The 144,179-nt window shown below is 48.7% G+C and overlaps 1 long non-coding RNA gene across 1 annotated transcript; it reads left to right on the top strand.

Annotated features, from left to right (window-relative positions):
- The first annotated feature begins 68,106 nt into the window (after positions 1-68,106).
- On the top strand, positions 68,107-129,481 carry LOC138480744 (uncharacterized). The gene is made up of 3 exons (XR_011274122.1): positions 68,107-68,235; positions 116,069-116,159; positions 128,452-129,481. It is a non-coding gene; the product is annotated as an uncharacterized lncRNA (long non-coding RNA).
- Positions 129,482-144,179: the final 14,698 nt, after the last annotated feature.

The raw sequence follows: 144,179 nt of genomic DNA, 5'->3' as shown, positions 1-144,179 counted from the left end.
GTTTCTTTGAATCTGCATTAACTCCTTCTTTCTCTTCCCCCTCTCAGTACATGAGGCTTTATGGGAGTTGGAGTCCATAGAATTCCTAGGACTCCCAAAGGGATTTTATTTAGGACTTTTATTTAGAAAGTCATTAGAGACAGGAGATGTTAGATGTGTGTATGAGGTATGAATGAACTTCTGACTGAAATGACAATATGCCATCAGATGCTCGGGTGGCATAGGGTAAGGGGATAATACTGCGTCTCTGGAATCACCACCTCTCCCCGGCAGTCGTCCCCTCCCACATGATCCTCCCTCATAGTACCACCCCCTGGGTCAGGATCAGGCAGCGGCTGCCGTCCCCTGGCCATGTGGGAGGAGAGCATCACTGGGGAATCAGTGATAACTCTGAAGGATTCATCACATAAGGAACCGTTATCACTTTTGTAAGTGTACAGTCTACACATTAGGTCCCAATTTTTACAAATAAAGGGTCATGATCTGGAGATGGAAATTATATAGTCAACGTTTTTCTGTCATCCTGTTTAGTAAAAGAGTGGGAGGTCACTATATAAATCAGCAACCAAATATGTCAACAAATGGTATGCACTAGAGCAGGAATATGCATTCTTTGGCTTTCCAGATGTTTTGGACTACATCTCCCTACATCCCTAGCCAGCATAGCAAATGGTGCAGGATCATGGGTGTCGTAGTCCAAAACGTATGGAGAGCCACAAGGTGCACACCACTACATAATAGAATTATTGTGGCCCGAAAATTGTACTAAAGGGCCAACTGATAGCATTCTGCCAGAATAGCGACAAACAAGAAAGAATTTGAGCCACATTAAAAAAGAAAAATGTCTCTAAATCCATATGACTTTAAACGCTTAAAATTCACAAAAATGAAGAGAAGAAGTGGATAGATGTTTAAGGGCTGTTACCCTGCATGTTATGGAGGATGTGGAAGATGGGAGGCACACAGTCTTCACCCCTTTCCAATGTGCCTATATGTTTGATGGAAAACCCTTTATTTCCGTGAGGCCTTGAGGTACAGAAACTTGACAGTCTTGTTTTTGTATTCCAGAGCAAAAGGCAGCCAGTAATAAAAAGTGTCCCACACTCCAGGCAGTGGCAGGAACATTCACCTCAGCCGACCGCTACAGCAAAGCCCTGACGCCGCGAAGAGCTGAGCCATATGGTGGCGAGAGAGCCACCCTGTATAATGAAAGGCAGCGCAACAGCGCTGCTCAGCCACACAGATGCGCCAATATGGCAAGCTCCAGCTATAAATTAAACTAACCTACCCCATACCACCTTGGAAGATCCCTTAATATTATCAAGATTGGCCTAACAAGCTTGTGTACCGAAGCAACACCACTGTCAGCAGAACCAAGCCGTGTACCCACACGCAAGAAAGGGAAGGGTTCAAAAAATCCTGTTATGGCCTTTCTCCAGCATGGGGTCTGGCATGGATTCACATGCTCATGAATATTCCCCGTCGTCAGGCTGGGAATCCTCGGTAAAGAAAAAACCACTATCAGTTTCGTTTCTGATCTGTCTTTCGTAGTAATAAACAATCACTGATCTCTGCGTCATACTGACCACAGCCAATGACTGCCCTCTACCTAAGCCCCGCCTCTGGCAGCCATCTTCAGATTTTTACCGCACGTTCATGTGTTGGGATCCTCATGCTATTGCTCTCGAGCGTTAGTGCTATTTTTTCACGTTTTTTCTCAAAAACTTCTTTTTTTCGGTCAAAAAGAGCCTCAAGCTCCACCGACTCTCCATCCGATCAACGGGGACCCGTGTCGGATTCGTCTGCGCCCCTCAAGGGTGAAGATTTCGTCGAGCTACGCTTTTGGAGGATTCCAGAAGTTTCTCAAGCCCGGTCATGGCCCAAGAGAAGGGAAGCTCGACGCCCGGAAAGCTGTTCAGGGTCTGCCCTGGATGCCAGCTGCAGAACGTCTTCAAGGAGGACGAACACTCTTTTTGTCTCTACTGCCTACATGAGGACAAGACGCACGTGGAGAAGGACTGTGCGTTTTGCGGCAACATGTCGGAGCGGACCATGAAGGACCGCCATCAACGTCTCGCCAACTGGCTAGAAGGGAAGAGCCCGTCCGGCGAGAAGAAGAGGAAGAAATCCGAGCGGTCTTCTAAGACCTTTGAGGACGCCCCGGCGACGGGGGTCCAACATAAGGCCAAGCACCGCGAGTCCGCTGGCACCGGGAGCGCCGAACGGTCGGGCTCTACGGTCTCCAGGCAGGGCGCACCCTCCCCGGTACCATCAACCACGAGCCAACGCTCTGGGTCGGGTAAGACGAAGGCTGAGCACCCGGCGAAGCTCCTGGAGAGGCCCCGGTCGAGCTCGAAGGCGGAGGGGGAGCGAGGCAGTGTCCCCCCCCCTCAAGGATAAGGCGGTGAGCGCACCTAAGGTGGTGAAGGCCTTAATCCATCCGGCCAAGCCCTCTATCGAAACTGTCGCGGCGGCCCTGGCTCAGCCTGTGGAGGCTACACCAGTGGGGGCGACTTCAGGGCTCAGAGTCTCCCTGCCACCTCGGAGGGAGTCTTCTTTCGTGCCCATCGATAGGACCCCCGTGAAATCCCCCGTGGGGAAGAAAAAGGGGGGGCAGGGCGTCGTCGTAGAGTCAGCCTCAACCTCGGAGGAGGAGCTGGTGGAGGTCTTAAGCCACGGCCTTGGCGTGGAAGAAGACCGGCCCGTCGGGATGGATCCCGACGCAGGTGACGACGACATCGTCGAGGGTTCCGACGGGGCCCCTGTTCGCCCGTCGGATTCCCCTCTGCCAGCGCCGCAAGACAACTCGGCGGCCATTTTGTTGGCTATACAGTCCTTATGCTCAGAGATAAGGACGAGACTACCGTTGCCGACGGAGGAACCTCTCCCGTCGGGGGACCCAGAACCGGGACCTTCTGGTGTTCCCCCTACCAAGAAAAGAAGGATCCACCCTCCACCTCCTTTTCAGCCGTCGCGCCCCGTCCAGCCCTCCTCCCCGTCCACCCGAGGGGATGATACGGGGACTGACACGGCAGCGACGGGTACGGATGACGAGGTATACGACGAGGATCTGCCGTCGCACCTCCCACCAGGGCTTCTCCGCCCGACGAGATTGGATCGTTCCACTCCATGATCGCCAGGGCATCCGAGCTTTTCCAACTATGCCCTGAGGAGAAGAAAAAGGAAGGATTCCTTTATCAACGGCGCGAGGCCAAGAGGAAGACGGTCCTCGCAGTGCCTCTATTGGACGACATTTGGGATGAGGGCCTCACCCTCCTCAAGAACCCTTCCACAGCGCCAGCTAGAAGAGACCGGTACGAGAAGAAGTACCGGGTCCCGGACACGGCCCCCCTGTGCCTCCGGGCGCAGCCTACCCCGGACTCCGTCGTCTCCGCGGCGGCCAGGAAGAAAGCGGGGTGGTGCGGCCTCCACATCGACTTCCCCACCGGACGGCGAGGGAAAGAAATTGGACGCTATGGGACGCAGAGTCATCTCCTCTGCAGCGACGACGATTAAAGCGGCCAACGCCTTGGCTATCGTGGCCCGCTACGACAGGGAGCTCTGGTACAAAATGGCTCCCCTATTAGACTTCCTGCCGGACGACAAGAGGGCAGAGGCCCTGGAGATCCTGCAGGAAGGTGAGATGGCTTCGGACCACGCCATTACCGTTGCGACGGACATCGCCGACACTGGGTTCCGTCAGTTGGGCAACGGCGTTTGCCTTAGGCGGCGTGGATGGCTCAAGGCTACGGACTTCCGTCAAGACGTTCAGACCAGAGTCCTGGACATGCCCTTCGATGGGAACAACCTGTTTGGGAAAACAGTGGACGATTCCCTTCAGGCCATTAAAGCGGACACTGAGACGGCCCGGGCCCTTGGAGTTCTGCAACAACGACGGACGTCCTTTCGGAGCAGCGGAAGCAGGGGCGCCTCCAAAGTTTCCGGCGGCGGCTTCTCCACCTACCGTCAAGCGGCCCGCTCGTCGTCTCAGGAGGCCTACAGAGGACGAGGCAAGTCTACTGGACCCCGCCGTCGTCGCCAAGGAGGTCAAGGCGGCAAAGCCTCGTCGAAGCAGGATTGAACCGGCCGTGGGGTCGGGCCCCCACCGAAGCACCCCGGTGGGAGGCCGGCTGGCGAGCTTCGTCAGCGTGTGGGAGTCCATCTCCACCGACCGTTGGGTGCTGGACGCCTTGGCCCGGGGCCACGCGCTCGAGTTTCAAAGAAGGTGTCCGCGCGTCCCCCCCGTGGCCAGGAAAGAACTTCACGTCCCTCAACTTCTCCTAGAGGTAAAGGCGATGCTCAGGAAGGGCGCCATCAAACTCGTCCCAAAGAGGCTTCGGGGCTCCGGGGTTTACTCGAGATACTTCCTCGTGAAGAAGAAGACGGGGGGATGGCGCCCCATCCTGGACCTGCGACGTCTCAACAAGTTCATCAAGGCGCAGAAGTTCCGGATGGTCACCCTCCAGCACGTCCTGGGTCAGCTGGAGGAAGGAGAGTTCCTGTCGTCGTTGGATTTGGAGGATGCCTACTTCCACATTCCCATCCTAAAGGGGCACCGAAAATTCCTCAGGTTTGTGGTCCAAGGGCGTCATTACCAGTTCAAAGCCCTCCCCTTCGGACTACGGTCGGCACCCAGGGTATTCACCAAGTGCCTCGCACCGGTGGCGGCGCAGCTGCGCCGCGAGGGGGTCCACGTCTACCCCTACCTAGACGACTGGCTCATCCGAGCCAGGACGAGGGAACTCGCCGTGGTCCACACAGCAAGGACCGTCCAACTTCTCACGGACCTGGGATTCTCCGTGAACTACGCAAAATCCCACCTGGTACCCGCGCAAGACGCTCTGTTTTTGGGAGCGAGGCTCAACACAGTGTCCCTTCTGGCCTCCCCGTCGGAGGAGAGGACCAGGACCATCCTGGGCAAGGTGCAGCGGATGTTGGTGGCCGACGCGGCCAAGGTGAGGTCCATCAAGTCCCTCCTCGGAATGATGTCTTCCTGCATCTACCTCATCCCCATGTGCAGGCTTCGGATGCGCCCGTTGCAGGAGTTCCTGGACGCGCGCTGGATCCAAACGACGGGCAGCTTCGAGGAAAGGATCACACTCGACGAGAGTTTCCGACGAGCGATCCGGTGGTGGGGCACCCGCGCGCATCTGACGGCGGGCATGGACTTTTAGACCCCAGCCCACCAGGAGACAGTGACCACGGATGCCTCCCTGGAAGGGTGGGGAGCGCACACCGAAAATCTGCACGCAAGAGGCCTTTGGCTCCCGACGGAGAAATCCCTACATATCAACGTCCTGGAGCTCCGTGCAGTGTTTTGGGCCCTCAGGTCCTTCCTTCCGTCCCTCAAGGGCAAGGTGGTGAGGATCTTCACCGACAACACCACCACCATGTTTTACATCAGGAAACAGGGCGGAACCAGGTCCCCAGCACTGTCCAAGGAGGCGCAGGACCTGTGGCATTGGGCCATCGCCCAAAGGATATTTCTGGTGCCGTTTCATCTGGCAGGGATAAAAAACACCATCGCCGACTCACTCAGCAGGGAGCTGCGCTCGTTCCACGAGTGGGAGCTATGGCAGGATCTAGTGGATCGCCTCTTCCGACGGTGGGGCACACCACAGATCGACCTGTTCGCGACGTCGAGGAACTCCAAGTGCCGGAGGTTCGCCAGCAGGTTTCCCCAGGCGAGGAGCATGGGCGATGCTTTCTCGTTCCCCTGGGAGGGCCTGTTCCTCTACGCGTTCCCTCCTTTGCCACTGCTAATCCGGCTCGTCAACCAGCTCAAGAGGTCACGGTGCAGGATGATCCTCGTCGCTCCTGCGTGGCCGAGGCAGATATGGTTCCCGGACCTTCTGGACATGTCGGCGTCCCCGCCAATCAAGCTGCCGGTGGACGCGGATCTACTCTCCAGAGAAGGAGGCGCCATCCTCCACCACGACCCGAAATCGCTGAACCTGCAGGCCTGGCTCCTGCAGCGCTAGAGTTTGGAGGATACGACATACCGGCCGACTGCAGAGAGGTTCTTGCAAAGGCCAGGGCGTCCTCGACTCTTAAATGCTACGGACACAAATGGAAGAGGTTCTCTGTCTGGTGCCACGCACAGAAGATTAACCCTCTACGGATTACGGCCCCCCAAGTACTGCCGTACCTGCTGACGCTGGCCAAAGCTGGACTGGCACACGCGTCCATCAAGATCCATCTTGCTGCGATCTCCCGATACACCAGAACCACGGGGCGGACGTCCTTGTGGTCTCATCGTCTGGTGAAAGAGTTCATGAAGGGACTGTTCAGATCGTTCCCGCCGGTGAAGGCTCCGGCCCCGGCGTGGGAGCTCAACGTGGTGCTGACCAGCTCATGGGACCTCAGTTCGAGCCTCTGCACTCAGCTCTGTTGAAATTCCTGTCGTGGAAAACAGCGTTTCTTGTGGCCATCACCTCCGCACGACGAGTGGGAGAAATCCAGGCCCTTTCCTGCAAGGCCCCGTACTTGACTTTTCATGACACGAGGGTAGTGCTCAGGACGCACCCCTCCTTCATGCCCAAGGTACCGTCGGACTTCCATCTCAACGAACCCTTGGTGTTGCCTGTGTTCTACCCGTCGCCTTCGTCGCCGGCTGAGAGGACTTTGCACTCGCTGGATGTGGCCAGAGCGCTGAAGTTCTACGTGGACTGCACAAAGTGTTTTCGGAAGACGTCACAACTCTTTGTGAACTTTGGACCTGTCAATCAGGGGAAGGCTCTCTCGAAGGCTTCCATTTCCAGATGGCTCTCCGGCTGTATCATGTACTGTCACCGGTTGGCAAACCGACCTCTGCCTGGCCGTCCGAGAGCCCATTCCACCAGAGCGATCGCAGCTACCACGGCATTCCTATCTGGTGTGCCCCTGCTGGACATATGCAGGGCTGCTACGTGGAGGTCGACGCACACCTTCACGAAATTCTACTGCGTCGACCGGGATTCCAGGGAGGAGTCCAGGGTCGGCCAAGCAGTGCTGCGCAACCTGTTCGCCTGAGGTGAGCCTGGTGAGGAGGTAAGATGCTTAATGTTGAGTTTGATGTGATGCTTAATATTGAGCCGTTGCCACCTCCCGTGGTTGTGCATGTGTGTACTGCTATGTATTCTTTATTCATGAGCATGTGAATCCATGCCAGACCCCATGCTGGAGAAGGAACAAGTTACTTACCTGTAACTGTTGTTCTCCAGCATGGGTCTGGCATGGATTCACATGCGAACCCTCCCGCCTACCCCTCTGCGGCTCTTCACTTGGTCATACTTCCACTTCACGTGCTTCCAAATCTGAAGATGGCTGCCAGAGGCGTGGCTTAGGTAGAGGGCAGTCATTGGCTGTGGTCAGTATGACGCAGAGATCAGTGATTGGTTATTACTACGAAAGACAGATCAGAAACGAAACTGATACTGGTTTTTTCTTTACCGAGGATTCCCAGCCTGACGACGGGGAATATTCATGAGCATGTGAATCCATGCCAGACCCATGCTGGAGAACAACAGTTACAGGTAAGTAACTTGTTCCTTCCTCACACATCCACAAACCAGGAGGGGGAAGGAGCCAGATAATTGTTTTGGGAACAGTGGCCAATGAACATAAAGTAGTGGAGATTTAAACAGGAAAGGAAATGGGAAGGGGGTTTTGCGGGTTGCAAGGATGAAGGCAGAGGAGGAAAATGAGGCAGACCAAGATACCAGGAGGAGGAATGAGGAATGAATGGAGTGTGGAGGCAGTTGTTTGAAAAGGTGAGTCATTGATTTAGTGAGTGCAAAGGTACTGCGGCGGGAGTGCATGTTTGTGTGGTGATTGTATAGAAAGGTTAATTTAGAGAGTGTTTGTGAAGTGGATGAAAGGATGAAAGGATGGTGTTTAAGTAGGAGCAGGCGAGTGGAGGAAAGAGCAGTAGAGTGGAGAGGGGAGTAGTAGAGTGGAGGAGAGAGTAGTAGAGTGGAAGACGGAGCCGTAGAGTGAGGAGGGATCAGTAGGGTTGAGAAGGGAGCAGTAGAGTAGAAGAGGGAAGAGAAGAAACATCAAAGGGGGAAGGTAAATACTAGGAGTGACACATTGAAGGGACAGAGGATTGGTGGGAGGAGTAAGAGGAGGTAGAATACAGGGTAGTAGAGGGAAAACAACACTACTAACTGGATAGAGTAAGGATAGATAGGATGTGTCTGAGGGAGTTTAGAAAGTCTATACTTCAGAGAGACCGCTTTTGTTGAAGGTAGTGGTTGAGTCTCAGTAGTGATTTATATGCCATCTGTGACATAGAAGAACAGCTTTAAAAACAAATAGCACTATAAACAAAGAAGAAATATTGAGATTTTTTAAAAAGTGGCAATGGTTGACCTTTTTCTCATGAAGTTGGAAGTTTCAACAGAATAAAGAACTGTGTAGTCTGTCATATAGCTGAGATGGACCAGTATATTATATAAATAAAGGACGGTCCCTTATGTATGCATAAACGGTATAGTCAAAAACAACAAAACATGAAAGCATACATGAAGAAGAAATAAACATATATTCATATATCAACTGATGGTATTCACAAAAAGGACATACACACATAATAATAAAAATTCAAAGAGTATTTCAACACAGTACAAACATGAAAAGAAATCACACAACGATATAAAGAAATTCTTGCAAAAAGAACAAATAAATTTAATAATAATGCACCCACTGTTTGGGTTGTATATCATGTATAGTGGTGGTACAACCACTAGAAAACATATAGCAAGAGAACATGAGACAACCCACCATCTGGTGACTACAGAATGAGATACAATAAGTAGCCGATAAGCAAATCTTAAACAGACGCTGACGATATAAGGTGCCCACCCTAACTGTATTTGTGTATTATCTGAATTTTAAATGGATTTAAAAAAAGGAACAGTGACAATTTGTTGTAATATAGTCCAGGAAAATCTAGACGATTTTCTGCATCTAATTAAGTACACTTAAGTTTCGGCCATGCAACACATTGTGATTTGGGCCAAGCCTTCTTCAGGAGACCAAAGGACACTGCATGTAGACTCTTGTGAATTTACTGTGCAGTTTGCAGAAGGCACCATTGGGTGGTGTTCACTACAGGTGCACACATATGAGCACTTGTGGTCCTCATCTATAGAAGCCCATCCCAAAAGGGCCAATGAGAGACGCAGGTCCCCAGATCACATATGATGAGGGATTGCTACAGAACAGGCTCTATGTGTTCATCTACCAGCTGGTAGCTGTTGTGAGGATCAATGTTGCATAGTAGTTACTTACAGGAAAGTCATTCTGCGGTCCCTGATCCTGTAGGGAGGCATGTCCAGCCCACCGCCCCTCCTAGATCATTTAGATTGTGACAAAATATATTAGATTATGGAAATGAACATGGGACGGTGTAGGGGGAGAAGGGTGTGTGATGATTTGTTATGTTATGTTATTTGGCATTTATGTAGCACTCTATATATTATTGGTATAACCTCAAAGCGCTGGTAGGTTGAACGCCCTCAGGACTGTGGTCCAGGTCAGTTGAATGAGTAAGGTGGAATAGGATGCATGGGTGCACCGATTATGTGTGTAGATGAAGCGCTTGCCGAATGGTAGCTGCATCCTAGCATTAGGTGTGATGGTATTTGATATCAGTAGAATGTGTGCATCTTGGCCCATGGTCACCAGGACTGGGTTCTGGCTGCGTTAGGCCTGTTTAAGATGCTTATGTGTGCAGGTAGGCCAAATTCGAGGGGTATAGCTGCGTTTTATCAGAGTGTTGAGGTGTTCATGAAGTATTGTTCGTATATGAGCAGCTAGTCCAAAATTGATTGAGGGGTGCAGCCACGTTCTAATTGTGTGTTGGTGTAGAGAAGAGAGTGAGCGTAGCGTTATGAGATGTGAGATTATGGGAGGAGGGTTTGATCTTGCGAGCTCGCTGTTCCGGATTTAAGGTTCGCGTTTGCAATTGCCGCATTCAGAGTAAACTTATTCATAATATTATAGCGGCATTCAGTGGCGTATGGGTAATTAGTGGGAATAGGAAAACCATAGAAGGGAAAATGTTGAGAAATGTCACGATTCAGTTATGTAGGCCATAGTATACTTGTACACATGATAATCATAGCACAAACTAACATCGCGTTTACAAGTAGGGCTGAATCCTCACAGGCTGTGTTTTCACAGACAACACGGAACAATGAGGCATCTTTTCTCTTCTAACTACTGTGTCCCAATTCTCAGGCACAGTAAAAGTAACACACACAGGCACCTACATCAGTTAAGGTCTTTGAACTAATTAAGTAGGAATGTGTGTAGCTGAAGAAGTGAAGGGCTGCGGGCTAGTACCATGGTTGTATTCCTGAGAACGAAGGCAGAGGTCTTCGGATGCCAAAGTTGTTAGCGCCCCCCAGAATGATAGTGACTTCATTTGAACTACCAGATTTGTAGGGAAATGGGCTCTAAATCCTTCGTGAACTGGATTGATTAGTGGGACACTAAGTTCACTCTTGTGGAGGGGGAACTAATACAGAGGAAAACAGAGAACCACGTGATCTATGCTTTGTGCCAGGGAGAGCTAACAAATGATGCCCATACGGTGGGGAGAGCATGTCTGGGATGAGAAAAGGGCTGCTTTGTCACCAAGGACCAGACTGACCTCTAAGAGTCCCGCTGAGTTCATAATGATAACTAGGTGCATGTCACGTTGCGAGGATAAAAGGTAGGATGGTGCCAGTTGATGTTAACCAATTGCCTTCCAGCATCCCATGATGGACACAGATGTTGCTCATGTATGGCAAAGATAAGTGAACAAACATCGGAACCAAATGAAGAAGGAGCTATATGTAATCATTAGCATGTAAATCGGGGGGAGCCAATGAGGGTGGCGGATTAATACTGTATATTGATTACGCGATGAGTGACGATTTGTGTGTTTAAAACCGGAATCTTGTATGAAAGACGTCTGAGAACTCTGTGGCAGTGGATTCATAATACTCTGTCGCCTTTTCCTTTTTGTATACAAAATAAAACTCTCGTCTTTCTCATAAGCGGGTGCTCAGAGTCTTTTTCCATAGCGGGTTGTATTTTATTGGTCTGATCATTGGGAGTTGTCTCACAATCATCTGAATGGAGATGCATTGTCAGCATAGAGACCAATACAAGAGAACAATTTCTGGAAAACCTTTATTTGTAAAAAATATTTTTCAAACCACTCCTAAATATCCCACTTTGACTTATACTGTCTGATAATTCTCATGTTTGGGGGAATCTCACACCCTGCTTCCAGTGTCCTTTGTGTCTGTCCTCTTGGTATGGGGCTTAAGGGCTTCCCATACTCTTCTTCTCTGAGTTCATATGATCTCTCCTCTTGGTATTGGGTTTAACGCTTTCCTGCACGATTCTGCTATGTGGTTGGCTTCTCTTTTGAACTGCTCCTGTAGACACTGCTGGGTTTCTCTTAACAGTTGATGTTATAATACAAATCTTTCTGGTAAAATAAAGGGGACAGTTCTTCTCCCTCCTCCCCAGGCTGCATGAATAGGGACCCATCACCTCCCGCTCCCAGGGTCCTGATCTTTGTCCTCCTCATCACTTCTGCATTCCAGTTCTGTTCCTGTTACTCCTCAACTATCTGATACTTGCTCCTTCCTCCTCCCACTGTGGAGGCAACCCCTTGAGATCAGGGATTTTCCTGCAGCCCCTGCACTAGGCCCCACTGACCACATCCAAATTCTCTGCTCTGTCTGGCTAGACACTGCTCCTGTTCCTCTCCCGTTTCCCCCTAGCCTTCCACTTCTACCTCTTCCTGCTATTCACCAACCTCCTCCAGGTCTTCTGTGATCTTCCTCCACCTCCTCCTCCTGATGCTCAGGAAATTCCTCTCAATCGTTCCCCCTCTTTCTCCTTCTGATGTCCTCCTGCAAATTCCTTCTCCCCATCTACTCCCCAAATCCCTCTCCCTACTCCCGGCAACCGTTGAAAATCTCCAACTTGCTCTAACTGCCTACCATGTCCTTCTTCAAATGCCCACACCTTGTGACTGAGAGATTATAAATGTCTGTTACCTCTCCCACTGGGGCAGACTCTCGGTGAGGATCTGCACCAGCAACAACAAATTTGTGAGGGCCTCGGATTGGCTGCGGTCAGAAGATTTGCCTGATTTTGTTCATTGTTTGGGGATGTAGAGCACACCTTTAAATGGCTGGTCCACCATCTTGGATTTCATATCAGTCATTCTACCTGACCCTACCACTATCAGAACAACTAAGGACAGGAGAATTAATCCCTTCTCCTGGGTTTGGCTTAATGCAAGCTTTTGTCCAACCGCTGATTTTCAAAGTCTCTTGTGACTTTTTGATCAGTCGATATAGTTCTCTCAATACTTCTTTGTGCTTTGCCTTTCCTTCTGTATCCAGTTTCTCTGATATCTGGTTAATATCTCTCTTCTTATGAATGTTTTTATCACTCTCTTTTAGTGCTGAGCCTTTCTTTACTCTGATATTATTGAGTAGGACTATTTGTATAATGATTGTCCTTCACAGTTCCTTGGATTTACTCTTATTGTCTCTTTATCTTGTCTTAGACGGATCTGAGGCTTCTCACAATGATTCTCGGTTGCTTTTCTGGCTTTATTTGTTGTCATCACTTTATCCTGACTGAGACAAGTATCAACACTCCTGTAATGATTATCCTCTTCTCTTGATTTCTCTAGTATCGTCTCTTTAGTGACTGAGATGAGTAAGAACACTTTTGTAATGATTCTCCTTAACTTTTATTTGCTGCTATAGTCTCTCTCTCTCTCATGACTGAGACAAGTATGAATGTTCGGATAACCATTCTTCATTTCCCTCCCGTGTTTCCCACTTACCATGTTACTTGTTGTTAGGGAGAATTCTCTGTTTAGGCTGAATTTCCCTACCTAGTGAGTCCCCCAGCAGCTTTGCTGGATTTCTGGGGTTTAATTTTTTTCTCCTGCCAAGAGTGAGACTCTTTTACCCTCACTCTTGGACATGTTGAAGTGTGTTTTCTTGGTTAAACCTTGTGTTGAATGGGCTATGGGGTCTTTTACTCCATAGGGCCTCATGTATTTTTGTGATGTGGGTCACACAGCACCCTCTGTGCCGTGACCCAGGGGTGTCCTAGGGACTCCCCAACATAGACTCCATACCCTGGGACTGACTACTGTCTCCCAGGGCATGTAAAGTCACCAAAGACTTTGCTAGTCTTGAATCCTGAACAGAACCAGTACAAACCATCATATTGTGGACGTACTGGCTGGGGCAATTCGATTGCCCCAGGGTCTGTTAGTCGAGGGGGCACGCCTCCGTCCCCCCTGATCGAGTTTTGGCTGGTGGCAGTGGAAACTACTTTTTATATTCGACCGCGAATATTTCCCTATGGGATTTCCCATTGTTTTAGGCTAACACATTTAATTATTTATTTACGGTAGCCTTAAACATACCGCCGGTTTATATATTTATTTTTATAACTCCGGTTGGGACTTTTTGCCAAAACTTGATTCTAAAATGGCGTTGGTGTTCGCCTCTGTAACTCTGACCCAAAGTGGAGCCCTTTGTTCCACTTTTGGCGGGCTTCTCCACAGAAGCCCTCCAAAGTGGTGCCACTCTGTCTGGGATACTTAGGAGGGGTGGAGGGGGATTTAGGCACCCTGGACTGAGTTACCTTGGTAACTCAAGTCGCACTCCGTCCTGATTGGCCCAAGTGGTGAGCCGCCCGGCTCACCACTTAGCATGTTTGAGTGACAGCTAGGCTGGGTGAATGGGGGCTTGCTGCATAAAAGCAGGGCTTTGGGGACTGGGACTTCAGAAGTCGCCACAGGACCAAGAATCCGACGAGGGAAGAGCTGAGCCGACCTGCTTCGACGACACCACCCGGTGGAGTCCTGCTGAACCGTCTCACCACTTTTTCCCGACGACCGAGGAGAACTCTTAACGGAGTGGCTCCTTCCCTTGACTGGTGGGGACAACCAGTTTTCGCCTTCTTTCCGTTCTTTGAGGTATCTCGTGGCCGCCTTGCCTGTGCCAAGCACCCCGGCATCCGGAATACCACACTTTACCCCCATACCGCGAAAGTCGGTACCAACCCTTTAACCGGAGGACTCCGCGGCTGGTTTCTTCCCGGGCAGTGCTACGACCTTTCTCTTCTGCTCTTCAGCGAGATATTCTTCTCCCCTGACCGACGTCGAGCCTTGCTGTCGCTGCCTGGAACAACTGCCCCCGCTGGAGGATCCTTTCCGCTTAAGGTACTGTGTTCCGCCTGGCTTCCCTTGCCACCGACTGTACGGGGTAGATTTAGTCCCCGGCTTTCGAACCTGGGAGTGCCTGGGACACTTTGGCTAAACTTTCTGAGCCACTCTAAACTCTTTTTGACTCTTTGCAAGACTTTGAATCTCTAACTAACAGTGTGATCTTGGGCACATTTTCGCTCCGGCTACTCTAAGAGTGGGCCCTGCCTAGTGACTTTTGCTCACCTGTGACTTTGTGCTTCTTTGAGCTTATTGCAAGTGTTCTGGACCTTAGAGTGGTGTGTTTAACCCATTTCTGCTTTTTCTCTCCCTTTCTTGGAAACTACTAGAGTGTCATCTAACGTTAAGCACTCACCTCTGTTTTAATTAAGTGGTGTTAACCTAGAGTTGTCTAGATAGGAGAAAGGATTGAATCTACTTTCATTATAACTGTGTTGAAGTGTTTTTACCCTATTCTTTGCTAGAGTGTTTTTTTACTTATGTGTGTTTTTAAATAAATAACTATATTCTTCTGAAACCAAGCTCTGGTCAGTGTTTGCTTGTACTATTGTGTTTTGGTACATATTGTGTATACTTTGCATACTGCCTAACTCTTCTTGAGAGAAGTCTGACTGCTCAGCCACAGCTACCAGGTAAATCTGGGTGGTACAGACTGCTACCAAAGGGGTTTACTGCTCTACCTGTAGTCTTAAATCTTTTGCAGTGTTCCCCAAGGGAACTGCACAGGTTTCTGCCTAACACTGGTGTACAGCGGTGGGATTTGTATTGAGTATACATTTTATTGTGCTTTAGATACCTTAGTGCAACTAACCACAAAGCTTAGCACTGAAAAAGTAAAACCTCTAACATGTCAGTTATAGAAAGCTATAGTCAAGAGTCCCTTGCAGCCAAAACTGCTGATTGTTTAAGAGTGCTCTGTAAACATAAGGATCTCCTGACTAAGGGCAAGAAAATGGAGCTGATTGAAAGATTGTTAGCTAACCAAAGTCTGGGTGATGGTTCAGAGGAACCTACCACTCCAGCAACTGTAGATGACAGTGTTGAAATTAACATGGAGCAAAATGTTGATGATTCTGAGGAAGAGTCGGAAGAGGAGGGTGAGGCTGTTGTAACTGTCCCCCCTAGGCCTCTGCCTGCTCTACCTGCTGTGCCTACTGGACCTTTACCAGGTCCCACATTTAGTCCTCAGTACTTTGAACTGGAGAAAATGAAGCTAGAATTGGAGTATAAGAAACTTAATGCTCAAACTGACAAAGAACTAAGGCTAAGGGAAATGGAGCTCAAGTATGACTTAGAAATGAAGAAATTATCTGTTGAGAATGTTTCTCTCTCTGGCTCCTCTAGAAGTTCCAGTCCTAAAAGACCCCGGATGCCTAAAGAATTGGTTGGTATGTATGAGCCTAAGTTGGATGTGTTGGATTGGTTGTCTCTGTTTGAATATAATCATGGGCTCCAGAACATCACAGGAAATGACTTACTCACCTGGTTGTTCTCTAGGCTCCCCCCTGTTGCAACTGATGTGGTAATGGAGATGGGGGAGGAGGATAGGAAGGACTATGAATGTGTGAAACTAGCTTTGATAGCTAGGTTTGGGAAGACCCCTTCCCAGTATCTTAAGAGGTTTAGGAGCCTCAAAAAGCATGATGGTACCCCTTGGGCTACCTGGGTGAATGAATGTTTGAAAAACTTAGAGGGATGGATTAAGGGTTACAAGGTGAACACTTATGAAGGTATGAAGAATTTGTTTATGTTGGAGACTATTTATGATGCCTGCTCTCCTGAGCTCAGACAACACTTGGCTGATTCCAGGGAATTAGATTCCCGGAAACTAGCTAGGGCTGCTGACTTGTGGGTTGCCAACAGGGCCACTCACAAGGATTCTGGGGTAACTCAGAAGAAGGATGGGGAGAAACAGCCTAAAAAAGACTCCAAAGAGAATTCTAATAATTCCTATCCCAAAGAGGGCCCCAAACCACAAAGTAACCAGGGTAAGCCACATGGGAAACCTAGTCAGGCTACTGTACCTTCTGGCCACAAGCCAGAAGGAGGTCAGAACAAGCCACCCTTCCAGAGAGCATTTGGACAATGCTATGTCTGTCAGGGTACTGACCATATCAAAGGAGATCCCAAGTGCAAGGGTAAACCTGCAGGGATCAGCACAGTCTCCTTAGCCTTCACTCCTGAGGATGAAGTACAGATGGCTAGTGCCCACTTTGAACTCTTTGCTGAAGAACCCTTGGGTCTTCAAGCAACTGTAAACTTAGAGCCTATGGGTCTGGTTAGTCCCCAGAATAAGGTTGTGTATAACTCCCTACCTGTTAACTCTAAGGTGTATTATGTGGACAGTGTTCTTGTCAATGGCCAGGATACCCCTGCCAGGAGAGACACTGGGGCCAGCAGAACAGTAGTGGATGAAAGCTTCTTTCAACCTGAGGATGTGGCCAAAGCACCCAAAGGTCCCACTAAGATGTCTGGAGGCCCTGTCCAAATGGTTCCTATTCTACCAGCCCTCATTCAATGTAACAACATGACAGTAAGGATCCCTGTCAGTGTTCAGGCTGAGGTACCTGGGAAGGTCCTGTTAGGGAATGACCTAAGAACTCTAGGAGTAGTGTCACATACCCCCAGGCCTCCCAGTATGGAGAAGCAGAACTTAACCAAATTGGCTAGAAAGGCTACCTTGAAGGACCCTTCTAAGCCTGGGGGACCCTCTACTGAGAACCCCACTACAAGCCCTGGTGTTAGTAAGTTGACCTCTGACCCAGGCACCTTTCAGGATAGTATGCTAGGAACATGGGAGCCCCAACCAAGCTCCATCCTTGTTCCCCTAGTCTCAGAGTCTCTGACTCCCCCTACTTCTGAGGAAGAGGTGGATAGACCAACTAGGCCCCTATCTGGACCTGAGAGAACTGGTCATTCTCAGTGCTGGTGGAAAACCAGAAAAGAAAAGTCTAAGGCCAAAAACCTTCAGACTGTTGGACCTTCTACTGAAGACCCCAACTCAAATCCTAATATTAGGGGGGAAACTCCTAAAATAGGTAAGGGTAGATATAAGAGGAAGGGGAAGCAGGTACATTGCCTAACCCCAACCCCTCCAACCAAGAGGCCTAAGACCCAACCTGCTCCCACAAGAGAGGTGGTGAGGAACCTTGGAGGCCCCTCTAGATCTAAGGGAATCCTTTATAAGGACCCCTTGAAAAAGCCTAACATAGGTTCAGAAGTTGTACCAACTTCTGAGGGACTGGTCAACCAGATCCCCTATAACAAAAAGACTGATGTTCCTCAAAGGGTCTGTAGGTCCGTTAGCTTGCAAAAGAAAACCTTTGAGTTCTCCATTGAACATAGGTCAAGGTGTCACCATCAAAATGCTGATGGACTCTCTAGGATGTATATCATCGACTAGAGGTATGAGGTTCATCCAGGAGTGGATTAAATCCTCCTGTCCCTTAGTCTGGGGGGGGCGAGTGTTAGGGAGAATTCTCTGTTTAGGCTGAATTTCCCTACCTAGTGAGTCCCCCAGCAGCTTTGCTGGATTTCTGGGGTTTAATTTTTTTCTCCTGCCAAGAGTGAGACTCTTTTACCCTCACTCTTGGACATGTTGAAGTGTGTTTTCTTGGTTAAACCTTGTGTTGAATGGGCTATGGGGTCTTTTACTCCATAGGGCCTCATGTATTTTTGTGATGTGGGTCACACAGCACCCTCTGTGCCGTGACCCAGGGGTGTCCTAGGGACTCCCCAACATAGACTCCATACCCTGGGACTGACTACTGTCTCCCAGGGCATGTAAAGTCACCAAAGACTTTGCTAGTCTTGAATCCTGAACAGAACCAGTACAAACCATCATATTGTGGACGTACTGGCTGGGGCAATTCGATTGCCCCAGGGTCTGTTAGTCGAGGGGGCACGCCTCCGTCCCCCCTGATCGAGTTTTGGCTGGTGGCAGTGGAAACTACTTTTTATATTCGACCGCGAATATTTCCCTATGGGATTTCCCATTGTTTTAGGCTAACACATTTAATTATTTATTTACGGTAGCCTTAAACATACCGCCGGTTTATATATTTATTTTTATAACTCCGGTTGGGACTTTTTGCCAAAACTTGATTCTAAAATGGCGTTGGTGTTCGCCTCTGTAACTCTGACCCAAAGTGGAGCCCTTTGTTCCACTTTTGGCGGGCTTCTCCACAGAAGCCCTCCAAAGTGGTGCCACTCTGTCTGGGATACTTAGGAGGGGTGGAGGGGGATTTAGGCACCCTGGACTGAGTTACCTTGGTAACTCAAGTCGCACTCCGTCCTGATTGGCCCAAGTGGTGAGCCGCCCGGCTCACCACTTAGCATGTTTGAGTGACAGCTAGGCTGGGTGAATGGGGGCTTGCTGCATAAAAGCAGGGCTTTGGGGACTGGGACTTCAGAAGTCGCCACAGGACCAAGAATCCGACGAGGGAAGAGCTGAGCCGACCTGCTTCGACGACACCACCCGGTGGAGCCCTGCTGAACCGTCTCACCACTTTTTCCCGACGACCGAGGAGAACTCTTAACGGAGTGGCTCCTTCCCTTGACTGGTGGGGACAACCAGTTTTCGCCTTCTTTCCGTTCTTTGAGGTATCTCGTGGCCGCCTTGCCTGTGCCAAGCACCCCGGCATCCGGAATACCACACTTTACCCCCATACCGCGAAAGTCGGTACCAACCCTTTAACCGGAGGACTCCGCGGCTGGTTTCTTCCCGGGCAGTGCTACGACCTTTCTCTTCTGCTCTTCAGCGAGATATTCTTCTCCCCTGACCGACGTCGAGCCTTGCTGTCGCTGCCTGGAACAACTGCCCCCGCTGGAGGATCCTTTCCGCTTAAGGTACTGTGTTCCGCCTGGCTTCCCTTGCCACCGACTGTACGGGGTAGATTTAGTCCCCGGCTTTCGAACCTGGGAGTGCCTGGGACACTTTGGCTAAACTTTCTGAGCCACTCTAAACTCTTTTTGACTCTTTGCAAGACTTTGAATCTCTAACTAACAGTGTGATCTTGGGCACATTTTCGCTCCGGCTACTCTAAGAGTGGGCCCTGCCTAGTGACTTTTGCTCACCTGTGACTTTGTGCTTCTTTGAGCTTATTGCAAGTGTTCTGGACCTTAGAGTGGTGTGTTTAACCCATTTCTGCTTTTTCTCTCCCTTTCTTGGAAACTACTAGAGTGTCATCTAACGTTAAGCACTCACCTCTGTTTTAATTAAGTGGTGTTAACCTAGAGTTGTCTAGATAGGAGAAAGGATTGAATCTACTTTCATTATAACTGTGTTGAAGTGTTTTTACCCTATTCTTTGCTAGAGTGTTTTTTTACTTATGTGTGTTTTTAAATAAATAACTATATTCTTCTGAAACCAAGCTCTGGTCAGTGTTTGCTTGTACTATTGTGTTTTGGTACATATTGTGTATACTTTGCATACTGCCTAACTCTTCTTGAGAGAAGTCTGACTGCTCAGCCACAGCTACCAGGTAAATCTGGGTGGTACAGACTGCTACCAAAGGGGTTTACTGCTCTACCTGTAGTCTTAAATCTTTTGCAGTGTTCCCCAAGGGAACTGCACAGGTTTCTGCCTAACACTTGTCACCTTCAGGGATAGCGTCACCGGGGCTTCTTTTCGGTCAGGTTGGGTTTCCCTCTTCACTTGGCAGACTTCTTGTCTTCTTTCAGTCTCTTGTACTTCACAAAATAATCTAGGATGGTGTTTCCGGTGTCCCATGCACCAAGGCGTGACACAGCTCCAGCTACATAGTGGCCTCATCGTCGCTTTGTGGTCATGCCACCACTAGCTCCTTCTCTTACTCTTTTTTAGGGAGAATTCTCAGAAATGTGCTAATTCCCTCCACCTTAGAGACCCCCAGCAACTTTGCTGGATTTTGAGGACTTGATTTTTTTAACCTGGAGAGAGTGTGACCCTTTTTCCCACTCTCTCATGTATTTTAATGTGACTTTCTACACTGTGTTTCTTTTGGTTATGGAGTCTAACCAACTCCATAGGCATCATCTTTTACAATTGTGTCACAAAGCACCTTCAGTGGAGTGACACAGAGAAGTCTTCCAGATTTCCCAAGGTTTAAATACCTTCTCTGGGATAAACTACTTTTTTTGCAGAGCAGTAAAGTGAAATTGACTTTACTTACCATTGTAACATTCTAGACCCAGCACACACTATCTTACAATAGAATGATGGGGGGGTTACTTAGTAACCCCTGTGTCTAGATCCTCATGTAAAAAATGTTATGTAACCCTTTCCTCACTGAATGGCTGGTGGCAGTGGTTTTGTTTTTAACTACCGTGGTTTGCATTTACCCCAGCTGTTCGCAGCCTCCGGTAAAGCAACCGCAGGAGCCATCTTTTTCAAAATGGCGCAGAGCCATCTTTGATCAAAATGGCCCCTGATCTTCTTTTTTCGCAATGTCTTTGTGGAAAGGTCCTTCTAGAGAGTTTCTCTGCGCGCCAAACCAGGTTTGGTCTCTTTGTTCATTTCGCCATAGGCAGGGTTTCTGAGTGAAACCCACCTCTGGCTCCAGAGTGTCTGCGATAGGCAGGAAGTGAGGGAGGTGCCCGAAACTCCCTGTGCTTAGTCTCCTAGGAAACCCAAATGAACTCTGTGGTGATTGGCTGGCTGACTGTCCGGCAAGGACAGCCACCCTGCTGGGTGAGTGATAGGTAGGCTGGAATGAGTGGTAGAGAACTGAATAAAAGTCTTTTGGCTTGGAATGCAGAGTCGACCACTGGACGAAGGAACCAAATAAGAACTTGAAGAGGACTCTTGCTGCAACTCCTGGACCGTTGGTTTGCCCGGTGAAGCCCTGCTGCAGTGCTAACTTGCCAAGTTTGCATCAACAGAGACGCCCCTGCAAGGACTACTTCTCCCTTTGAGTTGGTGGGACCAATCAACTCCAAAGTAAGCCACCTGGACATCCATCTTGGATCTGGTTGAATTTCCACAGAGTTGCTGCTGGAAACCGTAGAGCCAGGGTGAGGAACACCATATTGTGTGCATTGCTTTTAAGCTGGCCTAGAGCTTTTGGAAGATCCTCAGGTCTCCCAAGAAGCAGGACTGACCAAGCCTGAGACCACAAAAGTGATGGGTGGAAGGTTTTGAATGAATCTGTACCACTGGCAATGCTCTGGGCAACTTTCCACACCACCGTTTTTTAGCCCGTCTGCGCCATTGCAAAAGGGGGCCATCCATATGCAAATCAGTCAGGTACTGCCACCAATGGTAGCAGCCCAGCCCGAACTGCTAGGCCAGGTCCCCTCTGCACGGAAACACAAGCAACCCCAGACATGTTTCGGCCTTGTTGGGCCTCCTCAGTGAGGTGCAGCTTGGTTCCCTATTGCGCAGCGAGCAAGGGACCCACGGGATTGCTGTTGGTACTCTTGATCAGAGGAGAATTGCCTAGCATTTCGGTGCTGGACAAAGACTGATATGTTTGGGATATTTCTTCTCTGTGAAAGATAGTGAGCTAAAGACTCTGGGTATGGCTCTTGTAACCAGGACTCATGTCTGGCAGAGAGTCTCCCAGGACCTCCCTTGTTATTTGCACGCACCAAGCATGAGCCCCCTCAACAGAGTGTGGGATCCCAGAAGCAAGGAAATCCCACCTCAACAGCCAGGAACCGCATGGTTGCTATTTGCGGTGGTCGCAAGGAGATGAAACGCGAAACAGCCACTGAAAGTGAAGTTGCCCGTTTTTGCCAGTCCTAGTGCATTGCAGGAGTCCCCAGACGTCCTCCCTCTTGTCCCCACGACTGAGGCCCCGGAACAGTGAGACCTGCAGAGCTGCACAGGAACAGAAGTCATCAGCTGCATCTTTTCTTCATTGCTAAGGTACTGTAAAACAAGTCTAAGAGGACTTACCTCTTACTGTGGAAGTGCTTGTAACTTCTGCAACTCGCAAGTCCAATAGGTTTGGCCCTACATTTGATTCTTCTTTTTATCAAAGACTCCTAAGAACTTGTGCAAAGACTTAAAGACTTTTCCATTTACTTACCTGAAGTGCTGAATCCTATACAAAGACTTTTGCCTATTCACTTTGGCTTAGCCTATTGAATTGTATGACTCTTCTAAGAGGATCTGAAAGTATTTGACCTGTTTAAGAATGTTGGTGATCTCTTGTGTTCTAATAACCTTTGCCTTTTAACAAATTTTAAGAGTGTTCTGAATGTCAACAGTAAGATATTAATAATTGTTTATGCAAGAAACCTTGAGTGTAAGAGTTTATTTGAATGCCTGTAACTGTGAATCTGTGTGTAACTCCACTACTGCTCACATTTCCCCTCTTGAGAACCGTGTAGTACAAGCGTATACCAATGGCTGGGTTGCCTATACCTGTAGTAATAGTTGTTTGTAGTGTTCCCAGAGGGTACTGCATTCAAACTTTGCCTAACACTCTCCCGTTTAAAGTGTGTGTGTCACGTCCAGCAGTTCTCTCACAGCTCACTAGCTGATTCGTAACTTGCGGTTTCTTTGGAGTTCCCTGTCTCCTCCCCTTCTCGCTGTGACGGTGTGCTGGGCTTTCCGTAGTATAACTCTGTATTTCACTCGCTCTGCGTTTGGCAACCTTGCATCATTTTCTTGCCGTCTCCTCCTTGTCCCAGTAAAATGGCATTTTCTATTTAAAGGGACATCTACATTTTCAGTTTTACAATAACACATTATTGCTCTTTCTTCATATGTATCTTGATAGAATATGTCTGAAGCGAGAATCTGGGCAGAATCTTTAGAGAGTTCCTCAAAGGAACGGGAGTCCTTATCTCCACAGGGGGAGTCTTTCCCCGGTGAGGTGCCACTTTCCTCGACCAATAGGGAGGTTGTTGCGGAGTGGGCTCACACGCCTAGCATCACGAAGGGGACTAAGTGACAAATTCCTGCGATTTGTCACAGAGGTTAAACAGAGGTTAAACATTCATAAAAAGGAGAATTTGCTCCTAGCTAGTTTAACGGGGCTGCTGAAAAGAGGTGGTTGCACCAGTCTTGTGCCAGGGTACGCTTTGAAGTGGTGTCACTGTCGCCTGCTTTGTGACTGTCCCCTGCGCTAGGATGCCTTGTTTCTATCTCAGATCTTTTTGAATTCATGTCATTCTCCCCCTCTTCAATCCCTGCTGTAAGTCATTTGAGTAAACACCAATGACGGGCATATGCACTAAACGTGCACCCATAAGATCAGACTGCTGCATTCCATCTCCCTGCTTCCCTGCACCATGAGCAAAAAGAACGCCTAATGGATTGTTCTGTATGGGACGATATCAGGCTATTACCATCAGTCAAAAGCTCAGTAGTCAGGCTCTTAATGAAAAAAGGCGCTTGACAAGGTTTCCTGGTACTATATACCAGAGACGGCTCAGAGGACATTTATTGAAGTCGTATTATCCCCTCTAATTTTCGCCCCATATCCCTGCTCCCGTTCTTGTCTAAACTCTTGGAATCTCTGGTCACGCCCCTTCTCTCCTCCTTTCTGGAATCCTCTAAGATCTTTAATCCTGCCCAGGCAGGTTTCAGGCCAGGAAGGGGAACGGAGAGTGTGCTTGTCTCAGTGCAAGATGACATGTCTAGACTTGCGGACGCAGGTGGAGTTGGAGCCTTGATTCTGTTGGATCTGTCCGCTGCATTTGATACAGTGGACCATCCTATTCTCCTCTCACGTCTAGCACAAATCGGGATCTCTGGATCAGTCCTGGCCTGGTTCACCTCTTTTCTTGCAGACCGCACTCAGACCCTTGCTATGCCCCCTTTCCTTTCTGTCCCTTGTGCCCTCACCTGCGGTGTTCCCCAGGGATCCTCTCTTTCCCCTATTCTATTCAATATTTACATATGGGCGCTGGTCTGCCTTATCCGCTCGTATGGACTTAACTGTTATTCCTACGCGGATGATACTCAAATCCTGATCCGTTTGGATCAGGATCATATCAAGGTCTCAGCTTCTCTTCATGACTGTTTGACATCAGTTGGTGTCTGGATGGACCAAAACTGGCTCAAGCTTAATGGCGATAAAACTGAGGTGATGTTGGTGGGTTGTCCTCCCTGCCCGTCACTATGGACCCCTGCTTTTTGGCCTACTTCACTGGGCCCTCTGCTTTGTCCAGTGGGCAAAGTAAAGAATTTAGGAGTCATTCTTTCTACCTCCCTGTCCATGACTAATCAGGTCTCTACGGTCTGTCAATCCGCCCATCACCAGATTAGGGTACTTAAGAAGGTCCTCCCTATGATCCCAGAGGCTATGCGTCCTCCTGTGGTAGCTGCATTAGTCCTCTCACGGTTGGACTATTGCAATTCCTTATACCTCGCTCAGCCGACGGGCCTTCTCCAACGCCTCCAACGTATACAGAACCTGGCAGCTAGACTGGCCACAGGTTCCCCCTCTGGAGCTCATATCTCGCCAGTGCTTCGCCAACTCCACTGGCTCCCAGTGGCCCAGCGAGTTAAGTTCAAGTCACTGTGTATTGTCCATCGAGCTATCCAGGGCCTAGGTGCTGAGTTTCTTCAAACCAAATTTGTTCGGTATATCCCAGAACGCAACCTTCGTTCCCTGAACACCAATCTTTTGGTGGTTCCTAAGTATAACCGGGAAAGACTCGGTGGCAGAGCCTTTTCCATTGCTGCGGCAAGGCTGTGGAACACCCTCCCACTGCCACTCAAGTCTATCTCCAACCATTTGGCTTTCAGGAAAGCCCTCAAAACTACTCTATTCTAACTCTCTGACTATTACTGTTCTTCTTGTTTGATAGCTTCCTCACCAGCGCCATGATGCCCCCGGGCGACCGTGCGCTCTACAAGTTCAGGTAATAATAATAATAATAATAATAAGTATGTGCTAGCCGCATGAATTCTGCAACATGTCTTTCTTATCTAGTAGATCATACAACCTGTTGGTTCATATATGCGCCCAATCAGATGTCTCATTCTGCTGCGTGAATTCTAAAGTCTAAAAATGTGTTAAATGTCAAATGCAGGCCTTGGTTTTCTCAGCAGATGAGTTTAAAACATTACAATTCATAGTTCATAGTAAAGCACATTTTCACAAGGGTGCTACCATTGCATCTGCCATGGACAATTTATTGTCAGTGTGTGATCATCACACTGCTCTAGAGTTAGAGATTAATATGTTTAATGACTCTCCCATTCATCTAATTCGCGCTCTGTCACTTTTTCTTTGCTGTCTTTTGCTCACTTTAGTAATCACTCTCTCTTTCTAACCTAATGTTCCGCTCTTGACACCTTCTCTCTCTCTTTCTCCATCTCCCTGTTTCTTCCTTCCCCTCACTGTCTTTCTCCTGCCCCCATTTTCTCCCCATTCCGCTTTTTGAAATGTATCCTATTTCTCGTAACTCTCTCTGATTTCTCCCTCTTTATCACTTTGGTCACTTTCTTTCTATATCGTCTCTATCTGCTTACCTCATACCTTGCTCTCCTACCCTCTTGCACTCTTTAATGTAATCTGTCACATTCTGCTCTGGCTGTTCTTGCTCCTCTCTCTACCCCCTGATATTTCCTATCTTGCCCCATTCCCTCGCCTTGAGTCATATGTTATTTTCTTTCAGGATACTTGCTGAGTCCAGAATTAGCATGTGATGACCTCGCTGGATTTGCCAATGGCTGCAATTACTCTCCAGAATGGCCTGCAGATACTGACGTGTTGACCTCGTTGGAAACTGAAGAATCAGGATGCAAGTATTTCCCTTTCTTCCCCCTGAAAACTCTATCATGGCTTCTTCAATCATATCAGGCAAGATGCCTCCTCTTTGTGTCTGCATTCTCCTAATTTTCACAGTTCAAAGTGACTTGCTTCTACTCTATCCTCATAGTCATCAGACAATGCTGTTTCCTCGACAGACAGGCTCCTTCTCATTCAATCTGCTCTCTGTTTACATTTGACAGACGAAGCTCCTCCTCCACTCCACTCTGCTTCCTCCTTGTGGTTAGCAGACAAGTCTTCTCCTTCATGATGAGCAGACTCATCCTTCTTCATGCTGCTACCTCTTCATGGTGAGCAGACTCATCCTTCTTCATGCTGCTACCTCTTCAAGATGTGCAGACTCATCCTTCTTCATGCTGCCACCTCTTCATGATGAGCAGACTCGTCCTTCATGCTGCCACCTCTTCATGATGAGCAGACTCATCCTTCTTCATGCTGCTACCTCTTCGTGATGAGCAGACTCGTCCTTCTTCATGCTGCCACCTCTTCATGATGAGCAGACTCATCCTTCTTCATGCTGCCACCTCTTCATGATGAGCAGACTCGTCCTTCATGCTGCCACCTCTTCATGGTGAGCAGACTCATCCTTCTTCATGCTGCTACCTCTTCAAGATGTGCAGACTCATCCTTCTTCATGCTGCCACCTCTTCATGATGAGCAGACTCGTCCTTCATGCTGCCACCTCTTCATGATGAGCAGACTCATCCTTCTTCATGCTGCTACCTCTTCGTGATGAGCAGACTCGTCCTTCTTCATGCTGCCACCTCTTCATGATGAGCAGACTCATCCTTCTTCATGCTGCCACCTCTTCATGATGAGCAGACTCGTCCTTCATGCTGCCACCTCTTCATGATGAGCAGACTCATCCTTCTTCATGCTGCTACCACTCGTCCTTCTTCATGCTGCTACCTCTTCATGATGAGCAGACTCGTCCTTCTTCATGCTGCCACCTCTTCATGATGAGCAGACTCATCCTCCTTCATGCTGCCAGCTCTTCATGATGAGCAGACTCATCCATCTTCATGCTGCTACCTCTTCATGATGTGCAGACTCATCCTTCTTCATGCTGCCACCTCTTCATGATGAGCAGACTCGTCCTTCATGCTGCCACCTCTTCATGATGAGCAGACTCATCCTTCTTCATGCTGCTACCACTCGTCCTTCTTCATGCTGCTACCTCTTCATGATGAGCAGACTCGTCCTTCTTCATGCTGCCACCTCTTCATGATGAGCAGACTCATCCTCCTTCATGCTGCCAGCTCTTCATGATGAGCAGACTCATCCTTCTTCATGCTGCTACCTCTTCATGATCAGAAAGGCTTTCGCCTTCTCTTCTTTCACTCATGTTCATCGCACAAGGCTCCTCTTTCATGCTGCCTCCCACTTTCCTATCCGTCAGGGTCCTCCTTAACTCGTCCTCTTAACAATCATACAGGCATCTGTTCCTTCACTCAGCCTCCATCTTAAAAGAGAGGGGCTCCTCCTTCACACTGCCCCCCTTTTAATGTAAAAAAAAAATAAGGCTCCTCCTCCAAGACTCTGCCTCTGTCTTCACATTAGAAGTAGGGCTTGAAGTGATGCGCCGAGTCTCTCCTAATCACATTCTGCAGACAATTCCCATCATCCTTCACTCTCTTCGGTCCTCACATTCATCAAACTCTTTCATTTACTGCCCTTCCTCCTGTCCCCTCTTCCCTTTATCCTATTGCCACTGTTTTACCTCCTGCTTTTTCTTGTTTCTTCACTTTCTGATACAGTGTCATGGTGCCTCTCTCTGATGCACTCTTATGGTTCCTCCCTCTAATGCACTCTTATGGCGCCTCCCTCTGATGTACTCTTATGGTGCCTCCCTCTCATGTACACTTATGGTGCCTCCCTCTAATGCTCTCCTATGGTGCCTCCCTTTCATGCACTCTTATGGTGTCTCCCTCGGATGTACACTTATGTGCCTCCCTCTGATGTACGCTTATGGCGCCTCCCTCTCATGTACCCTTATGGTGCCTCCCTCTCATGTACACTTATGGTGCCTCCCTCTAATGCCCTCCTATGGTGCCTCCCTCTAATGCCCTCCTATGGTGCCTCCCTTTAATGCACTCTTATGGTGCCTCCCTCTGATGCACTCTTATGGTGCCTCCCTCTGATGCACTCTTATGGTGCCTCCCTCTGATGCACTCTTATGGTGCCTCCCTCTGATGCACTCTTATGGTGCCTCCCTCTGATGCACTCTTATGGTGCCTCCCTCTTATGTACTCTTATGGTGCCTCCCTTCGATGCACTCTTATGGTGCATCCCTCTGATGACCATTTATGGTGCCTCCCTCTGATGCACTCTTATGGTGCCTCTGTCTGCTGAACATGTAGGGCACCTCCCACTGATGCAATCTTATGGTGCCTCCCTCTGATGCAATCTTATGGTGCCTCCCTCTAATGCACTCTTATGGTGCTTCCCGTTGATGCACTCCTATAGTGCCTCCCTCTGATGCACTCTTATAGTTCTTCCATTTGATTCACTCTTGTGGATCAGAGGAAAAGGAATCTTCAAAAGGAATCTTGGCACAACAAATAAGATAAGAAGCAAAAGTAATTTTTTACTTTGGCACTACGGACTATGGTTTTGCACGATCATGACCTATATAGTTTCCTAGCAAAAACAAAGAGGTGATGGCTGGAAGGTTTAGACTGAATCTAACCTCTGGCATTGCTCTGGGCAACACTGAAGACCATCGTTCTTTCCCATGCCAATTCAGAAGGGGAAAGACTGTATGCAAGTCCAGCCCGAACTGCTAGGTCACATCACCTCTGCACGAGACCACACGCATCTCCAGACATGTTTCAGCCTTGTTGGGCCTCATCAGTGAGGAGTAGCTTGGATCTCTAGGCCCAGCAGGCACGGGATAAACTTCTGGGCATACCCGTCCCACTCGGGGGGACAAAGCAAAAACAAAGAGGTGATGGCTGGAACATTTAGACTGAATTTTGACCTCTGGCATTGCTCTGGGAGACCCTCAAGACCATCGTTCTTCGCCTGCCAAGCCATTACAGAAGAGGAAAGACCATATGCAAATCAGGCTTGGTCCCATCTCAAAAGGGGCAGTCCAGCCCAAACTGCTAGGTCACATCCCCTCTGCACCAGACCACAAGCATCCCCAGAGCACGTTTCAGTCTTGTTGGGCCTCATCAGTGAGGAGTAGCTTGGGTCTCTAGGCCCAGCAGTCACAGGACCCAAGTCTGGGCATACCCGTCCCACTAGGGGTGACAGCAAAAACAAAGAGGTGATGGCTGGAAGGTTTAGATTGAATCTTAACCTCTGACGTTGCTCTGGGCAACCCTCCAGACCATCATTCTTCGCCTACCAACCCATGACGAAGGGGAACGACCATATGCAAATCAGGCTGCGTCCCACCCCAAAAGGGGCAGTCCAGCCATGGATGTTGAGGGTGCCTCCAGTGATGGCAGCATCAGCGTCTTTAGTGACGACGACGGTGAACGGGATCCTTCGGATGCCCGCGTGCAAGCCACCGACCCCATCAGGCAGGCCGGCGGTTCTGTTATGGGGACGACACCCGGCAGCACTGGCACAGGCAAACATACCCACATTAAACACACAACCCACGGCCACAAGTCGACTTCAACACCAACCGGAGGCCACACACAGTGTCAAGGGGGAGGTCGAGTTCCCTGTCAGCTGGGCAATCGCGCTTGCGCTCCTCTTACGACAGGCCCCGAAAATCGAATTGAAAATCTGGTTCTGACACTGTGTCCAAAACTACCAAATCCATGCACAGTGACAACCGAACGTGGAGAGACGATGGCCTCATGCGGTCGCTGATAACCGACAGTCGAAGGACACGTCGAAGGCCCATACAAAATCCCCTCAGACTTCGAAAATGCCTGAACTCATTAAAAAGCATGCCCCAGACACCCTACCTAAAGGTTGATCTTCGAAACACCACAAGTCCAAGGACCACAAGTCGTCTAAGCAAAAGGGGACTATGACCCAGGGGGAGGGAACCATTTCAGGGGTCATGAGGCACAAGAGACACCCTGCACCTGAGCCAGCTCCCACTCCTCCTACTCTACCTGTTATTCCACTCACTGCTCTCCCAAGCTCTTCCCAGTGGTCTGCTGAGGAAATAGAGTCATGAGACATATATCCTCATTGGCCAACTTGTTCGACAACCACCCAGAGGTTTTAGAGAATCTCCAGAGCACGCCACCAGCTACTGGGGCCGCACTTATTCAACCCCCCGCCAAGAGGGCTCGTACAGACACCTTACAGGCCACCACCCCTCTGCAGGACCCGGGGCTTTAGGACTCCACTCAGGGTTTCCAGGACACATAGACGGACACTGAGGAGCAAGGGGACCTGGGAGAGGGTGACCAGTTTTATGATGATGACAATGAAGATGTCTATGTCATCTAGTCGCCAGAACATACAGACCCACCAGTGGCCGACTCACCAGTCGACAGCCAAATCTGGTATAATTATATGCTCCTAAAGGCTGCTGAGCATTTTCAAATTGAAACACAGGAGACCCAAATAGACAACAACTTTGTCGAAAACATCTTGGGAGACAAGAAATTCTGCTACCCAATGTATCCTTATGTTCCAGTCTGTTCAGAGGCGGATACAACCCTCTTTGTTAACCCCAAACCTAACACAGGCCATAAACCCACGTATTGAAAAGGTCTTCCGACCAGCTCCCTCTGACCCCCTTTACATCAGGGGTCAGTTAAAGCCAGACTGATTGGTTGTCACCACCACAAGGAAAAGAGCGTGAACACGTCTGGCCTCTTCAGAGGCACCAGTCGACAAGGAAAGTAAAAAGATTTATACTTTAGTCCGAAAAGTTGCAACCTCGGCAGCCTACCAAGCGAGTATTGGCAATAATACCACCTGCTTAGCCAGTTACTACTGCCACAAATGGTACGAGGTTGCCAAATTAATGGCCACAGCTCCAGAGCACATTAAATCCCAACTCTCTCTCACCTTGTCAGAAGAGAAAGCTGTTGCTAATTGCATTCTAAAAAATAATCTAGAAGCAGCTGATAATGCGGGTAGGATAATTGCTGAATGCACGATTATTAAACGCCATGCATGGCTACGCCAGTCTGGCTTTAAACTCGCGAGCAGGGGTGGACTGGCCTATAAGGAACTCTTGAGATTTCCCGGTGGGACTCTGCACCCTGGGCCTCTTGTGTGGTATTTCCACATTTTCTCAAAGGAAAAGCATTGAGCTTGCTGAAAATATGTCGTATGGGGCCACTTTGAACATTATTTCCAGGGCCTATTTTGGTCCCCAGTAATTATTTCCAGGGCCTCTTTTAGTTCCCAGTCCACCCCTGCTCGCGAGACAAGCTAATCTTCTCAACATGCCGATAGAACCAAATGTCTTGTTCAGCAAGGCAGCAGAGGATGCCCTCAAAAGTGCTATGGAAGAGTACGACACCTTAAAGTCACTGGGCCAGCTTACCAGTAAACCCTGCGGTCAGAGAGTAGGATATCATTTTCATTGTTTTATGGAACAAAATTTGCAAAGAGGGTCTGGGTACAACCGGGGCGAGGGCTCACCCTGGGGATCACCAGAGGCAGGGGCAGAACCTTCTCTTTCAGAGGTGCTTCCACACCCCCAAAACAATGACCATCTGCTACAAGTTCCCTACCATGCCACTCCAGTAGGAGGACGCAGAACACACTTTACCCACGTATGGGAGGGAATCACCTCGGACAAGTGGGTGCATTCAACCGTGGCGGGCGGTTATTGTATAGAGCTGCTGCAACGGCCCGCCTACCATCCCCCGAGACAGAGAACCACTTCAAAGGAAGAGCAACGCATCCTCCTGGAAAGAGGTGGCAGTGCTGCTATTAAAGGACGCTGTCAAAATCATTCTGGCGAACCAGGTAAACAAGGGTACTTTCTTGTACCCAAAAAATATCACAATTCGCCCTGTATTAGATCTGCGTCCTGGAAACACTTATATCAAGCCACAGAAATTCTGCATGACAACGCTACAAGAAGTAATCCCACTGCTCTAAAGGTGGGGGCTACAAAGCAACCTTGGATATGAAAGATGCTTATTTTCATATTTCAATGTTCCCAGCGGACAGAAAGTTCTTGCGTTTCAAGTTAGCATACCATCACTATTCAAGGTGCTACCCTTCGGCATAGCACCCACTCCAAGGACATTCACCAAGGTACTGGTGGTGGTGGTGGCGCACCTGCGCAGGGAATCAGTGTACCCTTACCTGGACGCCTGGCTGATCACAGGGGAAACCCCCCAAATTTGCAAGCAAAACACCCAAAGACCGATCAACCTTCTTTTCAAATTTGGTTTCTCTATCAATGAGAAAAAGTCAAGTCTTGTACCAAACAAGACCAAACAGTTCTTAGGAGCTGTCATAAAAACAGAGGAAGGTCTAGTCTTTCCATCAAAGAAAGAGTACAAAACATACTGCGGCAAATACCTCAGTATCTAGCCTGCCGCCAGATAACCGTACGCAAAGCAATGAGCTTGCTCAGGATGATGGCATCATGCATTTACCTGATTCACAAACACGATTGCATGTGCGCCCGATGCAGGCGTGGTTGGTGAAACAATGGTCTTAGGCAAGCGGTCAGTGGGACGATCTAGTGGTTGTTTTGCCAACACTAGTTCAAGCTCTACGCTGGTGGACAAAGGAGAATCTGTTGAAGGGAAGACACTTCCTCGACCCGGCAGTGCAGGCGATCGTTACAAGAGATGCATCCCTCTCCGGGTTGGGGGCCCATCATCTTCATCTCACAACGCATGGTATGTGGACTCAAATCATGGCACAAAACCCATAAACCTGCTGGAACTTCTAGCAGTGCTCAAAGCGCTTCAAGCCTTCAAAATACATCTGACAAATCATTGAGTACAAATTCTCACAGACAGCACCACTGCAATGTTCTATACGAACAAGCAGGCGGCACACATTCTGCAAATCTGATCAGACTAGCACAGAACATATGGAAATTGGTGAGATAATCCTAACTTTCCAACATGTTCCAGGGGAACTCAACAGTCTAGCGGACTCTCTACGCAGAGACCCACTACCAGAAGAGCACAAATGACAGCTCGACAGAAATGTCGTAGATCACATTTTCACACAGTGAGGCTACCCCAAAATAGACTTGCTCGCAACAAGAGAAAACAAGCAATGCCCAGACTTCGCATCCAGTTTTCCCCAACCCGTCTCCAAGTGGAACGCCCTGTGGATGAGTTGGTCAGGGAAATGTGCCTACGCTTTTCCCCCAACTACACTAATGAGCAAAGTGGTAAACAAGATTCACAAAGAGAGGGTACATGTACAAACAAGGCTGTGATGGAAGGACCGAAAAGGATAGAATGAATATCTGACTGTCCCTGCTAAGTACAGAGCCTCCTCTAGGTAACTGTGCTGTGCCGCTTACAAACAGTGGATAGAAAAAGAGATAAACTAGCCACTTCTAGGTAGGTAATACTTTCAGCCTTGTTGGACCTATGCCACTTTCTGCCACTATGTGTCAGTGGACATAGGAAGAGAAGTGCTCAATGGTCACTTAAAAAGGTGCACCTATGGTCAATTGGAGAGGCATCTAGTGGGTATCTGTCAGTTTATTAGCCACTAGATTGTCTTTCTGGCCATGGTGGACTCGGGTCTAAAATCCTCTAAGAGGCATCTAAACCCTATAAATGTACTCCATCACACATTCTTCATTACATGCTTCACCTATTGGACTCAGGGTTAGTATTTAACTGAATAAAAGTTCACCTGGCGGCTCTATCAGCTTACACCACCTCTCGGAGTAAGGTGTCCTGGTGGAAAACCCATGTCATTAAGGCTTTCATGGCTGGAGCAAAGAGAATCCACCCTCCTATTTCAATCCCGCCGCCTGGACCTCAATGTAGTACTTGCAAAACTCATGGGATCCCCCTTTAAGCCTATGCATAAGTCAAGCCTTAAACACCTCACGTATAGTGACCCATCCGTCGAGCGGGCAGGAGCCCCCACCTCAGCGCTCTCTTCCGTGGAGCGGGCAGGAGCCCCCAGCAGACACCAAGGTCCAGCCAGGAGCCCAGCTGCCCCTCTGCGCCGTGGGACTCCACGTGTGCCATCCGGAAGGAAGACCAGTGGAATCCTCGCCCCGCGCCCCTCCTGCGCTCTACCCTGCACTTTTGCAGTGCATCCCATGCCTGTTTGGCCTGCCCTTAGGCCCACGATCCGCACGCGCCGACATTTCTAAAAGTGTCGGGCGTGATGCAGGATGAAAACGAGGCTCTGTCTCGGGCTCATTGCTAGGCAACGTGTGTTTCTCCAGCATGGGGTCTGGCATGGATTCACATGCTCATGAATATTCTCCGTCGTCAGGCTGGGAATCCTCGGTAAAGAAAAAATCAGTATCAGTTTCGTTTCTGATCTGTCTTTCGTAGTAGTAACCAATCACTGATCTCTGCGTCATACTGACCACAGCCAATGACTGCCCTCTACCTAAGCCCCGCCTCTGGCAGCCATCTTCAGATCTTTACCGCACGTTCAAGTGTTGGGATCCTCGTGCTATTGCTCTCGAGCGTTAGTGCTATTTTTCACGTTTTTTCTCAGAAAAATTCTCTTTTTTCGGTCAAAAGACCCTCAAGCTCCACCGTTTCTTCATCCGATCAACGGGGACCCGTGTCGGATTCGTCTACGCCCCTCAAGGGTGAAGATTTCGTCGAGCCACGCTTTTGGAGGACTCCAGAAGTTTCTCAGGCCCATCTCGGACATGGCCCAGGAGAAGGGAAGCTCGACGCCCGGAAAGCTGTTCAGGGTCTGCCCTGGATGCCAGCTTCAGAATGTCTTCAAGTAGGACAAACACTTCCTTTGCCTTTACTGCCTACATGAGGACAAGACGCACGTGGAGAAGGACTGTGCGTTTTGCGGCAATATGTCGGAGCGGACCATGAAGGACCGCCATCAACGTCTCGCCAACTGGCTGGAAGGTAAGAGCCCGTCAGGCGAGAAGAAGAAGAAGAAGTCCGAGCGGTCTTCTAAGACCTTTGAGGGCGCCCCGGCGATGGGGGTCCAACAGAAGGCCAAGCACCGCGAGTCCGCTGGCACCGGGAGCGCCGAACGGTCGGGCTCTACGGGAGCCAGGCAGGGCGCATCCTCCCCGGCGCCATCAACTACGAAACAACGCTCTGGCTCGGGTAAGAGGAAGACTGAGCACCCGGCGAAACTCCTGGAGAGACCCCGGTCGTGCGCTAAGGCCCCATCGGAGGGGGAGCGAGGTGGTGACCCTCCCCCCAAGGAGAAGGTGGTGAGCGCACCTAAGGTGGTGAAAGCCTTGATCCATCCGGCCAAGGCCTCTATCGAGACAGTCGCAGCGGCCCTGGCTCAGCCTGTGGAGGCTACACCAGTGGTGGCGACCCCGGGGCCCAGAATCTCCCTGCCACCGCGGAGGGAGTCCTCTTTCATGCCCGTCGACAGGACCCTCGTGAAACCTCCGACGGAGAAGAAAAGGGGGGCAGGAGGTCGTCGTGGACTCGGCCTCAACCTCTGAGGAGGAGCTGATCGAAGTCCTAGGCCACGGCTCTGGCGTGGAAGAAGGCCATCCTGTCGGGAGGGACCCCGACGTGGAAGACGACGAAGGCGTCGAGGATGCCGACAGGGCTCCTGATCGCCCGTCGGATCTCCCTCAACCAGTGCCGCAAGACAACTCGGCGGCCATTTTGTTGGCTATACAGTCCTTATGCTCGGAGATAAGGACGAGACTGCCGTTACCACCAACGGAGGAACCGCTCCCGACGGGGCACCCGGAACCAGGCCCTTCTGGGAGCCCTCCCACTAAGAGAAGAAGGATTCATCCTCCACCTCCTTTTCAGCCATCGCGCCCTGTTCAGCCCTCCTCCCCGTCCATGACATGTGGGGATGATACGGGGACTGACAGGGCCGCGACGGGTACAGACGACGAGGTTTATGACGAGGATCTCCCGTCGTCACCTCCCACCCGGGCTTCCCCGCCCGACGAGATTGTATCGTTTCACTCCATGATCGCCAGGGCATCCGAGCTTTTCCAGCTCTGCCCGGAAGAGAAGAAGGAAGGTTTCCTTTATCAACGGCGCGAGACCAAGAGGAAGATGGTCCTCGCTGTACCTCTACTGGACGACATTTGGGATGAGGGCCTCGCCCTCCTCAAGAACCCATCCATGACGCCGGCTAGAAGGGATCGGTACGAGAAGAAGTATCGGGTCCCGGACGCGGCCCCCTTGTGTCTTCGGGCACAGCCGACCCCGGACTCGGTCGTCTCTGTGGCGGCCAGGAAGAAAGCGGGGGGGGCGCGGCCTCTACTTCAACCTCCCCGCCCCGGACGGCGAGGGAAAGAAATTAGACACGATGGGACGCAGAGTCATCTCGTCGGCAGCGACGACGATTAAGGCGGCCAACGCCTTGGCTATCGTAGCCCGCTACGACAGGGAGTTGTGGTACAAACTGGCCCCCCTGCTGGACTTCCTACCAGACGACAAGAGGGCGGAAGCCCTAGAGATCTTGCAGGAAGGAGAGGTGGCGTCGGACCACGCCATTACGATTGCGACGGACATCGCTGAACCTGGATTTCGCCAGTTGGGCAACGGCGTGTGCCCTAGGCGGCGTGGATGGCTCAAGGCTACTGACTTCCGTCAGGACGTGCAGACCAGAGTCTTGGACATGCCTTTCGATGGAAACAACCTGTTTGGGAAAACAGTGGACGATTCCCTTCAAGCCATCAAGGCGGACACAGAGACGGCCCGGGCTCTTGGGGTTCTCCAGCAACAGTGGCCGCCCTTTCGGAGCAGCAGAGGCAAACAGAGTGCCTCCAAAGGTTCCAGCGGCGGATTTTCCACCTACCGTCAAGCGGACCGTTCGTCGTCACAGGAAGCTTACAGGGGACGAGGCAAGTCAGGCGGACCCCGCCGTCGTCGCCAAGGAGGACAAGGCGGCAAAGCCGCATCGAAGAAGAGATGCCCGCGGGTCCCCCCTGTGGCCAGGAAAGAACATCACGTCCCTCAACTTCTCTTGGAGGTAAAGGCGATGCTCAGGAAGGGCGCCATCGAGCTCGTCCCGAAAGAGGCTTCGGGGCTCCGGAGTTTACTCAAGATACTTCCTTGTGAAGAAGAAGACAGGAGGATGGCGTCCCATCCTGGACCTACGACGACTGAACAAATTCATCAAGGTACAGAAGTTCCGGATGGTCACCCTCCAACACGTCCTGGGTCAACTGGAGGAGGGCGATTTCCTGTCGTCGTTGGATTTGGAGGATGCCTACTTCCATATACCCATCCTAAAGGGACACCGAAAGTTTCTCAGGTTCGTGGTCCAAGGGCGTCACTACTAGTTCAGAGCCCTTCCCTTCGGATTGAGATCGGCACCCAGGGTGTTCACCAAGTGCCTCGCACCGGTGGCGGCGCAGCTGCGCCGAGAGGGGATCCACGTCTACCCCTACCTGGACTACTGGCTCATCCCAGCAAAGACGAAGGAGCTCGCCGTGGAGCACACGGCAAGGACCGTCCAACTGCTCACGGACCTGGGATTCTCCATAAACTACGGCAAGTCCCACCTGGTGCCTGCGCAAGACGCACTGTTTCTGGGAGCGAAGCTCGACACAGTGTCGCTTCTGGCCTCTCCGTCGGAGGAAAGGACGAGCGCCATCTTGGGCAAGGTGCAGCGGATGCTGGTTGCGGACGCGGCCAGGGTGAGGTCCATCAAGTCCCTCCTCGGAATGATGTCTTCTTGCATTCATCTCATCCGCCTGTGCAGGATCCGGATGCGCCCGTTGCAGGAGTTCCTGGACGCGCGCTGGATCCAGATGACGGGCAGCTTTGAGGAGAGGATCACACTCGACGAGTTTCCGACGAGTGATCCGGTGGTGGGGCACCCGCGCGCATCTGACGGCGGGCATGGACTTCCAGACCCCCGGCCACCAGGAGACAGTGACCACGGATGCCTCCCTGGAAGGGTGGGGAGTGCACACCAAAAATCTGCACGCGAGAGGCCTTTGGCTTCTGACGGAGAAGTCCCTCCATATCAACGTCCTGGAGCTCCGTGCAGTGTTTTGGGCCCTCAGGTCCTTTCTTCCGTCCCTCAAGGGCAAGGTGGTGAGGATCTTCACCGACAACACCACCACCATGTTCTACATCAGGAAGCAGGGCGGTACCAGATCCCCAGCCCTGTCCAAGGAGGCGCAGGATCTGTGGCATTGGGCCGTCGCCCAAGGGATGTTTCTGGTGCCGTTTCATCTGGCAGGGATAAAAAACACCATCGCTGACTCGCTCAGCAGAGAGCTGCGCTCGTGCCACGAGTGGGAACTACGACAGGATCTAGTGGATCGCCTCTTCCGACGGTGGGGCACACCCCAGATCGATCTGTTCGCGACGGTGACGAAGTCCAAGTGCCGGAGGTTCGCCAGCAGGTTTCCCCAGCCGAGGAGCATGGGCGATGCTTTCTCGTTCCCCTGGGAGGGCCTGTTTCTATACGCGTTCCCTCCATTGCCATTGCTGATCCGGCTCATCAACCAGCTCAAGAGGTCACGGTGCAGGATGATCCTCGTCGCACCTGCGTGGCCGAGGCAGATATGGTTCCCGGACCTTCTGGACTTGTCAGCGTCCCCATCAATCAAGCTGCCAGTGGACGCGGATCTTTTCTCCAGGGAAGGAGGCGCCATCCTCCATCACGACCCGAAGTCACTGAACTTGCAGGCCTGGCTCCTGCAGCGTTAGAGTTTGGAGGATACGACTTACCGGCCGACTGCAGAGAGGTTCTTGCAAAGGCCAGGGCGTCCTCAACTCTTAAATGCTATGGACACAAATGGAAGAGGTTCTCTGTCTGGTGCCACGCACAGAAGATTAACCCTCTACGGATTACGGCTCCCCAGGTACTTGCGTACCTTCTGACGCTGGCCAAGGCTGGACTGGCACACGCGTCCATCAAGATTCATCTTGCTGCGATCTCCCGATACACCAGAACCACGGGGCGGACATCTTTGTGGTCTCATCGTCTGGTGAAAGAATTCATGAAGGGACTGTTCAGATCGTTCCCGCCGGTGAAGGCTCCGGCCCCGGCGTGGGAGCTCAACGTAGTGCTGACCAAGCTCATGGGACCTCCGTTCAAGCCTCTGCACTCGGCTCCGTTGAAGTTCTTGTTGTGGAAAACAGCGTTTCTTGTGGCCATCACCTCCGCACGAAGAGTGAGAGAGATCCAGGCCCTTTCCTGCAAGCCCCCGTACTTGACTTTTCATGACACGAGGGTAGTGCTCAGGACGCACCCCTCCTTCATGCCCAAGGTGCCGTCGGACTTCCACCTCAACGAACCCTTGGTGTTGCCTGTTTTCTTCCCGTCGCCTTCGTCGCCGGCCGAAAGGACTTTGCACTCGCTGGATGTGGCTAGAGTGCTGAAGTTTTACGTGGACCACATGAAGTGTTTTCGGAAGACGTCACAACTTTTTGTGAACTTTTGACCTGTCAATCAGGGGAAGGCTCTCTCAAAGGCCTCCATTTCCAGATGGCTCTCTGGCTGTATCATGTACTGTCATCGGTTGGCAAACCGACCGCTGCCTGGCCGTCCGAGAGCCCATTCCACCAGAGCGATTGCAGCTACCACGGCGTTCCTATCTGGTGTGCCCTTGCTGGACATCTGCAGGGCTGCTACGTGGAGGTCGACGCGCACCTTCACGAAATTCTACTGCGTCGATCGGGATTCCAGGGAGGAGTCCAGGGTCGGCCAAGCAGTGCTGCGCAATCTGTTCGCCTAAGGTGAGCCTGGTGAGGAGGTAAGAATTGCTTAATGTTGAGTTTGATGTAATGCTTAATGTTGAGCCTTTGCCACCTCCCGTGGTTGTGCATGTGTGTACTGCTATGTATTCTTTATTCATGAGCATGTAAATCCATGCCAGACCCCATGCTGGAGAAGGAACAAATTACTTACCTGTAACTGTTGTTCTCCAGCATGGGTCTGGCATGGATTCACATGCGAACCCTCCCGCTTACCCCTCTGCGGCTCTTCACTGGGTCATACTGCCACTTCACGTGCTACCAAATCTGAAGTTGGCTGCCAGAGGCGGGGCTTAGGTAGAGGGCAGTCATTGGCTGTGGTCAGTATGACGCAGAGATCAGTGATTGGTTACTACTACGAAAGACAGATCAGAAACGAAACTGATACTGATTTTTTCTTTACCGAGGATTCCCAGCCTGACGACGGGAATATTCATGAGCATGTGAATCCATGCCAGACCCATGCTGGAGAACAACAGTTACAGGTAAGTAACTTGTTCCTTGTTTGTACTTGAACAAGCACTTCCGCCGGCAGGCGGAATAGCCGGCAGCCACCCCAAGGCCACTATAGGGCCAGCTGCCCTGTTTGCCGCTGTCTGGCGCAAGGCACTAACACCCTGAGTGATCACCCGTACCCTTTTCCGGTGCCCAACAAAACAGCCCTGTCCTGAGCCTGTCAGGAGTCGTCCGGATCCAGGGCCAAGAACTCTGCCCAACTACTGCTAAGTACCACCAGGGACCCAGTGATGCCTTCCTATTTTACTGATGGTAAGCCCTCACTCCGCTACCCTCTTCAATGACTCCCATCTATTGCCATAAACTGTAATTGACTCGCTATATAATAGACCTCAAAATTAGGTATTTTAACACCCCTTTTTCATAAAAGTTCTGCAACTTCCAGAGCGCTACTCTATTCCGGGTACCATGCCACAGAAAGTCTCTACACATACCATTTAGCTGAACAAAAAACCTTTTGGGAATCATATGTGGGATATTGCTAAAAAAGTGTAGGAGCTTAGGTAAAACCACCATCTTGAGCATCGCTCCCCGCCCCATCATCGCTAAAGGCAACTTTTCCCAAAACCTCATACATTTGCGGATTTTCCCAACGGCCATCTCAGTATTATGTCTATGTTCTTCTTCCGCCGTATGGTACACATCTATTCCAAGGTAGCGGAAGGAGCCCACAGTCCATGGCACCTGCAACACCGGCAACCTTTCTACAGGGATTCCCTTGTAACTGCCCAGCGGGAAAATACTAGATTTTTGAGGGTTCACAGCTATACCGGACAACCCCGCATACCTCTCCATCACCTCCAGAATAGACTGAAGATTTTCTTCCGGATATCTCAAGTATAGTAGCAAATCATCCGCATATAGGGATATAAGGTGCCGTTCCCCTCCAACCTCAATACCTATCTCATTATAATGCTGCCTCAGGTATATTGCCAAGGGCTCCAGAGCCAGGATGTACAACATCGGGGACCAGGGGCACCCCTGTCTAGTGCCTCTGCTAAGTTGCCATCTTTCAGATATCACTGTTCCTGTTCGCACCCTGGCTAACGGCGCACTATACAGCATCTCCGCCCACCTGATGTACCCCAGCCCCATTCCATACTCTCTCAGAGCCGCCAGCAGCCACGGCCATCTAACCGAGTCGAAAGCTTTTACTGCGTCTAAAGAAACTATTGCCATTTCTCATTCATTGTCGCAGCCCCATTCAATCACCCGATGGAGTCGCCTATGGTTGTGAGTAATATTCCTGTCCGGGACATAGCCCGTTTGGTCCGGGTGTATTAATTTGCTAATTACTTTCCGCAGTCTATTCGCCAGGACAGCCGTTAATATCTTGCTGTCCTGGTTCAGCATCGACAGCGGCCTATACGATCCACAGCTATGTCCCGGTTTATTTGGTTTAGGGAGCGGTATTATGATCGCTTCTCTGAGCGACTCCGGCAATCGTCCCACTTCAAACGCCTCATTGAGCATTTCCAACATTGGGGGGAGCACTTCCGCCCCATATGCTTTGTAAAATTCGCTGGGTAATCCATCTGCTCCCGGGGTCTTGCTAGTAGGTAGCTGCCTAACTACCTCCTCCAACTCCTCCAAAGTAATTGGTGCGTCTAGTTCCTCTCGTTCTTCTGCACTTATCTTGGGCAATCCTATATCTTGCAGAGTTTCCAGCATCTCATCCCGGCTGCCTCCTCCTCTGTCCTTATATAGTTCTTTATAATAATCCGCAAATTCCCTGTTGACTTCCTCTTGGGTGTCTGCCACCTCCCCATCTTCACTGGTTATTGTCCTAATCGGGGGCCTAGGGGTTTCACTCTTATATAGCCACGCTAAGAGACGGCCCGTTTTATCTCCACCCGCATGTTGTCTCTCAACGTACCTTTTGTAATTAAGGTTGCAAAGCCTTTCCCAGTGTTCCGTACACCGTTGCTGTAATTTAAGCACCAGCTTGGTATCTATGCTTTCACCTTTTAGTTCTCTTTCTAATTCTACTTCCACCCTTTGTAAATCGACCAGGACCCCATCCTGCAGGCCTTTCGATTTAGCGATAGCCACACCTCGCATCACCACCTTGAAGGCCTCCCACAGTGTCCTTGCTGAGTCAACACTGTCTGTGTCCACCTATAAATAGCTAATGATCTCGTCTCTTATATCTTCTCGAAAAACCGGGTCTTTAAGCACCTGCGCACGGAGGCGCCATGTCGGAATCCGTGCCCTAGGGCGGCAGTATTGCCACCCCAGAACCAGGGGCGGGTGGTTCGACAGGACCCTCACTTTATATTCTATGTGAACGATCTCTATCATTACATCTGGTGTGGCAAAAACATAATTAAGTCTAGTGTGCAGCTGTTGTGGGGCCGAGTAATGTGAATATTGCCTTTCATTAGGATGCTTTGTTCTCCACACATCTATCAATTCAAAGTCATCTAGCAACGACTGCAATGCCCTAGCTGCTGGGGCAGGCCTAACCATCTTGTCATCCGATCTGTCCACTCCGGGGTTCAGCACACAATTAAAATCCCCTCCACAGATCACTGCACCACCCACGCACAAGCTCAGGCTAGTGCACATAGTCCGGAAGTACTCTGCTGTGTTTTGATTGGCGGCATACGTGTTTACAATGCACACCTCTTTATTCTCTATCAACCCTTTCACTATGACCAAACGCCCCTCAGTTTCCATTTTTTCCTGTATTAGCTGGAACGGGACATGCGGCGCCACCCAGACCAGCACTCCCCTAGCATAGGCCGAATACGAAGACCCCACTACAGTACCTTTCCATTTTCTCCCCACCAATTCCAGTTTTTCCTGCGTCAGGTGCGTCTCTTGTAACAATGCAATATCTATCTTTTGTCTTTTTAAATACAGCATGACCTTATTCCTTTTGAGATAACTATGAAGTCCCCTGCCATTCCATGTCACTATTCTAAGATCCCCCATGGCTCATCAGTACCCAACTCCCTCCCTTCCAGCCAATCCCATACGCCTGCGCAATACAGATACAATTCTAAGACTATTCCTTGTAGGCTTGTGTTTAGACTCAAACTCCCCAAAACTATATACACATCAAACTCCCCTCCTCCCTCCCCCGCCCCCACCCATCCCTTCCCCAACAACTCCCTCCCCAAATGTTGCCCAGCTCCACCTCTGGATCTCAGGCACCCCCACATCTAGCCCAGTATAAAACGCTCATAGCTCAGTAGGGTGAAGTTGCACTAATGCCCACTTAACTATTGATACTAAATGGGGTATGAGGACTAGCCCAGCGGGGCTCCTTAATAAGGCAGCAGTCGCAGTGCACACAATACATTATCTATTCTACTTTGGTCCCATCTACTAGCAGGCCACATCAATGACTATAATCAAGTCCCATAGTCGTAAGCCGCACCATCTTCCTGTGCTCCCATTACTCCTTACTTATCTCGTCCGCCTCCTTCTTTCATCTGGATGTCGGGCTCATGGGAGCAACCCCACGTGTCAAGCCATCCCATAGCATCTTCCGGAATGTCAAAAAATAAAGTTCTATTTTTATGAAAAACCTTCAATTTCGCCAGGTAAAGTAGCATGTATTTCAGGCCCACTTCCCTCAATCTCCTCTTAACAGCCCCGAAGTTCATTCGGCTCCGCTGCACTATCAGGGTATAGTCCGGGTAAGCTGTTATGTTTGCCTCCCCTCGCTTGATTGTTCCACATTTACGAAAGTGTTCCAGAATCCTTTCTCGGTCCTGATAGTTAAGGATCTTGGCGATAACTGGCCTAGGCGGATTACCCGGCGGCGGCCTCCTCGTCAGAGCCCTATGCGCTCGTTCCACAGCAAATCCTTGAGACAGAACTCCTCCGGTCATTTCCTGTAACAACATGTTTTTGACAAACTCCGTGGGGTTGTGGCCCTCTGTTCCCTCCGGTATACCCACAATGCGGATGTTATTTCTTCGGGCACGTCCTTCCGCTTCCTTCGCCCTACTCTCCAGGTTGCCCACTCTTTGCACCAGGGCATGCAGTTCCGTCTTGTGTGAGGCGCAGTCCACTGTATTCGAACTCCCTTCCTTCTCTAGGCTCTCTGTGCGCTCCGACAGGGACCTTACATCCTGCCGGAGTAGATTCACCTCCTCCTGCACTTCACCGACCTTGAGGTCCAGCACTGTTTTCAATTCAGACACAACTAGTTCAAGCTTGGCCTCCCAGGCCGCTTTCAAGTCTGCTTTCAAGTCTGCAATCGCAGCGAGGACCTCTTGATTTGTACCCGCGGTGGCCATGCCATCTGCGGGGGGCTTGTCTCTGCTCTTGGCACTTTCCGGGCCCGGCGGTGTTCTGGCAAACTCGTCCAGTGTAGGATGCTTCACTCTTTGTCTTAGGGGCTTATTAGACATGACGCAGCGGCTGTATGTCATGGGTCCGCCCACCTCTTATGCTTCACAAGTAGAGAGGGGGGGGCGCACACCACGTTCCAATATCCCAGGCCTTACCCAAGCATAGGGGCTTCAGCACCTCAAAAGCTCTGCCAGCCTCCCCCGTGACGTGCCCTAGTTAATCAGCAGCGATCAGCAAACCACATGTGCCAGGCAGCACCTTGGTATTATTTATCGCACACGTGTTTGTGCTCGGAGGTACTCCACTTCCATGCAAAATACCATCAGGGTTTTGTACAACACGTCCGGGTCACCGTCATCTAGTGCATACAGTTATTCTCACTCAGGAGGGTTTCTTCAGGCTGGCCCGTATTATCCACAATGGCCTGCGCTCTCCCACATATCAGCCTGCACTCCCCCGTCAACCTCACCTTGGGGTGAGCGACACCGTCCCAATTACAGCATCACCCTCTCACCAAGTTGCTTTACCGTGTTTCCGTCGCCGCATTCTCACCCACATGCGCGGCCCCCTTGTAGCTTTGCGGCCAACTTCCTCAGGGCTGGCTGCCTATAAAAGTAGTAGCAGGCGTATACTGAATGTGCCTGCCTCGCCGCCCGTCTTAGGTGCCTTTCTGTTCTGATGCAAACCCAGTGCTACCCCAACAGTCCGAAAAAGCTGTCCAAGAGAGCTTTCATGTAGGCTTGTTTGGCCAGGTTATTTCTAGAGTGGGTTGTACTCTCCCACGTATTAGCTTATTTTATTGGTTCCAGAAATCATCCTGTCTTCTGCTGCGAGCACGGAATTTTTTTAAAAAAATGTTTTCATTTTTTTTTTATTCCCCCCCCCCTCCTTTTCTTTTTTGGGGGGGGCTCTTGGCACAGTGCGCACTTTTGGGTGTGTCTTCAGCAGTCCTTTTAGCACACTGCCGTATGGGGGGAACCCACAGCGCTCAGGATTACACACCCCCCCAGCTCCTATATGTGTAAAGCCATCTCCGTTGATAGTGTTATTCAATAGTTTCTATTACGGGGTGCTCAATTCCAGCACCCGACTGCTTAAACTACCGGCAAGAGGCTTCTCCTTACATCAGCTGCCCCTTCTGCCGTGTGCTGCATTCCAGCTCAGCTCTCCCGCTTTGCTATCTTCACGATTGCTTGATACATTGTGTCTGTGCGAGCAGCGCTCGTTTTCGTTTTAGGAAAGCATCCATGTGACCTCCAGCACACTTAGGATTCTCGAACACAGCAAAGTATCTCATCAGAAATGACACGCTCCGTTGCTCCGCAAGGGCATACGTTACTGCGAACTCCCTGTTTATTCTCCACAGGGAGTTCTTCTCGCCGTGCCCGCTCGATGCCCTTGCTCAGGCTAGCTTCCGCACAATTCGAGCCGGTGGCGCAGCTATTCGGGCACTCGGTCTGATCCGCCTGCTCCCACTGTTGTTGCCCGGGAGTCCACCATACAAATACTCCCCGCACCCCGCAATGTAACATGAGCTTGTGCCGCAGGGGCCCGATGCTCCTTCATGCGCTCTGATCAGAGAGCGCTCCACAGTCACCGTCGGCAGCACAGAGATTCCATTTATTTGAGGTCTTTGTTTTTGTCCTTCTGCCATTTTGGGAGGCGCCTGTTCGTTACGGGCAAACACAAAAATGTTATTTTCTCCGCCGCATCTAATCCAATTCACTCGCCCGTCGCTGCAGTGATAGGGAACATGTTCCAACACCTCTGCTCTTAGTATTTACTGCATTTAAGTCCATTTGTGCGCTTTAACATGGATCAATGTCGGATTTGCAGGAGCAGCACACCAGAGCACGTCCTACTCCATGGCACACAGGCCACGCCCCCCAACAGGAGAGGGTTATGCCCAGTTCCAAGCAATGGAACTCTAAGGACATTGATAGAGTAATGAGGAGGATGTCCTTTTTTGTAGATTTCTACGAAAAAGACCCAAATTATTTTCATAGCTATCATAGTACTCCAGCTACCTCTGCCCCTTCGGGATCCAAAGACCCTCAACCTCCTACTAAGAGGCTCTGTCCTGAGACTCCAGTTCAGGGTTTGATTTCAGACCCTTCTATAATTGAGCCTTACCAGCCATATGGTGAGGAGTCAGAAGTACAATTGCTGGGAGACCAGGCAGGGGTCGATTACTATGGGGATGATGAGGACCAGGAAGAGGAAGACGAGGCGGAGGCCTATAGTCTTGACTCCCCTATTCCCAAAGATCCCCCTGTGAATGACTCACCGGTTGATAATCAGCCTTTACTTAATGCGGTATTAGCTAAAGCTGCAGCCCATTTTCAAATTGACACACAGGGTGTCCAAGAAGAGAGAGATTTTGCAGAAGAAATTCTAGGGGACAGGAAATCCATTGCCCAAACTATTCCCATTTTAAAATCAGTTCAGGGCAGAATCAATCCTTCTCTGGTAACCCCTAATCTTACTTGGGCGGTTAATCCACGAGTAGAAAAATTAATTAGGGCCGCTCCCTCCGATCCACTCTACATAAGGGGGTCAGTTAAAACCCGACTCATTGGTGGTTACAACCACCAAAAAGAGGGCGGGAACACCACTAGCTTCCTCTGAAGCACCCCCGGACAAAGAGAGCAAGAGAATATGTGCTTTGGGGAGGAAGGTGGCATCCACGTCAGCATACCAAGTATTCATTGCCAACACCACCACTCTGTTAGCAAGCTACAACTGCCTCCAATGGGAACAGGTAGCTGCCCTCATTGCCTCTGCACCCGAACCTCTAAAGAGCCAGTTGGCCCAAATTGCATCAGACAGAAGATCAGTGTCTGGATGCATTCTTAAAGCAAACTTCGATGCAGCAGATAAGGCAGGGAGACTAATAGCAGAATGCACAGTTATTAAACGCCATGCTTGGCTAAGACAATCAGGATTTAAGCCCGAGACCCAAGCCACCCTCATAGCCATGCCGGTAGAACCGAACGTCCTATTTGGGAAAGCAGTGGAGGAAGCACTGGAGATGGCTAAGGACGAATACGAAACCTTAAAGTCCCTCGGCCAACTAACAAATAAGCCCTCAGGTCAATTGGGAAATAACAATAATTTTCATCGCTTTCGCGGCCAAATCTCCCAAGGAGGGTCCAATTACTATCAAAGTCAAGGAACCTCATGGGGCGGCAATCAACAGGCTACCCAAGGTTTCACAAGAGTCCAAAAAAAGGGGCCGCGGTAGGGGGAGAGGCAGCCCAGGTAGAGGCAATACGCCACCCAATAAACAGCAGTGATGCTCTGCTCTGGGTCCCTTCCCATGCATCCCCAGTAGGGGGGCGCATTTCCATCTTCACCCACGCTTGGGAAGGGATCACTTTGGACAGAGGGTGCTGTCCACAGTGTCCGTGTGATACTGTATAGAGCTACTAGAACGCCCCCGCAACCATCCTCCAAGACAAAAGATACACTCCTTGGAGCACCAAAGAATCCTCCTTGAAGCGCTCGTCGTTCTTACAAAGGACGCAATAGAACTCATCCCAGGCAACCAGGTAAACAAGGGTGTCTATTCAACCTACTTCTCCAGCATGGGGTCTGGCATGGAGTCACATGCTCATGAATATTCCCTGTCGTCAGACCGGGAATCCTCGGTTATCACTGGTCTCTGGGTCATACTGCCGTCACCCTAAGCCCCGCCTCTGGCAGCCATCCTCAGATTATTACCGCACGTTCAAGTGTTGGGAGTCCTCGTGCTGTAGCTCTCAAGCATTTGCTGCGTTTTCGCGCTTTTTCAGGAGTTTTTTTCTCATTTTTCGGTTAAATAGAGCCTCAAGCTCCACCGTTTCTCCATCCGTTCAACGGGGATCCGCTTTGGAGTTTTCTACGCCCCTCAAGGGTGAAGTTTTCGCCGAGTTACGCTTTTGGAGGATTCCAGAAGTTCCGAGGCCTACCCTGGACATGGCCCAGGAGAAAGGAAGCTCGACGCCCGGGAAGCTGTTCAGGACCTGCCCTGGATGCCAGCTTCAGAATGTTTTCAAGGAGGACGAGCATTCGTTATGCCTCTACTGTCTGCATGAGGACAAGACGCACACGGAGAAGGACTGTGCGTTTTGTGGGAACATGTCGGAGCGGACCATGAAGGATCGCCACCTCCGTCTCGCCAACTGGCTGGAAGGGAAGAGCCTGTCGGGCGAGAAGAAGAAAAAGAAGTCTGAGTGGTCTTCTAAGTCCTGTGAGGGCGCCCCGGCGACGGGGGCCCAACAAAAGGCTAAGCACCATGAGTCCGCGGACACCGGGAGCGCCGAACGGTTGGGCTCCTTGGCTGCCAGGCAGGGCGCATCCTCCCCGGCGCCATCAACCACGAGCCAACGCTCTGGCTCGGGTAAGAGGAAGTCTGAGAACCCGGCGAAGCTTCTGGAGAGGCCCCGGTCGATCTCGAAGATTCCGGCAGAGGTGGAGCGATGCTCGAACCCTCCCCCCAAGGTGAAGGCCCCAGGCGTCCAGAAGGTGACGATGGCCTTAATTCACCCTGCTAAAACCTCGATTGAGGATGTCGCCGCGGCCCTGGCTCAGCCTGTGGAGGCTACACCAGTGGAGGCACCCTCAGGACCCAGAGTCTCCCTGCCACCGCGGAGGGAGTCGTCTTTCAGGCCCATTGAGAAGACCCCCACAAAGTCCTCATTGGAAAAGGTGGGGGAGGGGCTGGTGGCCATCGTGGATACGGACACGACCCCTGAAGAAGAGCTCATCGAAGTCGTGGAAGAGGCCCAGCCCATCGGGAGGGATCCCGACGAGGGCGACGACGAGAGCGACGGTGTCGCCGACAAGGCTCCTCAAGAGCCCTCGCACCCGTCGTTTCTGTCGCCGCAGGACACTTCGGTGGCCATTTTGTCAGCGATTCAGTCCTTATGCTCGGAGATAAGGACAAGGTTGCCCCTTCCCCTGACGCAAGTACCCGAGCCAGACCCGACGGGGGAACCGGAGCCAGGACCTTCGGAAAGTCCACCGCATAAGAGGAGGAGGACGCATCCTACGCCACCTCTGCGGCCTGCTCTGCCTTCCCCCCGGTCTACTACCCACAGGGATGATACAGGCACAGACACGGCTATGACAGGTACAGATGACGACGAAGGCGACGACGGGACGTGTCCCCCGTCGCCCCCTGCTCGGGCGTCCCCGCCCGACGAGATTGGATTCTTTCATGCCATGATCTCCAGGGCATCCAAGCTTTTCCAGCTCTGCCCAGAAGAGAAGAAGAAAGAAGGGTTCCTTTACCAACGGCGCGAGGCTAAAAGGAAGACGGTCCTCGCCGTACCGCTTCTTGATGACATCTGGGATGAGGGGCTCGCCCTCCTCAAGAACCCTGCCACGGCGCCAGCAAAGAGGGACCGGTACGAGAAGAGGTCCCGGGTCCCTGACGCTGCTCCCTTGTGCCTTCGGGCACAACCTACCCCGGATTCGGTCGTCTCGGCGGCGGCAAAGAAGAAAGCTAGGGGGGCATCGGCCTCGACATCAACTTCCCCGCCGGACGGCGAGGGCAGGAAGTTGGACACGATGGGACGACGGATCATCTCATCTGCAGCACGACTATCAAGGCGGCCAACGCCCTGGCTATCGTAGCCCGCTACGACAGGGAGTTGTGGTTCAAAATCGCCCCTCTGTTAGACTTCCTTCCGGACGCCAAAAGGGCTGAGGCCCTTGAAATCCTACAGGAGGGTGAGATTGCTTCAGACCACGCCATCACGGTGGCAACGGACATCGCCGACACCGGTTTCTGTCAGTTGGGCAACAGCGTTTGCTTGAGACGACGAGGATGGCTCAAGGCCACGGATTTCCACCAGGACGTACAAGCCAAGGTTTTGGACATGCCCTTCGACGGGAACAACCGGTTTGGGAAGGCGGTTGATGAGTCCCTTCAGGCCATCAAGACAGACACAGAGACTGCCCGGGCACTGGGAGTGCTCCAACAACGACGACCGTCCTTTCGGAGCTCCGGAGGCAGACAAGGTGCCTTCAAGAGATCCGGCAGTGGCTCCTCCACGTACCGCCAAGCGGCAAGATCTTCGTCCCAGGAAGCCTACAGGGGACGCGGCAAGCCCCGTGGTGCCCGTCGTCGTCGACAGGGAGGTCAAGGAGGCAAGGCGGCCTCCAAACAAGATTGAACCGACCGTGGGGTCGGGCCCCCGCCGAAGCACCCCGGTGGGAGTCCATCTCCACCGACCGTTGGGTGCTGGACGCCCTGGCCCAAGGACACGCCCTCGAGTTTCAGAAGAAGTGCCCTCGTGTTCAACCCGTGGCCAGGAAGGAAAATCACGTCCCTCAACTACTGTTGGAAGTAAGGGCGATGCTCAAGAAGGGTGCCATCGAGCTCGTCCCAAAGAGGCTTCGGGGCCCCGGAGTTTACTCAAGGTACTTCCTCGTAAAAAAGAAGACAGGAGGATGGCGCACCATCCTGGACCTACGACGACTGAACAAGTACATCAAGGCGCAGAAGTTCCGTATGGTCACCCTCCAGCACGTGCTGGGACAGCTGGAGGAGGGCGATTTCCTGTCGTCGTTGGACTTGGAGGATGCGTACTTCCACATCCCCATTCTAAAAAGACACCGAAAATTCCTCAGGTTCGTGGTCCAAGGGCGGCACTACCAGTTCAAGGCCCTCCCGTTCGGATTGAAGTCGGCACCCAGGGTGTTCACCAAGTGCCTCGCACCGGTGGCGGTGTGGCTGCGCCTACAGGGGATCCCCGTCTACCCCTACCTGGACGACTGGCTCGTCCAGGCAAGGACGAGGGAGCTCGCCGTGGAGCACACTGCGAAGACCGTCCAGTGCTCACGGACCTGGGATTCTCCATCAACTCTCCAAAATCCCACCTGGTTCCGTTGCAAGTTGCCCTGTTTCTGGGAGCCAAGCTCGACACAGTGGCGTGGCTGGCCTCGCCGTCGGAGGAAAGGACCAGGACCATTCTGGGCAAGGTGCAGCTTTTGCTGGCCACGGACATGGCCAGGGTAAGATCTATCAAGTCTCTCCTCGGGATGATGTCCTCCTGCATTTATCTGGTGCGCCTTTGCACGCTTCGGATGCGCCCCTTACAAGAGTTCCTCGACGCCCGCTGGGTCCAGTTGACGGGCAGCTTCGAGGACAGGATCCCTCTCAATGAGACGTTCCGTCGGACGATCCGGTTGTGGGGTACCTACTCCCATCTGTCGGCGGGCACGGATTTTCAGATCCCAGCTCACCAGGTGACAGTGACGACGGACGCCTCCCTGGAAGGTTGGGGAGCGCACTCCGGAGATCTTCACGCGAGAGGCCTTTGGCTCCTGGAGGAGAAGTCACTCCACATCAACATTTTGGAGCTCTGCGCAGTGTTCTGGGCCCTCAGGTCCTTTCTCCCGTCCCTCAAGGGCAAGGTGGTGAGGATCTTCACCGACAACACCACCACGATGTTCTACATCCGGAAGCAGGGCGGAACCAGGTCCCCGGCCCTATCCAAGGAAGCCCAGGATCTGTGGCATTGGGCCGTCGCCCAACGGATGTTTCTGGTGCCTCTTCATCTGGAAGGAATAAAAAACACGATCGCCGACTCACTCAGCAGGGAGCTGTGCTCCTGTCACGAGTGGGAACTACGCCAGGATCAAGTGGATTGACTCTTCCGACGATGGGGCGAACCCCAAATCGATCTCTTCGCGACAGCGACGAATTCCAAGTGCCGGAGGTTCGCCAGCAGGTTCCCCCAGCCGAGGAGCATGGGCGATGCTTTCTCGTTCCCCTGGGACGGCCTATTTCTTTATGCATTCCCTCCGCTGCCGTTGCTGCTCCGGCTCATCAACCAGCTCAAGAGGTCCCGGTGCAGGATGATCCTCGTCGCACCGGCATGGCCGAGACAGATCTGGTTCCCGGACCTTCTGGACTTGTCAACGTCCACACCAGTCAAGCTGCCGACGGACGCAGACCTTCTCTCCAGAGAAGGAGGCGCCATTCTTCACCACAGCCCAGAGTCGCTGAACTTGCAGGCCTGGCTCCTGCAGCACTAGAGTTTGGAGGGTACGACATCCCGGCCGACTGCAGAGAGGTTCTTGCAAAGGCCAAGGCATCCTCAACTCTCAAGTGCTACGAACATAAATGGAAGAGGTTCTCTGTCTGGTGCCGTGCACAGAAGATCAACCCTCTGCGGATTACGGCCCCTCAAGTACTGCCGTACCTACTGTCGCTGGCCAAAGCTGGACTGGCTCACGCCTCCATCAAAATACATCTGGCTGCAATCTCCCGATATACCAGGACTACGGGACGGGCGTCCTTGTGGTCTCATCGCCTGGTGAAAGAATTAATGAAGGGACTATTCCGATCATTTCCGCCGGTGAAGGCTCCTGCCCCGGCGTGGGACCTTAATGTGGTGCTGACCAGGCTCATGGGGGCCCCCGCCCCATTCAAGCCTATGCATTCGGCGCCTCTAAAGTTCCTGTCATGGAAGACAGCTTTCCTCGTGGCCATCACCGCTGCACGACGAGTGGGAGAGATCCAGGCCCTATCTTGCAAGCCTCCATACTTGACTTTTCATGACACGAGGGTGGTGCTGAGGACGAACCCCTCCTTTATGCCCAAGGTGCCGTCGGACTTCCACCTCAACGAGCCCTTGGTGTTGCCAGTTTTCTTCCCGTCGCCTTTGTGTCCGGCCGAGAGGACTTTGCACTCGCTGGATGTGGCTAGAGCGCTGAAGTTCTACGTGGACCGCACAAAGAGTTTTCGGAAGACGTCACAGCTGTTTGTGAACTTTGGGACTGTGAATCAAGGGAAGGCTCTCTCGAAGACTTCCATTTCCAGATGGCTCTCCGGCTGCATCATGCACTGTCACCGGTTGGCGAACCGACCGCTGCCCGGCAATCCCGGTGTACCCTTAACTGGACGAATGGCTCATTACAGGGGAAACCCCCGTAATTTGCAGATCCAACATTCAAAGAACACCTCCTCTTCCAATTGGGCTTCTCAATCAACGAGAAAAAAATCAAGCCTGGTGCCAAGCACCTCAAAACAGTTCCAAGGAGCGGTCCTAGACACACACGAGGGGTTGGCCTTTCCATCAGAGGAAAGAATTTGAAATCTGTTGCTGAAAATTCCTCAATATCAGTCTGGTCACCAGATAAGGGTGCACAAAGCAATGTGTTTGCTAGGCATGATGGCATCTTGCATTTACCTGGTTCCCCACGTGCGCCTGTGTATGCGACCCATGCAGGAATGGTTGGCGAAACAATGGTCTCAGGAAAGTGGTCAGTGGGACGATCAGGTGGTCGTTTCGCCAACACTAGTATAAAGCCTTCGCTGGTGGACAAGAGAGAATCTTACAAAGGGGAAACCCTTTTACGGTCCAGAAATACAAGCCGTCGTCACAACAGACGCATCCCTGGCAGGGTGGGGAGCTCACCACCTTCACCACACAGCTAACGGTCTCTGGTCACACACAGTGGCTCAGAATCACATCAATCTGCTAGAACCTCTGGCAGTCTTCAGAGCGCTTCGGGCATTCAAACCTCTCCTATCCAACCTGTCAGTGCAGATCCTAACAGATAGCACGATGGCGATGTTTTACTTAAACAAACAAGGGGGCACTCGTTTGCCAAATCTGTCCAAGCTTGCCCAGAAAATTTGGAAATGGGCACTCAGACGGAACATTTACCTGTCATCACAACATGTTCCAGGGGATCTCAATTCACTAGCGGACGCTCTGAGCAGAGATACCCTCCCAAAGGAACACGAAAGGCAACTACACGAAGAAGTCGTAGAAGACCTCTTCTCTCAGTGGGGTTTCCCCACTATAGACCTATTGGCCAAAGGCGAAAACAAACAGTTGCCAGACTTCGCATCCAGGATCCCCCAGCCAGGCTCCAAGGGGAACGCTCTATGGATGAATTGGTCAGGGATGTTTGCCTATGTTTTTCCACCAACACCTCTAATGAGGAAGGTGGTCAACAAGATACACAGGGAATCGATGACGTTCATCCTAGTTGCTCCTATGTGGGCGAGACAACCATGGTTTCCACACCTACGCAAACTGGTGGTGTGCAACCCCATCAAGCTCCCATGCTGGTACAATCTACTCTTGCAGCACGACGGACAAACAGTGCATCCTCAACCCAACTCGATGAACTTGACAGCATGGCTCCTGAAGTCATAGAGTTCGGCCATCTCAATTTACCCCAGAGATGTATGGACATCTTAAAAGATTCTAGAAAACCTAACACAAGGCACTGTTACTTTGATAAGTGGAAAAGATTTGTTATTTGGTGCCAGAATAAACAAATCAACCCAATTGATTGTACTCCTTCCAATATTGTCACCTATATGCTCCACCTACTGGATGCAGGGTTAGTATTTAATTCACTCAAGGTACACCAGGCGGCGCTGTCAGCTACACCACCACCCATAACAGGGTGTCATGGTGTACCAGTGGTCAAGGCCTTTATGGAAGGGGTAAAGAGACTCCACCCTCCAATTTCTAACCCACCACCAGGTTGGGACCTTAATGTGGTGCTTGCTAAACTCATGGGACCACCATTCAAACCCATGCATAAAGCTAGTCTCAAACACCTGACTTATAAAACAGCCTTCTTAGTAGCCATTACATCCATAAGAAGGGTCAGTGAAATTCAGGCTCTGTCAGTGCAGGATCCTTTCTTTACTGTTCATAAGGATAAACTGGTTTTACGCACTCACCCTAGGTTTTCACCTAAGTTCATTTCAAAATTCCATGTTAACCAGTCCATTGAGCTACCGGCCTTCTTCCAAGAACCCAAAAGCTCTGCTGAGGTGAAACTACACACACTATATTTGCAAAGAGCGGTCCTCTACTACGTGGACAAGACCAGACCGCTAAGAAAGACAGATCAACTGTTCGTCTCCATAGCTCTAGGCAGAGAAAGAGATTGTGCCTCTAAAGGTGCCATCTCTAAATGGATATTCAGATGTATCCAACTGTGCTACTCCCTTTCAGATAAAACACTGGGCCTCATTCCGAGTATGGCGTTAAGGGATAGCGGCCACCGGTAACGAGACCGGTGGCGGTGATCCCTTACCGCCATACTCCGAGTTCCCTTTGCGCCCTCGCCCTTAACGCCTGCTTTGAGCAGGTGTTAAAGTCAAGGGCGCAAAGGGGCCTCCAAGCCAATAACGGTGACCGTAATGAACGGTCACCGTTATTTGCATCTTCCCCATTCCCATTGAGCCCTATGGGGGCTCATTTGGGAATGGGGAAGAGCCTTGGTGAATGGGGAATTACCGCCCCGCCAACCTTGGAATGGGGCGGTAATTCCGCCAACCACCAAGGCGCTGCCGGTCCGGGTACGGCGTCAACCAAGGCGTTAATAGCGCCATTGGTTAGCGCCGTACTCGGAATGAGGCCCACTGCCTTTTATGCCAAGGGCCCACTCTACAAGAGGTACTGGGGCCACTCTGGCTTTAATTGCAAATGTACCCCTTCACACCATTTGCAAAGCAGCTACATGGAGCTCTATTCACACCTTTACTCAGCACTACTGCATTGACACTCATTCCAAGACAGATACTCAAGTGGGACAAGCGGTTCTAAGACATTTGTTCGCTCATGACCCTTCTCACATCCCACCTCTTTCTTCTAACACTGCTCGCTAATCTGTGCAGAGCATGTGATCTAAGCAGATTCCACAAGCCTCAGAAGGGATACATTACTCACCGTAATCATATTTCTGATGCTTGTATCTGCTTAGATTCACATGCGCCCGCCCTTCCTCCCCTCTGAGAGAAGGCGCATGGATGCTTGTAGTCTTATCTATCTTATCTGCTTGGATACTCTGTACTCACGCTACTCCTCATGCTACCTCATGTCAGAAAAAATACAATCTGAGGGTCCTACACGCGTGAGGGATCATGGGTACAGTGGCGTCACACTAGGGATAGTATTACTGGCACGCCCTAGTTCGACGCCCCTTTTCGAGTTTCGAAAAACAAACTGTAATACTCTGCAGCTTCCACTAGATGTCGGCCTATGCTCAGCATGTGAATCTAAGCAGATACAAGCATCAGAAATACGGTTACGGTGAGTAATGTATCATATATATATATTCAGTAAAAAAAACTTTTGTTAAAGGGACGTAATGGTTAAGTTGCACTAATAAAAACCTATGAAATTCATTAAAAAAATGTTCTTAAAAGGACGTTATGGTTTCAAGTAAAATCGGAAAAAAAACTGGAATTCGCCAGTTATGGTCAGCTAAGCAACCATAATTCACACCACCACCGTGCACTGCTAAGACTAACACCCAGGACATCAAAGATGACATCACAAATATCATTGATATGGGCCTAGACCACCATAAAAGATGTTATGTTACTCCTAAGTGCCAGTACAGCGTAGGGACACATGGCGGCTACGCGTTCGTCCCACAGAATAGTCACGGTGAAGCAGGCGTTTACGATTACGTGCACCTGCCGGCCAAAGAAGCCATCATTTGGCATCTGGAATCCATGGCAATCGCAGTAAGGCAGCATGTAACTGGTTAGAAAACCTAACAGAAAATACGTGTCAATACCCACCCTTTATTACAATACATCTATTGGTTTCTTAATTCGGCATACCGTTTAATGTAACGATTACTACACACAGGAACTAGTTTCAAAAAAGACAAAAAAAAACGTGGAAACTGAAACACACATCGATGTGGGTGTGCATGACTTTTTGAAGACATATTAGCATTGAACATGGGTGAATGTAGTCAGTGCTCCAGATAAGATTTTGAGGTGGGAGTATTTTACTCCCTATTTTTAAACTTTGAGCGTAAATGTGATTTCAAGAGAGTAAAAATTACTTTTCTCCTTTGCAAGAGAGTAAAATGTATGTGACATCCAGCCGACGTATGGAAATCATTGCTATGCGGCAGCCTTCTGCATTGTGACAGAATACACCTTTCCTTATTTCTCTAATGTTTGGCCATTTGATCTCTCCTGTATATATTTAAATGTTGAAAGCGTTCTGGCTTCTGTCAAATAACCTGACCTTTGCACTGCCTTCTGCTCTCAACTTGTGTGTAAATGTACGCAGGAAAATAATAAAGCTGTCGTATTTACAAGATTTTCATGCGTAAAAACGCCTGGTACGCACCTTATCTGGAGGCCTGAATGTAGTGAGAGTCTACAAACGGCAAGATTGTGCACTCCCCATAACTACAAAAAAATGACAACTACACAATAAAACTGTACTTCAGTTACATTGCCAAAATTAATAATCAGGTAATGAAAAAATAAATCTCATTCCGGTGTAGAGTCGTCAAAAGTAAACTTGCACTATATTGACCATCTCCATTCTCTGCGTGAAACTCAGACAGCAATGTGCTTGCACCAAAGAATCTTCATGAACTAATATTACATGGGTCTTACAAATATTAGGTATGCATAACCTTATCAAATTGTCCTTATTGCAAACTTCCACTCCCTGCATTCTTACTGAATATTCTCTTTCGCTCAAGGTCAAAAAACAATTGACAGTTATGGGTTCAGTCCCATGCGTGCAGGGGAGTTGCTAGGTCTGGAAAAGACCCGGGGCTGAGCTGATGTTGGAACTGTTGGGACTGGGGGCTAGCTAGTCTTTTGGCTGTAGCTCCTGAGTTTCTATCCGGGGCTACAACCAAAAGATCAGGGGCTATAGCCCCCTTAGCCCCCCCCTAGCAACGCCCCTGCATGCGTGGTCCGCCTGAGGTGGCAACCAAAAAATCAAAGCTAGTGACCTTCACGCAGAATCCAAATACGTTCTCACTTTGCAACAACATTGCTCAACGCATTCATGAGAACTGCTACTCCCATACACTTGCAGACCCACTGTTTCCATCAAACACTGCAGGTGGCTGCCTCAGATTTCAGACTCTAGGGCGCCGGTTTGACTGCAATGTTATATTAAATACATTGTAACGCAGACACAGTAATACTTCGCCCTTCAAATGGACCTTATGCCTTTCGGAAGAAAAAAGAACACATTTTTTTTCTTCCTGCTTCCACATCACATCCCAGCCTCATCAACCCGCACCTTCCGAGACAGTATTTCCTAAGTTGAACAAGTGCAATGTTTAGTTTTTTTATATGTTTTAGCAGCGCTGTCCGCAGATACCAAAACATGGATGAAAGATGGCGGGTGCATTGGAACAATCTGACGCACTGCATGCTCTTCTCCGTCCAATTAGTGAGCGCATCACATGTCCGCGGACATGACACAAGCCCATTAGCCCACGACATCTTGTCCACGGAGCGAACAGGGAAGTGTGACCACGGAGCGGACATAGATATCACAATTGTTTTTAGACCTACTTTGTGATCGTTTTAAAGAAAACTACTGGATGGATTTTCACCAAATTTACAAAAGCACGCTTTCGGGACCAAGCCGCTGCTCCTGCCGCAAATTTGGTGACAATCCGTCCAGCGATTTGGGCTGTAGGCGTGCACAAAGTTTTTGCCCCATTCAGTCTATGGGAAAAAAAGACGTTTTGGGACCACCCCTATAACTTTGCCCCCCCGGACCAAACCTCACCGAACGAATGCAGAGTGGGCCATATACTTTCTTTGCAATGTTTGGTGAGGATTCGTCCAGGGGGAGCGAAGTTATAAGCCACCCAAAAAGTGCTCTTACTATGGAAACAGCAACTTATCCATAACTACACAGCCGCTACCGTGTGTGTGTGTGTGTGTGTGTGTGTGTGTGTGTGTGTGTGTGTGTGTAACTTCATCTGATCTTGATATTAGTCCATTTTCTATGTCTTTTTTTGCAATCAGATACATCATCATCAAACTTGTTTATTGCAGAATAAAATCTTCCATAAAACATTACATATCGTAAAATGTATTATACATGTGTTAACATGATAAAAGAGAATTGATTATTTACAATGCCATTATAATAATAAGAAAAACTCATTATGCAGTGCCTTTGTGATCCCTTCTAATCTTTGTCGCCTGTCTAAGGTATTGCAAAAAAGTCCACATAGTACAGAGTGTGTTGGCCGGCAGAAGGTAACATAAAGTGGCACAGCATTGGGAAAAAGGTATCTGTCTTAAAATCAATAAACCGGTTCTCTTTTTAACGTGCAATTATCCGGGACAAAACGTAACAAAAAGTAACACATCTTTCATAGGTTAATTGCATAAGGGACAACTGGTATCCCAGACCTTCCTTGCCATTTTACAGTGAGGGCTTTTAATGGTAAATAATTGAAACGTGCTCTACTAATGGGGCATCTATCAAAGACCTTATGACTCCAGGTAAAATAACCTTGCAGAGTATCTGGAGTAGAATAAACAACAAATCTACGATTAAAATTAGTTGCAAGCCCTCGAGTCTCACGTGTACCGTTAATATGAGAAGTTAAAAGTGCCTTATAGTTAATATGGTGTGTTTTATACATAAAGCATGGGGATGAAAAAAGTGCATGTGCATTAATTCCTGTTAGGCATTTATTGATGTGTTGAAGCCATGGCATATTCGGGGTGCCCTTTCTGTTTATCATTTCTTTGGTAATTGACTGTATTAATGTTGCTCTCTGCTTTGACCAGATGCGCAAGACGACGAGGAGCCACACAGGTTCGATCCCTGTGTCCACGCTTAGAAATCTCTGGGTATTAAGCGTGTTATAAAAAGCTGATTATAATTATAATTAGCCAGTCCAGAACTGGCTCCTGACATAGATCATCTTCCTAAAAACTCAGGCCTAGCTCAGAACATACAGCATCATTTGATGCTGATCACAGGCGATGCAAGCGTTTCTTAGCAAAGTCATTTTCTGTTATTTGAAGATTAGCTGTACTACAGTAGCCCCACAGTGATGTGCCATGTTTAATAGCTGCCTTTGTTTGTGTACAAATCATTCTGAGGATCATAGTAGTGGGTGACATTTGCACATGGCCATAATACGGGAAACTCCCCCTAACAGTTCTTTCATTCTTAAGCCCTGTTTCTTACTATGACTATCCCCTGTTAGATTTGATCTAAAGCAGACCCCCAAATAGTCAAATTCTGAGACATCTGGTATAATACTCCCATTACTTAACATCTGGGGCATTTTGATCGATTTCTTCCCTCTTTGACATGCCATAACGGCAGATTTTTCAGTGTTAACTTTAAGGTCCAAGCTGTTCACAAATTGAGTGTAGGCATTGATCAATTCTTGCCAGGCCCTTGGTGTACAGGCAATTTAAACCATATTGTCTGCATAGGCGAGGACAGTTGAAGCTCCAGTCCCTCACCTAATAAAATCGTGGTTGGTTTCCACCAGGGCAACATATAGTTCATTGAAATAGTGTCACTAACACGCAACCCTGACAGACTCCAGAAACCATGGGAAAATATTGGGTGCAATGGCCCAGAGCACCACTTCTGACGCAACCTTAATTATGTATTACGATGTAGCTCCATCAAGCCACTAGTTAGGTATGTAGGGCAATCTAAGGAACTGAGAGCGTTCCAGAGTTTTGCCCTGTTCCCTTTATCAATAGGCGTGCTCAAGTCAATAAGCATCAAATATATTGGCTCCTTTTTGATGTAGATGGAATATGTGGGCAGTAAATACAGGTTCACGACTTGTTCTCCAGTCCGTAATCATGGCACGAAGCCGAGTTGCATATCAGCCAATACATTTTCTGACTATACCCACCGTTCCATTCTCACTAGTTTTGCCCTCCCAAATATCTTGAAGCTGGTATCAAGGAGTGATATTATTGGCCTCTAGGCCTACAGACTATCTTTGTTACCCTTTTTGAAGACAGGAAAGATGATCGCCAATTTCCTGGACACCGGAATTCTGCCGGACTTCCACATAGTATTAAATGAATGGTGTAAGAAAAGCATGATTGGTTGACAATGAAATGGTAAATTGGTGTTCAAACCTCGATCAAATCCTGAAAGGGGTCTGCTGGTATTCCATGTGGGCTGGGGGGAGCATTTATGGGCCTGACCGAGGACTGCTTCAGTCACCTCTTACCCCGAAAATTCCAGCAAGGTTTAGGATTGGGCAATAAAGAGTCGAAACAGTTCTCAATCCATGCACTGTCCATTACATTAGTCTCAGTACCCTTACATTTTCGTTTATGCAAGGGTCCATTGGCTACTAGGTCCCAAAATTGCTTTCAGTTGTTGTTAATGGATGCCGCCAACAACTCATCCCAGGCTATTTGGTCCAGTTCGAGTTTTCTTTTTTTCAAGGGCCTTCTTATACATTGCTCTTGCCTTAATTAACTCTGTCCTTGGAAGGGGCTGCATTTTTTATTAATTTGAGTATATTTTGTTTTGCTGTTCTAGTCAGATACAAAATAGCTCATTTTGTGAGAACATCTCACCTGCAACAAACACCATGAATCATGTGGTATACACACCACTGGTTCAAGAGCTCAATACCCAAAAATAGAACATATAGTTAAGAAAAAACGTTAGTGTTCTTTTGACCTCTGTAGTTTTCTTTAAATCAATGATACCAGGAATTGGTTATTAGGAAAGATTATTACCTCGATTGAAATATACTCTTACTGCCTAAAAAACAATGGTGCTTTCTTTGATTTTTTTATTCTATTTAGAAATTAAAACAAATGTAAAACTTAGAATAAACCCTAACAAGGAATGTTAGCACGAGAAGATATATGATTGTTAGGGAGAATTCTCATTTTTGCGCTAATTCCCTTCAACCTTAGAGACTCCAAGCTCTTTTTCTGGATTGAAGGACTTTTTCATTTGAACCCTGGAGTGAGTGAGCCCTTTTTCTCACTCTCTCATGTGTTTTGACCTGATTTGGATTATGTGTTTCCATTGTTTTTGGAGTCTGACAAACTCCATAGGCATCTACTTTTTGTATGGTGACACACAGCACCTTCGGTGAAGTGTCACAGAGAAATCCTTTAGATTTCTCAAAAGGTTTACATACCTTTTTCTTGTGTGAACTACTGTTCCCAAGAATAGTAAAGTGAAATTGACTTTACTTACCTTTTCTCTTTGTAGGTCCAGCACACCCCATCTTATGTGGAGTGCTGGGGCGTTACTAAGTAGCTTCTTATCCTACCTACTCATGTAACATTTTTATGTTACCCTCACTACTTCAAATGGCTGCTGGCAGTGGTTTAATTTTCCTACCATTGTGCTTTTCTACCGCAGGCTGAATCCTCAGCTGCAGTATTGCACCCATGTGTGTCCATTTTGTCAAAATGGCCTGGTCGTCTTTTTTCACCATTTTCTGTTTGTGAGGTCTTTCTTGGGTTTTACTCTTCATGCCAAGCCAGGTTTGAGCCCTTTGTTCATTTTGCCTCTGTCTCTAGTGTGTCTAGAAGGGCAGGAAGTGAGGGAGCTTCCCAAGACTCCCCAGTCCTTTGTCCCAGTCCACTCAAACAGTCCAGAAGCAGAATGACCAGAGCTGAAGTCCCCTCACCAGAGTGCAGGAGAAATCAAGGAGTGAAAGAAGCCCAACCGGTATTCAAGATCTGCGGTGGGGCTGTTTACTGAGCGCTGAAAATGTGAAGTGCCGCTGACCTGAAAAGAGTTGTAGCTGCCGCCAACCTCTGAATTGCTGCCGCAGGAGACCTCCAGTCGTCCTCCCTCTTGTCCCCACAACTGAGGCCCATGAACCCAGGATCTGCATCACTGCAACCAGACAGAAGCCAGCTGGACACTCTTCTTCTAACAAAAGGTACGGTTTCGACTTGGGGTACTTACCTCAGTGTCGTTAGCTTTGCTCTTCTCAGTTGAGACTTGCATTGGCTACTTTGCTAGAGTAGATTTCAGCTCTACCTTTCACAAGTGTAACAGATTGGGACCCTACAAGTGATTTCTACAAAACTCTCTAACTTTGTGCAAGACTTTTATTAACTAAGAAGCTCCATAGACTGTGCTCCAAATTGACTTTGGCTGTCCTTGCTCCCTGCAGACTCTTCTGATCCATTTGACTTTGATACTTACTGTCCCTCATAGTTCATAACTTGGTTGTCTTAACTATTATTGCTGGGAAAAGTTTTTATCTAGAATTCATTGAAAGATTTAAGTGCTCACATGCTCTGAGAACCTGTTCAACATTTTTCCTTCCCGTAACCTTTCCTTTCTACCAGCCTCGGAATCTAGTGTATTAGTGATATATAAATGCCATTAATTTCCTTGTTAGTGAAGTCACCTCCGGGTGTAGGAAGTATATAAGAAGGATCTCTAAAGATTATCTACTAGTTTTGTGTTGATTCTGGAAAGGTATTTTAAAGTATATTTGATGGTTGCATACATTGCTCTTTTTAAAGAACGCATAGTTAAAAACTACTATTAAATAAATAAATAATAATGTATAACAAATACCTTGAGTGCAAGTGTTACTTGGCTACTTGTATTAGTAAATTTATAACATACCATTGAAACAACTATGATATAATTCAGTTTTACTATGTCAATGTTTGTGCAGGTTATTGTTACTTGCCTATTTCCGTGGGCTCTCCTGACATCTTTACCCATGCTGGCGATGGTCGGGCTAACACCATAATTTCAGGAGAAGTATGCATGCGTCAGAGACCGTGCCTGATGCCCTGCACATGCAGTGTATTGGGAGAACTCAGGCCTACCGTAGCAACCATGGCGTGTGCTTCAAGCCTCATTCTGACCCTTGAGGCATACTTAAGCTCCGTGAGAGTATTACTACCTCCACTTCATCACGGTTTGTTCCTGATTGTTCGGTTCCACCCTGTTAATAGCTCCTTTTCTGTTCCCGCTCCTCTTTGGATTATTGGCCTCCTGTTCCCGTCTGGACGTTTTTCTCCCTTCTTGGCCCCACAATTTACTACTGCCTTCTTAGTTCCTCTTACCTCCCCTATTTCTCTCTGGAGTTCCTGTCCCTGTGCATTCCCCCTGGGCACCCCAGTTGCCCTGTTCCTCCCTGGGGTTCCTGCCACTTGCCTTGCCTGTGCATTCTGAACGTCTCCTGTTCCAAGAGATTGTGTCATCTTCAAGTCATTCCAGGAGATACTTCTTGCTTGGACATTGAAACATCACTGAGGCCTTCCCTGTCAGTGCTTGCGCTGTCCCTGCATCACGAAAATCAGGGAACAACTGTTCCATGGCATGGGGAGTTGGTTCAGGGCTTCCCTGTCTCATTAGGGAAGCATTGAGTTAGGAACTGGGAAGTGCAGTAAGCTTCAAAACAGTGGTTATCTGTAAACTGCAGCAAAGTTTAACAGAATGGCTAACTGGACAGTGCAGAAAGGTTCAACACAGTGGCTAACTAGATAATAGAGCCATGTTCAACAAACTGGCTAACTGAAGTACAGTAAGTTCAACACATTGGGCCTCATTATAAGTGAGCCAGTCTGGAAAAAATTGCTGGCAACAAGTTATTGGCACCTTTTCGAGACCGGTTCACTTCGAGTCTGCCGGTAGGGGCACTGAACTACCAGCACGTTTTTCACTGAAGCATCAGCACCGTTACTAACAGTGCCAGTGATTCAGGGTTCCCATTTCCTTGTAGTCCTGTGGGACTCCATGGGAATGGGATCTTACCATACCGCTGCTGCATGTAATATCCCGGTAGCACCTGGATATCAGACGGTGGTAACACTAATACAGGGATGCCGGCAACCCACCAATAGCACCCAGCTGCACCGTACCTCTTTGAGGTTCGTGTCTCTGTGCATTCTCCTTGGGTTCTCCAGTTGCCCTGTTCCTCTCTGGGGTTCCTGCCTGTGCATTCTGAACGTCTCCTGTTCAAGAGCTCCCATCTGATTGTGTCGTCTTCAAGTGATTCCTGGCGATACTTCTTGCTTGTACATCGAAACATCACCGAGGCCTCCCCTGTCAGTGCTTGCACTGTCCCTGCATAACAAAAATCAAGGAAGGGCTCTACCGTGGTGTGGGGTTTGGTTCCTGGTGTCCCTGTCTCATTTGGGAAGCATTGAGTTAGCTTTCTGCTCCATCTATTCATCGTTATCAGCCTTCATCATCAGCAGCGTGGCCTAACCCTTGCAGTGATTTCAATGAAAAGCAGATACCCAGCGCCAGCACGTTACATTGCATGATAACTATCAGATTGAGAAAGTGACACACATGTTATGAATTTGACCATATCTATTTGAGAAGTGTAGTTGGTGACAGAGAATCAAAAGCAGATACAGAAACTAGGCGTTAAGTAGTTAAGATAATACTTTCATTGGAGTATAATACATCGATGAATGATGTAAATGAATGAGAATATTAGATTTTGAAGATTATTTGTAAGAATGAATTGGTTTTATTTTAACTATTTCTCCTTTCTTGTTTTCTGCTTTTTCTTCATTTTTTGTATCAATATTTTATGGCATATTATTGTCTAAGGATTTCCTAAACAGTGAATTATTATATAGCCTTAACAAAGCTTACATACAGTATCTATTATTTTGTGGTACAATATCATGAACCAAAGGTTGGGCAGTTTTACTTAGAGATTAATTAAAGATTGTATTCCTTGTTTTTGATTTTTTTTTTACATTCTAATAAATAACACAGCCCAGACATGAAGAACAGGTTAATGGATTTTTGTAAAAATGTTAGAACTTTCCACAATTAACTTTGGTAACTTTAACAAAATGCTCTTTGTAAAACATTAAAAATAATATTAATACATTTTTACAAGCAATCCAACGTTTCCCAGTTTGTTAGTATACGTTTTTAATATTTTAAAGTACGTGATCAAGTTGTACATTTTTTGTACACAAAGCTGACCTTTACATTTTTTATAACTACTGTATTTAAATTATAAAAACATATTCTGCTTCTTTCTGAAAAGATTTTAACAACTTTTGTATCATTTTCAAAAGTAGACATTTTTGAAATTATAAAAACTCAGTCAAGGTTGAGGGGTAGGGGCTGGGTTTTTGTTTACTCAATTAAAAGAGAAGGCATATGAACTGTGCGTGACCCAACACTAATTGGTAAAGGAGCCTGGTTCCTTGTTCCAGAGGATCTTTTGGGGACGAGAGGCTTGCTTGATACTCTTAGAGGAGCATAGGCTGTGTCCATCAATACGTACAAGTGTCCGGTGTACAGCAGCCGTAGAGGAATAGACCAAGCTGGGGCTTCTGTGGACAGTGGTAGTGCTTAGTAATTTGTCCAAGACATCACATCTTTGTAGTAACAGTCAGACAACAAATACACCCATTAACCGAAATAGCCAACATAGCCATTGATCTGGTCCCTGGGGACAATGGTCTTTGCGATTGCAAGTGAAGTTCTTAGAATCAGCGGGAGAAGAGTCAAGTGACTAGGGAATTTTATTTTCTGGATTAAGTGGTTGATTGTGGTTCCTGGTCTTGGATGCATCTGGCAAAAAGTCCCTCTTTAGAGGTGGAGGTCTCCATCCAGTTCTTTCGCAGTGGGGTTGTTGGTTGCAGAGGGCAGAAAATCCCATGTAACCAGATAGCCCTTTCACTCCCTTAGACAACTATGGGCTTGTGGGAAGATCTTTGGAATGTGGGTAGGATGTTTGACATATATCTGTCCTGGAGTCTGCCCATTCGGGAGCGGAGTGGATAATCTGATCAAGGGTACAGCCCTGGTCCTGCTCCCTATGCCATACAATCTCCTTCTGTTGTGGGGTGTAGATGAGGGGGATGCATGATTGGTGTAGCATATATACCACCACACTCCTGCAAGAGCACATTGGCAACGCACTGTCTGATGACTGCCTGATCTTCCAAATGAACTAACGCTCATAGATGGAAATTTACTAATAGGCCCATGGATATCTGGAGACAGAGAACACCACGCAACAGTTAAGCATGTCCTGCCAAAGGTTTGCATTGTGTCAGCTCCATTCCTCGACAATGCACATGAACATGAAATATCTTGCTTTGCTATAGGCCAGTTTTCACATCCTCCAAGATGAACATTGCTCTCAGTCATCCTTTCTGGTGTGGAAATAGTGCCTTGTGGATGGCGCTCCTATTTGTGTAGAGTTTGTTTAATTTGTTGGGTGTTGGCTGTCAGTCCCATTGAGCGTGCTTATTTCCTGTTCTAATATTCACACTAGAAACCCAACAAGGTATCCAGTTGTACACTTGGTTTCCAATGTCGGTTAAGTTCTCCACGTTACATTCCCCAATCCACTTGTCGCCTACTGTGTCCTTGTTTTCCACTGTTAAATTCTCCACTTATGTTGCCCTAACCACATTCCACTTGTCTCCTACTGTACCCTTGCTTTCCAATGTTAACTTCTCCACTTATGTGGCCTTTGTCACATTCCACATTCTACTTGTCGCCTACTGTACCCTTGCTTTCCAATGTTAAATTCTCAACTTATGTTGCCTTAACCACATTCCACATGTCTCCTACTGCACCCTTGCTTTCCAATGTTGAATTCTCCACGTATGTGGTCTTAACCGCATTACACATTCTACTTGTCTCCTACTTTACCCTTGCTTTCCAATGTTGAATTCTCCACTTGGCACACCGCTAGCTCCTTTTGCTCTTCTAATGTTTTTGGGACCACAGCTCTGGTTTACCGTCATCAATAACTCTCTCATTGGCTCATCACTTTTCTTTCTTTATCTAGATGTCAGTGCAGCTGTAGGCGGCTCCTTAGAGTCCAGTGCAGAGAGCAGCAGTCAGCAGACAGAAAACAAGACAACAAGCTGCACGACTAGAGAGGAACCTCACAGAGACCAAGAACACGTTCTGCTGCCTAGGTAACTTGAAGCCAGGCCGCCATGAATGTAGGGGATCCAGGGAATCCAGTCGTATGTGGTGGGTAACAGGAGTTGGTCATTAGACGTCTGAAAATTACGTAGGATTTAGTTGTAATCTGTACAGAACCACCAGCCAGATTGGTACTCAAAAGGTTTCTGTTTTGAGGCTGGGTCTACTAGTAGGCAGTGTCAGCTATGAGGATACCCGATATTTGGTTCTTGCTTTAGTTCCACACAGTCAGTATAAGACAATGGAAATCCCTTGAGTTCAGTGATCATATTTGGTGAGCTGTATAGTGGAATTCCCTAAAATGTATTTATACACTTTGGTGATTGCATGCAGCCAATAGTTTAACAGGCATGTCAGATATGTTCTGGTATTAGGGGACAGTCATTCTGTGAGGGTGCTAAACAGAAGAGAAGCAGGCTTTGAGCACTCAAGTAAAGACCATTGAGCTCCATTTTTCATCACGGCCCCCTCGGCCACTGGGACTGAATGGGTCTCATTGTTCCCCTGGCCTCTCCAACATAGCCACAGGGATATGCAGCCTAAGGAAGACTTGCCGAACTGCATTGATCGAGCCGTGAGATTGGCTTTTCACTATAGCAAATCAGTGGAAGCCTGGGGAGCCGGCAGGCAAACACCCGCCGCCCTAAAAGGGCCTCCATCAAAGGGCAGGGTCTCACCTGGCTGGGGACTCATTCTGGCACCAACGTTCAGCAGGAGCATCACACTCAATTTTTCATCATGACCACATGCGGCCACCGGGACTGTATGGGTGTCGTTGTTCCCCGGGCATCTCCAACATGGCCATGGAGATAGCAGCCTAAGGAAGACTTGCCGACCCTCATTGATCAAGCCACAGGGTTCACTGTTCACTACAGAAAATCAGTGGAAGCCCGGGAAGCTGGCAGGCAAATGCCAGCCCTCCTCTAAGGGCATCCATCCAAGGGCAGGATCTCACTTGGCTGGGGAGTCATTCCGGCACCATCCTCCAGCAGGCGCATCGTGCTCCATTCGTCATCATGGGCCCTTACGACCACTGGGACTGCATGGATCTCATTGTTCCGCGTCCATCTCAAACATGGCCACGGGGATAGCAACCTAAGGAAGACTTGCCTACCCACATTGATAGAGCCGCGGGATCGGCTGTTCACTACAGCAAATCAGTGGAAGCCCGGGGAGGCGGTAGGCAAATGCCAGTCCCCTTCTATGTGCCTCCATCCAAGGGCAGGGTCTCACCCTGTCTAGCCTGACAGAGCTGGAGGGAGCCCCCTCCCCATGTTGCCGTGCAATCCACTTGTCTCCAGGCTGCGCACATCCTGACATAAACTGACCGTGACCTGTCAAAGAATGGACCTGATAAACATATTGCCCTGCAGCACCGAGCTCCGGTAAGCAATTCTGATCGCCCTTCTCTTCTCATGGGACACATGTACACAAGTCCTGTGGCCTCTGCGACCAGCGCCATCTCCCTACTACCTCATTCCCTTCCTTGTGGAACCTATCTCTGCTGCATCTGCGTGCTCCTGCACGGGGTCCCCTTCAGTGCCATCTCCCTCACACCCAAACTGAATCTAAGTGCTAGGCACCACTAACTCTCCTCCTTATTCCTGGCCATTATTCATTGGACTAGATACGTCCCCTCAGGCCCCCGCCCTTGGTTGCTCACCGGCCTGCCCCAAGGTACTTGCCACTTGGGTGTCTTTTTCTCCTACCACTCCAACGTGCAATCTTGATGCCTCTTTCCCCTGCTATCTTAAATGCCAAGTTTGATGCTGTATATGTTCTGTCTGTTTGCTCTGACTCATGAACTCTCGCTACGCCTGCTGTTTCTGCACCACTTGGAATTGTTTTCTTCTGCAATTTAGTTCTTCGCTGTAATGCTGAATGTTGATGTGCCTTTATATCTGTGCATTGATTGTTTTCTTCTGCATTGTAGTGCTTCGCTTTAATGCTGAATGTAGATGTGCCTTTATATCTGTGCATTGATTGTTTTCTTCTACATTTTAGTGCTTCACTTTAATGCTGAATGTAGATGTGCCTTTATATCTGTGCATTGATTGTTTTCCACTGCACTTTAGCGCCCACCCAGCCTGGGTACTCAAAAATTCTGCTTCCCTGTTCATTTTTTGCTTCAAGCACCTCCTTCGTTTGTGCCTGCCTGGCTGCTAGGCCACCTGGTGAGTTATTTCTGCACTGTGCAGCTCCCCTGTATCCTTCCCCATTCTGCTACTTCCATGGGGCTCATTATCTACCGTATCTGTTCTAAAGAATACTCTATCACATATCCTATCCCCCTCACAAAGTCTAGAAGAAAGAGCTTAAAAAAGCTCTCCTGGCCTCTAATCCAGGCCTACCTATTGCTGACACCTATGTCAAATCTACTTTCAGACAGACTATTAACGACATCCTCTTCTCTGTTCCCTCAACTGACCTATGGACCCCCCATCTGGCCTTCACTCTCTCCCCTTTTTCCTCCTCACCCTTTAATGGCGGCACTAGATGGGAAGTACTCTTGGCAAACTTCTCATCCTCTAGGTGCATCATTAATGTCTATCACAGTGGCAATATCAGGGACAAGGTTCTCAATACATTTCTCCTTCTCGACCGGCATCTGCCCTCTCTCATTAACTTACTCCATTCTCCTGCTCCTCCTCCCTCTTCTTCTCATCTAACCTCGCCACCACCACTGATGGGAGTACCATGCCCCTGTTCCCCTCCCACCGACGGGAGTACCACACCCCTGTTCCACTCCTCTGAAAACTTTCAAAGGTGGTAATCAGCTGCACTTAGCTGAATGCTCGTTCTGCTGTCAAACAGTCCTCTGACATCTGTCTCCTTCTTAAAGACTTTGACCTTGACGTCGGTGCCCTTACTGAGACATGGTTCAATGCCAGCTCTGTCACTGCTCTTGACACTCTACTTACTGAGGGCTAAATAATTCTCTCAAAACCAAGGCTCAACCGGCCCGGAGGTAGAGTGGCCCTGATTTTCCCTGAGTGTGTCCCTGCTTCTATCATACCTACTCAATCCTACTCCTCTATTGAATGCCTCGTCTGCAGGCTTGGGGTCCCTCTGATTCTCTCACTCACCTTTGCTACCATCTACAGGCCCCCCGGCTCTATAACTCCCTTCCTATCTAAATCGGCTGACTTCTCCTCCTCCCTCTTGACCTCTTCTTCCAAAGGCCTCCTCCTTGGGGACTTCAGTATCCACCTTGACTCTCCTGAATCAGCCACCTCACTGTTCCGTGACCTCTGTGACTCCCTCTCTCTCTCTGCCTTCTAGTCCGACCCAGTAAGCCGGACACACTCTGGGTGCCCTCATCTCTGGAGACATCCCTATCCCTAACCCGGACACCACTCCCCTCTCCTGATCCGACCTCTTTCTCCTCTCGTCCCACCTCGGCCCTCTATCTGAGCCGCCCCCCGGACTGCCAGTCTCCTTCACCGCCATTCAACCGATGAAGCACGTGTCAGTCGCTGCTTTTGCTTCCACGTTCATACCTCCCTTACCCCTGCTTCTGACTCTCCCTCTGACTCTGTCCTTGCTAACCTTCACCTCTCCATCTCTGACATCCTTGCCCCTGTCATGAGGATCCACCTGGAACCTGCCTCCTAGTGCAACAGCTGGTTAGACTTATCTAGCATGCCTGAAATGCAAGTGCAGAGTTGCTGAACGGAACTGGCAGACATCGGGTTGATCCCCTGACAAACTGGCCTGTTGCCTGCTCCAAAGGCAATATAGTTTTTCTATCCACTCCAAGAAAGAAGAGGGCCCACATCCAGGCCCGCATCTCTGCAGCCACTAACAACACGGCTGAACATTTCAAAATCTGCAGGGGACTCGCCAATCCATCTGCAGTCTCCACCTCTCTCCTTGGTTCCCAGGCTCGCTGCACCGATTTGCCTTCCCATTTCACATCTAAAACTCACAACATCCTGTCCTCCCTCTCCGCCATACCCACCTCCGCTCCCGCACCAAAAACTTGGGGTGATCTTCGAATCTTCTCTCTCCTTCATCCCTCACATCTTGGATCTTGCCAAGAAGGCCCACTTCCAGCTTCACCTGCCTAGAGGCATTCTCCTTTTCCTCACCCAGAAGCTCAAAATTTCCAGAGTGCTGGTCCTCTCCAGGCTGGACTTCTGCAACAGCCTCTTCCTCAATCTTCCGGCTTTCTGGGGGTCTGGGACCGCGCTATCTCCAACTTTCTCTCCCTAAATACTTCTCTGATATAGCCATGTGCTCTTGTAACTTCAACTCTCTGCTTGTCATTTGCTTCTCCAAGCAGAGAGTGTGGTGCAGGTCGCTCTCTTTGGCTGGAGCCTCTCTTTGGAACAGTCTCCCTGCCCCTCTCAGACTTGAGCCGGACCTCTTTAAGTTCCGAAAACTCTTAAAACTCTGCTTTTCTTCACCTCTTTCGCTCTTCCCCTTCCCTGCCGCAGAGACTGGTGGCCTTGACCTTCATGAATCATACAAGTCACCAGGCCCCTGCCCAGTCGACACCAACAGCCTACCCCTGCCCCCAGCACTGCCCCTGCAGGCCCTTTACCTGGCGGTTGTATCCCACTCCTGGGATACCTCCGCCCTAGAACTTAGCCAGCTGGGGAGGACCCCTGTCACCCCTCAGCACTTTCCTCTCGGGCTATCACCAGCACTTGCCCATATGTTGCTCCCTCCTCCCCCTCTCCCTGCAGTCCCCCCTTCCCCTTCCCTACCTCCTCCACTTCTCTTCACTGCACTTACACGTCCGAATGCCACAAGGCCTAGTACGACCACGATCGTACATTCTTTAAAAAAAATGTTTATTTTATGTTAAGATACGGTCGCCACACAGAATGTACTTGTTCTAAGTACTTTATTATAGAGTTATAACGTATAAGGACCCCCAGCACAGCCAGAGTATCCAGAGTCACAACAGAAATACTTCAACTGAAAACATTAGAATCTTACCTAAACAAACAAGAACACTCTGACCTCATTAGAACAATGATCAGAGAAAACTCCATGTGACAACAGCTGGTTCCATTCAAGTCACATTACAACACATCTTCCCCTTTTTCATATACACAAACACACAAACAATCCCATACTCAGATTGAATAATATAATTACACACAACTCCTTCTCACCATCGCGTTTCTGTCCTTGTTCCATACTTGACCACCCATGATCCGTACAGCTCCTTTCAAAACAGCAACTACTTTCACAGGCTCCGAATATAAGGAGTATTCCTTTCTCTGCACAACACCCTTCCTGATTCTTGCCCAATCACCACATTCTACTCGTAACTCCTTCTTACCTCTCCTTTCATTCTCATGCATTACCCATTTCTCTTTCTTTTTCTTCAACATCCTTCTCACCTCATCCACAACCAAATCAGATTCTCTACTTCTACCCAACCATGGAGCACTCACCACAGAATTTGGCTTACGGCCTCTCATCAATTCAAAAGGACACAATCCAGTGGTAGTGTGAGGGGCCATACGCAAAGCCCACAGCTTATTTTGGATAGCCACCTTCTTGTCATATCCGCACTCTTGAGCCATGCAAATACTTTCCATTACACACCTGTTCATTCTCTCGACCATCCCATTAGTTTCAGGATGGTGTAGGGCAGACCTCTTATGTTTTACTCCACACTTTAAATAATTGGCAAAACATCCTCCAGTAAATTGTGTGCCATTATCAGTGACAATACTTTCTGGGACACCTTCTCTCGCAAAGATTTCTTGAAGTAAATCTACCATATTCTCCCCCGAAATTTCCCTCACAACCTTGAAATCACATCATCTAGAAAACAAATCTATGACCAACACCACAAACTTGCCCCTACCATATCCCGAATCAACAGGACCTAGAATGTCCATGGCCACATCACACCATACCGCTGAAGGAACACCAATATTTACTAATGGTTGCTTCCTTGCCTCACTACCCTTACCAATTTTTACACACATGGGACATTCATTCAGACGTCTTTCAACATCTCTGTCGAAACTAGTAATCACACCTTAAAACTGCTTTGGTCTTGGAAACACCTATATGACCACTATGAGCCAGATCAATTACTTTAGCTCTAATACCTTTGGGAACCACTGTTCGTTCCCACCTAAACAAAATACCGTCTGAAACAGACATCTCGTCTCTCACCTCCCAAAATGTCTTCTCTCTTTCCAACAATTCCACTCTCTTAGGCCACACCGATGTCATCACATATGTTATTACTCTACTCATCACCACATCCTTCTTCACTTCTTCAAGCCACTCCTCCTTAGACACAATACCATCAGTATTTACAAACACCATCTCCATATTTGCATCCTCCACCATGTCATATGAAGATACTTTTAATCTTGACAAACTGCCTGCTAAAATATTCTCCCTTCCTGGAATCACTTCCATTTTGAATCTATGGCACTGCATTCTAGTGACCCATCCAGCCACCCTGTGTGAAACTTTGTCCAGTCCCTTATTCTCAAAAATCACTTTTAGAGGTTTGTGGTCCGTCCGAATAACAAAATCAGTTCCCCACACAAAACTTTGGAACCTCTCTACTGCCCAATAGCATGCTAAAGCTTCTTTCTCTAATACAGAGTACCGCACTTCTCCACTTCTTAATCCTCGAGAAGCATGCGCAATCACTTCCTCTGAGCCATCATCACATATCTGTGATAGAAAAGCACCAACACCGCCCTCACTTGCATCCACCGTGATGACATTAGTTCTCCTCGTATCAAAACAACTGTCATGATTCCTGCCCCTCATGTCCCCAGCCCTCCAAGATGTCAGGCTGGAGCCAGGCCATGATCACCTACATGGCCCTCAAGGGCCTCTCCATTCCTCCAAAGACCCACTTGGAGTCAGACTTGGCGCTTGTGGCACCATACTCACTCACTCCCATAGGATAACATTGGGGCTTGTAGTGCATTGATGGGGACAAGATGGATGCCCCCACATATTTCGGTTCCCAGAACTGCATGTGCAGTCTGGTCTTGTGGGTGTGGTGCAGCCCAGAGACACCTGGGATACCCAGAGACTATTTAAGCCACGCCCAGGCTGAGAAACATGCTCGGTGTTTTCTGCACCTGCAGCGTGACACTCACCATGTTCGGATCGGTCTCCAGTAGGCCTACATCTTTCTTCTGTGCTCAGCTCCTGCAAGAACAAGAACACTGTTAGGAACAGCCTTACCTTGCGGCGCTTCTGCCCATCATTCATCGCTCCTTCTGTTCTGCGGGCATCTTTGGCAGTGACATTCCCATCCCGGCACGCCGCTTCCTAAGGAAAAGGGAAAATAACAGAAAAAAGGCATTAGTAAGCATTCAGCAAATCTTCGCTTATTTTTTAAAGACTGTACAAGCTTCAAACACTTACCTGAATCCCAGCCGCTCTGGGGAAACTCTGTCTCCGGAACTTCTCATCCATCTGCAAGATGGAAAAGACACTCCAGGTTAGCGTGGAAACATCTAGAGGCGCCGCATACCGCGCTTACTCCCCGCATTTCTTCTTCATAACCGGCATCCACGCTGAAAACGTCGCAGCACCTAAAAGACACAGAAAAAGAAATCAGTTCAATACAAATACGAAAGGGTCGCATCGCGCATCGCACTCTCACTCACGTTCAGCGCTACTCATCTCAGCAGAACGTCGCCATCCCCGGACGCCGGCCATCATCTAAGGATGGAAAGGAACGAAGTTAGAGAACTGTTCAAAAGACTCATTATACTTACTTGTCGGACTCTTGCCAGTGAAGTAACTAGGCAGCAACGAGCCCGCATCAACCAACGCGCCCCTGCGCTGAAAGCAGGACGGGGAGCACACTATCCAAGAAAACAAGGTGAGCTGTGGATCAAAGGGAAGGGTTGGACCCCGGGGAAGAAGGGGTTCAAGCACACAGAGACAATAGGGAGTTAGACTCTACCAATCCTGTGTTTCAGGCCCAGTCTCCAGTCGAGTAGCCTCCAGGGAAGGGTTTGAGGTCGTAAGAGGTCAGAACAGGCTGAGTGACGTCCCCGTGGATATCAGGTGAGCGTTACAACAACCTAACGGTTAAGTTTATCTCATCCTTTATCCTTTGAAATTCCATTTCGTATCCCTGATTCCATACAAACTCAGTACCTTTCTTCAACAGTTTTCTCATCTCTACCACCTTGATAGTATAATTCTCCACAAACCTTTGGTAGAACTCTGTCATGCCAAGGAATGATCGCAATTCAACTTTATTTTCCGGCCTGTTAACCTCCTTTATTGAGTTCACCAAACACCCTTTCGGTTTCACCCCTTCACTGGACACTTCATGGCCCAAATACCCTACTTTGGACACTGCAAACTCACATTTTTCCTCTCTCAACGTAATTCCTTTCTCCTCAAATATCCTCAACACAGTGTGTAGCACTTTATCATGTTCCTCCATTGTCTCGCCACTGATCAAAACATCTTGAAAGCAGAACACGCCTCTCACTCCTTTCAGCAAGTGGTTCATCACCTTTTGAAAGACTGACGAAGCTGACGCCAGACCAAATGGCATCCTCTTAAACTGGTACACTCCCTCATGTGTAATGAATGCTGTCAATTTTCTACAACTTTCCTCCAGCTCCACCTGGTGATAAGCTGACGCCATTTCCAGTGTTGTAAATACCTGACCTCGTCCCACAGTTGTCAGCATCTCTCCAATGTTCGGTAATGGATGTCTATCTACTAGAACACACTTGTTGAGCTCACGTAAGTCAATACAAAGCCTCAGCTCGCCCAACCCCTTTTTTACAACCACCACTGGTGACGTCCATTCCACTTCTCCTGCCTTTTCAATCACTCCCATCTGCAACAATTTCTCCAATTATTTCTTAACCCCTTCTCTCAATGCCAATGGAACGGGTCTTAATTTGGCAACAATGGGCTCACGTCCCCTTTTTACAATTATCTGATGCTGGACCCCTTTTACCTTGCCAAAAGTCTTCCTAAAAACTCTGGGATGCTTCACAACAGATGTGCATGACAGCCTTAACACTTGCTCTTCTTCATTGGGATCAAGCCTTATCTTAAGATTCCTTTGCTCCCTCCATCCTAGCAAAGTAAGTCCCTTCTTAGTGGAATATATCTTTCCTTCACAACAGCGACCTTTGAATTCGAATCTTCCCACAATATAACCTAACAACTCTATTTTGTCTTGGTTTTATCCCCCAGGATTGATATCTGGTTTCAATAACTCTCGTGTTTCACCCTTCAGTTCCCTTTCAAATACATCTCTCAACATTAACGTAATTTTAGACCCTGAATCGGCCATCATGCGTACTTCATGCCCATTCACTCTCACTGTTGCATACAAATGCTCACACTTATCATCATCCTCATTATTCCACACCACATTTATGGTATTAACAATAACATTCTGTAATGGTAGCGTAACATCTTCATCCGACGATCTTGCTTCGTCTTCCTCGTTGACAAATAACACCCTTCTTTGGTTGAACTGGCCCATCTGATAGTTCTTGCAACAGTTTGCAAAATGCCCCTTTATTTTGCATTTTGCACAAATAGTTCTTCGGCCTGGACACACCACTGATGCTGCAAAATGAGTGCTGCTCGCACAATGGAAACATAGTCTTTCCTCCTTTTTCTCTACTTTCTGAAATCCTCCTTGTCTCCTTTTGTCTTCCACGATTCCACGTGTTGTTTGTCTTTTCTTACTCTTGGCATCAACCGCATTTAAAATGTCCACTTTCCCTTCCTTTGGCTCATTGGTTTCTTTCTTCGATAGTTTTGCCACACAAGCCAAAGAATGCTCGACACTTCTTGCTATGTCCAATACCTCATCAAGGGTGGGCTCATCCCTTAACCATAGCTCTTCACAAATTTTATTTGAATTACAATGAATCATGAATTGGTCTTGTATGTGCTCATCAAATGACCCTTGAAACTTACACGACAAAGTGAGATTCCGTATAGCAGTCACATAATCCTCTACAGATTCCCCTTGATCTAGTACTCGCATACGGAAATTGAACCGTTCCAATATTGTGCTTGTCTTGGGATTAAAATGTAAATCCAATTTGAGAAGGGCCGCTTCAAATTCATTCACCGCATCACCACTTACGTCTCCAGTTGGTTGTGGGAGTGTTTCAAAAATCCTTGCCCTTCGTATCCCAAAAAAATGTAACAACAAAGCAAGTTTTCTCTCATTGGAATATGAATTGCCACCAGCTGCTTTAAGGTAATGCATGAAACCTTTACGCCACTGAGCCCATAAAATTTTCGCAGGTCATAAAAATTGAAGGACCAGCTATACCTGGTAAGACCATTGTTGTATTCTAATAAGTGTATGGTCTATATCTGGTGTGAGAGCTGTGAGTCTGTGAGTGGAGCTCGGAATGTTGGTGTGAGGCATGGAAGGTGGTGAGTGAGAGGGTTCCAGGTTTGACGGTTATGGACTAAGAGGGAGAGAGCCAGGGTTGAAGGCAGCATACTATTGATCTCCTATTCTCACCTTCCTACTGACGCTGTAACTAAATAAAGAAGACTTACCTTTTGTATCCTAACTCACTGGTGGTTCCTGGGTGTCCTGCTTGAAGTTGATACCACCAGAGGATACGTCAGCCATCTTGATTCACTTTGACACACAAAGTCTTGTAAGAAACAATATTCTGGGCTTCTTGAACTCCTTCTCAGTATGCCAAGAGATATTCAATTGTATCCATCCATAAGTGCCTCTTCCAGGTACTTACTATTGGAGGTACTTGATGTTCTCACGTGTCTCTGGAGAGTATGTCTCTGTAACAGACTGTGAACGTCTATGACGGACTGTGTCTCTGGCTGCTCAGCCTGTTTCTACTGTGTCTCTGGCTGCCCAGCCTGTCTCTTATGCTCCTGCACCCTGACTTCTTGACCCTTGAGATCCTCTCGTTGCGCTATGCCATGTGAGTATGTCTCTTTCTGTCTATCTGCCTGCATAGCCTGTCCCTCACGCTCCTGCTCCCTGGCTCCTTGATCCTTGTAGGTTCTCTCCTTATAACGTGATCCTTCTTTGTAACTGTCCTGGAGAGTGAGCGTTTGCCCCTCCCTCTATTTTCCTCCTTCCTTTTCCCAACATATATTGTTTTGCTTGCGTAACTGGCAGAGGCTCCTAAATTGTAGCTACTCGCCCGTTGCGAAAGCGCCTCTATACCGCGTAATACGGTAGGGCCCGGGATACGCGTACCGAGGCTTGCGCTAGAGTCAGAGCGGGCGCGGCTGCTCTCTGGAGGCCTCCGGAGCCCTGCATATGTGTGAGTAAGTGCACGAAGGGGCGGGCGGCAGACCAAGGTGCACTTACTTGGTGCAGGCACACGATGCTGGCTCCCACGTTGGCCGCTACCATGCTTGGATGAAGCGGAGAGGCTTTACTGCTGCTTGGGTCCGCTTCATTCAACATCCTCGTCGCCAATGTTAAGATGAGGTCGCCACACAAAATGTACTTGTTCTGCTTTATTATAGAGTTATAATGTATAAGGACCCCCAGCGCAGACAGAGTATCCACAGTCACAACAGAAATACTTCAACTGAAAACATTAGAATCTTACCTAAACAAACAAGAACACTCTGACCTCATTAGAACAATGATCAGAGAAAACTCCATGTGACAACAGCTGGTTCCATTCAAGTCACATTACAACATTTTACAACGCAGCTAGTACCATACCTGAGTTTGGTTTCTAATTGCAGATCTGGGATTCGAACCTCTGTTGCTCTGCATGGTCTTGCTACCAAGACCAGCGCATTGTCCCTGTGCTATCCTCGGTTCACATGTACTGTATTTTGTCATTATTATTTACTTCCCTTGCTCCCTCCCCACTTGGCCTTGTGGTGCCTGGTAACACCATTGTGTTGTTTCGGCACCTAACAAATGCTCAATAAATAAATAAACTGACAAATCAATTCAATCTGAGACACTATCACATTAAAGATGGCATTGATTGAAACAGCTCTACACCGCTAATTTCCCCCCGGTGCTCAAAGAACTGGAGGACGACCTCCAACGATGGGACAACCAAGAAATCTCCCTGCTGGGACGGGTCACAGCATGCAAAATGAACCTCCTCCCTAGACTGCTGTACCTGTGCTCCGCAATCCCGGTCCCACCCCAAAACAGGCCTTCGAAAAACTACAGAGGAAGCTTGCCAAATGTGTGTGGAAGGGACGCAGAGCCAGAATACCTATGTGTGTCATGACTGAAGCAGCAAAATGGGGTGGCTTCGGGATCCCCAACCTGATGAACTATTTCCTGGCAGCCCAACCAGCGAGCGCTGCGGCCGGGGCGAGTCTGGAGGCCCCCCCAAAATGGTCCCACATCGAGCAATCCAGATGCCAGCCACAACTACACTCCCTACTATAAACCCCATGGTCCCACCGGAGCCACGGACCACAGATGCTATCGTCTACCAAAGCGACCCTCGAGGCATGGGCCTCTGACGAAGGAGGAAGGTGCCCAAGCGCCCGAGCCCGCTCTCCCCGGTCAACTGGAACCCTGACTTCAGACCAGGAATGGCAACTCGCTTCAGCCGATAGACCACAGGGGGCCTCCGATCCTGTCCCAACTCTACGAGGCCAACAACCCGCTCAGCTTTGAGGAATTCAAAGACTGCTTTCAGCTGACGGAAAGAGAGAGGTTTGCATATGTCCAACTTTGCCACTGGATCTCGCAACCCACGGTCCATCTGGGAGCCACCCGGGACCCCCGCCTACTTGAACAGGCGATGGGGGAAGGCACAGGCCAGCTTCGGATCTCCAAATTGTACCGCCTCCTCCAGGAGGACATGCTAAAAATTAGACCGCCATACATGTCCGGATGGGAGGCGGACCTGGGACACCCCATAGAAGACCAGACATGGGTGGAGATTTGGTCCAGGATCAACTCGACATCCAGATGCGTTACAAACAAGGAATGTGCCCTAAAGCTCCTTCACCGCTGGTATTACTCCCCAGTCCACCTGCACCATTGCAACGCTGACATAGACCCAAGCTGCTGGAGACGTTGCAGCGACCGGAGATTCTTTTTCCACATGTGGTGTGGATGCCCGACAGTACAGTCCTTCTGGAGGGAGGTCCTGTGGATCGTGCAAGACATCACCCAACGCAAACTACCGATGGACCCAGAGATAATCTTTCTCGGGGTGACGAACCCAGACAGCTATCCCAAAAGAGGACGATCTGCCAAACTGCTCACACACCTACTGCTAGCAGCTAAGATCACAGTGGCACGGAGGTGGAAAGCGCAGGAGGGTCCTCTTTTGGCCCTCTGGTGGATACAAGTTTGGGAGATCTTGGTGGCAGAGAAGGTCACAGTGGCTAAGGGGGGGATCTCTCCACTGCTTCACCGACTGCTGGGCACCAGTACTGGACTATCACTCCCAAATCCCAGCGTTAACATTTCAATCCCTCCTGGTAACAAACTTTCTGGGCCCCCAAAGCCCTGAGCACCACAGACTAAAGAGGTGACAGGGGAGGTACCACTGGGAGGGGGTAATGGTCAAGCCGCAGGCATATTAACTGTAAAGGGAGACATAATAACATATTTAATGCCCAGATTTCGCTGTAAGCGAAATAAATAAAGTTGTTAAAAAAGAAATGGGATTGATTCATTCAGAAAAGTGCAACAAAAACCAAGAAAGTTGCTGGTATAAACATAATTTGGCATTCTTGTATAGTGCTTCAAACCATAGCTTCTAAGCACAGTGATAACAATTATTAGTACCCCTTTTTGAATGATGTTTGAGCTGCCGACCTTGGAACGATGAATAAGTAAGCGCACGCTTCCGTCTTGTCATACACCGACGCTTTGCTCTTGTAGCTACCCACCACTGTCTAGAGCCCATTCACAGACCCTGATGTGTACCTTAGCATATGATCCATTATGCAAAGACAGAAAGCCGATGCAATCATTCGAGGTTGATGATGAGCTGAAGTCCATCACACACCTGTAATCCACCGGGCCTCCATCAAATGTTCTTTGGTCCCCATTGATCACTCACTGCCTTGCCAGCTTCTAGTAGTTAGAATGCAGCCTACCCCTAATATATCAATCCATATTCTATTGATCTACTGCACACCCTTACAAGGCCTAGTCAATTCTGTCAATGGCTTCTCTCAGTACACTATGGATCTGGCCTTGTAACATCCTAATCTGATCCTTATGGATGACTTTAATGTCCGCCCTAATGATCCTGCAGACGCACATGCACAACCTTTGGTGAATACCCTTGCTGGTATTTCTATCTCCCCACACACTGGTGGAAATACACTCGGCCTAATGTTTTCTGAAATAACACTTACTTCCACTTGTAGTCCTCTACCTATGGCTTGGTCAGATCATTTTCTGCTGCCATTTCCTACCTCATTGGTCCCCGAAGGCCCTCCAATGGTTTACAAACACGTCGGTTTTGGAATCGGGTGAAACCCCTCATGCTGTCAGATTGTTTGATGATGATTACTAACCATTTTGTGCTGCTTGATCATCAAGACCGATGCACTGCGCTTCTTAACGCCCTTACTGAAGTTGCTGACTTCTTTGCCCCTGTTTAAACATGATTTAGCCGATATAGGCCATCTACACCCGTGTTTACCGCTGACCTGCGTTCCTGCAAACAGGCGTGCCACTACCTTGAACGCCAATGGCGTTCAGAATATGAACAGGATGCGCAAATGGTTTATAAACAATCAGTGATACACTACCATAGAAAGATGGGAGAGGCAATATACAGGTTTTATGCAAACCATATGACTGATGCTGCGTGCTCCACACAACATTTTTTCAAAATTGCTAAGGAACGGTCCTCTCTTCCTCTAGTGAAACATAATGGGCCTCAGTACAGGTCCGGCGGTAACCTTGCTAGTGCTACCGGCAGGGTGCTACCAGACCCGTAATAATTTACTGGTGCCTGACTTCCCGGTGCCACCGGCTCATTACAAGTCTGGCGGCCCGGGAAGTCAGGCGCCGGTAAATTGTAAGTCTCGATTCTATGGGAGTGGGGACACAGACGCCCTGACACCGTTGCTAACGGTGCCGGTGCTTCCGTGACCGGTCTGCCTACCATGGCCACTGTGCGCGGCATGGTCAGACCTGTCGGGCAGAGCAGCCACGGCAGGCAGACTCAGAGTTTGCAAATCCGGAAACAAGGGTGCCGGTGAGCACCTTTGTTTTCCAGACCGGCAACATTGTAATGAGTCCCCATGTGTTTGGATCTCAGAGGAACTGTGATTAACACCTTTTTCATTGAAAAGTTTAGCTTTATTTGTCAAGCGATTAGTGCCAAAAGTGAGACCTGTGTTGAGGTTACACAAGTGACAGGACTTCGGTTGCATTGGTTGAACCTTCCCCAAAGAGCGCATTTCAATTTGAACCGGTAGATGACACTATTGTGGCTAAGGCTTTGGGACAATTGAAATCAGCTTCCCCAAGTGATCCTGTACCACTTTGTATCCTTGAGGCACTCCCTCAGAAAGCCATTTCCCTAGTTGCTGCAGCACTTCAGCACTCCTTTCCATCCGGGACGATTGCTGCCCCATTGAAGCGTGCGCTGGGCACGCCTCTTTTGAAAAAGCCCCAACTGAACTCCTCTCTAGCAGATTAACTACCGGCCAATATCTCTACTACAGGTTGTTATGAAACTCATGGAGGCCAAAATTATGCCATCCCTTTCTCGGATCCTAGAAACAAATGCCTGTTTTCACCCTTATCAATTGGGCTTTCACCAGCTGATGGGTACTGAGTCTCTCACGATTTCACTTATGGATGCCCTGGCCATGCATCCGGACCATAGGGGGGTCAGAGTATTGATTATCCTTGACTTCTTTTCAGCCTTTAACACAGTGGATCATGACATTCTCCTTAGCCGCCTTGAACAAGCGGAAATCTCACCGGCATGGTTTGCCACTTTACTTGCCGAAAGTATGCATGCTGTTTCCTTCCAGGCCTGTGTCCCTCCACCTTTCTCTCTGCCTAGCTGTGTTCCCCAAGGGTCGGCGTTTCCCCAATGTTATTTAATCTATATGTGTGTCTGCTGTGTGATCTTATTTCTAAGTTTGGAGCTCTTTTTTTCACTTATGCGGATGCCATCCAACTGGTTTTTCGCCTTGATTCACCGTCAACTGAGCTTCCCGTAAACTGAGAGACGGTCTGTCAGCATTAAGAGGTTGGATGGCATCCAACTGGCTGAAGTTCAACCGGGAAAAAAAGTTCTTCTCTTCGGTCCCCAGATGGCTCAAACCACCCCGATGCATGAGTTTTGGTCTGACTCTCTGGGCCCATGCCCCACTCTCAGTGCATCTGTTAAATATCTCGGTGTCAGGCTCCTTCCTAAGGGCTCTCGTGAAGCCCAGATATCGACAGTCTGTAAGTGTGGATTTTTTAAGCTAAAAGTGTTGCGTACCAAGGTGGTTACGTCTGCAATTATGGGATTCCTGGACTGTTGGAAGGGGGTCTACCTAGAACAATCACGTTATCTGATAGAGTGGCTGAAAGTGCTTCAGAATTCGGCAGCAAGGTTGGCGTTAGACATCCCAAGACTTGCCCCTTCTGTAAGCATGTCGCAGCAGCCTCAATGGCTACCTGAAAAGACCAGAGTGGAATTTAAGACCTTATGTATCACCCATCGGACCCTTCACAACACTGGGGCAACCTATCTGAAAAATAAGTTGGAGCGTTACCAACCCACCAGGTGCCTTCACTCATTCTCTCAAATGCTACTTAAAGTGCCACGTTACCAGAGGGCTCGCCTGAGCGACTGTTCCATCTCGTTGCTTGCAACCATCGCGTGGAACAAGCTTCCGGCGTACTGCACGATATTGGAGACTATCTTCAATTCTGCAGAGCACTGAAAACATATTTTTTAAAATATTCTTATGTTTTGGAAGGGCTTCGGTCTGTCCATCCTTCTCAGCGCCTAGATGCTCTTGAGCTTTAGTTTGCGCTTTATAAGTCTAGCACAATACAATGCAATACACCATAACCCTTTGCTCGCTGATAAGAGTGAAGAATCTGGTGTCAGTCTCATGAACACTGATTTATTGCAAAGTGAATGTCAAATTGTGTTGTCAGCACAACCTAGGAGCACATTCCCGTATTTAAATTGTTCTGTGTGTAGCAATGTTAGGAAGGGGGTCGCTATTTGCACATCTCAGATCTGGGAATCCAGTGCACTTGAATGATTATGCTACTAGCAGAAACAGATTTGTGGTGTATTTAATTCAATGTCCATGTGCCCTGTTCTATGTTAGGCAAATCACAAAATCATTAATAATAAATTGAAACATCCATCAGGCATTAGTGCAAATCTTTAAAATCACCAATAGCTGTTAATTTTAATGGCAGGAATCACTATTTCTGATCCTTGTGAATCTGCTTAGAATCACATGCTGTGCATGTAGTGCATCATCTAGTGGTAATCGTGGACTATTGCATCTTTTGTGCGAAGATTGAAAAGTGACGTCGACCTGGGCATGTCTGTAACACTATCGCTAACATGACGTGTAGTGTACCCAAGATCCCTCACGCGTCAAGGTCCTCCAGATTGTTTTTTTACGCCATTCTGGTCAGTTACTTTCATGCAGGGATCATGTTGATGAGATTTATTGCTGTTCATCGATTCTTTGATACATCTATCGATGAGTTCTTCGACGACTGTTCCCATTTGGCGTCCTCTGAATTTTCGTTTGAAAAATACAACTCAATTGGGGTCATTCCGAGGTTGGAGGTAAGGGAAAAACGATGCCGGTAAAGGATTACCGGCATCGCTTACCGCTCCGGGCTATTCCGACCTGCCATCCCGCTTTTAGCGGCACCATAAATAACGGTGCCTCTAATAGCGGCATGGGCGCGGGCACGCGGTCCATCATACTGGCAATAGCGGCATGCTGCTAAAGGGAGTAAATCACAAGTCAGGCGGACAAGCAAATACCGGCACCATGAAGGCGCAAATAGTGGATACCGGCATTCCGTAAATACCGGCATCGCGAACCAACCGTAAAAAGCTATTTGCAGTGTTCCCAACTGCCACAGGAGCACACTATCAGCACAGGTGGAGGCAATGGAGTCTGGGACTGTACAAAAGGAGCACACCCACACACCACAGCCCTTTCCTGTGCGATGACGCTACTTCCGGTTCTGCTTATTTACGGTGACCGCTAATAGTGGTGACCGCTAATGCCGCATTGGTTCATGCCGGTAGTGCAATCTGCACTATACATGATGCCGCTAAGGGCTTTTTTCGGGCCTTTTACGGCATGGCAGTGATGTCCTTACCGGCATGGCGCAAAGCTCGTGTCCGCGAAGTCGTAATAGCCCTCTATTAGCGGGCTTGAGACTACACGGACACGCTATTTGCTCCATGACGGTAAGGACAGTTACTTACCTCCAAACTCGGAATAACCCCAATGTCTTTCATCAGCCTTTGCCTTCAGACTTCGGTCCTGCAGTAGAGAGTGGGGGCCCGCTTTTGCGACATTTCTCTTTAGAGAATGCCTTTTCTTTCCTTTCCCTCCTCTTCTTTTACTTGTCTGGCTGCTCCTTTTCCAACTCACAATTGAGTGAATACCATTTACATTTTTCCTCTCCTGTAACAGGGAGTTTCCATGGAAGGATACTCCTATGGAGTATAATAATTGTCTACCTCGTTCCCACTGCGAGTGGCGTGGCAAGGCCTGTTGACTCTTTAGGCCCAAGACACTTAAACAAATGCGCTCAAAGCAGTTGGCAGCCTACGCAATGCAGATAGAGAGTCAATCTCCCGCTGGCGCCATTGCCTTAGACGAAGATTCCTCTAGCAGCCACGGCTCTGTTTTCGGAAACCAAAGACGACATTGTGGAGTTGGCGAACTCCCACATGCCTGTCAGCAGCGCCACTAAGAGTGCCAAACGCATTGCTATGGGGAAATCAAAGCCAGGCGACAAGGGCACACACTCTCGTCCTAAGACTAAGCACACAACCCCTCGGCCTCCTTTGATGGAACAGTTGAAAAAGCAATAGTCCCAAGTCTTCCGTTACCCAGGGTGTCTCTCCTAAAGGTTCGACACATATTTTTGATGCGTCGACAGACACAGCAAATTGCACTTCTTTAGTCAGAAATCACCCCAAACTGAGGGTGAAACATTCTAAGCCCCCTCCTCATGGTTTTGTGCCCCAAAAGCCCCTTCTCTAGTATGGGGGTTGGCATGGATTCACATGCTCATGAATATTCCCTGTCATCAGGCTGGGAATCTTTGGTAAAGAAAAAACAGTTTCACTTTCACTTACAAACTGTATTTCTCCTTTAAACCAATCACTTCCCCTGGGTCAAACAGCCCCCATCCAATGCCAGTCCTCTTCCTAAGCCCCTCCTCTGGCACATCTTCACATTTTTACTGCAGGCTTCACTGTTGTGAGTGCTTGAGTTTGCTCTTTGAGCTACTTCTACGTTTGTTTGTTTTCTCAACGAAAAAAGGTTCTATTTCTGTTACAATAGAGCCTGTGTGCTCTTTTCTCCATCTACCAACAGCAGGGACCCGTGGCCGGTGAATTTCAGTGCCCCTCAAGGGCGTAGATCTTCTAAGATTCTAGAAGGCCATCGGGTCTACTTCATGCCCTCTGACATGACGGAGGAGAAGAAGGAGGGAAGGTCCCTCTTAAAGCTCTGTACCAAATGCGGGCTACAGAATGTGTTTGTAGAAGAAAAGCACCAGCAATGTCTCTATTACCTGCATCCGGACCACAAGAAAGTGGAGTGCGAGATATGCCTCAGATTCTCCAAGAAGACGACGAGGGACAGGCACAGTAGACTGGCAGCGTGGCTTGATGCCAAGGCCCCTGACTCAGGCACCAAGCAGGGTCATGCCTCTCCCAGGACCGGCCGGTCCGAGAAGCGGTCTTCTAAGTCCTTTGAGGATGCCTCATCTGTGGGGACCCAAGACAAGACCAAGAACCGCAAGTCCGGGTCCACCAGGTTCGCAGCGTAAGCGTGTCCCAAGGTGGATAGGACACGATCGACATCACCATCCGCCTCCATTGCCAGCTGGCAATCGAGCTCCTCCTTGAAAATGAAATCATCTACCCCGGCTAAACTGCGGGAGAAGTCCAATAAGCCGCGGACACAGGAGAAGAAGGCCAAACAGCGCAAGCAGGCCCAATCGGCACAGGCTAAGACTTTGTCAGTGATGGAGTTGGTGACTGCTACTACCACGACGGCTAAGGGCGCCGACCCTACAAGGGTAGCCCCCAACAGCGCAGATGGTATCTCTGCCCCCAAGGCGTGACACTGCCGCAGTGACTTTGGCAAAGTCTGCTGGCCCGCCAGAAGGGGGGAAACTGACTCAGGCTCCAGTTCAAGGCCCCCAGTTGGGAGGAAAGAGGGGGTGAGGAGGCCCCGAAACAGCCCTCCCAGACCGTGGCCAAAACCATGGAGGTCTTGTCCACGGACTATGATGAGCAGGAGTCCTTACACACGGTCCACGATGATGTGAAAGAGGAGGACGACGGCGCAGGGCAAGTTTTCCAGTCCTGCCATCTCAGCCGACATTTGGATATTCTGTCACCCTGCACAGCTTGGTGTCAGATATCCAGCGGAAGATGCCCCCGGCTCCGGTGTTCCCCCAGCTCACCGAGCAACCGCCAACAAAGAAGAAGCGGTATCCGACGTACCCATTTCAACTGCCACCTCGGGCCCCTTCTCCCCCGGGAGACCCAAACACAGGGATGGATACGGTCACGACAATGGATGACAACGAGGATATCGTCGCAGCGGATGGCAAGTCTCTGCATTTGGATGCTCCACATAGGTTGTCCCCACCGGATGAGGTGGGATTGTTCAGCTCAATGATCTCCAGAGCCTCCAAGCTATTCCAGCGTGTGCCTGAGGAAACCAAGAAGGAAGGCTTCTTGTACCAGGGGTGCAAGGCCAAGAGGAAGACGATCATGGTGGTGCCCCTTCTGGACGACGTGTGCGAAGAAGGCCTGACCCTCATGAAGAACCTTTGTATGGCTCCAGCCAAGCGGGATAGGCTGGAGAAGAAGCCTGAGGTTGCAGCCATCCCCGGATTCCGTGGTATCAGTGGATGCGAGGAAACGGTCGTCCAACCCGTCCTGATTGTCTTCAGTCCCTCCGGATAGTGATGGGAAGAGGATGGACGCCATGGGACGGAAGGTGATTTACACCGTGGCGTCCACTATCAAGGTGGCCAATGCACTGGCGATCTTAACCAGGTACGACAGGGAGCTGTGGTACAAGCTGGGGCCTATTCTAGAGGTCCTCCCCGATGGTAATAGAATGCAGGCAAACGCTCTCTTCCAGGAGGGGGAGGTGGTGTAGGATCACGCCAACACAGTGGCGTTAGACGTCGCAGACACAGGGTTCTGGCAGATGGGTAACGGTGTCTGCATTCGTCGCCAAGGCTGGATGAAAGCCATCGATTTCTGTCAGGAGGTCGAGGCAAAGGTACAGGACATGCTCTTCGACAGAGAGAATTTATTTGGGAAGGTTTTCGACAAGTCCCTCCAAGCCATCAAAGCAGATACGGAGACGGCACGTTCCCTGGGCACTCTCCAGCAGCATCACTCTTCTTTTCACTCCCCCAAGGGAAAGTCGAGCAGGTCTTCCAAAGGTTTCTTCACTTCGTACTGTTAGCCCTCCAGATCCGCTACTCAAGAAGCCTACAGAAGCCGTTCCCAGGCCTACGCTAGCCTAGGACAGCGTCATCATCACCCGCAGGGCAGGATGCCAGTGCCAAACAAACCCTCACCAGCCAGAATGTCGGGCCCCCACTCATGCACCCCCGTGGGAGGCCGACTGATGAAGTTCGTCAGAGAGTGGAAGATGATCACCCCTGACAGATGGGTGCTGGACGCTCTCGCCCAGGGACACACCCTGGAGTTTCAAAGCAGGGATCTGTGGATCCCTCCGGTTACCCGTCAGGAGGAAGCACATCCCTAAGCTCCTGGAAGAGGTTTGGGCCATGCTGCGATCAGGGGCGATAGAGCTAGTTCTCCAACTGTCTATTGCAGGTACTTTCTGGTCAGAAAGAAGATAGGGGGCTGGAGGCCCATCCTAGACCTACAACGTCTGAACAAATACCCAAAAATTCAGGATGGTCATGTTGCAACACATGCTCGGCCAGCTGGAAAAAGGAGACTTATTGACGTTGTTGGACCTGGAGGACTCCTACTTCCTCGTCCCCGGGTTACAAGAAAAATCAGAAGTTTCTACGTTTCGTAGTGCAGGGACAGCACTACCAATTCAAGGCTCTACCTTTCGGCTTGAAGTCATCCCCTAGAGTGGTGTTCACAAAATGCCTGGCACCGCCGGTTGTCCATCTAAGTCTACGGGGCATACACTTATACACGTACATAGAAGACTGGCTCATTTGTGCCCGTTCGCTGTAACTGACAGTCAAACACACAGAGATGACCGTCCAGCTGCTGATGGATCTGGGATTCTCCATTAACTATCCGAAGGCCTGCTTAACACCATCGCAGAATGCGCTGTTCTTGGGCTCCAGACTCAATACGGTGACTTGCCTGGTGTCGCCCTGAGAGGAGAGGATAGAAGCCATTCAAGGGAAGGTGCAACGACTGTCAACCTGCATCTACCTCATCCGGCTCTGCAGGTTGCAAATGCAACCCCTTCAGGAGTTCCTGGACGATCGCTGCATACAGGTGTGTGGAAACTTCACGGACAAGATCCCTCTCGACGAGTTCCATCGAGCGATAGGATGGTGGGCTGTCTGCTCCAACATCACCCAGGGCACTGGATTTCAAAACCCCCATACCAGGAGATGGTCACCACGGACGCTTTGCTGGAATGCTGAGGAGCCCACACTGGACGTCTACACACCAGAGGCCTGTGGCTGCTGGAGGAGAAGGATCTCCATATCAACATCCTGGAGCTACGGGCTGTGTTCTGGGCCCTCAAGTTGTTCCTTCCTTCTTAAAGGGCAAGGTGATGAGGAGGAAGTGCAGGACTTGTGGCGCTGGGCCATCAGACAAGGGATGTTCCTCGTCCCTCTTCACCTAGCAGAAGTCAAGAACACCAATGCAGACTCCCTCAGCAGGGAATTGCACTCCTGCCACGAGTGGGAACTTTGGCAGGATCAGGTGGACTGCATCTTCATCAAGTGAGGCAGACCCTAGATTGATCTATTGATCTATTTGCGACGGCGGCGTACTCCAAATGCCAGAAGTCTGCCAGGGGAATTCCACCAACTGAGGAGCCTAGGGGACGCGTTCTACTTCCCGTGCGAATGGCTGTTTCTGTACGCGTTTCTTCCCTTCCCTCTCCTGCAACGAGTCATCAACACACAGTGTCACTGCAGGATGATACTCATCGCCCTGGCGTGGCCCAGCCAGATTTGGTTACCGGACCTTCTCAGCCTGTCAGCGTTGCTTCCGGTCAAGCGGCCAGTGGTTCTGGATTGTCTCACCAGAGAAAGAGGTGCAATCCTGCATCACGACCCAGGATCGCTGAACCTGAGGGCTTGACTCCTGCAGCCCTATAGTTTGGAGGATATGAGTTGCCAGCAGACTGCAGGGAGGTCCTCGCCAAAGCCAGGGCGTCGTCGACCTTGAAGTGCTGCGGTTGCAAGTAGAAGCCTTTCGCTACATGGTGCTGGTTCCAAAAGATTATCCCTTTGAGGGTCACGGCCCCACAGATCCTTCCGTACTTGCTATCCTTGGCCAAGGCCGGACTGACACACGCCTCCATCAAGGTACATCTGGCGGATATCTCCCGCTACACCAGGTCACCAGGAACATCGTCACTTTGGTCCCACTGACTCGTCAAGGAGTTTCTCAAAGGACATTTCAGATCTTTCCCGCCAGTGAAGGCTTCTGCTCTGGCGTAGGAACACAACGTGGCTCTGACAAGGCTCATGGGGCTCCCTTCGAGCCTCTGCATCAGGCCCCGCTCAAGCTGCTCTCATGTAAAACTGCTATCCTTGTGGCCATCACCTCTGCCATAAGGGTAGGTGAGATCCAGGCCCTATCCTGCAAGCAACCATACCTGACTTTCCACGAATGGAGGGTGGTGCTGCGTATGCACCCCTCCTTCATGCCGAAGGTTCAGTCGGAATTCCACCTCAACAAGCCTTTGTTGTTACCTGTTTTTTCCCAAAACCTTTGTCACCGAAGGAAAGGGCCCTGCACCCACTGGATGTTGCTCCTGCCCTGAAGTTCTGCCTAACACGCACAAAGAGTTTTTCCAAGACTTCACATCTTTTTGTAAACTTTGGTCCTGTGAACCATGGGAAGGCCTTGTCCAAGGCTTCCATTTCAAGATGGCTCTCCAGCTGTATCAAGTACGGTTATCCGTTGTCTAACGGACTGCTGCTCAAGAGCCCACTCCACTGCAGTGATCGCTGAAACAACAGCGTTCCTGTCTGGTGTGCCCGTGCTCAACATTTGCAGGGCTGCTACGTCAAGGTCCACGCACACCTTCACGAAATTCTACTGCGTCAACAGGGATTCCAGGGAGGAATCCAGAGTCGGCCAACCAGTGCTACGCAAACCTGTTTGCTTGAGGTGAGTCTGTTCCAGGGTTAAGATTGCTTCTGTTGAGCCTTGCCACCTCCCGTGGTTGTGTAATGTTGTACTGCTTTGTATTTGTTATTCATGAGCATGTGAATCCATGTCAGACCCCATGCTGGAGAAGGTTTAAGTTACTTACCTGTAACTATTGTTCTCCAGCATGGGTCTGGCATGGATTCACATGCGAACCCTCCCTCCGACCCCTCTTCGGCTCTTCTTGGTCATGCTGCCAATTTACGTGCTTCTCCAGCATGGGGTCTGGCATGGATTCACATGCTCATGAATATTCCCCGTCGTCAGGCTGGGAATCCTCGGTAAAGAAAAAACCAGTATCAGTTTCGTTTCTGATCTGTCTTTCGTAGTAATAACCAATCACTGGTCTCTGCGTCATACTGACCACAGCCAATGACTGCCCTCTACCTAAGCACCGCCTCTGGCAGCCATCTTCAGATTTTTACCGCACGTTCATGTGTTGGGATCTTCGTGCTTTTGCTCTCGAGCGTTAGTGCTATTTTTTCACGTTTTTTCTCAAAAACTTCGTTTTTTCGGTCAAAAGAGCCTCAAGCTCCACCGACTCTCCATCCGATCAACGGGAACCCGTGTCGGATTCGTCTGCGCCCCTCAAGGGTGAAGATTTCGTCGAGCTACGCTTTTGGAGGACTCCAGAAGCTTCTCAGGCCCGGACATGGCCCAGGAGAAGGGAAGCTCGACGCCCGGAAAGCTGTTCAGGATCTGCCCTGGATGCCAGCTGCAGAACGTCTTTAAGGAGGACGAACACTCCTTTTGTCTCTACTGCTTACATGAGGACAAGACGCGCGTGGAGAAGGACTGTGCGTTTTGCGGCAATATGTCGGAGCGGACCATGAAGGACCGCCATCAACGTCTCGCCAACTGGCTGGAAGGGAAGAGCCCGTCAGGCGAGAAGAAGAGGAAGAAATCCGAGCGGTCTTCTAAGACCTTTGAGGACACCCCGGCGACGGGGGTCCAACACAAGGCCAAGCACCACGAGTCCGCTGGCACCTGGAGTGCCGAACGGTCGGGCTCTACGGGCGCCAGGCAGGGCGCACCCTCCCCGGCACCATCAGCCACGAGCCAACGCTCTGGGTCGGGTAAGAGGAAAGGCGAGCACCCGGCGAAGCTCCTGGAGAGGCCCCGGTCGAGCTCGAAGTCCCCATCGGAGGGGGAGCGAGGCAGTGCCCCCCCCCTCAAGGATAAGGCGGTGAGCGCACCTAAGGTGGTGAAGGCCTTAATCCATCCGGCCAAGCCCTCTATCGATACTGTCGCGGCGGCCCTGGCTCAGCCTGTGGAGGCTACACCACTGGTGGCGACCTCGGGGCTCAGAGTCTCCCTGCCACCTCGGAGTGAGTCCTCTTTTGTGCCCATCGATAGGACCCCCGTGAAATCCCCGGCGGGGAAGAAAAAGGGGGGGGCAGGGCGTCGTCGTAGATTCGGCCTCAACCTCGGAGGAAGAGCTGATCGAGGTCTTAAGCCACGGCCTTGGCGTGGAAGAAGACCGGCCCGTCGGGATGGATCCCGACGCAGGTGACGACGACATCGTCGAGGGTGCCGACGGGGCCCCTGATCGCCCGTCGGATTCCCCTCTGCCAGCGCCGCAAGACAACTCGGCGGCCATTTTGTTGGCTATACAGTCCTTATGCTCAGAGATAAGGACGAGACTACCGTTGCCGACGGAGGAACCTCTCCCGTCGGGGGATCCTGAACCGGGACCATCTGGTGTTCCCCCGCCCAAGAAAAGAAGGATTCACCCTCCACCTCCTTTTCAGCCGTCGCGCCCCGTCCATCCCTCCTCCCCGTCCACCCGAGGGGATGATACGGGGACTGACACGGCAGCGACGGGTACGGACGACGAGGTATACGACGAGGATCTACCGTCGTCACCTCCCACCAGGGCTTCTCCGCCCGACGAGATTGGATCGTTCCACTCCATGATCGCCAGGGCATCCGAGCTTTTCCAACTCTGCCCTGAGGAGAAGAAAAAGGAAGGATTCCTTTATCAACGGCGCGAGGCCAAGAGGTCCTCGCGGTGCCTCTACTGGACGACATTTGGGATGAGGGCCTCGCCCTCCTCAAGAACCCTTCCACGACGCCAGCTAGAAGAGACCGGTACGAGAAGAAGTACCGGGTCCCGGACGCGGCCCCCCTGTGCCTCCGGGCGCAGCCTACCCCGGACTCCGTCGTCTCCGCGGCGGCCAGGAAGAAAGCGGGGGGGGTGCGGCCTCCACATCGACTTCCCCACCGGACAGCGAGGGAAAGAAATTGGACGCTATGGGACGCAGGGTCATCTCGTCTGCAGCGACGACGATTAAAGCGGCCAACGCCTTGGCTATCGTGGCCCGCTACGACAGGGAGCTATGGTACAAACTGGCTCCCCTGCTGGACTTCCTACCGGACGACAAGAGGGCGGATGCCCTGGAGATCCTACAGGAAGGTGAGGTGGCGTCGGACCACACCATCACTATTGCGACGGACATCGCCGACACTGGGTTTCGCCAGTTGGGCAACGGCGTGTGCCTTAGGCGGCGTGGATGGCTCAAGGCTACGGACTTCCGTCAAGACGTACAGACCAGAGTCCTGGACATGCCGTTCGATGGGAACAACCTGTTTGGGAAAACAGTGGACGATTCCCTTCAGGCCATTAAAGCGGACACTGAGACGGCCCGGGCCCTTGGGGTTCTGCAGCAACGACGGACGCCCTTTCGGAGCAGCGGAGGCAAGGGCGCCTCCAAAGGTTCCGGCGGCGGTTTCTCCACCTACCGTCAAGCGGCCCGCTCGTCGTCTCAGGAGGCCTACAGAGGACGAGGCAAGTCTGGCGGACCCCGCCGTCGTCGCCAAGGAGGTCAAGGCGGCAAAGCCTCGTCGAAACAGGATTGAACCGGCCGTGGGGTCGGGCCCCCACCGAAGCACCCCGGTGGGAGGCCGGCTGGCGAGCTTCGTCAGCGTGTGGGAGTCCATCTCCACCGACTGTTGGGTGCTGGACGCCTTAGCCCGGGGCCACGCGCTCGAGTTTCAAAGAAGGTGCCCGCGCGTTTCCCCCGTGGCCAGGAAAGAGCTTCACGTCCCTCAGCTTCTCCTGGAGGTAAAGGCGATGCTCAGGAAGGGCGCCATCGAACTCGTCCCAAAGAGGCTTCGGGGCTCCGGAGTTTACTCGAGATACTTCCTCGTGAAGAAGAAGACGGGAGGATGGCGCCCCATCCTAGACCTGCGACGTCTGAACAAGTTCATCAAGGCGCAGAAGTTCCGGATGGTCACCCTCCAGCACGTCCTGGGGCAGCTGGAGGAAGGAGACTTCCTGTCGTCGTTGGATTTGGAGGATGCCTACTTCCATATTCCCATCCTAAAGGGGCACCGAAAATTCCTCAGGTTTGTGGTCCAAGGGCGTCACTACCAGTTCAAAGCCCTCCCCTTCAGACTACGGTCGGCACCCAGGGTATTCACCAAGTGCCTTGCACCGGTGGCGGCGCAGTTGCGCCGCGAGGGGATCCACGTCTACCCCTACCTGAACGACTGGCTCATCCGAGCCAAGACGAGGGAGCTCGCCGTGGAGCACACGGCAAGGACCGTCCAACTTCTCACGGACCTGGGATTCTCCGTGAACTACGCCAAGTCCCACCTGGTACCCGCGCAAAACGCACTGTTTCTGGGAGCGAAGCTCGACACAGTGTCCCTTCTGGCCTCCCCGTCGGAGGAAAGGACCAGGTCCATCCTGGGCAAGGTACAGCGGATGTTGGTTTCCGACGCGGCCAAGGTGAGGTCCATCAAGTCCCTCCTCGGAATGATGTCTTCTTGCATCTACCTCATTCCCATGTGCAGGCTCCGGATGCGCCCGTTGCAGGAGTTCCTGGACGCGCGCTGGATCCAAACGACGGGCGGCTTCGAGGAGAGGATCACACTCGACGAGAGTTTCCGCCGAGCGGTCCGGTGGTGGGGCAACCGCGCGCATCTGACGGCGGGCATGGACTTCCAGACCACCAGGAGACAGTGACCACGGATGCCTCCCTGGAAGGGTGGGGAGCGCACACCGAAAACCTGCACGCGAGAGGCATTTGGCTCCCGACGGAGAAGTCCCTCCATATCAACGTCCTGGAGCTCCGTGCAGTGTTCTGGGCCCTCAGGTCCTTCCTTCCGTCCCTCAAGGGCAAGGTGGTGAGGATCTTCACCGACAACACCACCACCATGTTTTACATCAGGAAACAGGGCGGAACCAGGTCCCCAGCGCTGTCCAAGGAGGCGCAGGACCTGTGGCATTGGGCCGTCCCCCAAAGGATGTTTCTGGTGCCGTTTCATCTGGCAGGGATAAAAAACACCATCGCCGACTCACTCAGCAGGGAGCTGCGCTCGTGCCACGAGTGGGAACTACGGCAGGATCTAGTGGATCGCCTCTTCCGACGGTGGGGCACACCCCAGATCGACCTGTTCGCGACGGCGACGAACTCCAAGTGCCGGAGGTTCGCCAGCAGGTTTCCCCAGGCGAGGAGCATGGGCGATGCTTTCTCGTTCCCCTGGGAGGGCCTGTTCCTCTACGCGTTCCCTCCTTTGCCACTGCTAATCCGGCTCGTCAACCAGCTCAAGAGGTCACGGTGCAGGATGATCCTCGTCGCACCTGCGTGGCCAAGGCAGATATGGTTCCCGGACCTTCTGGACTTGTCAGCGTCCCCGCCAATCAAGCTGCCGGTGGACGCGGATCTACTCTCCAGGGAAGGAGGCACCATCCTCCACCACGACCCGAAATCGCTGAACTTGCAGGCCTGGCTCCTGCAGCGCTAGAGTTTGGAGGATACGACATACCGGCCGACTGCAGAGAGGTTCTTGCAAAGGCCAGGGCGTCCTCGACTCTTAAATGCTACGGACACAAATGGAAGAGGTTCTCTGTCTGGTGCCACGCACAGAAGATTAACCCTCTATGGATTACGGCTCCCCAGGTACTGCCGTACCTGCTGACGCTGGCCAAAGCTGGACTGGCACACGCGTCCATCAAGATTCATCTTGCTGCGATCTCCCGATACACCAGAACCACGGGCCGGACGCCCTTGTGGTCTCATCGTCTGGTGAAAGAGTTCATGAAGGGACTGTTCAGATCGTTCCCGCCGGTGAAGGCTCCGGCCCCGGCGTGGGAGCTCAACGTGGTGCTGACCAAGCTCATGGGACCTCCGTTCGAGCCTCTGCACTCGGCCCCGTTGAAGTTTCTGTCGTGGAAAACAGCGTTTCTTGTGGCCATCACCTCCGCACGATGGGTGGGAGAGATCCAGGCCCTTTCCTGCAAGGCCCCGTACTTGACTTTTCACGACACGAGGGTAGTGCTCAGGACGCACCCCTCCTTCATGCCCAAGGTACCGTCGGACTTCCATCTCAACGAACCCTTGGTGTTGCCTGTGTTCTTCCCCTCGCCTTCGTCTCCGGCTGAGAGGACTTTGCACTCGCTGGATGTGGCTAGACCGCTGAAGTTCTACGTGGACCGCACGAAGTGTTTTCGGAAGACGTCACAACTCTTTGTGAACTTTGGACCTGTCAATCAGGGGAAGGCTCTCTCGAAGGCTTCCATTTCCAGATGGCTCTCCGGCTGTATCATGTACTGTCATCGGTTGGCAAACCGACCGCTGCCTGGCCGTCCGAGAGCCCATTGCACCAGAGCGATCGCAGCTACCACGGCGTTCCTTTCTGGTGTGCCCCTGCTGGACATATGCAGGGCTGCTACGTGGAGGTCGACGCACACCTTCACGAAATTCTTCTGCGTCGATCGGGATTCCAGGGAGGAGTCCAGGGTCGGCCAAGCAGTGCTGCGCAACCTGTTCGCCTGAGGTGAGCCTGGTGAGGAGGTAAGATGCTTAATGTTGAGTTTGATGTACTGCTTAATGTTGAGCCTTTGCCACCTCCTGTGGTTGTGCATGTGTGTACTGCTATGTATTCTTTATTCATGAGCATGTGAATCCATGCCAGACCCCATGCTGGAGAAGGAACAAGTTACTTACCTGTAACTGTTGTTCTCCAGCATGGGTCTGGCATGGATTCACATGCGAACCCTCCCGCCTACCCCTCTGCGGCTCTTCACTTGGTCATGCTGCCACTTCACGTGCTTCCAAATCTGAAGATGGCTGCCAGAGGCGGTGCTTAAGTAGAGGGCAGTCATTGGCTGTGGTCAGTATGACGCAGAGACCAGTGATTGGTTATTACTACGAAAGACAGATCAGAAACTAAACTGATACTGGTTTTTTCTTTACCGAGGATTCCCAGCCTGACGACGGGGAATATTCATGAGCATGTGAATCCATGCCAGACCCATGCTGGAGAACAACAGTTACAGGTAAGTAACTTGTTCCTTACTAAATCTGAAGATGGCTGCAGGAGGAAGGGCTTAGGGACTGGACTGTCATTGGATGGGGGGAGTATGATCCAGAGGACAGTAATTGGTTTAAAGGAGAAATACCGTTTGTAAGTGTAAGAGGGCCTCTGGATCACATGGTCAGGGAAATTTGCCTACGCTTTTCCCCAAGTTCCTCTCCTCAACAGGATAATTCACAAAATGCACCAGGAACAAGTTACACTAATCCTAATGGCACCAATGTGGGCTTGACAGACGTTCTCGCATCTCATGAGAATGTCCCTTCGCCCTGTGGTGAAACTGCCTTGCCCATAGAACATGCTGTCCCGAGATCAGGAGACACCACTGTGCCCTTGCCCTCAAACTCTCAACTTAGCAGCATGGCTACTGAGGTAATAAGGTTCGGGCATTTCCGGCTGCCTCAAAGGTGTATGAACATTCTTAAAGAGGCATGAATGCCTAATACTAGGCATTGTTATTCCAGTAAAAGGAAAGGTTTTGTCATTGGGTGCAGTATACGCAACATCAACCCCATAGTCTGTTCACCCACTCCCATAGACCTTTATCTAGCTCACGTCTTCGACTCAGAACTAGTTTTCAACTCGCTAAAGGTCCACCTTGCTGCCCTTTCTGCTTACACTACATCTCAAAGAAAGGTTTCTGGCCGTAAAGTCCCTGTAATCAAGGCTTTCATGCAAGGGGTAAAAAGACTTCTCCCTCCTATTTCTAATCCAACTCCCGGATGGGACATGAATGTTGTCCTTACTAAACCTATGGGACCTCTTTTTGAGCCAATGCACAAAGCTAGTTTTAAGGCTCTCACCTATAAAACCGCTTTTCTGGTGGATATTACTTCTATTAGGAGAGTTAGTGAACTGCAGGCACTCTCAGTTTAAGACTCATTTGTTACTATTCATAAGGACAAAGTGGTTTCGTGCACACACCCACGCTTTGCGCCTAAATTCATGTCTAAATTCCATTTGAACCAATCCATTGAACTTCCAACTTTCAGAATCCCATTAACTCAGCTGAAAGAAGCCTCCATACACTATATCGTAGGAGAGCAGTATTGTATTACTTTGATAAGACACCACCATCTCTTGGTACTGACCACTAGCCTATGAACTGCATGTGATTCAAGCGGATTCACAAGCATCAGAAGACATGCATTACTCACCGTAATCGTATTTCTGGTGCTTGTATCTCCTTAGATTCACATGCGCCCTCCCTTCCTCCCCTCTTGGAGTTGAAGGAACATAGACTTATTACACCTTCTTTTCTTCTGTACTCACTCATGCATTCTCTTCAGGCTCCCTCATGGCAGAACAAAAACAACAGGGGTGACCGCAATGGTTGAGGGATCGTGGATACACTACTCATCACGTTAGGGATAGTGTTACAGACACGATCAGGCCAACGTCCCTTTTCGATCTTGGGAAAAAAAGATGCAATACTCTGCGATTACCACTAGATGTCGGACTATATGCACAGCATGTGAATCCAAGCAGATACGAGCACCAGAAATACCATTACGGTGAGTAATGTTTGTCATATCTGGATTGAATTGTAGAGTGCTGAACAATTTATCATGGAATACATGTGGGGGTGATAAGACAGTGTAAACCTAAAAGGCATGAAACATTTTGGATTTGGTTGTTGCAAAGCCACACTCCAAAGGGGTTGAATGAAATCACTGATTGGCTCATTTGTTTTTAAACATTTTACTCATGGTCTCAGAGCTATCCGGAAATGTTGACATACTTCAAATATAAGGGATGGAATAGAACTACAATTAACAGCCGGATTATGGCAGAGTCTGTTTTCCATACCTATTTGTTCTGTGTGATATATGTTGGATCGGAATCAGTAATTAAGCAATAAGCCCCGAGCTGAGGGGGCATTACTGCTTCAGGTAATGCTCATGGGTCCATAGTAACGCAGGCCCTGGGGCATTACCTGAAGCAGTAATGCCCCGCAGCGAGGGGCCTATTGCTATTAGTACTCCTGCCCGTGGGACCAGAGTACTAAAAGCATCTTTATTCAGTTGCGAGACACTCCAGCGTTGAGCAACTGAAAAAATTAAAATAAATACAAAAAAGGGGCCACCAGGGAATGGGAAATGAAGTCCATTTTCCCTTTCCATGGTGGGCATTCAAAGAGTAAATAAAATGTTAAAAAATGAAGATGGCTGCCATGGAAGTCCCTTCTCCCCTTTCCTTTCTCCCCTTCCATGTCGGCCATTACGAAGTGATACAAATAAAAAAACAAAAAGATAGCCGCCATGGAACGGGGGAACGTAGTCCTTCTCCCCTTCCATGGCGGCTAGTAAAAGATCATAAAAAATGAAAAGAAAGAAAATGGCCACCATTAATCAGGGCAAAGGGACTACATGTAGTCCCTGCTCCCTTTCCATGGCGGCTGGAGGAAGAAAGGGATAGAGCACTGCGGGACGCTTCGCACCGACTGGTTGAAGGTGAATTTTGTCCATCTGGTAATGACTCAGCGAGGGCCAGTGAGTGCCTCGTGGTGGAACCAACACATGGTCGCCCTAATGGATCTCTGCCACTGCAGATCTTATTATCGCAATCCTTCAGATGCATCGATCTGTTTGAAAGTTGGTCCTCATCTAAGTGGACGCTTTAATAACATGAGCTTCAGAAAGCTGGCTCCGTTTCCAATATTTGGCTTGTGGGATTTCCCCCAAAGCTTTTCCTTCTTTTTTGTCGTCATGTTGTAGTGATTTACTCATGTATGTAGTCCTTGATCCTGTCAGTATGGTTAGTCTTTTTGCTCCCTTGTCTTTCTAGCTCTAATTAGTGAAGCGGCCCGAGACAGATCGCCACAATCCCCTGACAGCTGCATACTATGATATTGGAATCCATTGATATGTTTTATGCAAAAAGATGGTTGCTTTGGTGTTAGGGCCAAGTAAATTGAGCCTAGGTTTTCAAACATCAGGACAAATGGAGCATGGTTTGGGGGTCCTAGAGATCAAGCCGATGATAGCTAGCAGCAGGCGTTGTCGAATACATTTTCCTTAGTTGACATAAAAAAGACAGCACCCATTAAAGAGTATGCATGTTGTCAAGTTTAAGGAGCAGTGAAAGGGATGTAGAAAATAGCCTTCATGGTATATCTGTAACTCAGTCAATGCCCAATGGACTAGGCTTAGTGCCTATCCATGGTCTCCAGCCTGTCCTAGGCAAACGGAAGTCAGAGGGAGGTTAATGTGGATCCATTGGTTCCATTACACTTTACAATAGTTGGGAGAAAAAAGGCTAACAGGATCCCTAGCACCTATATTCTGTGTTCAAGGGAACAGAAAGCAGGAACTATGTTCACAGGGATCCTCTGAATTCTTTGTATTATGTGGAACATGTGTGAGTTAAAGATTCTACAGCTCTTCAGTTTGCAGACTCTTTGTAGATGACTGGAAGCAACATCTAATATACTGTGAGTACTGTGGCAAATCAACCGCCTGAAGGAGGGTGGGTGCATTTCCTATTATATTGTCACATTTTTGTTGCGCAGTTGTGGCTTGACGCTTAGACTCATTGGGGCTCATTCTGTGGCTTACAGGCACTGTAGTTTCCGGACTGGTATATTACAGGTCTGCATGCCGTAGGCGCTGTGCCCGACAGATCGGACACAGCGGCCACGGTAAGCAGACCATCTTGGAAGCACTGGCACCGTTATTAACGGTGCTGGTGCTTCCGTTTTCCCCATTCCCATTGAGTCCTATGGGGCTCTATGGGAATGGGGATTTACAATTTACCGGTGCCTGACTTTCCGGACCGCGGGGGTTGTAACTCCCCAGTGTAACCAGCAAGTCAGGCGCCAGTACATCATTACGGTCCGGCAGCAACCTGCCGGTAGTACCAACACGGTTGCCACCGGACTCGTCATGAGCCCCAATGTCATTTGAAAAAATCTAAATGGCCACTGGACCTTATAGCAACTTTGGTGACCGTGCCAAATGGCAGAGGAGCACTTTCAGACTATGCTGGGAAGTAGGGCTGGACTGGAAGCCCCAAAGCCTATCATCCTTGGAGGAAAGAGGTGGCAAGTGCTGCACCAATGAGCACGCAGGCAGCGCAGCATACAAGGAGCGAACCAGAAATGCAAAGTCATCATCCATCGGGAAGCAGCTTCAGAAGCCCACAGAAATCACAGGCCTGAGAGGAAAACAGCTCAACTGAGGAAGAAGCAGTGCCATGCCTTCCACTTCTGGAAACCATTGCTGAGCTCTGTTGAAGTCTCTTACAGAATGTTTGACTTGCTTAGCCACTAGGCTAATGGGGCTTCTGAAAGTACATTTGCAGTGCAATGCCAAGAATTTGTGGAATTCATTGAAAAAATGCTTGCCTATCAAAGCCAAGAAGTGGATGAAGTCCCTGAAGGAACATCGGAAAGTCCCAGCTCGGGCGGGTTAGTAGTGCTTTACAAAACTCAAATTTAAACACTTTCCTTACAAAGCTAGGAGACTGGTGAAGCCTTTGAAGGATGTTTGCCTTGCAAAGCTAAGAGGCTGGTCTAGTCTCTGTAGGAATACTTACCTTGTAAAACCCAAGACTGCTGAAGTCACAAAACAAACACTTGCTTGAATTTGCCTGATAAATCTAAGAGGCCCGTAAAGCCTCTCAAGCAGCGCATGCCTTGAGGCTGGTGAAGCCTGTGAGGGAACACTGGCTTGACAAAACCAAGATACCTGTGAGGCCTTTGAAGGATCCTTGCAAAGCAAGATGCTGCTGAGCATCTCAAGTAGTGCTTGCCTTGCAAAGCAAGAGGTAGGTAAAGACTGAATGAATACTTTCCTAAGGCTAAGATGCTGGAGACGTCTCTGAAGCAACACCTGCCTTGCAAGGCCAAGAGGCTAAAGTCTCTCAATGAATGCTTGCATTGCTTAGCAAAGGGGTTAGTGAAGGCACAGAACGAGCACTTGCTTTAGGTTGCCTGACAAATATAAGGGGCAGGTAAAGCCTCCCAATGAGTGTTTACCTTATAAAGCAGGAGGCTGGTAAACACTCTGAAAGAACACATGCCTAAGAAAGCCAAGAGGCTGGTGAAGTCTATTTATTTCATTTTATTGTTAATTTATAATGCGCTTAATACCAGCAAGTGGTTTGTAAGCGCGGAATCGAGATTTGAACATGTGTTGTGTCGCGTGTCTTGCTTCCAAGACAAACACGTTGCCCCTGAGCTATCCTTCCTCCCCTATGAAGTAAAGCATCCCTGGGAAGTCGAGAAGAAGCTGGAGTAGCCCCTAAGGAACTACCTTTTTGCCAAACCTCAGAGGAGTTTGCTGTTTCTGGAAAATGTTTGACTGATTAAACATTTGGCTGGGGAAGTCTCTGGAGGGACACTTGCCTATCAAAGGCAAAGAACAGTTAACGTTTCTGAAGGGACGATGACCTGATAAAACCAAGAGGCTGCCTAGCAAAAGCCAATAGACACATAAAGAGTCTCTGTATAACCTTTACCTGATTCAACCTAAAGAGGCTAAAAGCCTCTCTGCCCCAGTTATTGAAGGAACCTCAGAGGTGGCATTGGGCCCTAAAGGACAGCTAACTGACCCCCATCAATGGGCTGGAAAGAGATTGAGGTTAGTTACCCTCAAAAGCTTACTGAAGACCTTGAGTAGCCAAGATATATATATATTTCTGAGGCTTGTGGAATCTGCTTAGATCACGTGCTGTGCATAGGCCGACATCTAGTGGAAACTGCGGAGTATTACAGTTTGTTTTTTGAAACTCGAAAAGGAGCGTTGAACTAGGGCGTGCCAGTAATACTATCCCTAGTCTGACGTCCACTGTACCCATGATCCATCACGCGTGTAGAACCCTCAGATTGTCTTTTTTCCGCCATACTTGTTGGAAGCATAGTTGCAGAGTTCCTTAGCTTTAGCCATTTATCATAACATTATCAAAAATTCCCCGTGCTCAAACCCTACGTCGAAGTTCGACGAAGACCGGCGCCGGTACCTGAGAACAAGGACGAACAGCTGTCAAGACTACAGGATGGACTTTGGGCCTCGGAAGGCCTTTGGCCTCGGCCCCTGCAAGTAGGGAGAGTGCAAGGTGGACATACTCACACACACACTCGTTTTCCTCCTAATACCCGCCCGCTGCCAGGTTTTAACATATGGAAAGTACTCCATTTAAATTCTGCCCCAAGTGCAACTATAGGTTCCCCTGGGTAGATAAACATAACACCTGTAACCTGTGTCTTCCAAGGGACCCCCCGAGGCGAATTGTCGAGCTTGTAAGCTCTTCAAAGCCAAGGCACTTAAGGACCGCTCAACCAAACATTGGGCCCACTACACCAGGCAACTCAAGGCCATGGACGCAGTGGGTTCCTTCAGTGATGGCAGCAACGCAGCCGTATCGGATGGCGAGGGCACAGAGGTGTCAGTAGGCACCCAAGCGCGAGCCCCCGACCTCGGTGGACTTTCCGGCGGGTCAGTTATGGAGACAACACCCAGCGGCAAGATCGCTACCCACACCTCTTCATCTAAGCACACAAACCCCATCCGAGATTCGACACGTGTGTCGAGTGATCGGCAAAAGAAGGCACAAAGAGAGCGGTCCGCAGAATCTGTGTCCTCTGGGCGTTCCAGGTCACGGTCGCCTGATGACACACGGAAACCGACTACGATTGCTAAGAGTGCCACATTACCTAAAGTCACAGAGGTAGGGTCGTCAGTGGACGATTCCGACCTCTACCCCAAGGCAGCACGTTCAAATGCTCTTCGTTCGACGTCTGAGTCCAAGATTCCACGTCCCTCTTCTAAAACTTCGGAATCTTGTGATCCTTCCTCCGAATCTCGACGCCAGGCGTCGAAAGATTCTGAAAAGTCCAAGGGGTCAGGTAAACATTCCTCTACACATGGGAAGGGGGAGAAACAACAGAAAAGAGCCTCTGAACACCAGGTTCAGAAGGAGAAACACCCAGGAAAGTCCAAGGCCCCTGACCCTGTCACTAGGCCAAAGATTGTCCCTCCCACCCCGCAGGATATGGGATTAGAGGAAGAACCACCACAGACAAGGGTTATTCCCAGTTCCAAGGAATGGAACTCGGAGGACATTGACAGAGTAATGAGGAGGATGTCTTCTCTAGCATATTTCTACGAGAAAGACCCACATTACTTCCTTAGCTATACTCCTACACCCTCCACCTCCTGCTAAGAGACTCCGCTCTGAGAATCCAGTTCAGGGCCTGATTTCAGACCCTCTCTATGTTGAACCTTACCAGCAGTATGGTAAGGATCCAGAAGTACAGATACTAGACGACCAGACAGGGGTCGATTATTACGGAGACGATGGATCAGGAAGAGGAGGAGGAAGACGAGGCAGAGGCCTATAGTCTTGACTCCCCTATTCCCAAGGACGCCACGGTGAATGACTCACCTGTTGACAACCAGCCCTTGCTCAACAAAGTTTTGGCCAAGGCTACAGCCCATTTCCAAATTGACACTCAGGGGGCCCAAGTAGACAGGGATTTTGCAGAACAAATTCTAGGGGATAAAAGGTCCATTGCCCAGGCCATCCCAATTCTAAAGTCTTTTCAACGAAGAAATCGATCCTTCTCTGCTCACCCCTAATCTTACCCAGGCAGTTAACCCTCGAATAGAAAAATTGTTCAGGGCCGCTCCATCCGACCCACTTTACATAGGGGGTCAGCTCAAACCCGACTCATTAGTGGTTACAACCACCAGTAAAAGGGCGGGAACACCACTAGCATCTTCAGAAGCTCTCCCGGACAAAGAGAGCAAGAGAATATATTGCCTGGGAACGAAGGTGGCTTCCACTTCTGCATACCAAGCACGCATTGCTAACTCCACCACTCTGCTGGCAAGCTACAAGTGCCACCAATGGGAACAGGTAGCTGGCCTCATTTCCTCCACACCAGAACCTCTAAAGAGCTAGTTGGGCCACATTGCGTCGAAAGGAGATCAGTATCCGGATGCATTCTCAAGGCTACCTTCGGTGCAGCGGACAATGCAGGGAGACTGATAGCTGAAAGCACAGTGATCAAAAGACATGCTTGGCTGAGGCAGTCGGGGTTCAAACCCGAGTCCCAGGCCACCCTCATTGACATGCTAGTGGAACCAAACCTCCTGTTTGGAAAAGCAATGGAGGAAGCGCTAAAAACGGCCAAGGACGAATATCACACCTTAAAGTCCCTTGGCCAGTTAACTAATAAGCCCACAAACCAGCGGGGAAATAACAATTTTCATCACTCTTCCGGCCAAAAGTCCCAAAGATGGTCTAATTACTACCAGAACCAAGGAACCTCGTGGGGTAGCAACCAACAAGCTTCACAAGGTTTTGCCAGAGGTCAAAAGAGGGGCCGTGGTAGAGGGAGAGGCAGCCCAGGTAGAGGAGCTACGCCTCCCAATATACAGCAGTGACGTTCCGCTCCGGGTCCCTTCCCATGCATCCCCAGTAGGGGGGTGCATTTCCATCTTCACCCACGCATTGGAGGGGATCACTTCGGACAGATGGGTGCTGTCCACAGTGTCCGCGGGATACTGTATAGAACTACTGCAACGTCCCCGCAACCACCCTCCAAGACAGAAGATACACTCCTTGGAACACCAAAGAATCCTCCTCGAGGAGATCGCCATTCTTCTTGCAAAGGACGCAATAGAACTTGTCCCGGGCACTCAGGTAAACAAGGGTATTTATTCAACGTACTTCCTTGTGCCAAAAAAAGATCTAACAGTGCGCCCAGTATTAGACTTATGCCCTGCAAACAAGTATGTCAAGCCCCAAAAACTTCGCATGACTACACTTCAGGAAGTAATCCCCCCACTAAAAAGAGGAGATTACATGGCAACATTGGATATGAAAGATGCTTATTTTCATATTTCCATGTTCCCAGCGCACAGAAGATTCCTGCGCTTCAAAATATACAGCCAGCACTACCAGTTCAAGGTGCTGCCCTTCGGAATAGCCTCGACTCCAAGGGTATTCACCAAGGTACTGGCGGTGATGGCAGTGCACCTACACAGGGAGACAATCCCAGTGTACCCTTACCTGTACTACTGGCTCATCACAGGGGAAACCCCCGTAATTTGCAGATCCAACATTCAAAGAACAATCGACCTCCTCTTCCAATTGGGCTTCTCAATCAACGAGAAAACATCAAGCCTGGTGCCAAGCACCTCCAAACAGTTCCTAGGAGCTGTCCTAGACACTCAAGAGGGGTTGGCCTTTCCATCAGAGGAAAGAATTCGGAATCTGTCACTGTAAATTCCTCAATATCAATCCGGTCGCCAGATAAGGGTTCGCAAAGCGATGTGTTTGCTAGGCATGATGGCGTCATGCATTTACCTGGTTCCCCACGCGCGCATGCGACCCATGCAGGAATGGTTGGCGAAACACTGGTCTCAGGCAAGTGGTCAGTGGGACGATGTAGTGGTCGTTTCGCCAACACTAGTACAGAGTCTTTGCTGGTGGACAAGAACGAATCTTTTAAAGGGGAAACCCTTTTACGATCCAGATATACAGGCCCTAGTCACTACAGACGTGTCTCTGTCAGGGTGGGGAGCACACCTCCTTCACCACACAGCTCAGGGCCTCTGGTCTCACACAGTGGCCCAGAATCACATCAACCTGCTAGAGCTTCTAGCAGTCTTCAAAGTGCTTCGAGCGTTCAAACCCCACCTATCGAACCTGTCAGTGCAGATCCTAACAGACAGCACAACGGCAATGGTTTACATAAACAAAAGGGGGTACTCGTTCACCAAATCTGTCCAAGCTTGCCCAGAAAATGTGGGTATGGGTACTCAGGCGGAACATTTACCTGTCGTCTCAACATGTTCCAGGGGATCTCAATTCACTAGCGGATGCTCTTAGCAGAGATCCCCTTCCAGAGAACACGAATGGCGTCTACACGAAGAAGTCCTAAAAGATCTCTTCTCTCATTGGGGTTTCCCCACTATAGACCTATTTGCCACAAGCGAAAACAGACAATGCCCAGTATTCGCATCTAGGTTCCCCCAGCCAGGCTCCAAGGGGAACGTTCTATAGATGAACTGGTCAGGGATGTTTGCCTATGCTTTTCCACCAACCCCTCTGATGAGGAAGGTGGTGAACAAGATACACAGGGAATCAATGACGCTCATCCTAGTTGCTCCTATGTGGGTGAGACAACCGTGGTTCCCACACCTCGATGAACTTGGCAGCATGGCTCCTGAGGTCATAGAGTTTGGTCATCTCAATTTACCACAGAGATGTATGTATATCTTGAAAGAATCTAGAAAACCTAACACAAGGCACTGTTATTATGATAAATGGAAAAGATTTGTTATTTGGTGCCAGAATAAACAAATCAACCCGATTGATTGCACTCCTTCCAATATTGTCACCTACATGCTCCATCTGCTGGACGCAGGGTTGATATTTCATTCACTTAAGGTACACATGGCAGCGTTGTCAGCCTACACCACCTCCCATAACAAGGTGTTGTGGTGGAAAGTGCCAGTTGTTAAAGCCTTTATGGAAGGGGTGAAGAGACTCCACCCTCCAATTTCTAACCCACCACCAGGGTGGGACCTTAATGTGGTGCTTGCTAAACTCATGGGACCCCCCGTTGAAACCATGCATAAAGTTATTCTCAAACACCTGACTTACAATACTGCCTTCTTAGTAGCCATTACATCCATAAGAAGGGTCAGTGAAATTCAGGCTCTGTCAGTGCAGGATCCTTTCTTTACTGTTCATAACGATAAACTGGTTCTACGAACTCACCCTAGGTTCTCACCTAAATTCATTTCTAAATTCCATGTTAACCAGACCATTGAGCTACCGGCCTTCTTCTAAGAACCCAAGAGCTCTGTTGAGGTGAAACTACACACACTAGATGTGAGACGAGCAGTCCTTTACTATGTAGACAAGACCACACCGCTAAGGAAGACAGATCAACTGTTCGTCTCCGTAGCTACAGGCAGAGAAGGAGATCGCATCTCTAAAGGTGCCATCTCGAAATGGATAGTCAGATGTATCCAGCTGTGTTACTCCCTTTCAGATAAGACACTGCCTTTTACGCCAAGGGCCCACTCTACAAGAGGCACGGGGGGCACTCTGGCTTTCATTGCAAATGTACCCCTTGACACCATTTGCAAAGCAGCTGCATGGAGCTCTATTCACACTCAAACTCAGCACTACTGCATTGACACTCATTCCAAGACAGATACTCAAGTGGGACAAGCGGTTTTAGGACATTTGTTCGCTCATGACCCTTCTCACATCCCACCTCCTTCTTCTAACACTGCTCGCTAAACTATGCACAGCATGGGATCTAAGCAGATTTCACAAGCCTCAGAAGGGATACATTACTCACCGTAATCGTATTTCTGATGCTTGTATCTGCTTAGATTCACATGCGCCCGCCCTTCCTCCCCTCTGAGAGAAAGTGCATGGATGCTTGTAGTCTTATCTATCTATCTGCTTGGATACTCTGTACTCACGCTACTCCTCATGCTATCTCATGTCAGAAAGAATACAAGCTCGACAATTCGCCTCGGGGGGGGGGGGTCCCTTGGAAGACACAGGTTACAGGTGTTATGTTTACCTACCCAGGGAAATTTACGGTTGCACTTGGGGCAGAATTTAAATGGAGTACTCTCCATATGTTAAAACCTGGCAGCGGGTGGGTATAAGGAGGAAAACGAGTGTGTGTGAGTATGTCCACCTCCCACTCTCCCTACTTGCGGGGGCCGAGGCCAGAGGCCTTCCGAGGCCCAAAGTCTGTCGTGTAGTCTCGACGGCTGTTCGTCCTTGTTCTCAGGTACTGGCGTCGGTCTTCGTCGAACTTCGACGTGGGGTTTGAGAACGGGGAATTTTTGATAATGTTATGATAAATGGCTAAAGCCAAGGAACTCCGCAACTATGCTTCCGACAAGTATGGCGGAAAAAAAACAATCTGAGGGTCCTACACGCGTGAGGGATCATGGGTACAGTGGACGTCACACTAGGGATAGTATTACTGGCACGCCCTAGTTCGATGCCCCTTTTCGAGTTTCGAAAAACAAACTGTAATACTCTGCAGCTTCCACTAGATGTCGGCCTATGCACAGCATGTGAATCTAAGCAGATACAAGCATCAGAAATAAGATTACAGTGAGTAATGTATCCCATATATGTTTTTATTTGTTGGTAGCGCCCAGACCCGGCGGTATTACGGCCCTAGTAAAATTGTATTACATGTAACATGATTCCTGTTAAAGTTACAGACAGTAAGGTTCTGGTGCGGTAGATGAATAAAGGTTGTAGAGTTACAGATCATGATTAGCTCACAGAACATACATGGTGCGGTTGTGCAGAAGGTTCATCAGTATTTGTTGAATAGTGGCGATTTAATTTGTTGGCGAAAGACTAGGGAGGAGGGCTCATCTTGTATGGAGTGGGGTAGGGCGTTCCACAGGGCGGGGGCACTAGTGGTGAAGCATGATCCGCCAGCTTTCTTTCTGTTCAAACTGGGGGTGGTAAGTGAGGTGGACGAGGAGGAGCGCAGGCTGCATAGGTATTTTCTTTTTATGCAATGGGTGAGGTAAGGGGGGCCGGTGTGGTGGAGGCAGCGATGGGTGATGAACAGTATTTTATAAAGGTACGTACGAGGATGGAATTGCAGTAATCCAGTGAGTGATGTTCCCATCGATGCAGAAAGCGGGGAAGGTGGGGTCAAGGTTTTTGAGACTGTGTGGAAAGCCAACGATTAGGAGCTCCGTCTTATCATCATTCAGGCAGAGATGTTGGGTGGCCAGTCAGGCCTGGATGATGCTGTAGATATGTAATGTTTGTACAGTATAGTTCATGGTTCATGGTTCCCGGTGAGTTTGATGCGCACTTGCATGTCATCTGCGAAGTTTGTGTAAGGGATGTTTAGGCTATCCATGTGGTCGGTTAGTGGCTTAGTGTACATATTGTACAATGAAGGTGATAGACAGGGTCCTTGTGGTACACCGTAGGAGACAGCAATGGGTCGGCTGCTTCAGCTCCGGCAAAGATCCTGGAGGACCGTCCAGATAGGAAGCACTTGAATCAGTTAGCCGCGTCAGGTGAGAGGTTGAAAGTGGCAGTGAGGTGGTGGCATAGGATTGTGTGGTCAACGAGATTGAATGCCGCAGAGAGATCGAGTAGAAGGGGGATGGCGAGGTCCCCCACATCGCGGATGAGGTCTAGCTGGATCTTGCGATCTAAGAGGGCTGATTCTGTGCTGTGTCTGGGTCTGAACCACGATTGGCGAGTGCCCTGTAGGTTGTGGGTTTCAAGATGAGTTTGGAGTTGTGAGTAGGCAGTACGGTCGAGGATTTTCAGAAGGTAAGGCACCGTGGTAATAGGGTGGTAGTTGGTGGGGACGGTAGGGTCTAGGGAGGGTTTTTTCAGGAGTGGTGCGAGTGGGGGTGATGGAGTGGGGTATCAAGGATTCTAGGGGAGGGAGGAGGGTTTTCTTCAGGATGGTTTTGTCTCTGAGCTTGTTGATTTTGTTAGCTGGGGCTGATTGAATAAGTGTGCACCAGGCTTTGTCCTTGGCAAAACTGTTGCTGGGGGAGGGGTAGGAGTTGCAGGTTCCTTGAGGTTTTTGAAGAGTTCCCTTGTGTTAGATCTTGCTTTGTTCATTTTGACGGTGTAGATGCTGGCTTTTGTGGTCCGGATAGCTGTTTTATACGTACGGGCAATGGCGTTGAAGGCCTCCTTATTGGCTCGAGTTGGGGATTTTGAGCCAGAGATTCTATTTGGCATGTTTGCATTTTTGGAGGGATATTAATTCCTCTTTGAACCAATCGTGGTAGTTATCTTATTTGCGAGCTGTGGTTTTGAGCAGGGCATGCTGGTCTAAGGCACTGAGGAGTGCAGTGTTGTAGGTAAGGAGGATGGTTTTGGGGTCAGGGGTGTCAGATTGTGCCACGGGTAGGTTGATGGGTAGGATCCAGTCAAGGATCCGTCCTCTATCCTGGGTGGGGGATGACACCATTTGGGAGAAATCCATCTCCTCGAGGGCTGAGGTGAGGGCTGCAGACTAGGAGTTTGGTTTTAGGTTTGAGGAGAGGGGAAATGAGCAGGGGAATGTCAGCGTCTGGTGTGCTGAGGCTGTTAAATTGGCAGTAGAGGAGAAGTATGTTGATGGTAGATTGGAAGTTTGATCAATTTTGGATAATAGGAGTTTGTAGCCAGGCAAGGGTGGGAGGGAGTAGGTTTGAATGGGGAGGGAGTATTTGGATATGATTGGTTTCATTCTCTGTCAGTTCTCAGTATGGAGTAGCTGGCTGGTAGTGCTAGGAATGGTGTTTGGTCTGAGGGGGTGGTGATAGATGGGTTGGCGTGTATTGGGGTGGAACGGGCTGCATTTGGGGTTGGTGGTGTGCTTGGTGTTTGGTGGCATGCATGGGCTAGTTCTGTGGGGTGTTGTTTTGGGCTTGAGTGGGTGGGATTGGCGTTTGGGTTTGAGCGGTTTAGGTCTGCCAACCACTCTGATACGGAGTAAACTGTGGCATGCGCAGGGCTTGATCATTGTGGTGGAACAGGGCAGGGCAGCAGGAAGCAACATTTGACATTTATCCTGTTGAGCAATAGCAGTAGCGCAGGGCAAGGCAGCAGGAAGCAACATTTGACATTTATCCTGTTGAGCAATAGCAGTGGCGCAGGGCAAGGCAGCAGGAAGCAACATTGTACATTTATCCTATTGAGCAATAGCAGTGGTGCAGGGCAAAGCAGCAGTAAGCAACATTTTACATTTATCTGTTGAGCAATAGCAGTGGCGCAGGGCAAGGCAGCAGGAAGCAACATTTTACATTTATCCTAATGAGCAATAGCAGTGGCGCAGGGCAAGGCAGCAGAAAGCAACATTTTACATGTATCCTGTTGAGCAATAGCAGTGGCGCAGGGCAAGGCATCATGAATGAACATTGTGCAGCCGGACATTAGTCGATGGGGTTTGCATAGGGTGCATTGCCGTACATGCTTGAGGGCTGTATCTGGGGATAACGCACTTGAAAGGACATTGTTGTGGACTTTTTGGAAGTTGTGGGGCAGATTTGTCCAGTGTTCATTGTTGTCGGGCGTACAACGATTGATGTTGCCAGTGATTGTGCATGGGAGCCAGGTGTCATGTAAACATGTCTCCGATTGCTGGCGTAGGTCATGTTGCGTGACCAGGTGAGTGCATACAGTGATAGTAGCAGAGGCATAGCGCTCCGCTGTGGTGGGGGCAGGAATCTGGTAGTGGGTGAGGGTAGAAAGCTGCAGCTGTTTCATCAAGGTCATCGTGTGACCAGCACAGTGAGGGTGATAGAGGCGGGCTAGCGCTAGCAGGCTGTTAGTGTGATGAAATCACCAGTTTTGCGACAGCCCTGTCGTTGGAGGAGTAAACAATTACCTGTTCATTCCGCAGGGTGTCCTCAGCCCAGTCCTTCCTGGCTCAGTCAGTCTTCCGGAGCAGGCCACGTCCGTAACACTGGAGCTGCTCTGCTTCAAGCTTTTGTGTTACTACTCTTTCCCGAGTATCACTACACTCCGTAAATTCGTTCTTCTTCTTTGTATTTACATAGAACTTAGAACTACTAGCTTTTAGTTCCTCCGTGCGTTCTTTCTCCTGCTTTTCCTGATAGCATTTCTCCATGCATGCCAAACAACGCTTGGTCCGTGGTCCGCGTTAATTTCTGCGAGAAGACTCAGTAGGAACCTTGTTAGGTAGGTGGGTCTCCAGGACCTTATAGCACCCCGCTCCAAAGCTTTGTTCAGTTACTATAAAAATATCTATTTTCTAGGCAACGGAAAGCCGCGCTGCTAGAGTTGTTTACGACTACAATTCCCAGCAGCCTTTAGTTCGAGGAATCTGTTCCATCCAACAATACGTTCTCTCCGGTACTTGGCATAAGGGGTTCAGGGGGTTCATTTCTTAACTCATATGTCTTTCTTGTCTGGGCACAACTGAATCATTCCTCTCTTGTTCTTTACTAACTCATGTAGAATCCACTCTTTGTACTGCATAACGATCCAGTCTCTCTCTATTGATCTTCCTAAGGCAGAACCACTGCACGCTGTCTACTAGGGTAAGTCCGTTGCATTCACGATTATCCTGAGGGGCTTGCAAATCTACCCTTATATTAAGTTTTGCCTGTCTTTAATTGGTCTACTGCTGATGCTGTAATATAGGAGCTGCCCTTACTACAGACCAACAGCTTTTTCCTGAGAAAACCGGAAACAGCGTACCCCAGAAGCTCAACCCAGGGTTTTCTCCCCCAAAAGGGTTTCCCGGAGGCCTCTTCCTTGATCTAGCCTTGTGCTGGAGCTTTCAGGGGGTATGAGGTGAATTTCTCATAGCAACTAAAAGGTCTACAGAAGTAGGTAGGTGGCTTTCAGCATTCCGACAACTCGTGAAATTGATGTACAGCTTGGCACCTTACCTTGTTGAGATGTAGGGGTCCATGTAGGATGGAGCGGTAGCTGCAGTAGGGATGTACGTTTGAGCAGCGGGTTATATATTGGACCATTCCGGTACAGACAGGGAAAGACAGGGGCCTTAGACCAGGGCCTTTAGTCTGGGTCCGGCGTCGCCTCCCGCTCGGCGGAGCCTCAGGATTTGCTGCTGGTAGCACTTAGGACAAGACCCTAAAGTGGAGAACACTCCGCCTTGATTTCAAAGACGTTTGTAATTTAAATTCTGGCATAATTTTACAAAAGAACAAAAAGCGTTTTCTTGGTTTGCACTTGTTTTATTGCTATTGATGCCCTGCCCAGAATTTAGATCATAGCATTCAGTGATTAGGGTTATAGAGGCCCTCAATCTACATAATTCTTCTAGGTAAGTGGAGGTAGGTACAAATGTCACTGAAGTTTGGTACCTACAGCTGCAGGGTGTAGGACTTTGCACACATTATGGTGAAATGTGGAAGGGATTCTGATGGAACTCGGAGCACTGATCCTGGAGAGACACTAACTTTCTGTCCTCTCCTGGAACTTGCAGCACTCGACAGACCGCCAATGAAGAATCCCAACCCTCGTCTTTCCCAGCACTTTCCCCAGAAGAAGAGAACCAGACTCTTGAACACGCCCAGGTAGGTGTAGACGGCATCCTGTATTACATTATCTGAATACTATCTGTGGGCGGTGGTGAAGCTGTACTGGGAGGAGAAAGAGTGATTCAAGGAGTCCTTCTGTGAGAAGCAATGGCATAATATGGGTATGGGAGAGTGAGGCTACCCTGGCTCTGGGGAGGAGAGTACAAACACATTGCAGCCTATGTAGGGATACTGACGGACTTTGATGCTATTCGAGCACTGCTTTAGAAGATGGTGTGAAGGACTGGCCGTATGAGTTGTGATGATGCACTGACTGTGGCAGGTGACATAAGAGTGCCTGTTGTTACCATGTGAGTATTTTGAGCTGGTAGATGCTATAGGAAGGTCAGTGTACTTTAGGTGTGCTGGGGTAGGGAACTCCTATTTAGATTTCTGCTGTCATGCCATTATGGGCTGAACTTGTGATTAGGGAGACGCAAGAGATGCATTGAGTGTTGACTTTTGGATTGGGAGAAAGGCAAACTGCCTTGGTTGACATAAGTGTACCACCTGTGGGACATGGCCGCAAGCAAGCATTCAATGTGAGTTTCCGGATAGAATTGAGTGCTTAGGTTTCTTGAGCGGGAAAGGCCTGATCATACTCTCTTTGCTTTTGCTGAAATCCACTATCATTTAATGGCTGATTATATGTGCAACCGTGATGAGAACGGGGCTCCCTTGTTCGCACTAAGAGGGAGCAATTCAAATGCATTGAAAAGCAGTTACAAGACAGTTGAAACGCTCAAACAGAAATGTATTAAATTGGAAAGACTGTCTAAAAGAGACATTAATAAATATTGGGAGCAAGCCTCCCTCACTAATTACTTGGAACATAATATTATTCCAAGGGGTCTACGCATCCTCACATTTCCTAATTTTGATAATGATGAGGATGCCGATCTGGCTGAACAGTGGGTGAATAATCTGAATCAAAGCTCCAAAAATATGCTTGAACTTTTGATTTTACATGCAACCTGTGAACATAAACGGGTGATTACACAAATTGGAACCTTAAAGGAAGAAATCAAAAATATGCCCAATGCTGAAGAAACTGAGCAAAAAAACTTTTTAAAAATGCATGATATTCTTATTGAATATCAGGATGAGATCAAATTACGCAAGTTTAGAAAATGTTTTCGTGATGGCAAAGATTATCGCTCAGATAGAGTATATACTTTTCAGCCTAAATATGGTAATATTACTATCAAAACAAAACCTAGTTCCACACATACCACATCTGCTAGTTCTGATCCAGATACAGATGGTGACCTTAGTGAGTCCAAAACAACGGACATAAATGCAGAGGAACAAAGCAATATGGAAGGAAAATGTTTTTTAGATCAGATACGCAGAGTCAAGAAAGGGAATCAACGATCCCTAAATACAAAGCAAGTAAGATTCCAAACATCACCCACTGTGTTTACACCAACTCCCAATGCCACACAAGGGGCAGGAGGGGGAGCAAGCGGAAGTGGAAGCTCGGACGAAGACAGCACTTGTCCGGGGATCCTGACTCGCGCCAGCGCGAAGAAACACTTGGCCAAATGATGAACACTGATCTTGTTGTTAACCTTTCTAATAGAATCTTGTCACAATATGAAAAATCAGTGTTGAATAAAGGGCTTTCTTTTGCTCCTAATGTGGGAACTGACTTAGTTGACTTTCAGATCGATGTGTCCAAATTCTTGCGAAAACTAAAACTAAAAAAGTTCTTTGAAACTCAAGTCCAAACATTTATTCCAAAACCCCAATTGAAACCACTCAGCACCTTTACACATTTGGATGTGAAGAATATTGAAACACTGACCTCACTTAATCAAGATGATTTGTCGGTTTCTGATACCATATACCATGATTTAGGGATCAATATGAGGCATCTTGACATTCAAGAACTGAAACCGAGCTTATGTCTGAAAATGTGATAGAAACTTTCCACAAAGCTTTGATCACTGATATCCATGCACATTTAGATAGAGCTAACAAGAAGAAAGACAGAAAGAGTCCTAACCTTAGTAAATCAGAATTGATGGCATTGCAAATTCTTGCTCTTGATAAAAACAATACTCTCAAAGAGGCGGATAAAGGGGGAAATACAGTTTTTCTCAATACCAGCGATTATATTACTATGAGAAAGAAACATCTCACCACCCCCAACTGTTATCACTTACTTAAATCAAATCCGACCAAAAGAATTGTATCTGAATTAAATTATCTTTTGCAGGAATGGCATATGAAAGGTTTTCTTACAGATGATGAAAAAAGATTCCTCTTCATTTCCGAACCAACTATGCCCACTCTGTATTTTCTTCCTAAAATTCATAAGCCTTTCGAATCCCTTCCTGAGATTAGACCCATCATGAGTGGCATAAATTGGGCTACAGAAGGCCTATCTAAATATCTTGATGAGGCACTAAAGCCTTTTGTTTTGACTACTACATCCTATATAAGAGACAGCACCCATGTACTATAGTCTTTGAAGACCGTGCAATGGGAACCTGACTTCCTGTTGGAAACTGTAGATTTTGTCTCCTTATATACCAGTATTGATCATGAGTTAGCAGTGAATACGATTGATTACACTTTTCATAACTCTTCAGCCTCTTCTTCACAGCACGTTCAATTGTTGAAAAGTTTTTTGAGATTTGCAGTCTGTAACAATGTCTTCATATTTGATAATGAATATTATGTACAGTTGATGGGAGTGGCTATGGGGGCTAAATTTGCGCCCTCTCTTGCTAACCTATTTATGTCAAAGTATGAGGAGACACATGTTCTGAGCTATACAAAATGTATCAAAAGTCTGATCATGTGGTGATGCTTTATAGATGATATTTTGATCATTTGGAGGAGAACTGCTGAATCCTTTCAAGTTTTTCTCAAGTATGTGAACACCAATTCTTTTGGGTCTAAATTTACGGGCAGTTGTAATCCTTCAGAAATTGACTTCTTGGATTTACATATCTTTATTGAGAACAACAGTATTCATACTAAAACCTTTTGCAAACCAACGGAAGTTAATTCTGTATTACCAGCTCAAAGTAACCACCTCAAAACCACTATTGATAACATTCCTTGTGGTGAATTCCACAGAGCAAGATGAAATTGCAGTATGAATTCGGATTACTCCAATGAATGCAATATTCTCAAACAAAGATTTGTGAACAGAGGGTACTCTCTACGCGCCATCAATAAAGCGTCGTCCATATTTGCAGATATGAATCAAAATGATCTATTGGGAAAAGAGAGGTGTTTGAGGGAAACACCATCACACATCTCCATTATTACTAGGTTCTCCAAAGACTCACAAATACTTTTTAAACTGGTCAAGAAGCACTGGCATATCCTGAGACTTGATAAGGATTTGGCACGCTCTGTCTGAAAGTCCGAAATTCACATTCACCAAAGCACCTACTATCAAGCAGACAGTATGTCCCTCTTTCCAAAGCACCTACTATCAAGCAGACAGTATGTCCCTCTTTCCAAAGCCCCTACTATCAAGCAGACAGTATGTCCCTCTTTCCAAAGCACCTACTGTCAAGCAGACAGTATGTCCCTCTTACCAAAGCACCTACTATCAAGCAGACACTATGTCCCTCTTTCCAAAGCACCTACTATCAAGCAGACAGTATGTCCCTCTTTCCTGGACACCACAGTCAAGGGTCTCTGTGGTAACTGGCTTCAAACAGCTAATGGTTTTTTCAAATGTGGTAATTGCAATAAATGTCCTTATGCCTCTGATAATTGTCAATCGTTCACGGATGCCTTTGGAACAGTTGTTGAAATTAACAGTTTTATTAACTGTAAGTCATGTTACATTGTCTATGCAATCATATGCGTGTGTGGAAAGCTATACATTTGCAGCACAATTCGTCAACTGAGAATCCGCATTAGAGAACGCTTAGCAAGCCTTAGAATGCCTGGAGCAAAGTCACCGTTAGCCATACATTGGCAGCTGGAACACCAGCTATCTGACAAAGCAAACCTAAGATTTGTAGGCCTTATGAAGGCAAGAAAGGGCAAAAGAGGGGGCGATGTTCAACACTGACTGAGACAAATGGAATCTAAACTTATTTGTTTTCTCAGATGTACAACACGGGGCCTGAACACAGACCTTGAGATGCATGTATTTTTGTAGATTGACAGTGTTTTAGTTAATTTGTATTCAACATTTTTTTGCCAGACCTCCCTGACTCAAGGGTGTGCTGGTGAGTTATACTGACACAGTCAGTGAATCTTGAGCACTCACTCTTACAATTAGAGCATCCACAACTAATATTTTGGGGTTTTGTGACTTTTCTTTTCTCTAAATTTGCTCAATAACATTTAAGTATTCGCATTATACACTTGTTGCTTCATGATTTGTGCTTAGTTCACTTAGGCCCCTCACACCCACAGCAGATTTTCTTGAGGAGTTTTCTGTTGACTCTGAATATGTCCCAACTTATGATCCTCTTTGTGGTTTGCCACCAGCACCCCGACATTAAGAAATGTCAGATTATACTTATAACTGTGATTTAGATCTGGTTCACATGCTTTGTGATTTCATGTTTTCCATATAGTGTTCAGCTTGGCTAATGTATTCGATCAATGGCACTTTGCATTAAGGCCCGTTATAACGCGGCACCACCCGACTGAGTAATCTTTGATTTTCGTAACTGTTTACAATTGTGACGTCATGCGCTCCCTGCGCGTGACGTCATCACACTACTAGTGTCACTTCTGTCAGTACCCTGACATTAAGAAATTCCACAAGGATACACTTTTCAATGAGATAATCCTTTGTTAGCATTATTATTGTTCACCTTAATTGACCACACTTATAACTGTGATTTAGAATTGGCTCACATGCTTTGTGGTTTTATGTTTTCCATACCGTGTTCAGCATGGCTAATGTATTCGATCAGTGGCACCTTACTTTAAGGCCCATTATTACGCAGTACCATCCGACTGACTAATTTATGATTTTTGTAACTGTTTACAATGGTGACATCATGCGCTCCTTGCGCATGACATCATCACGCCATTCACGTCACTTCTGTGACGTAGCGGGAGTATATTTCCGGGATGAACGACGGCTCGCGTGGATAATTTGTTGTGGGGATTGGGCCCCTGTATTTCGTGTGGATCCCGCGCTGACGGGTAAGGTGACACGAACGCGCTTCCTGGAGGAGGCGCGGCATCCCCAGCAGGTGACTTGATCACGTGACCTCAGGATCCTTCAAAGGACAGACGCTACCGCCCTTGCGGCGTTAAGCCCGAGGGAGTAAAGCCCACCGGCTGTTGTGCGGCTGTTTGGCGCTGGGGAGCTGCACCTGCCGCAAGGACAGACAATACGATGACGACGACGAAGGAGGGCCCACAGACTCGCCAGAAATCATTGCTCTGCAGAAGAAAAGCTTTGTTAAGTTTTCCAAAGGAGGTAAGCCCTACTCCCCTGGTGGAGTTAAAAGCACAAAAAGATCTAATTGAGTTTGCCATTGAGAACGGCTTGGAGGTGGTTACTTGTTTGGGCAAAGGCTCGGTGCCGTCACTAGCCGCTCTAGCCCAAACAACGTTGGGCCCACCCAGAATGAGAGATTGTTGTAGGAATACATGTAATCAAAGGGCAAGCCCCGACATCAGCACTGTGGAATTGGCTCGGGATTTTTCTCCTTCAGTGTACGTTGATGCGTGTGAAATTGTGCAGACATCGCGATTCGAATTAACAGACTCTGAATTGATGGGAACCATCCTACCAATTGTCCTAACAAAGGAAATGGAGCAGTTCGAATCCCCGCTGTGTAACATTTACTCCGCTGAAACACCTGGAAAGGCTGATGCCTCCCCGCTTCTTTCTTCACCAGTTGGAGGCGTGATTATTCAAGACACTCCTGGCTCCACAAACGACAAACGAAAGGAACCAAATCGGAACATGGACCCTGGCGAGGGGGCGCTTCCTGATTCGCGTCCAGTACCAGTGCCAGTAATAGAGCAATACTCTACTGATCTTTCTGTTCGTGAAGCTCGACTGACTGCTCGTTTGAAAGCAGACTTTTTAGCCACCTATGAACGTCTGAACGCCAGTTTTCTGAAAAATCACTCCACAAAGAAAAATAAGTCTCAGAATCAGAAAAAACTACGCTCTGCGAGCGAAAAAAACATCTTTTCTGAAAGACCCGAAACTTCGTTGCTGTCCAGTTCAAACGATTCCGTCCAATAAATAACGGAGCAAACTTTGAGTGTACAAAGTGGATGCGTCATAACACACCCACTTTCACGAGTCCAGTTTGTGAATATGTTCATGCTCCTAACTGTCAAATTAACTTGTCTAAGGATCAACCCTCGGAGACCGGCCACGTATTCCAGAAGCACTCGATGACCCTGGGTGGCCCTCCATGCAGTACCTCGGCAGGATGCTCAAGTGTTACAAAAGGAGCCCCACTTGGGCAGGTTCAGCATGCAGTGGCGAGCTCTAAGAATAACTGTTTGCTGCCTGTTGAGGCCAACACTCATACTCTGCAGCAAGCACCTCCAGTGATTGTTGTAGAAGGCGCTGCCCCGTCTGCCACGCTTGGTGTGGTTATCCAAGCAGATAAAGTTGCAGAGGTACAAGAACAAATAAACTTAACGGAAAAACTTTCCTTTGGGATTTTCAAAACACCAACAGGGCTGGCGAAAGAGAATGAAAAACAAACCCTGCAACAAAAGTCTTGTGGCACAAAAGGTGCTCCAAATCTTATAACTCGGAAACAAGTAGCCAAACGTGCCCGTACATCTTGTAAGAAAAAATTCATTCGAAACTTATCAACTCCGCCGTCCCTTTCCCCATTCAAGCGGCCGGAGAAAGGATTGGACGGACAATTAAAACCTAAATCGGCTCTGGTGAAAAAGTTACCATCCCAGCCAAATGCCAAAAGAGCTAGAAAAGCTTCTAGTAGTGACAATGATTCAAGTTCTGATGCATCATTGAAGTTATGTGAGTATTCAACATACTCTATAGACGCCGATGACATCGACGACAGTGTTGGCACTGTAGCAGTACCAAAGTCAATTGCCGAAAGACCTGGTAAAGAACCCATGAAGCGGCCGACCGAGTCAAATATGAATTCGACCAGCCCTGGCGTGCAAGTAACCACGAAAGTCTCAAGGGCTCCTTCCATATCGATTGCCACCAAAGAGAGCTTAGGGGCAAACGCGATTAAAGGATGGGCGGAAGCTCTCCCATTTCCCCTGTGGAGTAAATTAAATCCAAAACTAACAAGTGCACAAATTGAAAAACTTGACAACAAAGTAAACATGTCCAGCAAAAATCGACCTGACAATACACGTAAAGGCATATGGAAAATCCAAATCAAAAATGCCTTGCCAGAACAGAAAGAGGTAAATTTAAATCGAAAGAACATTCTGAACCTTCTACAGTGTATTGCAACGCTGCTCACAATAATATCGGAAGACATCGCAGTTGTTGAATACATGTCTGAGGATTTTTCGGACTGGGTAAATTTACATCTACACTCTCGGGCTCTGAAGACGGCCATATTAGATGCCGCGGACGACCTCTTGTTCTTCGGCTTCGAAGTAATAAGTGTTGATGCTTGTGATGAGGTTAGTCCACATTTATCACCAGTGGAACAAACCGAACAAGAAAAAAGAAGGAAAGTTCTGTGGGACCATATGAGCATTAAACACACACCCTGTACAAAAACTGCAAAACAACAGGACTATTAGCAAAGAGCGGACAGCAGAGAAGAAAATAACCAGCTGCTATCCTGGAACACTCGTGGCTTTAAACATCTGTTTGACGGAAAGTGTCAATTCCTGATGGACTTGTCAATTATATGTTTACAGGAAACATGGCTGCGCGAGTGCCCTGGTTGTGATGGGTATACAGTCCTTCTGAATCCTGTTGGAAAAAACCTTTTTGGTCGTCCCTTCGCTGGCCTGGTTACAATAATGATCAAGAATAATAACGATTGGATGATCATATCCTCTGTAAATCTGAACATGTTCGTACAAGTAACAAAGATTCAGATAAAACGTCACTCAGGAATCAAGTGTTATTGATTGTCTACATCTACTGGAATACTGCAATGATCTCGCAATCAAAATTCATTGGACCCGTACTGTCGGAGGTTGATAAGTTTCTTCTAGCAGATGAGGATCCGGAAATTATAATATGTGGCGATTTCAACTATGCCTGGTTAAATATGCCAACACCTAAATGCGATGAAGATGGTATAATGATTAATGGTAAATTGCCGGATCGAGGTGTCAGATGGTTAAAAGAAATGGCATTGAGAGAGTGCTCAATGCTGAACGGAGCAACCCGTGGTGATATTCCTCCAGGCTTTACTTGGAAACGAGGCGTGAGTAAAAAGACCCTTGATTACATTTGGGTGTCCAAAAAATTGTTAGCAACAGTCTCTTCATTTAAAATAAAACAGACTGACAAGAGTGACCATGATGCAATGTTGTTAAGCTGGGAAAAAGCAACAAAATCAGCCTCACTTAAGTATCTTGAGAGCGTAACAATAAATAACGGAGCAAACAGATTGCGCATGAGTGCACCTCAGTTGCTAATGCTGACAAACAACCTTGAGAAAGCGCCCTCAATAACTTCAAGGGTTAATTATCCCTTGTTAATACACTACTTTAAAGGGAGGAATATAATCCACAAAGGGTTTGCATCTGAAGTAAAACATCCTTTCAATGCAACCATAAATCAGGAAAAGAAAAAGCTACGAGATGATATAAGGCTCCTGAAAAAAGTCAATCCTGGAAGTGCTCCCACCAAAATAAAATCTAGACGCCAGAAATATCGTAACTGGATTAAATCCTTTAATTTTTTGTGAAGGCAGTCTCAAGCTGAACAGATGTTAAAATTTGATTATTTTGAAGGACAGCAGACACATTTGGGAGATAATCAACACTGGTAGCTTGAATCACACCTATTCAATGGCGAATGGTGTGAACGGGGCCAGCTGGGTCGCTTACTTTTCCGCTGTCTTTGATGACTTAAACTGCATTGTGGTACCCTCGACATTAACAACCACTGCAAGATGGAATGTAGAAGATTCTGCAGAAGACATCGAATTGGCAATCACGAAGTTAAAGGCTTCTAGGGCTGCAGGCCCCGATGGTATCTCAAATGTGATGCTAAAATCCCAAAAGTCTCTATGGGCCAACATGATGAGATCTCAGTTTGAACGAATTTTGCGTGAAAAAATCCTGCCGGCTTCATGGTTAAGGGCAGTAGTGGTTCCAATATTCAAAAGGGGCAATCGAGACGATCCTAACAACTATCGCCCGATTGCCCTTTTGGACACAATCGGCAAGGTCTTTGGAGCCTTTTTGCAAAAGCGGCTGTCAAATTGGGCAACTGAGATTGCCGTGAGCGATCCCAGGCAAACAGGATTTACCAAAGGAGTTGGAGTTGAATTAAATCTGGTCCTCCTAAACTGTTTAAAACTCGATGCCTTGAAGAGAAAGAAAATGCTGTACCTTGCATTCATAGACCTGAGCCAGGCATTTGACAGCATAAATCGTAATCTCCTATGGAAAAAACGAAATGACTGGAATTGCCCAAGTGACTTGCTGGAGCCCTTGATTGCCCTCCACTCCAATACGTCCTCTAGAGTAAGGTTAAATCAGCAGGGTGATTTGTCAGATGAAATAGTCACAAAAAGGGGTGTGAAGCAAGGTTGCCCGCTTGCTGCCCTACTTTTCAAACTTTTCATTTCAGACTTATCTCTGGCATTTAAAGATCAAAGGATTTTTCCGCCGTTAGTAAATGGGCAACAAATAAGCTGGGTCATCTACGCTGACAACATCGTTCTCATAGACACTACTCCAGTTGGGCATCAGAGACTGCTGAATGCATTTCAAAACTATTGCCTACAAAACGACTTACAAATCAACTCCAAAAAGTCGAAGATAATAGTGATTGGACGTGGCTCTCAAGCACGTTCTCGTAAATTTTGCTGGCAAATAATGGACAAACGACTAGAGACATCGAATAGCATCAGATATCTAGGAGTGCAATGTAATAATTCTATTCGTGAGTGGGACTGGACACAAGACTTGGTGGCCCGTATGCAAATGTTTGCATTGCAAGGTGCCAAACTGCAGGCAGCATATGGCGAATTCTCTTTTAAGCCAATTCTAACATTCTACCTTCAAAAGGTGACGCCTGCTATAACATTTGGGAGTGAATCTGGCTGGAACATCCCTCAGGTTTTGTGGAACAAACTGGAGGGAAATTTCTGGCAAAAAGTTCTAAGGCTGCCAAAAAATTCTGCAATGACAGCGATACGTTACGAGTTATGCATTGATTCACTCTACGGTACTGTGCTGTGGAAATCCATCTCCACTCTGAAAAATGATGCTGGAACATAATTCAAAACCATATGAAATTTTGCATACAGTTTCAGAGCATCCGTCTGCTGGTTTGATAAATAAGTGGAAAGCCAAGCTGGTTTGCATATTACATAATGCCGATGTTTCTCTCGAGACCGTAATCTTGCGACCGCAAGTGGCAAAAAAGAAATTGCGCCAAAAAAATTGGATACTAAATGAGGAGGCTAGAAACAAATTGGCTTCTTCCTTAGACCTTGGAAGCGCCCTGAATAGATTGGACATTTTGCCAAAGTACCTAGATAGATTTCCATCAAGCTATCACAGGAACATGTTCCTACGATTACGCCTCAATCTCTATAAATCCAAGGAGATCCTTGTACTGAGGCGTGAGATATCTGAACAGGACGCTCGATGTCGGTTCTGTAACCAAGCGACAGAATCATTACGGCACTTAATCACTGCCTGAGAGGCGATTGCTGTTCAGCGCAACCAGCATTTAGCCCACTTTGCCCCCTTATCTGGAAATATGGATGCTTGGTGGTGTTATTTGATTGGTGGCATCAACACTCAGTTAATTTGTGCAATCATAAACTTTTTGGATGCCTTGGACTTATCCAATTTGGAGGGCCTGGTCTGAGAGACGAGGATCCTTTTGGTTCTGTGATTAAGGTTGTTTTAGATCCTAGATACTAGGAGATTTGTAACCTGTAACTTAAAGTGGTCTTTCTTTTGTACAAACTGATGTTACATTCAAAAAAAATAAAAAAAAAAATAAAAGAAAATTAGTGTACCTATTGCAACCCTATTTGATATGCCCTGTTAATTGATAATTATGACAATTTGGTGTCTGTAGGTTAATGTAGGCTTAATCTAATTTTTGTTTCAGGCAATTAATTTGCATATAGCCATTGTAGGCGGTTATTTTTCTGGCAAATCTGCAACTCTAAATACGGACAATTGGGACTTGGTGGTTCAAACTTGAATGTTTGCTTTGGCAATCTGCAGTATAATTATCAACACAAGGTAGCCTTCACAGCATATAGTGCTGGCTCGGTATGTAGACCCAAGAATAATATCGTACAATGCCTTATTGTACTTTATCTGTTTATTCATTCACAGCATTTGACATGCACAGAATTTAGCATCGGTTAAGATGGTGCTCTCTCGCTCTCTTTTTTGATTGATATACCCACTCCTGGGTTTTCAATATCATATATTTTTCTTTGCAAATATAGAGGCCCAGTATAGTTGACTCTTTGGGTAACTGTTATACGGTTCGATTGCTCTGTTCTTTTTACACTAACCGTGGCTTCACTTCACTAATTAGGGTTTATGGTGGCAAGCTCAATAAGGCACATACAATGGTGTGTAAGTAATACCGTTAATTTTAAGCCCCTTTACCATTTCAATATCACAGGTTGTGTTGTGGGTGGTAACTGGGCCTTAGACCATGTGCTATTTTCTTAATGATTCCTCATTCTAATTTGATTTATTTTATACCTCTTCCTTATACTTTGATCAACACACTCATGAACCTCCCTGACTGCTACTGAAATGTGGTATGTGATATTTCTTTTTTAATCTTTGTTACTTTTCATTTCTTTCACTCATGCCTGTACTCACACAATATCCGGTAATCCATGATGGTTTATTTATCATGTCGTTTTCACAATGACTATAAATCTTTGGTGTGTTTCTGAAAATGTTTGTTTGACAAGTGAACTTGTTTTAAATGTGCAAATGGAATATATACAGCCTTAAGGACGACCCGCTGGTCGAAACACGTGTCGACTGTCCAACTCGCTGAATAAATTTCACTATTCATGATAATACAATTTTGTGGACATTTTTAGATCAAGATCTATTATAGATTTGACTATTTATGTGACCTGATTTACCTGAGCGCGTCCAGTCCTCCCACTATTATCCTTTTCATACTCTCTTTGTGTTCTAGGTTCACGAGCACTTGCCAGTTGACACCTTTTGGGGAGCATGGCTTCTCTTTGAAATCGCAGGAGGCAGTCATGTTTCGGGAGCTCCCTGTTAGACGCACATACTGGCCAGAATTCTCCAGTGTAACCGAAGCCGTCCAGTGGAACAAATAGCCTCTAGTACTGAATCCCTTTCATGCCTTGTGAGCTGACTCTTTGCTCTCATGCCGCCGCCTCCCTTCCCACATCCTTGGGATGCTGGCCCCAATCATCTCTGGTGTCTGAGAGGACGAACATTCCCTTCGCTGGGTGCCTCTGAAGTTGCTTTTGGATCGGGTTCTGATTAATGGAAGACCAGCAGATATGTTTGGAGAATCCTTCGCGGGAGAAGTGCCTTCACCATCCAAAGCAGAGAGAGGGGAAAACAGTGGTGTTACTTTCTATTGTGCATGTTGCAGAGTTGGTGTTTGACTTGGAAGTTTGTTTAAATGTCATTTTTGTTGGATTGTTGTTGGCGAGATGAGAATAGTCTTACTTGACTTGTCCTTGTTATTTAAAGTTTTATTCATAGAGCAGCAGCCCATGCATCAGGGCACATGGAGCTGAGAGCATGGTGTTAATAAAGGCCTATGATGACACAGTAGACAGTTGTAGATGTGCTTGAAGACAGGATTAACAAGCTTCCTCCCACGTAACTAGCTGTGCGACCTGCAGCCCTCCTCCTTATGTCCTCAGCTCCCTTCCTACTAGGAGTCCCTTACCTTACCTGTGCCCACTAAGGCTTTTGCTCTTTCTCCTTCCTTGCTCCTAATCTCCGGAAAGCTCCTCCCTCCTCTCTCGCTCAGCCTCCACTCGTGCCACTTCCCATCTTTTAACACTCACTTTCTTGCTATACCTAACTGCTTAGCATGTAACATTGCGTTGTTTGCCTTCACTTTGCTTATGTTTTTTTTATTGTTACCTCCCCTTTTGCAATTGTCTACAGCGCTTGGGCCTACGCACTTTAAACATTTAAATAAATATATACATACTGACTTGCTTTTGGAAAGGTGAGTTATTGTTTTTCTGCCTCTGTTTACCTTAGTCAGTAAAAGATGTTCAACTCCCGACTTTATGGAACGGGATTTGGGTACCATAGGATACTTTTCTCAAACCATGAACAGGGAGATGGTGATGGTTAAGACAATGAGGCTTCTCTTGCTCTCTGTAGGTATGACCCTACACCCAGGTGTTGAATGTGAGTGACATGTCTGCTTAAGGTCAATTCAAGGCTGCATTGTGTAATGGGATAGCCAACGACTTGTGTCCCATTTCTTTTCTATTTCTGCAATACCTCCACCTTCATGTCAGACTGTAAACATGTGACATTTGTGATACTGACAGGCCTGTAACCTTACAATATGCGTAGTAGATGCAATTACTGCGGCCACCTACAGGAGAGTTTAGAAACCAGCCACTTCCTGTTTTATCTCAAGATTGCTTCCAGCTCGTGTATAACCCACACTCACTGGTAAGCCCACAAAAGGCATTGCTTACGGGTGGTCTTTGTTCAATGCCCTTAAGACCAGATCTGCACATTAACATAATGCTCCGTAAAACCAGCAACCAGCACCAGCCCTCTGATAGCTTTGATTGCCTGATGGTTTTGATCATTCTACTTCCCACCCTACTCGCAGCACACCTTGACACCCAACTTCAGTACACAATAGAGCGTACACCACCTAAAGACACATCTCTACAATGAATTTCCCTAAACAACATTCTAACCCACCAAAGATACAGCAATCCAACTCTCCCCAGCACCATTGTCACAGACACCACAGACAATCACAGAAACAGTTTACTTTAGCTACATGGAGTACACATTAACTACTGTTACACACCACAGGCAGCCGTATTTATTCCGATCTGCACATATTAACATTGCAACAAAGCAACATTGCCCTGCCCGCCTGGCTTCTACGTCAGTCTCCTACCTCACCTATTGCAGATGATGGAGCACCAAGAAACCATGAAAATGGCTAAATAGGTGCTATGCAAGACTCAATAACTCAGCATATTGGGCATAGCAAAGAGTTTCACTCATTCTCCTGTGGGTCACTACTCTGGATGGCCCCAGCAACTTTGTTGAATGGCAGCAATACGTAGGGGAGGAATTAATGTTGGTTCTGCCGTCCTTACGCTACTAACCACAGACCATCCAAGCATGAACTTGGGGTACAAATGTAACCACTGCTGAATTGGCCTGGTATTTACAAAAAAACGTGATTCGGTCTGTTACTAAAATCTGTAGGCTATAGGACTATTTCACTGATAGTAGCCTAGTGCCTAAATCTACATGGTTAGACTTTTCAAGTATGAATATTTAGGGAACCTGGAAGGTAGTGCATGGTCAGGCAGAGCTGATTCACTTAGAGGTAGGAAAAAGCAGAGCACTTCACATGCCACCTGCTCTTCAGCAAAAATCCAAATGGAAAGGGGACCTTTCAAGCAGAATCCGCTTGTAGTTCTACCTTCTGCTGCTGTCAAGATGCTTCATCAAAGGTGGTGCGAGGGTGAGCTAGAGACCACTATCCAAAAGAGAAGAAACAGGAGGAGCCGAACCGGACAGAGGGAGATGGAGGCAAATTATATAGTACAAGAACTGCTCTTGTGAAAGTGTTGAGGAACCATGGGTTGTGAAAGGGAGAATTGGGAAACTGACAAGCCACAAAACAACATAGCCAAAATGGAGGTGAAAACATAACGTGTCTTTCATTATTTATTTCTCGGGTGAAGGGTTAAGATTTTGTGATGGTGAAGGTGGGTGATGGCAGCAAGTTCACTGTCACCAGGTGGCAGAAAAGAATCAGTATTATGGACAGAGGAACAACTCCTGTAGGACGATTTCAGAGAAATGCACTTTGTGACTATTTTGAAACTGTTCTGGAATGCGGAGAGGGTCCTAATACATATTAATGTCATGCCTGATGCGTGACACTTGTAAGATCAGTCATATATATTTGTATTTCAAAATCTGTTTATTGGCATTTGTTATATATGTAACAGCAGGATCAACAGCACATCGATTACCAATAGCGGAATGAACAACATTGAACTGGGCAACAGTATATAATCATAGAAAACCTTCACTGATACGAGATGGAAATGAATCATACAGGCATTCACTATCCTCAGGGGACAGAGAACGGTAATAGCTACCACCACAGCGAGTACCGCACAGAATCCAGATCCCCCACAGGCAATCTTGGGGTGTCCACTTATCCATGATCCAAAAAGCACATATCAGAGTATTAGTCCAGGGGTGATTATGGGGGTTTGTCATAAGAAGGGCCAAAAATTGTCAAAAGGAGTGCATTTCAAAACGTATATCCTGGGCGTTATGAATTAAATACTGTTTGCTAACACATTTTGAATTTGTAATTTTTCATGCCTCAATATTTGTTGCATCTCACAGAGACCTCTCCTCATGGACCAAGCATCCGTTTGTGCTATACTCCATCGATCCAAGATGCGCTTCCACATCAAAAAACTAGGGGCACACTTTCTTTTCTATGCCATCACATTTCTCTTCGCAAGGGCACACACTAGGTCCATTCCTTTGATAACATGCTTAAATTCATCTGGTCTGGGGTATACACCCAGCCAGCACTCCTTCGGTCACCAGGGGTTTCTACTAATATTGGCGTTTATCAACCATGAGTTTAATCTTTCCTCAGCATACCTGCACCTCCAGGCAGTGCCAAAACATATGTATGAAGTCTGCCTCAAGGTTCCCACACCATGCACACTCAGGACACAGCTGGTAAATCTAGCAATTCTACTGGAGGTCATATATGTTTGATGTAGAATATTTAATTGTAGCAGCTGAAACATAGCATTCCTAGAAATGCGTTTAACAAAAATCAATGCGTTCTCTCACTGTGCATTCTGCAGTGTAAACCCCAGGTCCCTGTCCCATGCTATCCTAATCTTACTCTCTTGAGGACACGCAAGTGATAACCTGCATCCATAAAGGCACGGCACCGGTCTCCAGCCATCTTCCAGATCATACATCAGTGTTATGAGCGTGTTGGTATCGGTTTGTTGGGAAGGAAATGAACCTTTCCCACCGCCCTTGGCTCTTTAAAGTAAGGCAAGTCCCATAGACAGACGTGCAATGTACCACTGGGGAGAGGGCCATGCTAAGAAACCCTGCACGAAACAATATTGCATGAAATACAGATGTATAGACGTAGTGCACGTATATACAGCGACTCCATTTTGTGTAGTTATGGTAGATACATTCAGTCCTGCATAGCCACGCTGTGAACACAAGCCTGATGAAGAAACCTGCACAGGCCCAAGCGCTGATGGTAGAAGGACCTGCACTGCTAATTCCCACCAAAACTTCCCTTTGTTCTTTAACTGTTGCAATTAGTTGTTATCCCAAAAAGGAATGCACCCTGCAAGGCCGCGAGATAGCACCATGCTCCTCGCTGTGCAACGTTCTCCACAGCCAGGCCACTAGCAGACCTCCAACCGCCACCCAAACAACCAGGAGTTATGACACCCACAACTGACCCAGTCCAAAACCCCTGAATTCTGCGATAGTAGGTGACCTCAGACCACAAACCATAATTCACCTTTTCCAATAGTGACACACTTTGTAATACAAGGTACAGGGTGAAATAAATTATAGTCCATAGCGAGGGTGGAAACCTTGGGTGCGGAGAGTACAATATGAACTGAGCAAATAATGTGTGGGTAAGCATGATCGTGATCCTCCCCCTTTGCCAGTCCCAGAGTTTCCCAGGTGCGCGCCATAATGATACAGTACCATTGTATTGCAATAGTAACTTGTGAGGAGCACGACCTTCAGTCCCTGGAGAGATGAGCCCAGCTGATCCCACGTGATGGAAGACGGCAGACGGGGCTGGGGCCAATCACAGCCTGGCATCTCCTGTGGAGCAGGCCATTGTATAGGGTCTTACCAACCAGCCACGCAGGTTTTTACTGTATGTGATGATGATGTGCTGCTCTATAACCTTCTTGCTTGTACTCATTTTCATCAGAATGTTCTCGAGCAGCAAAGTTATTTGCTTGCATCCTTATTTTTGTGTGATTAAAACGTGTTATTCTTGCAAGAAATCTCTTGGCCTATTTTCCCTAGCGGGTTGTATTTTTTCTGGTGTGAGCATGCAGGGGCGTGCCTTTATTTGGGGATCCCCAACGTGATTCCAGTGCCCCCGTACCTCAGAGGTTTCCAGGCAGCCTCTCTGGAAGGGCCGCACCCACCTACAGCGGCCAGTCCCAAAAACGCATACTTCCCAGTGGCCGTACAGGAGCCGTATTTGCAGAATCCTGTCTGTTCTTTGGAGCGGGTTGCGGCCCCAAGGAGAAGTGCAGGCCGGTGTTGTTGGAACTCTGTGGCAGAGAGGTTCAGGTGAACGCGCGCACGTGAGCGTAGCCTTGCAAGGGATAACAAGCAGGGGAAAAATGTATGGGGAAGTGTGAACAGTGTGAACACGCAGAGATTGAATTTTAAAATGTGGCATGTATGTGGCTTGTTTTGTTTTGATTAACTTTTAAGGAGAATAATAAGGAAAGGAAAACGGAAGTGTAGGGAGCCTCCCCAAGTGACGGGGAGAAGGTCGCACCAGTCATATTGTTTAACAAAGAAGAAAAGAGGAAATACATAGGAGCCCCGTATCAGGGCTCGGGAATAGTAGTAGTTGTTATTTTAGCTTGTTATTTGTGTAGGGAGGAGGACCAGGAGGGGCGTTGTGTGGTTTGTGTGTGTAGAGAGCGTGGTTTGTGTAAGTAAGAAGACCGATAGGAAAAAGCATGGAGTTAGGGAGGAAAGGGATCATTTTTTGATATTTTTATTTTGTACATTTATAAAGCACACAAAGCAGCCCTGGGGCATTGTGGCGCTGTTACATGCATGGCTTTAGTTACAGGAGAAAGACAGCCTGTCCGTGGTTCGTGGGTACAGAGAACCTATTACCAGACAGGTAGCAGTTAATTTATAGGGTAATGTCAGTGGGGGGGCTCCACAGTGTAAAGACGCCAGTGGGGGGTGTCTGTACTTATGCTCTCTACATGGTAGAGGAGAGGCACAGAGGACCCCAGCCAAGATTCTCTATTATTGGTATCGTGGTCGAGCAATCAAGGCCTAACTTCTTAGGAGGTGATGCGAGCTGGTTCTTAAGTACAGTGTAGTCCCCAAGCACCCACAAAGGAATGTCCACACACTGTATCAGTTACAACACAGTCTTTATATAATTAATGTTCAAAGGTATATACAATATCACGATAACTCACTTTGTACTCCGAAAATCAGCAATGGTAAATATATACGGTTTCTAAAGTGGCACCACTAACGTTACTAGATCTTATTAAAGGGCGTACGTTCAGAATGACACACAGATCAAAATAAAGAGGAAACCAGCAGTAGAGAGAGGAAGGAAAGCAAGATGGTTGAACAATTGGCAGAATACTGGTCCCGCTACCTAGACACAGTTCTGTGTGGAGATGCCCCCACCTGGGCAACCTGTAGAAGAAAGACACAAGCCCAGTCCATATACTGTTCGCACTAGACTTTCCAATAGTTCTGCAACCCCAAAGTACCTTGACGTTGTAGCGTTCCGTGTCGGGGAACATGTTGAGCTATGACGGTTAAGTGGCCGCGTCGTTCCTAGTGGTGCTCGTTGACGGGGAAGCGTAAACGTCCTGCAAGGAAGATGCGTGCGGGGCACCTCTGTGTCGATAGTTCTGGACCGCAAAGAGTTTGAAGAACTGTGGCCCAGCAAGGGCGTTGAGTCGTCGGCATCTCTGTGGTCTTTTGGGTGGCGGGAAACCCACTGGTGGATGCTCCTCGGCGCGTCGACGGTCAGGCCTTCTCCAGCAGGATACAGCGGTGACGATGCGGATGAGAGCGTCCTTGGATTCGAAAGTTCTTAGGCAAACGGGACCATGGCGGTTCCAGTCGGCGACGGCGGTCATCGACAGTGGCGGACAACAGTCCGGGCGCTTCTCCTTGGAGTTCCGCAGCAGTCCCTGTATCGGGTCGGCAGCCTGTCGAATGTCTGTCTACCAGGGAGCTTTGGCAAAGATCAGCTGGCGCACAATGGTCCCTCATAGCTCGGGAAGAGGGCGCCTTACCAGGTCCTCTCTGGGTCAGTCCTTGAAGGCACAGCAGCTTTCAGATTGTGAAGGAGAGAAACAGCAATTCTTCTCGTCCAGCAGGGCTTCCAGGTCAAGCTTCAGTTACTCCAGTTACTCGTCGTAGTGGACTTCAGCTTCTGAACACGATTCCTAGCAGTGAGAGGTCCTCAGATATACTGTTGATCTCCCATTCATTCCGCTGGGTCACACTCAAGCATCCAATCACTACGGTCATTCATGCAGGCAGGCAGCCAATCAGGCACACGGGGCATTCAGGCCATTCACTTCTCTCCAGACACTCACAAGTTATGTGTATTAGGACAAGTACCGAGCGATTCAACACTCCAAGCTGCATTCATACCGGTTTCGGGCAGGGCTGTCTCAACCATTGTATCAGCCACAAGATACTAGACAGTCACAACATAGAATGCATATTCGTCAGGCACTCCATTCACCCAGGTCCCACCCACAGGCGTACCCACAACATACGGTCATTGAGAAGGCTCCAGCCAGTCTGGTCGGCACTTCCCCACACTACCATATATGGAACTTCCACCCAACAGCCAGTTAGGGGGAAGGGACAGAGGCAGGGCTTCCCGGGACTTCAGGAAGATCAAGGTAACAGGTGATGGAAGGCAAGAGGCCATGGGGGCCATTTTGTCTCCATCCGGAATCTACCGATTCCAATGACAACACCTGGGCATCCCGAAATGGAGGACGCTCAGGGCACCCGTCAATTCAGCACAGAGCTGCCACCAGCCCGTACCCTGCTTTGTGGGTCACACACAGATGCCCAAAAACATACACTAGGGGCACAGGGTTGTACCCCTACACATGGGTGCCATCAGGGTATCCCATAGGTCTGTTCACCAAACCAAAAGAGAGAGATCTACACAGCCAGGAGTCCCACATGAACTCCTGCACGGAAAACACGACAGAACACACGATAAAAGCAGTAAAGGACAAGGATACGGAGGCCCTGTCCCTCCGATGCATTTCCAGCATCAAATTCCACCCCCCCCCTCCAGACTGAGGTTAGGTTGCCTAATCTCCCATGAGATAGACACCCTCATCCAAACGGTCAACATACCTTCTGGAAAGGCCATCTGCATTATCGTGACTCTTCCCTGGTCTGTGCTTTATGGTGAAGTCTAGCCCTTGCAGACTAATGGACCACCTGAGCAGTTTCGGGGTTTCACCCTTCATCTGCATAAGCCACTTAAGGGGCTTATGATCTGTTTGGTCCTTGAAGGTAGACCGGGTAAGGTAGGGTCTAAAACGCCTAAGGCTCCAAACTATACTGAAACATTCCTTTTCAACAGTAGCCCACCTAAATTCTCTACCCTTGAGTTGTCTACTGATGAAGATGATTGGATGTTCCCTCCCTTTGTCATCTAACTGGGACAATACATCTCCAATTCCGGTGTCACAGGCTTCAGTTTGAAAGATAAAGGGCTTGCTGTAATCAGGCGCACACAACGCAGGTGCCCTACACAGACTTCCTTTCAAGCCATCAAAGGCCCTCTGACATTCTTCAGTTAACCTTCCTACGTTGTTTGGGCAAAGTCAACGCTGTCAGGGGTGCAGCTATGGTTCCATAGTCTGCCATGAAATTGCGATAATAACGAGTGAGGCCCAAAAAATCTTGCACCTGAGTTTGAGTAGTGGGAGTCTCCCAGTCATGTACGTCCTGTACTTTACTGAGGAGAGGTTGGATTCGACCCCCTCCTAACTCATGACCAAGATACGTGACTTTCCCCTGAGCTATCCGGCACTTGGTGGCCTTGATAGTGAGGTTAGCCCTTTTTAACGCCAGCAAAACACTTTATCCAGATGAGTCAAATGCTCTTCCCAGGGTGAATTGTAGACGGCAATGTCGTCTAAGTATGCCACACAAAAGGCCTCCAGCCCACTGAGCGCATGGTTGACTAATGTCTGGAAAGTGGCAGGGGCGTTCTTCAACCCGAAAGTCATGACTCTAAACTGGTAGAGTCCCTCTGGTGTTGAGAAGGCCGTCTTTTCATTGACATGGTCCGTCAGAGCTATTTGCCAGTAGCCTGAGGTAAGGTCAAAGGTGCTCACAAATTTGGCAGCACCTATGGTGTCCACGAGCTCATCAGCTCTGGGCAATGGTGCGCGTCAGTTTTGGTGACGGCATTGACTCCTCTGTAGTCCACAGAGAACCTCCAATCCTTCGTACCGGCCTGGGAACTTGCCTTGGGGACAAGGACCATGGGACTGAACCAGGGACTGGTTGAGGGTTCAATAACACCAAGATCCAACATCTTGGCGACCTCAGCCTGGATGTGGTTCTTTACTTTATCTGACATACGGTAGCACCTGCTTTTGACAGACACACTGTCACCAGTGTCAATCTCGTACCGACACCACGGTGTAAGTCCTGGTGTCAGTGAAAACAGAGAGGCGTACTGCCGGAGCAAAGCCCTGCAGGCCTTTTGCTCTGTCTTTAGATCGGGAGAGAGATGCACTCCCTCCACTGAGCCATCCTGAGGGTTGCTATGCAGCAAATCAGGAAGGGTCTCACTCTCATCCTTTTCTTGCTCTGAAGCTAGCAAGAGACATGAGACTTCGGCTCACCTGTGGAAAGGCTTGAGCCTATTAACATGGAATACCTGAGGGGCTACCCCCGAGGCTCCCATGTCAACCAGATAATTGACCTCGCCCATCTTAGAGATTATCCTGAAGGGTCCAGTCCACTTATCTGCCAAAGCCTGAGGCTTGATAGGCTCCATTACGAGGACCTCCTGTCCCGGAGTCCAATCCACTTGCAATGCTTTAAGGTCATGCCAGTACTTATTCAATTCCTGGCTGGCCTTAAGATTCGCTGTTGCTTGACCCATCATCTGTGTCATCCTCCATCTGAGGCCTAACACATAGTCCCCCACTTGCTTGGCGGGACCTGGAGGGGTGGCCTCCCAACCTTCTCGGATCGAGGCGAAGGGCCCCCTCACGGGATGTCCAAAGAGTAACTCAAAGGGGCTGAAACCAACACCCTCTTGAGTTAACTCTCTGTAAGCACACAGCAGGCATGGCAGGAGAAGATCCCACTTCTTCCTGAGGGGCTCTTCCAAAGCGCCTAACATGCCCTTGAGAGTTTTGTTAAATCTCTCAAGCAAACCGTTGGTCTACAGTGGTAAGAGGTGGAGAATTTGTAAGTTACTCCGCATTCTTTCCACATGGTTTTCATGTAACTTGACATGAAGTTGGATCCTCTATCAGAGACAACCTCCTTAGGGAATCCAACACGGGTGAAAAAGCCTGGGAGAGCCCTGGCAACCACCTTGCCCGTAACCGTCCGAAGGGGTATAGCCTCAGGGTACCTGGTGGCATGATCTACCAAGACTAGGATGAACCGATGTTGTTACGCTCACCTGATTCCCAGGGGGGCGTCGATCTGGACTGGCCCGCTGTTGCTTCCACCAGAGTAACACGTAGAGCCGAGATGACAGACTGGACAGACCCACTTAGCTTTGTTTGTTGGACTCGTACGAATATCTTTCTGCAATGGAGAAAGGGAATTAACCTCCCGTAATCTGAGCGTTAACCCGCCTTCCCACTCCCCTTGTCTGCCCACAGAACACTCCTGAAGTTCCCTCTTAATCTCACCTGAAGATTTGGAAAGATGAGCTCTCCATCCTGCGTCAAGCGCAGGGGCGCGTAGACGACCAGTTACTTCACTGGCATGGAGGAATTGGTGAGTTCCAGTATTGACTCTTAAGTCCAATTGTTCGTAAGAGTTCAAAAGTCTGATCTTCACTCTGCCAGATTCCTTGCAGGTTGCGGATTTAAACTACCAGAAGAGTTCCAAGTGGCAATTGGTAAGATCCTGGTAAGTCTATTGTGGTTCTCCCATTAGGGGCCGGGGTACAGCGATGATGCAGAATTAACTGCGCCGACCCGAAATGAGGTGAGTACCCCCCTGTGGCAAATCAGGTAAGTCTTTGGGGTTAGGTTGTATTGTCCTTGTTTTTTCCCCTTAGGGGCCGGGGTGCGGCGGTGATGCGGAATTGACGGCGCCGAACCGAGATGAGGTGAGTACCCCCCTGTGGTAATCAGGTAAGTCTTTGGGGGTGATTTGTATTGTCCTTGTTTTCCCCTTAGGGGCCGGGTGCGGCAATGATGCAGAATTGACTACGCCGACCCGAGATGAGGTGAGTACCCCCCTGTGGTAAATCAGGTAAGTCTTTGGGGGTGGTTTGTATTGCCCTTGCTCACTTATCTGTTCTTGTCTCCCCCAGGTGTTGAAGAATGGCCTGGAGATGCTGGATTCGTGATGGAGTAAAGGAATGCAGCCCCGGTTGGTGAGTTCAGCGCGGCTCTGCGAGGTGCGTGGCAATGCACCTGAGAAGGCTTCTCTCTTCCAGATCGACGATGTGCTGGATCAAGGATTCAGGTAAGAGTTTTGTTCTGACCTCTGCTCCTTCTCCTTTTCTTGTTCCAGGTGTTCCAGGGCTGAAGCGGGCGTGGCTGAAGACTGGAGCTGCTGAAGACACAGTGAGTGTTACGCTGCAGCAAGCAGAATAACGCGAAGCACGTGTGGCTGTCCGGGTGTGGCTTAAATAGCCTTGGAAGAAGTCCCAGGTAAGTATTCTTCCACAGCCCCACCCGAGAGGAAAGGAGTCCCTGAGGTAAAGTAGTCCCTTTAAGCCTCATTTGGCTTGTGGCTTTGTGCAGCATGGTGTGCATCAGGTACGTATGCAGCATGGTCTGCAACAGGTAAGATTTCTGTAATGAGCCTGGCGCCCATGGCGCCAGGACTGACTTTATTCTTAGGAGCCTGGCGCCATAGGCGCCAGGACTGTAGCCAAAGAGCCCCTAACTGGGGTTTTTGGGCATGTTTCAAGTGGCATGATGCCTGCTTCCGGGGTTGCTGGGCCTGGTCTGGCTTTCCGGGGGCAGGCATCGTGACAGCACTCCCCCTCAAGGCCCTTCGTAAAGCTGTTCTCCCTCTCGGCCTTGGTTTGTCTGGAAATTCTTGGTGGAACCTTTTCACTAATTGGGGTGCATGCACATGGTCACTAGGCTCCCAAGATCTTTCTTGTGGACCATAACCTTTCCAATCAATGAGATAGAAGAGTTTTGATCTCACCCTTTTAGAGTCCAAAATATTCTTGACTTCGAATTCGGGTTCCCCGTCTATGAGGATAGGTTCAGGTGGGGTGGTTAGTCTAGTTCCTGGTTGCACAGGCTTCAAAAGAGACACGTGAAAAACAGGATGAACATGCATATGACCAGGCAGGTCCAACTTGACGGCCAATGGGTTAATAATAGCCTTAATAGAATATGGTCCCAAGTACCTGGGGTTAAAAGTCCGTGTTTCCTTGAGTGGTAAGTACTTGGTGGCTAACCATACTTGGTCTCCTACTTGGTATTGCGGTGCTTCACTCCTGTGTTGATCAGCATCCTTCTTGTATTTATCCTTAGCCTTTTGTAAATGTGCAGTCGCCTCTTTAAAGGCTTGTGTGATAACAGCGTGGAGATGGTCCACCGCATGCATCTCTAAATGCTGGGGAGAATCTAAGTCTGAGGTTCGAGGATGGTGACCATATATGGTAAAAAAAAAGGGCTTTGTTTAGTTCCTGAGTGTACAGAATTATTGTATGCATACTCTGCGATCCAAAGAATGTCTTTCCAATCCTCCTCAGATTGATGTAGCATACATCGTAGGTATTGCTCAAGAGTCTGGTTGGTTCTCTCAGTTTGACCGTCGGTCTGGGGATGGTGGCTGGTTGAAAGCCTAACATCAATTTGTGCCAGCTGGCAGCACTTCCTCCAAAAATGTGAAATAAATTGACTTCCCCGGTCCGAAATCAACACGGAAGGAAAGCCATGTAGACGGACAACATTTTCAAGGAACTCCTTGGCCAGGATTGAAGCTGAAGGTATTCCTTTTAAAGGAATGAAATGGGCCATTTTAGAAAAAAGATCTACAATAACTAGAATGGTGTTATAACCTTTGCACGGGGGTAAATCCGTGATAAAGTCTAATGACAAGGTATGCCAAGGAGTAGGTGGTATGTCTAACGGTTGTAATAATCCAGCAGGTTTTTTCTTTTCCCCTTTATTTTGAGCGCAAATGCCACAAGACATGACAAACAACTTGACATCTTTTCGCCAGGTGGGCCACCAAAACTGTTTCTTGATTTTGGTTTCAGTTTTAGCAATGCCAGGATGTCCTTCCATCAAGGTGTCGTGGTAATGAGAAATGCCAAGTTTCTGTAGTTCCTCACGTGGCAAAAATAGCCAGCCTTGGTAATAAGGTAGATTGTTGGTGACAGAATACTCTGGGCCTTTCCTTGCCCAGCCATGTAAGGCATTGGCATCAAAGAGTTGATGGACCTTTTCTTGAATGTCCTCCAGAGAGTGTATAGATGTCAGACCAAGGATTCTCTGTTCAGGAATTATGGGTACAGGTTCTAAAGCTCTTTCTGTTTCTCCCATTCCTATTCGGGACAGGGCGTCAGCTTTTCCATTTTTACAACTTGGTCGATAGGTTATTACAAAATCAAACTCGGCGAAGAACAATGCCCAACGGAGTTGGCGTGAAGATTGGGCCTTGGCTACCTTTAGGTATTGTAAGCTGCGGTGATCAGTGATGACCGTAATGGTATGCCTGGCGCCCAACAGATAGTGCCGCCAAGCCTTGAAGGCGGACTTGATGGCCAACAGTTCCTTGTCGGTTATAGCATAATTTAATTCGAAAATGTTCTTGACCAAAACGCCACTGGGTGCAGCTGGTTAGTTTCGGGATCCTTTTGGGAGAGCACTGCTCCCATAGCTGAACTGGATGCATCTGTTTCCACTATGTAGGGAAGCTCTGGCCGCGGGTGTCGTAATACAGGAGCGGACGTGAATTTCTTTTTTAACTCTTGGAAGGCGTTCTCGGCTTCTTCTGTCCATGTAAAGCGTTTATTCTTTCGCAATAGTGTTGTAATGGGATGTACAATGTGTGAGAAGTCCGGGATAAACCTGCGATAGAAATTGGCAAAGCCGAGCATGCTTTGAACACCTTTGACTGAGCTTGGCGAAGGCCAATTAAGAATTGCATCCACCTTCCGTGTATCCATCCGGATTCCTTTCGGGGTCAGAATAAATCCAAGAAACTCTACTTCCGTAGTGTGAAAGATGCACTTTTCCAGTTTAGCGTATAACTTATACTGGCGTAACTTTTCTAGGACTGCTCGGACGTGCTTTACATGATCGGATTCTGATAGGGAGTATACTAAGATATCGTCGATGTAAACGACTACACAAACATCGATGAGTTCTCGGAAGACATCGTTCATGAAGAACTGGAAGGCTGCTGGTGCGTTACACAGTCCGAAAGTCATCACCTGGTACTCAAATAATCCGTACTTGGTGCGAAAAGCAGTCTTCCATTCGTCACCCTCTTTGACACGTACCAGATGATATGCCCCCCGAAGGTCTAGTTTTGTGTATATACAAGCGTTCTTTACCTGGTCTAGTAGTTCAGGAATCAAAGGCAATGGGTACCGATTCTTGATAGTTATCTGATTCAGCGCGCGGTAGTCAATGCATGTTCTAAGGTCGCCTTCCTTTTTTGGCACGAAGAACAAAGCGGAAGATGCAGGGGTCTTGGATGGGCGGATGAAGCCATTAGCAAGATACTGGTCTAGGTACTGGCACAAGTGGAGATTTTCAGGTTCCGTGAGGGCATAGATTCTGCTGCAAGGTGGTTGTGCTCCTGGTATGAGATCTATTTGACAATCATACGATCTGTGCGGTGGTAAGGTGTTTGCCTGCTCCTTTTGAAAGACATCCTGAAAGTCTTGGTATTCAGCAGGTAATTCTATGGCAGCTGGGATTATTGGGGCCAGTACTGAATTTAGAGTTCTCTTTGGGTAACAGGTGTTAGCACATTCTGGGAAGGTTAGTCTCTTCTCTCGCCAATCAATACAGGGATTGTGTTTTTCCAACCAAGGGATTCCCAGTATCAGTTGAAACTGTGGAGCCTTGATTAAATCAAACACCATAACCTCTCAGTGTCCATCCTGACCCAGCAAAGTCATCTCTGCAGTGGAATGAGTTACGGGCCCAGAGGCAATTTCAGTTCCATCAACAGTGGTGACGACATCGGTAGTGGTCTTTCGGGTGAGAGGTAGATTCATCCTGGAAGCCAATCCGTAGTTCAAATAGTTTCCTATGGCTCCACTATCTACGTACGCCTTTACCACGTGCATGCGTGGTGGCTGCTCTGGATCTATAAGGACCATGGGTATGGTGAAATGCGAGGTCAGAGTGTCCTTCTTTAAGCTCGGCAAGCTGACCTCTACGCTTGCCGGGCTTGATCGTTTCCCGAGTCAGGTTTCAAGTGGTTTTCGTCTGCTGCTCCTATAGTTTTCTTGGGTGGTTTTACAGGGCAGTTCCGAAGGAAATGACCAGTAGCTCTGCAATATAAACATAATTGCTGTCGCTGTCTTTTTTCCCTTTCCTTCTGGATTAAGGGTCCTCTAACCCCCCCGATTTGCATGGGTTCTGAGGCATCTACCCCCTTCGAGGGTACGTAGGTTTTAACCAAGACCTTGTTTTCAAACTTGGTTCGAACAGCCTTTCTGGTTTG

This window comes from Ambystoma mexicanum, chromosome 5p (assembly GCF_040938575.1).
Source record: "Ambystoma mexicanum isolate Mex_15411 chromosome 5p, UKY_AmexF1_1, whole genome shotgun sequence".
Lineage (NCBI taxonomy): Eukaryota > Metazoa > Chordata > Amphibia > Caudata > Ambystomatidae > Ambystoma > Ambystoma mexicanum.
The sequence above is the reverse complement of the archived record's forward strand: the minus strand, read 5'-3'. Positions and strand labels throughout refer to the sequence as shown.